The sequence below is a fragment of the Cinclus cinclus genome, chromosome 1, assembly GCF_963662255.1.
Source record: "Cinclus cinclus chromosome 1, bCinCin1.1, whole genome shotgun sequence".
NCBI lineage: Eukaryota > Metazoa > Chordata > Aves > Passeriformes > Cinclidae > Cinclus > Cinclus cinclus.
In genome coordinates, this window is record NC_085046.1 from 102,628,564 (window position 1) to 102,772,742 (window position 144,179).

At 39.4% G+C, this 144,179-nt stretch overlaps 2 protein-coding genes across 2 annotated transcripts; both read left to right on the forward strand.

Annotated features, from left to right (window-relative positions):
- The first annotated feature begins 20,003 nt into the window (after positions 1-20,003).
- On the forward strand, positions 20,004-81,112 carry EPB41L3 (erythrocyte membrane protein band 4.1 like 3). The gene is made up of 22 exons (XM_062501013.1): positions 20,004-20,084; positions 20,118-20,228; positions 24,975-25,172; positions 43,050-43,154; positions 45,423-45,465; positions 48,186-48,261; positions 49,737-49,955; positions 50,269-50,356; positions 53,867-54,019; positions 56,045-56,142; positions 57,478-57,653; positions 59,800-59,966; positions 63,477-64,043; positions 68,061-68,114; positions 70,003-70,038; positions 70,745-70,936; positions 76,786-76,908; positions 77,433-77,825; positions 78,903-79,034; positions 79,475-79,573; positions 80,655-80,735; positions 81,002-81,112. The coding sequence occupies exons 1-22, from the start codon at positions 20,004-20,006 to the stop codon at positions 81,110-81,112; spliced, it is 3,303 nt and encodes a 1,100-aa protein (XP_062356997.1).
- A 29,622-nt stretch (positions 81,113-110,734) lies between these two features.
- ZBTB14 (zinc finger and BTB domain containing 14) lies at positions 110,735-114,477 on the forward strand. The gene is made up of 2 exons (XM_062512312.1): positions 110,735-110,971; positions 113,134-114,477. The coding sequence occupies exons 1-2, from the start codon at positions 110,735-110,737 to the stop codon at positions 114,475-114,477; spliced, it is 1,581 nt and encodes a 526-aa protein (XP_062368296.1).
- Positions 114,478-144,179: the final 29,702 nt, after the last annotated feature.

The following is a 144,179-nucleotide window of genomic DNA, read 5'->3' on the forward strand; positions in this document are numbered from 1 at the left end:
TCAAGGTGCAGATAAGTGCCTCGGCTTTGTTTCTGTCACCTTCCTTGCAAACCACAGCATTTCTTATCAGTGGGCCTGCCCAGGGTTCTCCCTTGCTTTGGAAAACAAAAACTAGGAGGTAGCAATGGGGACAAGGACAAGGTTCTGGGCTCTCCCAGATGTTGTGCTTGCAAGGAGTGGGACATCACCCTGTGGTACTGCAAGACATATTTTCCCCTTCTCAAGGATGTTCTGTAGTAGCTCCTGGGGCTGGTGACTGACTGACTGCTCTGCTTGGTCTTTTGTCATAGGCACTGCCAAGATGAATAATTCAGTTTGTCAGGTGAAAATTTCAATTTCATCAGTCACACCTCTTCTAAAGTAATCCTATGATTAAAAATGACAAACGGGTTTCAATGAAACACTGTTTTCATGTTCTCCTAACCTCTCAACACATACGTATTTGAAGTTTGTCTCACACTCACTCTTCAAAATTCATCTTAAAAATTATATGTTTGATGTAAGGAGGGAGAAAAGTTTCACCTATAGTTTTGAGAGAGCTGAAAGTGTATCCATTTTCACTTAAAATATTGACCTTTCTTGCCTTGCTGCTTGGAACAAGCCATAGCTGTTCAGGCTTTGAATTTCTGCACCCGTCTGGCATGATCTCTTTGCTGAGAAGTGATGGTTTTAGTCTTGACAAAACCTGAATGATTAATCTGGGAGCCTACCAAAGTAGCCTTAGAGTAGCTGATAAATCCTGCACAGTTATTGAAATCCATTAAAACCTTTATATTAAATTGTTAAACTCAAGCAGTAGTGTAACATGGAAAACCAATGCGTTCCTTTCCCGAAGGTGTCCCACTTTGTTTAAGCGGCTGGTAACTCCCAGCAAGGTTGCAGCCCCATCCCCTATGAAACCAGTCTGCAGTTTCATGAACATGAAGGCTGCTTCTTCACACTGAACTTTACTCTGCCACAAGAGGCAAAAGGCAAAACCAAAGCATGCTGTGACTCCTGCCCATGTTGAAGGAGACACCGAGGTGGGCAATCCCAAATATCCCTGAGTCTTCATCAGCAGGCTACAGGCTGTGGCTGTCAGGATTGCCAGCTGGCACTTGCCAATCACACTGTGAATGGAGCCTGCTTGCTGTTTTCAGTGATGGTGCTACAGCAGTCAAGCAGATGTTTCCCTCCTCTACAACAGATAGTGTTTGGAGATACAGGCTCCTGGGTTTTGGTGTGCAGAGTTGCAGAGCCCTGGGATTGAGGATGATATTCGTGTCTCTCCAGCCTTCAGGTTTGGGTTGGGGGAACTCTGTGGGCTCAGAGGCCCAGCAGGTGTCCCAGACATTTGGGGCTCACAAAAATAACAGCATTTTGTGGCTGTTTTGGGGGCTTTTCTTGTACTGGGTCTGGAGGGCTTGCGGATGATGGGTCTTCTGAACCCCATGCTGTGTGTTTGCTAGGAGTTACGCTGCCTTCACCTGCTTTGTACAGCTTCCTCGGGGCCTTGTTATGTCATGTTATCAAACATACAGCATTTGCTTCAGACATCTTCTCCCTTTTTCAACTGTGAAGCTAGTAATTTTCTTATAAAATATCAAGTCCTCTTGAACACTGCAAGTACCAGACAGAAATGTTGTCAACCAGCTCTGCTGTTCAAGTAATCTCTAATGTGAATGTGAGAAACATATTTTCAAGATTGAAGTGTTAACCCAAATTTACTGTTGCAATCTAAAGTAAGATATTCAGCCTTTTGTTATTTCAATTCAGGCTCCTGTTTAAACTTTGAGCTTGAGTCAAACAGCTTTGTAAATGCTGTTGGTTATACAGCTCTTTCTAGTATATTTTCCATAGAAAATGTGTAAACACATGCAGTGTTTATGCATCAGTTTTCAAGTTCTTTGCATTCCAGCTACTGGCACTATAAAAATGCATTAATTTAATTGTTAAGATACTAGTATTTGGCCATTTAATTTCCCTGGTAAAAGATGAGACAGTTTGTAAATGAATGGAAGGTTTTTAACTAAAAACCTGTAAGGGTAAGAGGCTTTGGTTCTAGTCCATGGTCTTGGAAATTGGAAAAAGAGCTTTTTAAGGACTACTTAGAAATAAATTATGGTTATTGGTGCCATCTCTTAGTGTGGCAGCTGGAAAGTTTAATTATAGGCTGGGAAGTCAGTTAGGGATTAAGGAAAGTGTTAGCAGAAGGGGTGAATGTTAATGACAGCTGTTTGCTGTAGGCTTCAGTGAGGCAAAGAACGTATAGAACATAAGCGTAGGGACAAACATATGCTGGCTTTCTACATTCAAAATCTCCAGGCCTTTGTGCCTTGGCACATGACACCAGTTTGTGTGAATTCATTTTACTATCTCACATGTGGAGGGGGCAAAAATTCTTTCTTTCAGAGTCCTCAGCACAGGGGAGCTTGTGTTCACAGTTGGAAAACAGCACCTGGGCCAGGGATAAATATAAACTGGAAGAGAAGCATGTACTCATACCCTCATTAGGAGAGTGTAACTGGTCTGAGAGAAGGGGATCCATACAATGAAATGTTTGGGCTGAGGCCCTGACATCCACGTGCCTTGCATTGGCTTTGCTCCTGTCCCAAACAGCACACTGCCTGTGCCTGCAAAGACCTGTGAGCTAAAACAAGTCAGGAAACCCATGGCACAGCGTGTAGGGGTTGTAAGCACATTGTACCTGTTGCAGAACCACACCTGTAGTTTGAAGGAAACTCCAAATCATTTTGCTTCTGAAAGCGATACATTGGGAAATAGTTCTGCATCTGCTCAGGGTACCCATAAATCCTATTGTACAGGTCAGGCACCACTGCTGAGGTTAGGAACAGTGCAAAGGGCAAGGATGATTACAGCCAACACAGTGCTAAGGCTGAATCAGTGTTTTTGTTCTGTCATTTTCCTAGGTGCTCAGTTAAGATTTTTCTATTGAAGTACATTCAGTCTGTTTTGAAAATAGCTAAATTGCATTTTTTTTTAAATTCTGTGGCACAGGTTTTTCACTATATAAGTTTTGTTTGAATGAAGAGGAGTTGGAAGGGATGTGTGCCAGACTTTAGCTTGCTAGGTGCATACATGACTTAACAAGTCTGCTTTCTAACAAAAAACTGCTTCCTACAGTAACCAGATGTCATCCTCTGAGAGGACAGAGAATGATAACATAAGCCATCTTTTGAAAAAAACAAAAAAACCCCAAAAATTATAAAAAACCCCAAACACCAAACCCAAGAAACAATCTCCCAAAGGCAACGCAAAACACCCAATCAGCCCACAAAATCCAAACCAAAAATCCAGCCTCTTTATTATGAAGAGTGTTTGAAACAGAAGTGCAATCATGGCTTGTTGGTGTTTCTACTCTTAGAGAAGTTTGGACTTATCCTTCTTGTATGGGAGTTTTAAAATTGCCCTCTATTCAGCTGTAGTAGTAGACCTGCTGTACCTTAGTGTCTGCTATGGCCACAGTATTGGAGGAATAAACTCAGAAAATCATCTTCTCCATTAAAATTGAACTAATTTGAACATGTGCCTTATTTATAATACATTTCATAGATTTATAGCTGTACATGATCTTCCTTCACAGTTAAAGCTTGCAGTGCACAAAAATGTATTTAGTTTAATAAGATGCAAAACTGTCTCCCATGAGAGTTCTGGGTGTTACAACTCTGAGGTTGTTGCAAAAATAATTCAGTCTTTCTATACTCACCTGCATGTGACCAACCATAACGAATGTATGCCTGTGTACGGTGTATAGGGTGGTACAGCTGAGTGCATGAAAAATAACAAAAGGATATTCACAAAAATATTGGAAGTTTTTGGGTGCTTGTCAGTTTTGGTTACAGCTGGAGCTGGGTGGTCGAGTGAAGGGGCTGATGGTATCTTCTGGCCTTGCTGGCTTAAGTAGGTGGTGGATGGGTGCTCCCTCTCTGGCCCAGCTGCTTCCCACTCACTGAGGAGGGACAAAGGTATTTACACCTCTTGTTCTTGGAGAGCTTACAGTCCATGGGAAGCTGTCTGGAGTTGGACAGAAAGAGCTTCATGTACTATTTAAGATGCTGGACAAGAATTCACAGCAGGCATTTCCTGTCATCTAAAGTGTGAGCAGAGGAAGAGGAAAAAGGAAAAAACCCTAATAAAATGCATCTCACTTTAGGGATGGTGAAGCTGCATACTTGAACCTGTGTCACTTAAGGTTATGTCAGTGCAGGTCAAGTGGTGGGCTGAACTGGAGATGGAATAATAAGAAATGAAAAGAATCCTTGTCTTTTTGAAGGCAGCACACTTTTACAAGACTGTAAAAGATTATAAATGGGGTGAAACAGGGAAGAATGTCGACTGTGTGTGTTTTGGAAGTTGTGCCCTTGATTGTGTGCTTGCATGTGAGCAAGAGAAAATAATCTCTTAACTTGCTCAGTCTGCAGGCTGCTGTGGTTTTCTGGGTAGTTTCAGTTTTGTTTTGGTTTTTTCTTCTCCATTTGATCCTCCTCCCCTCCTCCCCCCACCCCTCCCATCTCCCCTCGGAAAACCCATTAATTGCAGCTGTAATTCTGAGGCTTAGATGCAGTTTGGGGCACATATGACCCTGCTATGTTCCTGGTCTCATTTACTACTAATGGATTGGACAAAAAAGAAAGTCTCAGAACCCCACCCTGAAATATTGCAAGCTGCTTTTCTTCTTAAGAACTCCTAAATATCCAAGCCCACACTTGCATCCACTTAAGCCAGCTTGAACTAGCTTCTCTGCAAGTTTTCAGTTGTCTGAATGCCAGCCATTGTCTACCACTCAGTTGGAACAAAGCAGTATCCTATGTTGGCCTGTCAGCTCTTTCTCGGCTCCACGTCCCCGAGACAGATTTGCTGTCAGTACCAAAGGTAGGAAGAGAGGGTCTCCTTGGTAGCACAATGTAGGCTGGGGTTTTGCTCCCTCTTGAGAAACCAGTACCGAAATTGTCCTTAAAATGCATGTTAAAGGACACAGTCTCAATCTCTCTCTTGATTTTTCCATTTTTTCACTGGTGAGGCAGAGCATGTAGTTCATTGCACGAATGTATTATGATGCCCAGAATTAACCTGAAATTGCAGTCTTTCCTCACCATTGAACTTTTGGTTCAGTGAGGGTTGAGGCAAACAATTGCCAGCATACTGAGAGGAACCTGGCATTTCTGTCACAAATAACTTTTCCCCAAAGCACTTCTTGTGTTGAACAGTTTGGGCTCTGGCTTGCAGCCATGGGTTCACCTAAGCATGCTACATGAAGTGACAGGTAGACAGAGGTAATACATATTTTAATGCGCTTGACTCAGCTAGAGACCATAAAATGAGGTAGACTAGACTTTCCTTTCCTAGCAGATGTGAGCTTGGTCTCAATTTATTAATAAGTTACGACACTGCCAGCAGTGCCATTCAGGTCTCCTTAACGGCCCTGTGGCTCTTGAAAGCGGGCAAGAATGTTGAGTTCCTGCCTTGTTTGGAAGGTGTTCTCAGCTCCTGTGAAACCATTACAGCAAACATGCTGGGGATCAGCCTGGCCAAATTTCTAATGCCCCCAAGACCTGTCAAGGAACTGGAGTGCCTATGTCAGCAACGAATGGAAACTATAGGTGAAATTGGAAATGTTTCCAATTTGTACTCCTAATATTTTAATTAATATGAGAGTACTGTTGCATTAATTTACTTTGGAAACAGGGAGTTGCAGTTGTCTAACATAAATCATGCGCACTCTTGTCACTGAAACTAGATTTTGTATGGTAATAAATGCTTTAATTTCTAGAATGATACCCAAAAAGAGAGAAGGGACTGTGTAAATATAAAGTCTTTAAAAAAATCAAATAATATCTAGCTAGTAAGTGGGTTTTTTCCTCACTTTTTGTTGAATAAAATGTAGCTAAGGTTTTTTTTATCTATTAGGGAGATCCATAGGCAAGAGCATGGAGAAAACAGTGTGGGATTATGAATCGATCATAGGTTAAAATTATGTTGATAATTGTCATAATGTGGTAAAATATTGAACTCTTTGCTAGCTGGAGGTACGAAGTACTGTTTTCAGACATAAAGCCATCCTTGCAAGCTATTCCACATCAGTAAGGACAGTTGGTCTTCAGCAGAAAGGAGGGTTTGGATGCTATAGCTCTGGAAAGAGGTGAACTGATGGCAGAGAGAACACAGGAGAGAAGAAAGAGCTTGAGAGAGGGCTAAAAATAGGACTTGGCAGAAGAGGCAGAGGAGAGTGGTCTGAGGGGCAAACAGCAGCTGTCTACAAGCTGCAGAGCCATGCCATGCATTCACTGTTGTCAGGGTGAGGAGAACTCAGTCCGTTTCAAGTGGGAAGAGTTGGATCAGATGTTTGGGAAAATTTTCCTGAAGAGTAAGGCCAGGGAACCATTGCAATTAATGGCCTATGGGGAGCATGTATACTTCAGCATTGTGGGATTTTAGTAACAGGTGACATATATATGTATGTGTCAGATAGAGTATAGACTGGGGGCTGGAAAGGGGACCATGGAGCATTGAAGTCAGTGTGCAGGATGAGCTCCCTAATTAAGATCCAATACGTGTCTGATGGGTTTGTTTTGAGGTGGTGCTTTTGGCATGTTTGCATGCCTGTATCTCTCAAAGAAAATGTGGTGGCTGCTGCTGTTGGGGTAATTAATGCTGTTCTGGAGCTGGGGGAAGAGTTTGTTGGTTTCTTGCTTCTTTGCAGACCTTTAAAGCAACGATTGCTTGAGGGTGAAGTGTCTGTGGCCCCAGCTGTAATGAAACATGTACGTGTAGTGAAGGTGACAGCAGAATGGGTTGGAGCCCAGCTGCAAGGTACCACTTCCCTGGAGCATTCATGACATCCAGGGAGGGGGTGGATTACCTCATTCATTTTTTAGTCCAGATGTAATGGCCCTGTGAATATTGGCATGTAGTTTTGTGTCCCCACAGAAAACAGACTGCAGAGTGAGCAGAAGAGGGGAAGGAGAGGTGAAATGTGACTCTCTTGTTTATCTAGCATCAGACATAGCTCTTGGAGAAGCTTGTGGTTGTTGAGTCACCATTTATGATGCTCTAGGGAGTAACTGTATTTTCTACACTATATGCTTATTAGCTCCTGAGAAGGTTGAATTGTGCACTAAGGTATCAAAGTTGTTTGATACATAAACTTTGAAATTATAAATGCCTTCTTGGGCAAATCTTTCCAGTAAGGAGTGAGACAGTCACCTGGTTACTTCTTTTTTTTCCCCCACCCAGACTAGCATATAGCGTGGAATGCAAATGAATTTTATGTGCTGTGACCTGAAGGGTACTTAAGAAAATGGATTGGCATAAAATGATCATCAGTTACAATGTACAGCAGTCCTTTGTCTCTTGGTCAGAGAGTCTTGCATAGGATGCTGCGTAACATTAGGAGGAAAGAGGGCAAAAGCCACTGTTCATGGACTTCTTTCACTAATTTGGACACTTGCCTCGTTAGTACACGTGACAAATTGGAATCTCAGCACGCTAAATAGGGTCTGGTATCCATCTCTCCCTTTGTTTCTGAATTGTAACATTGTCCCTTAAATTACGGTAGAACATAGTGATGGAATTAGTGGTTTGTATCCTTAAAAACATACCATAACATTTAGCAAAGGTATGTTTAAAGAAAAGTATGTGGTGAAGGAAATAATTTGGGTTTTAAAGTAATTTGTTCCAGAGTTTGGGAATTACAGCACCTAGCTTAATTACCTTCATTTCTCCTCTCAAATTATCAACTTGATACAGAATATTTCTTAAATTATCTTTTTAAATGCTCACTTTCTGTTGAGTAACCTATATTCATGTGACTTACTTTTTTTAAACCCTGATTTCAAAGCTGCAAAGAGCTTTTCTTTCCTTTGCAAGAGTTTTTGTCCATTTCCTTTTTTTTTTTGTGATTAAGCTACATTACTGCAACTTTCTGCTTCCTTATTTTCCCCTCCTCCATTTTTTTTTTCCTGACCACTGTCTTGTGGGGACACTTTAGGCCACCTGTCTGTCTCAATTGTTTCAACCCATTCTGTCCTCTCTGAGCTGCTGTCGTTTCTATGTGTCTGAACTCCAAGAAGGTCATACACATTGCAGAGGAATTGCCAGATCTGGTGACATCCATCTTCAGAGACAGTATAATCCAGTACAACACAGGGTCAGGAGTATATAATGTAATTACTATGGAGCTGTATGTGGAGCATTTCAGGGTTTAATAGGTAAAAAGGGTTAGAGCCTCTTTAAAGGTAGCTATTATCTTTGTCAGGCTATATAGGATGCTGGTCTGCAAATGCTTGTAGTTTGGTGGAGCTGCACAGATGGTGAAAGATTTTGGCTTTAGTGGGGTGTTACGTGAAGACGCCAAAAGCTTGCTCTTAATTCCTTAGAGAGCTGATCATACAGAGGACCCTCAGAGTTCAACTAGTGTGTGCACTGGGAGGTGTGAATGACCTTCCCGTGCTTTGGAAACATGTAACTAAAATAGTTCTAAAGGATGTAATTAAAGTGTGACTGGCTCTGGAAAAGAATCCTGCTTTCTGGCTGGTTTTAAGTGAGATCACACTACAGATGCCTGGATCCACCATATATATATATATATATTTATATATATATATATACTTGTTTGTGCATTTCTACTCTGACCAATTTGTTTCTAGAAATCCCTGCTCCCACACCATCCTCAGATCCTGGTTTGCATACAACACATGATTTTACAGCTGGTGTCTATGGGGCACTAGGGCTGACTGCTGCTATGTGCATTTTAGTTTTGGATGGGGGGGGAATGTTGAACTGCATTTTCAGAGGATGCTGGGAGAATGTTTTTGCAGAGATAGTGTAACCTGGACCACAAGTGTCATGGGCTAGCTGCTGGTGCCAATTGAACAGTATTTTTATAATCTGTAGCAAGTAATTAAAACTCTGGGGAGCATGGAGGTCCCAGAAGAGTTTAGGTATAAGAACCCAGCTGTCTGATGCCATGGGTTTAGTTGTTTAGGCTCACAAGATTTTAATTTGTTTGGGGAGCCAGTGGTTGCCTTGATGCAGTGTTTCATAGTGGAAAGTCTTTTACTTGATATTGCAGGATGTGTTTTATACTCAAAACTGACGTGAATGCCCAGGGGATTGAAATCTAAATATTAATTGAATAATCCATTTCAGAAAAAGGAAAGCTATTACAACTAAAAACACTGTCATGCCTCACCATCAAGTCATCTTACTGCATCAGACCCATTTAGTGCCTTCAAAGTTGAAACACGGGATGTAAAATCAGTGTTAGTATAGGAAGGAACAAAAGGAAAAGAGGAAGATGAAGTAGGAGCACTTTTGTCCTCAGGCCTCAGCATGATGGTTCTCATCACAGAGAGCCCTCTTTATTCAACTAGGATCCAGCATGAATTCAGGGTGGTTCCTCTGCATGTTTTTCACCGCCTGTGACTTCTTCCTTCGTTTTGTATCTGCCTGAATTTTTGAAGTTTTCTCCATTATTTTAATCCGCATTGAGGAACACCTGGAAGTCCTCATGATGGAGAGCAAGCACTGCTCTAGGATGTTGTGGGGGAAGCCATTGCTCAAGCATCCTGCCTTGCATGACCCAAGTCAGGCATCTGCCTCCGAGAAGAAATGATTCATGACCCCCTTAAAAATTGCTTTTAAAATGCTCAGTTCCGGGGAGGTTTATGGGAAACCTGCAGGGCAGCAGTGCCTGTGAGCCTGTGCCAGGGCTGGGAGCTGGGAGCAGAGCTTGCAGCCACAGTGCTGATTTGTGTCTTGCTGCAAAGGAGCAGTGGTGGACACTGGAAATGGCTGTGGCCAGCTGAAAGAAGCATTGGGCAACTGGCTGCAAAATGTCTGTCATCCTTTCTTCTATCTCTGAACTGCACTGGATTGGAAGAAAGGCTACAAAAATGTGACAGTGAATTCCCTCCAAACCATAAAAGTGGGGGGTGAAATATCCAGTCATTGAAAAAAAAATCCAAACACACCCAAACAAAAAAATTATACTGCTATATTGCTTTTGCAAGTAATAAGCTAGAGAGGGTTTAATTTATCAGCAAGCAGTCCTCTGTGACTTTTCCAAGCACTATTCAGTAAAGTAAAGCAAAAAACAAGTGGTTTCATTGCTGGATTCTAATTAATAAGATAAATCAGAAAATTTGAGGTGATATTTTTAAATTACAGTTCAAATTTTCTTTTACTTCATAGGCTCTTCCATTACCTGAACTGGAATGATAAATGTCTGGTCAGAGAGAGTCAGAAGCCCCTGGAGGAGATAGACTTGATGCTCTGATTTGTACCTTGTCTGTCTGATTCTCTTGTTTCTGTGAGGTTAGGCAGGTCACCACCTTGCGAGCACTGGAGCCCAGTCTATTTAGGTACTGTATGAGACAAAAAATATTGTTCACAGGTGTTACAGTATTTTGGCCTGAGGGTAGTGTGATAATGTAGCACACCTGCCATGTGTCAGCAACCCCCCCGTGCAACTCTTTTTTATTTTTTTTTTTAAAGTTTGAATTGGTTCTATTTTCTGCTCAATATAGCAGAATATGAACTTTAATTATGTGATACCTGAAGCACACTCAGCTTCTGTGACATTAAATGCAACTTTCAAATAGTGAATGGTGCACAGAGAGCTCCATGTGAACATTTGGCTCAAGAACAATTTTGAAAGGTCAAAACCTCATGTAAATGTAACCCAAGTATTCAAAGTCACTTGTTTGCAGAAAATCAGCCTATGCCATTTAGGGCTGTTTCTTGCATTTTTAGTTTTTGAATGAAGTATTTATCAATTGGTTGTAATCAATCTACACGAAGTTTTGCCGTGGGCTTTGTCTTTTGCTGAGATTTTTCAGTGAAATGTGGAAATAGGGGGTGAAGTTTCTATGCAATTCTCTCACGACCAACATCATGATGGGATGTTGATGTATCCTCCATTATGGCTTTCGACATTTCCTTCTCCTCCTCCTCCACCTCACATCTGCCTCCTTCCTGTAATTCCCTGTTGTTTCTCACTATACAGATTGATTAAGTTATTTGTGTATTATTTCTGGTTCCCTTTACCTTCCTGCAATGCAGTATTTGTGTGGGTTAAACCTTTTTCACAAGCGGATGGTTTGCTGAAGTCTATTATAAGCAGCAGTTTATTGTGTTTCTCAGGAGTTCTGCTTTCACCTTTTGGGTTTTCTTTGTGGTGACACTTGGGGTTTTTTTAATTAATAAAACAACTGTCAGGTTTGGGTTAAATTGTGTATTTCTATAGTTACACCCAGCACTCTTGGAGAGGTGTGCTTGTCAGCTTGTGTATTTGAGCTCTTCTAGACTGGAGCAGTCTGCAGGAACTGGCGTGAGTGGTAGGCAGTGGCTGTAATCATTCCTGCTTTTTTGGTGCTGGTAGATGAATCTTGGCAGTGGGGGATGAGGGGGACAGAGCCAGCCCTCTCTCTAAATGCAGGAAAGGGTGCAGCAGCAACTGCACCCCATGCCTGGAGACCTGAACAGTGAAATTAGTGGGAAAATGCAGTTCCTTTCTTCCTCTGGTAAATCCATATTTGCCCTTGGGGAAAACTGCTTGGATCAGCAGGACAGGAAAAAATTATCCAAAACATGTTGTGATGGCCTGATTTTTCTCCTCCTGTTCAGAAATTAGGGTAGCCTTGGGGTGCTCTAGGTGTTATGACCTCCAAAGGGTGATCTGGTGTTTTCAGGGATGGTCAGTCAGACTCTTCATAAACCTTGTGTGCAAGTGAGGCAGCAGAAATGTCAGTGATTCTGGGCTTTATTGCTGTGTGAAGCCCCCCATTCAGAGAGAAAAATGGACCCAGGTAATTTCACTGACTCATAGAAATTAAAGGTAAACAGGAGATAAAGATGTCACCCTGTGCATCCAGGTGCTCTGCAACAGAAGCAAATATATGTGTTTTGTGAACGTAGGGTTGTCAACCCAAATGGAAGGGGTAGTAAAATAGAAAAAAAATCTTAGTATCTTATGCTTTATGAAGTTGCCACTATAGAATTTTGTTGCTGCTTTATCAGTATGTAAGTGTCCCCATGATGACTCCACACAGCTATAGATAACCTCTTCTTGACTGTCATTATAGTTGATATGCTGTCTACTCTAAATCCCACTTGATGCCAATCAAGTTCTTGCTCCACTAGCAAATGCTTGATTACTTTCTGTCTGCAAGAAGCTTGAAGGTATTGCAAGGCTCTTATCAGCCCCTCTTTCCATTCCCTTTCCCAGACTAAACAAATCCAGCTCCTTAAATGTTTATCCACTGGTCATATTTTCTAAAGCAGCTATTGTTCTTCCTACTCCCTTCTTGACACTCTTTAATCCATATTTCTCAAGAAAATATGAGTCCCAAACTTAAATATGATATGCTGTATACCTCTCCCTGGTGCTTCAGAACACAGAACACGTCCAGCATTATATCCCACAGAAATTCATCAGACCGTCATGCTGCTTCATTCCTGCTGCCTAACCCACATCTTCCTCATCACTTTTCACTTCTGAGGTCCCCACTGCTGCTGCCATTACTCTTACAAGGAATGTAGTCGTAGTCAGATTCAGTACACATATAGTTTTCCTTCAGACAGCTTTGCTCTTCTTTAAGTCAGGTGAGGATGCCAGTGGTGTATCTCAGCCTCATCATTGTGATACTGAGCATGGATCAGACACTCTCCTGACTTCCACTGATATTCAAATAGCTGTGATTCCTGAAATCAGTAAGTTTTCGCAGGTTGTCATCATGGTGCTGATAACTTTGTGGGCTAGGGTTTGGGTTTTTTTTAATCACTTGTACACCTTTCTACTCATTTTCTTTTTTTTTTTTTAATTTTTTTGTGATAGTGTAAGCTATTTTTGTAGTTCACTCATGAAAAAGTCATGTGGGGCTGTTTTAAAAGCCTTTCTAAAGATAGGCTCTGTCATCTGTACTACTCTACTTCCTTTTTATCAGCTGGGACAGATGCCCTGTCAGAGAGAGCAAGAGAAGCATTACTCTAGTTTGACATGACTTTTTGAAATGTCCATGATCGCCATTTGTTGTGTTTTGCTCCTAATCTCATTATTTTTACAGGATTAAAAATCCTTTAGCAGTGTGCTCCAGTAACTTTGGTATTAGAAGTGCTCTGGCTTTTCTGCTCCCACTTTCCTTTGTAAGACTGGGTGCTGTGTTTGGTCTTTTCATTTCTTTTAGACCTTACCTGGCCTCTCTGGTATCTGCATAGCAGTGGTTAATGGTTTAAAGATGACTGATGGTGGCTCCCCAAGCACTGTAGGGACATTTTCAGTACTCCTGCTGACTCAAAACCACTTGGCTGACTGATGTTTTTGCTCTGTTCTTCCCTTACTCCATCCAACCTGAACTTGCACATCCTGTGTGTCAATTGAAATATGTCCCTACTATCTGGTCCCAGCTAGCTGCTGTGAAATGAGGCACTGGAGAATTCAGCCTTTCTCATGTTTTGTAACAGGCCTGGTTTTCCTTCTAATGTATTTATAGAGGCTCTCTTCTTATTGTTTGCCAGATCTCTTGGTTAATTCTAAGTCACTTGGCATCGTAGTCTTTATTTCTCCTTTTATGCTCATCCCTGAGTCATGTATCTCTGGTTCTGCTTTGGTGTACAATCCCTTTCTGATATATTCCTCCCCTTCTCAGGTCCTTTCAAAGCTTCTGACAGTTTCTGTCCCCAGGCTTGCTAGCTGAAGTTTCTCCAGAAACATTCAGCTGCAGTTTCATTTTGTGGTGGTGCTGCCAAGGGGTGCATGCCTACCTGGGATGAGGGAGTTTTGGGTCCTGGCAGGTAAGTCATGTTTGCAGTTCCCTTTTTGGCCCCTCGGAAAGGTGTGTCTGGTGGTTTAAAGGGGCCTTTTCCATCCCCTCCAGATTACATTACTCCTTCCTTAGATGTTGCCTCTGGTTTTCCTTCGTTTTCATCAAGAAACTTTAAAGAAAACTGTATCATGCACATTCCTGGAAGGCCAAACAATTATTTAAGATCACGCTATATCTTGCAACACCTCCTACCAGCTTTTTTTTTATTATTGCTGATTAACATTTCCCTGCCCCCCCTGCAGTCTCTCCCCATGAAAAATGATACAATGGGCTGCATCTGTACTTGGACCCATGTCCTCTGCCACAAGATCTGTCAAGTCATTTAGCCTGGAGGGCTCTCTGCTGGCACCATGGCAGCTCATCTGGATGCTTAGCACCTTTTCTCCATTGGTTTTATCTTGTCTCTTTTGTTATTGCTTTTTTGACTTTATTTTCATGGGTTTTTGTTGTTGGGTTTTTTTTAATGTTCTAACTCTAATGGGTTTATGCTTATATGTGTACATTTAAGATGCAGTAGTGAACTCAGCACAGGCAGTGTGTTTGTGCATGGCAGCATAAGGATTGGAGCCTCACAGCCGTGTCAGACAGATGGGCTACCCATTAAAGTCCAAAGGAGAGCTGTTGCTTTTGCTTCCCCGTCCTGGGGAGGTCCAGCCCTCCCAGCTGAGCCACCAGGCTCCCAAAATCACACTGGTGCCACCATGAGAAAGGTGGCAGGAGAATATGGTTGGGAGGGGGCAGCCAGTGGCCCGTTCTGGGGTTGTTCCCACCTGTGTGCATTCAGGACACATCTCTGCAGTCGCTTTGGCTTGCTGATGTCCACTGAAGTAACTGTAAGGCCAGGGAAGTGCCTCCTCTGCAGAGCTTCCAGTTGCTGCTGGCACTGATGATGGGTCAAGAAGGGGCTGTTTTTAACTCTTGGGGATCCTGTGCTGGGTGTTTGTGGCTTGGGTGCCTCCAGCTTGTGAGGGTGAAACACATCCACATTAAAGAGGATCAACAGAAAGTGATTGTTTTCCTGAAAAGGAACCCAACTGGAATGAACTGAGCTCAGGTTCAGGCAGTTTGGTGAAAACAGTTTGTATTTCAAGCTTAGAAGTCACTGTCCTGGCGTGTATTCTATTCTTGAAGCATATATTGGCATTTCTGTCACTGCTCATTGCAGCAATATTGTTCTCCATATGCTCTTCTCATCAGCATCTCATAGTTATTGGATAAATATGTCTCTCATTATGCAGAACATTATTTTTGAAGTATGGAATCATTATTTTGTTACATAATTTCCAAATTTGGACCTTTGCAAAGATTTATAACAATCTTCAAGTATTACTGTAATTAAAGGAGAACTTTCTACAAAGAGAATTAATTAGATAAAAGAGGCATTTAAATGTAAATCATTAATCCATGCATTGTAAGAAATAGTTAGTGGCTATGTATATAGTTCATTTAATTATACTTGGTTCAATTTTGTTTTCTCATTACATCACAATTTATTCAGAATTAATTTGCAATTTCTTGTCTAGTGCGGCTTCTGTTTGCTTAATATAGCAGATATTTTCACTAGCATGTATTTATATATAAATAAAGGTTTACTGATGACTGCAGCATTAATTGAACTGTGTGGGCTCTGCTGTCAATTAGCTGCAAATTTTGTTGCTCTGTAGATGCAGCTCAGAAGGTCTGTGCTCTGAAAACAAGAAGTAGAGTGTCAAGTTTTTGAATGCATGAATTTATATGGTAGATTGGGTCTGTCACTTGCTGCAGGTGACGCACAGGACAGCATGGTTTTGCTTCCTTTATGGAGAAAAGTAAACTATGTTCTCTTAGTCTGTAGTGTGCCATTGGTAACGGAAATGAGAATCTCCCAAGGTGCAGTAGGTTGGTAGCTGAAGGAAAGAAGGTCTAGGAGTTGTGTCAGGTTTTAGGGGTTTTGCATAAGTGGTTTGCATTTTCTGTAACCCTTATGTAATGTTGTCTTCACGTAGTGTGACGGTAGGAAAAGATATATTTTCTGTGATTTGGTCCACATTATATATAAAATTACTATAGAATACCATGTTGATTTTTTGAAGTTGTGTTTTAATACTTTGGTAGTACATTAATATCTATATTCCCTTACCTGTTGTCAGCGGCACTAAAACACTGACATTTTAATATTTTACTGACATTTTTATTTTGCACTGCCGAAAGTGCATGCATTTTTAATTTAAATTTTTGGTAGTAGATTAAAATAAGCTACTTTTGGGCTTCCCCTCTCCCTCATGCCCCTTCCTTAAAGAAAAGAATTTTCATTCTGATTTTCATTCTGCAGCCAAATGTACTTTTGCCTCAGACTATCCAGTAATAGCAGCATCTGTGTTAAGTTTGAACTCAGCTAATCTTTTGGAATCTTTGAATACTGGGTTGTAAGCCAAAGTGTAGCTATCCAAGAGCACATCTGGCTTGCATAGTATTACCTCATTTGTATAAGGTAGTGCTCCCAATTTCTCTTCACTGCTTGATTTTCTGTTTGCTGGAAAGGGGAATTTGATACAGAGGCTGTGCTGGCAACAGAAAAAGTTTAAGGAACTTGAGTGCTTTATTTCTTTCTGTGCTGAAATTCAGATTAGAAGCCATGGTTTTGGTACATAGCCAGTTATAGTAAATAAACTAATCAAATAAGAATAAGAAATTCTCAGCCAGCTGCGTGCTTGATAAATGTTTAGGCACTACCAGCTATTCTGTCAGGTTTGCTGCATACAAACAAAGGTAGAGTAATATTTATGTTGGTAAATTTCTTAAGATTACTGTTATTTCTTTCAATGAGTGAAATTGCTTCTTCCTAGGAGGATTGTTGTGCTACTTGTAACAAATGAAATGCTGTCAGAGATCATGTGGATAAGCAGCTGTTTGCTGAGGAAGGCAAAACAACTTATTGGTTTGCACCGAGAGAGAAATGTTGTTTTCTGCCTTGTAATTTAGGTATTTTCAACTCACACTAGATGGAAGGAGATAAATCTTAACAATACTCTCATCTGAGGAGCTTGCAAGAAATGGGATTTGTAATGTGTTTGCTTTGCTTCTATTGAGACCTGTAAGAGAACAGTGCTAGAAGAGTAGTATTTTGTTCTCAGTATTTGTTACTAAACGGGTTGCATGCATGGGGAAATGAAGACATTTGGAAATGGGTAGCCTTCAGTTGAATAAATCCATCTGCTCTCTGATTAATGATGGTAATATTGCATCCAGGGAATCTCTTACACTGTAAGATTAGATAAAGCACACAAAGTTTTCTAATAAAGCCCTCCTAAAGCCAGTAAGAATTCATGGAACTGGAGAGAAAACCAGTCACTCCTAGAGACTAACTCAGTATTGTAAGGCTGTTCTCCATTCAGGAATGTCCCAGGAGAATATAAGAACCACATATTTTGTTCCCTGAGATTCAAAATTATAACTGGCAGGAAAAGTAAAACTTGTTTACATCTCATGCTACATTAAGTCGTGGTTTATGGGGCTAATTTAAATGTCTGTTTGCAGGCATGGAAACAGACAGGATACAAATGTTCATTAGGAAAGAACACAGGGTGCAAAAAAAAAAGCTTTCAGAGGCATGGTGATGGCAGCTGAAGGAAGACAGATTTTGGTTAGTACCAGTTGGCAATCTGATCCCTTAGAGAATAATACCTCTTTCTGAACAGCAAGTAAGATAGTTACTTTTCATTTACATTGCTCTAAGTAATATCAAGGGGGAGGGGGGGAAGTATTACAACTTACTACATGAATTACTCTTTGTATTGGTCATAGGTGCTCTCTCATATTGTTTGAGCAATGATTTTTGTAGCTGTATGTTAGGTTTTGGTAACTTCCTAATTCATAGTTTCTGGAAAAGAAAACTGAGCACATCGATCGTGTTTATTCCAATTATTTTTTTAATTTTTATTTCATGTCCTCAAACACTTGCACAAAACAGGGTGGGGGCGGGTGGGGGCAAACTTTAGACATTTATGGAGACCTGGGTGCTTTTAAATCAAGGCAAGTATTATGAGTGCTGTGAAGAATATTATGAAGAATAGTTTATATTGCACTGAGTTGACAGATGGGTAAAGCAAAACTGGGAGATTAACATTGTTGTTCAATTTAATGTTTAAAGCATACAAAAAAAGAATGGCTTAGGAGAATTGAACATGGAGGATGGGCTTGCATGATCTACATTGGAAGAACTTGTTTAGGCTTCCTTTGTAGCGAGTTGAAGTCACTCTAGTATGTGATTTATCTCAGCTTAAAGCAGGAATTTAAAATAGGTCAGATGAATCCCTCTCTGAAACGTCTGTTTTTCTGCTCTGTATTTATAGTGACCATTTCAGATATGGACAGCTGAAGTTTGATTAAATGAATGCCTTTCTCATTGTCACATTTTAAGACTCAAGTTAATTATTGCTTTTTGTAGATGCTAAAGACAATTTGTTAAATAACACGTTTTGAAAAGTATTTTTTATACAGTTGTGCCAGTTTGAGTGTAGAAATTTACGATGTGTTTCTAAACAAGTGTGTCACATGTTAGTACCTTGAAAATGTGGCCTGAAGCATAAACCTGCCATGTATGTTTTATAGTTCTGCTTTTCTCTGATACTGTTTTGGCTGGCAGGGGGTGGGAACATGCACCCCCCTCCTCACACACAGTGCAAGAGATGAGCATAGGCTGAATGTTGTGACTCGCTTTGCTCTGCAGAGGCATGCATTCACTGGAGAACTTAGCTTTGAAATACAGAATATGCAATGCAGAAGATGAAATGCAGAATACACAAGCAAGTTTGAAAATAGTAATTGGCCTCATTGAAAGCATTTTCTGTCAAGCAATTTAGATTATCAAACATTTAAGAGAAGAAAAACAGAAAGGTTTGTACTTTTCTTATGTTCTATAGTAAACTTGACTCTACTAGTAAGCATTGTAGTGTAAGTTTGGAGTTCATAGTGACTTCCTAGAAGGTGAATTAGTAGATGTATATTTTGTGGAATCACCTATAATTACACAGCAGCCATGGTTACCAGGTGAAAAAAAAAACAAAAAACATGTCCTGATGACTAACAGAATAGATTGCAGCAGACTGGTTTGCCTTCAAGTTGCTTAGTAGCACAATATTCAAGAATAAGTTTGTGAGGTCTGAGAACATATGAGTAACAAACATAAAAGCACACTCCCTTCTCTGAACAGACACTGAGTCTGATTTTCAAGTCCTTGTTTTGATACAAATCACAGTATTTTTTTTTAATTTGGGCTTTGCTTGTGTTTAGATTGAGAATTGGGTGCCAACTACATATTTGCAACAAAACTATTTAATTGAAGTAGTTAAAATTTTGAATGAATATTGTTAATATTTTCATTTTGATTTAGTACTGGACAAACATAGACTTTTCACATTCAAGGAAGGTTGTATTCCTGTCAGTTTAAATCTAACATTTAGAATGACTTAATGGAAGTCTTTATGTTTCCTTTTGGATGCTCTAGCACTTAGAAAGAAAAGACAGAAGTGTAGATGAAGTCAATTGGGAAGGACAGAGCTGGGTTTAAGGGCAATTGTATGTTTGCACTGTCTTGGTGGACCATTTCTGATATTTCTAGTATGTATAGAATCATAGAATCATTTTGGTTGGAAAAGACCTCTAAGATCATCTAGTCCAACCATTAATATGTTGCTTGGAAGCATCAAAAGTACTTGAGTACATTTCCAAAAGGGAGCACAGACGCTGAAGAGCTGAAATCCTGTTGATTTCAGTGTGAAGGACAGAAGATTTAATGTTTCAAGTTTCCACATGGTTTAGAAACCCAAACTTTTTCTGGGTTTTGTTAGATTTAAGACCCAATGTGCTACTGTCCCTTTATGAATTATGAGCTACGTGTTCTGTAGTTAACTTGCACACAAGTCCTATAATGTCTGTGTATTACTATGTGGAATAAGATTTTTTCGCAACATGTGTTTACCCTAGAGTATGGATGAGTTTAGACCTGGTCTTTTGTACCAGGGAAGCTTTCCTGGGGATCCTGGTTGGGCTTGTGTGATAGGCACTTAAGTTTTAAAGGCTGAGGTTATTAAGACTAAAACTATCTGATCTCTCTTCATTTTGTATGCCTAGCTCACAAATCCACAGCTATGAGATTGTACTCAGTAGGTGTGCTCCCCCTGTCTTGCAGAATAACCAACCATGACTACAGAATCAGGATCAGACTCCGAGTCCAAGGATAAAGAGCAGGATCAGGAGGAGAGCCCTGCTCAGGAAGGGGCAGCGGATACCCAGCCACAGGACCAGCAGCAGCAGCAGCCACAGCAGCAGCAGCCACAGCAGCAGCAGCCAAGTGAAGAACACCAGACCGCACTCGAGCAGTTCTCGGCTGTGGCAGCGCACAGCACACCAGTGAGAAAGGAGCAGGTAAGGCAGCCCCTCCCTGTACACGCGCTCACGGCGCTGTGTACCCACCTTCTGCTCCCAGGAAATGACCATCCAGGCACGTTGGGAGTGCAAATGTATTTTCAGTTACGCGTGGAAGGGTGTTCGATGGGATGCTGTAGGTCTGGGTTGGTTGATCTTTCACGTTTAAAGAAAAATAGCTTTCATGCAGAATGTTTTTATATTCTCAGCAGGTATTTCTGCATCCAGTGCTTAAATATGAGGGCAGTCTCATTAATTAAGCAGGAAACATCTTTGACCTTGCATTTGCATTAGATAGCAAAGAGTGTCAGTTTTTATGAAGCTGAAAATGTTTTCAAAGTTCATTTCTTTTGAAACCTGCTGAACACTGATTTCATGCTTGCTTGTCTGATGTGTGAGCCATGAAGAATCTGTGGTCCCTTAAGTTTCTCGTGGGTCTGAAATGACTGCGTTATAATTACTCGAGATATTAATGTAATAGGTTTCAGTAGAGCTATTGCGTGCTTTTCCATTTAGTTCATTGTTGCACTTATTAAATTTGCGGAAGCTGCTTTCTTCTTTCCGTTAATAATTTCCAGTCAATAGGATTAACAAGCATTTTTCTTCATGGGCAAGTGACACACAATTAATGAGGTACCTGAAAATCACTTCCCTTAGCACCATAAGGTTATGACCCTCATCTGATCACATTTACCTTTGGAGAGTGGAATAAGCCAGACTAGTTCCTCCTTGCCTCCAGCCTTTTAAAAATTCTGGCTGCTTGAAGTGGGCTCCTGTTCTTTTACTTGGTTAGGGTAGACAATGCTAGTGAAGCAATTTTGATCTGTCAAAAAGATCAGAAGTTTCCTGTAATTAGTTTGGGAAAAAGAAGCAAAGCTGCTTGTCCAAAAGAGATAGGTGTTGAATAAATTGGTCATTGATTAAAAGCATTTAGGCAGTCTTATGCATAAATATTATTATTTATATAGATGTTTTTCAACACATCTTCAGTAATCTTTCCACTTCAAAATTTTTTCATGTTAAGAATGTAAAAAAAATAAACAACAGCAACAACAACAAAAAGCCCCAGAGTACAAAATAAACCCAACACCAAAATAACCAGACAGACACAAAAATCTCTAATTTAGACACCAAGCCTGTCCACATGTGTTTAGAGTTGTGAGGTGCTCTCAGGTGCTGCATGATCCCTTTCCCAAGGATCACCAGTGAGCTGGTTTCTGTAGAAGGCAAGACAGAAGAACTGGGTTAGTGAAAGGGATATGTGACACCTTCCTGCTGAGATTACCAGACTGAATCCAAACGTCCCTGCTGTAAGTAGGCTGCCAAATCCAACTGTACTGATAAGCCCAATGTTATTTTGTAGTGGCTTGTGTCTTTATCTCAGGCAGCACTAAGAGACAAGGCTGTTTGCAATGGTGTCATTAAAAAGCCAAAAACTGAAGGATCTTATTCTCTCTCTTGCTGTCTGTAATTGCAGTGAGGGAGTGGATCTTTGCTCTTGCTTTTATGAAAGAATCTTGGGAAGGAAGACTTAAGTTGCCAATCCATGACAGTAACTTTTCTTTATGGTCCTATGTACATAAAACCCCCCAACATTTTAACATAGGTGAATAACCTTTTCATATTGAGATTAACAGGCATTAGAGAAATGAATCCTTGCTATCAGGTGTAATAATGCAACCTCATTTCTGCCTGCCTTCCTGTCTCTTTGGAAAAGAGAAGGAGGTGTCACACAAGGTTGGGCACCAAAGTTTCTGGACAGCTGCAGTAAGTAGATGGGATTAATGTGTTTTGCAACTGTGGCAATGTCACTTCATACCCCAGTGAGAAGCTGCAAAGCATCCAAGATCACTGCTGCTGAATCCGATGATTCAAGAGGCATCCTTTGAGAGGGAGTCCAGCTTTAGAAGGGCTTGAACATACTGTGTCATACATGAGAGAGATTATGCTCAAAACATGCAAACCCTGAAGCAACTTCTGCTGCATTAGAATTTAGTCCACAGGACTTAAAAACTACTGCAAAAACAGAGCACAGAAACTACAAAAAAAAAAAAATAAAAGTGCAGAAATACCTTGGAGAAGAGCTTAGGAGAAAATGAAGCTATGCTTGCAGAGTAAAAAATAATTCACTGTGTACATGGGTCTTTCACTGGCATTTTTTTTTCCTAGATTCCAGGATGTCAGGTTTCTTTAGGAAGAAGAGACTTAATACAGTCTGAAAGTACCCCAATGCCTGAACATGTCAGCATAGTTTGGGGGAATCTTCTCTAATAGTTCTTGGCATGTTTTGTTCTCCAGACAAATGAGAGGAAAACCTTTTGTATGATTTTAAGCTAGACACATTCTCCTGATCTTAATGTAGATGGGAACCTTAACAAACAAAATAACCTCAGTAATATTTTTTAATATTTATAAATAAGCAAAAATCGCCAGTAGTCTTTATATACAGAGTGTCTTTATGAAGGAAAATAATGACTAATCCATGGAGATTCACATAAACTGGTTGCAGGCTGAGTATGGTTCTAAGGTTTAAATGGATCATGCGTGTCCTTGTAGTAGATTTTTTTGTCAAGCAGCTTTTCTGTTTTCTTGAAAGTGTTCCGTGCTGAGCTATTTTGTTGGTTGTTTTTTGTGTTGGAGCACAGTGCAAACTCTCACACGAGAAATGCGATGAGCCACTGGGTAAGACAGTGCATTTTTTCCCCATCACTGGAATTACTTTTTTTACCCACATATGCATACATGCACCTTTCCTGGCAGATTTCTTTTGACAAAACATAGAGAAATCATCACAGCCCCTCTGCCCACCAGCAGCAGTGCAGCTCTGTGCAGAGGCCCAAGCAGGAGGCATCTTCAGTGTTGTTTATTCTCATTGCGCAAGGCTGGACCACTTGCCAGCTGGCTGCAGATAGTGGTAGAAGGCTAGCTGGCCTCAAGCTTTGCTGTGAGCCCAGGGGGACTCTCCCTCTTCATCACAGCTGCTGTAAGTGTTAAATGCTCAGCAAACAGCTGACCCACTTACCTACACTGTGCCTTCATCTCCCACCAGTTTTCAAGGTATGCGAGGACCTTGACATCCAGGCACAGAGCTGGTGTCCAGCTGCTGGAAGGAGGAATTCCTCTTGGGCTAGAGCTAGATGGGGAAAGAGATGGCTGGTGCTAGGCTGCTCCTGAAGAAGAACATTCGTGGCCCATGGGATGCAATAGATTTTGAAAGCAGCTCTTGCCTTTTTGTCTTTTAAGCCCCACTTTCTTCCAGTTTCCCTATCCAGGAAAGCCCAGGAGACCATTGCTGTGTCCTCCTTGCAGGGAAAGGGGGACTGTGAGGTCTTGGCACTCCTCCGTAGTTTGCTGGACTTTGGTGGGAGCTGACACTATAGGGACCACAGCCAGCTCCAAATTGTCCTTCCCTCACTGTCAGAAGGCAGAGAGGAAAGTTGAAGCTTGTTTTTAAGAAATCACTCAGGGACAGTACCCCATGATTTAGAAGTACACTGTTGTTTCGGGTTATATGATGCAATATTGTTCTGGTCTCAAAGCAGCTTAAAGCCTTTGGATGGATTTGCTCCATTCTCATGAAGGTTTATTATTTACAATGAATGGAAACAGACTTGCAGGATTAATTTACAATATATTCTCACTAATGCTTTTTGCTTATTACATTGAAATAATTCAGAGACAGATCAGGTTGGAGTTTTTTTTGCCTTGTAGTGAGATAACAGAAAGATATTTTTATTTAACTTAAGCTTTAGCTGAGGTATTACTGCACTCCTGTTGAGGTTTTGTTTGGAGTCTATCAGGGATATATCTCATGAGAAAGGTAATGACTGCAGCACAGTGCTGTTGCTAGGAAAGGTGAAATGCTGTAGAGCTCTTTCTGGCTTTCATCTAGTGCTGTGGAGTGGACTGTGGGCTGTGCTGCATCACAGTAACTTCAAATGGCCTGACCCTCAGTTAACCCCGAGCAAAAGCAACCATGGTCGTTATTTGTTGCCCCAATTCCCTGCCATATATTTGTCTTTCAAATGGCACCTACTTCTCTCCACCTTGGGAGATTTACTGGGCATCAGCAGACAGCAAAATGCATCCTCTCATCCTGTCCATTTAGCCAGCTGGCTGCACATTAAAGTAGTTTGGCCCCTCATTTCTGTCATGTTTTCTTAACCCTTTGCCTAGGTGCTTGGGGAGCCTTTCACTCTCCCAAGGACATCAGCATGCCCTTACAAATTCACTTTTCAGGGGGGATCCATGCCCTCATTCAGGGACTGTTTTCCCACTGACAGTCAAATTATTGCAGACTTGATGGTGTTTTTCTATTCCATATGACACCATGGAAACATCATATAATTTAACAGGTATGGGACTTCCAACTAATATCAAGAAAGTGTAGGAGTATCTGTTCATCAACAAAATTTAATGATTACTCAGTATTTCCAAAACACCAAAAAAATAAAAAAGTACAGAAAGTCCAAGTGGGATTTTGTACCTGTGGAAAAAGTAGAAGCCTTAAAATATTTCCATGAATGCCCCTCCTTCATGGGTATTTTGTACATTTTGGAGGGAGAAGGGAGGGCTGGAAGGAATATGGGAAATCTTTTCAGTAAAGACTCTGTCCTGCATCAGGGGCTTTCTTTTTCAAGCCCCAGAAAAGGCTCACTTAAATGCTTGGGTGCAGCATGTACAGTGAACTGCAGGGCAATGATTGGTTTATCTTTCTTCAAAAAGTATATTTCTTTCTCCTTATAGGCCACAGAGAAAGAGCAGGAGTTTGCTGCTGCAAGTGCAAAACAGCTGGAATACCAGCAGCTAGAGGACGACAAGCTCTCTCAAAAATCTTCATCTAGCAAACTTTCTAAGTCTCCTCTAAAGATTGTCAAGAAACCGAAAAATATGCAATGCAAAGTGACGCTCCTGGATGGATCGGAGTATGCATGTGAAGTAGAGGTAAATGGCTTTTTGTCATAATTTTTTCATCCTGTCAGGAGTCAAATAGTGAAGATTCTACTTCTAATTTAAGAAAAAGGATGAATGGCATGAAACTTCACCAGTGCCAAGCACAGAGGTACTTTCATTGTTTTGTCTGCAGGTTGTTGAAGATGGTGCACAGATTTGAGCTAGATTAGGGGTTCTGAGCATTCCTTGAGAGAGCCAGAGACTCTGGATTAATTTTCTTTTGGCATATGCCACAGCAGAATGCAGGAAAAAAACATGGGCAACAAAGTCCATAAACAAAGAAGGATTTTGATCTCACTGGGCTTTTCCTTTTACTTTACCAAGTTGAGTCTTCCATTGAGTCGTTGTCCATACAGTAATTCTGACAACTGTGAGATTACTGCTGGTGTGAGAGACACCCTGGGCAAGCAGGGGAAATGTCGAGCACATACAGCAGTGAGATTTTTTTTTGTGTGCTTTTCCATGATGTCTGTGAATCATAACTGTATATTAATGTTACTGGCAAAAAGATGCTGCAATTTTTCTGTAAGGAAGCTTGCCTTCCCTGCTGGGACTCTGACAGGAGCCTACTTTTGGAAGGGGTGGTCTTTGCTGTCACTTAAAAGCCAGTATGTGCCTGTGGGCAGACCCATACTAAGAGGATTCCTTCAGCTCCAGAAGGCTCCAGAAAAGCAAAAAGCAAGCACATTTAGCATCTCATATTAAGTGTGAGAATATGCAGCATCTCAGGGTGGACCCTTTCTCCACTCAGTCATTGTCATCGAGGTGATTTTTGGTCAGTGGACCAGCCTGTCCTGTTTTAGGTCAGAAGGTCATGCACACAAGACAAGGCTGAACCTGACCAAGCAGAGGAAGGATGTGTCTTAGAGGGCTGGGGTAAGCCAACCATCCGTTGGGTAACTATGGGGTTCCACAGAGAAGAAAAGCACCCAGGAAGAACAGGAGAGTATAAAGGCAGAGATGAAATAGTCTGCAGGCTTGAAAGGGAAATCCACAGGAGCATGGAGAGGGAGAAAGGGTAGAGAAAAGGAGTACCTGACTAGGAGCCAAATCATAACATCTTTACAATCACATTGCTCCCAGCCCATTTGTCCTTCAGCTGCTCTCATTTTAAGTGCTTTGGAAAGTAGCAGGTGAGGAAAAACCTTATTGATTTTTAGTTAACCCTGGTATTACAGTTTGGGTCAAGTGTTGGGATGCTAAGAGTGAGCTTCAAGCAGAATCTGGTATTTTACTACTCTTATAGCAAATTAACCATCCATTAATGAGTATCTTTTAATGTCACTGACCAGATCCCATGTTGTCCAAGCCCCTTCAGTCCAGGACTAGCTATCTGAACACATATTTTGTGACTATTAAATGGACATTTCTTGACCTGCAGTCTCAGTTTTGTCACTCAGGGATAGTGTGGGAGCCATTAAGCTGGAGGAATGACTCATACTGGCTTTGATGGAAAGAGTCAACTCATTTCAGCTTTTGCCACTTGCTTGTAAAATGTGAGTCACTTTTTGGAATACAATCAAGAAAATCTTACCAAATAACATTTCTGTGGAAATCTTGTCTAGCAGGCTGAGCTTTATCGGAATCTGGGATGGACCAGAAAGGGAGATCTGTTATGTTAGATTTCCACTTATGCAAAAAAATGCTGTGAATAATACATTTAGAAGAAGTTTCACTCTTTCACTGAACTTGAGTTCTCTTAGTGTCAAAATGCTGGCATATGGAAGCCATCATGTTTTATTGCTTGTCAGATTTCTCTGCTTTGCAAGTTCTGAGTAGCTCTTGAATAATGTCCAATGTAAGCTTTGTATGAATTTTTTCTACTTACATTGCTGAAATATTTTCAAGTTATATTGACTGTCATCAGTAATCATTTTATCTGCTTCTAAGATGATCGGGCTTCCCAGGCAGAATGTAATATTGATGAGAATAGAGCTCCTAAAAGGAAGAATTTTCAGATGACAAAGCTGTAAGGCTATGATGATGAGCAGACCATGGGGTGCATTGAAAGAAAGTTAGGAGGAACAAATATTTCAGGGAACAAGTGCACCTGGAGTGGTGCATAAATTTACATACCTTAAACAGTGTGATTCAGACTTTGCATCCCTCCTAGTTAGTTTTATCAGTATGTTGTATGTATTAATGATACAACTGCAGGTGTCTCTCTGGCACAGCCCATTCTAGCCCATGGGAATTCTTGGTAGATCCAAAGGAAGTCCACTTCCTATGTTCATAAAGTTTAGCTACAGCAAAAGGATGCTGAGTCCAGCCAAGACAAATTATGTGACTTTCACTGTGCTTTTTCTCCACAGGAATAAAAAAGTATTCACAAAGGGAGTTAGTAGGGCAGGAAAACTTTGGGTCTGTCTCAGGAGACATCTCAGGAAATCATATAGGAGGCTGAAGGTGAAGTTCGACAGAAGTTTTGGGTAATAAAGTTCTGCATCAGTTGCACATAAACTTAATACTGCAGCATGGGAAACTATCTTATTTCAGAAAAAATGCTATCATATTTTAAGGATCAACTTCAAGTGAACTCACTGTATCAATTTAAATGGGGTGAAAATGTATATATGCACAAGCATGCATACATACATACATACAGATACATATGTGTATATATTATTTTCTGTCAGCAGCGCACAAAGCCATGCAGTTTTCACAGAATCACAGAATATTATGTGTTGGAAGGGACCAACAAGGATCATTAAGTCCAGCTCTTAAGTGAATGGCCAATACAGGGTTTGAACCCACCCCCTTGGTGTTATTATCGTTTGCTGTAAGCAAGTGAGCTAATCTCAGTTCTTTTATATATGTAAAATGTAAAGTATACTAAGGCACCCAATAAATTATGGAGGTCAATACATTCCCCAACACTAATTCTTTAAAAGAAAAGGGAGAGGAACAGACAACATGGCAATCATATATTTAATATTTTCATTTCTTTTGTTCAACCCACATAACTGCATTTGTCAGAGTGGACAGTGACCCAAAGTAGGGATGTGGCACTTTTTAGATGTGAGTCAGAAATGTTGTCCTGTGTTGTCAGCTCCTTTCTTTCTGTTCCATGTATCATGCTCCTTCTACCTATTGAGGGCTGCAAAGCAATGTAATCTAGAAGGACCAGAAACTTAGAAACCTAATTTTGAGCTAGAATAATAGCTCTGCCAGTGAATCTTGATTTGGATGCCAGCCAGGTATTTATCTCTCCAGAATTGCATTCCCTAGTCTGGGAGTTGGGGATCATTATAGAATCCATCAGTTACTCTATAAAGTGCTTTGCAAATGACAAATGCTTTTTATGTATGTTAAATATTAATGTAATTTAAAGGAGTTTATTGCTCTCCAGTAGAGCGCAACCTGCAGCTTATCAATTATGTGTTCATCCCGTTAATGACCTGGCAGCTGACGTGGCACGTACTCACAGATTGAGACACTTCTGAGGCAAGTTTGGTTAATCCATTATGCCCTTGCTGTCCTTTGTTTCAGAAGTCCCTCTTTCTTATTCCATATTTAATGCTGAGTGTCTTCACTGTCTGCTGCTATATCTTTCAATCTCTCTTGCATTCAGTGCTTTGCATTTGAGATAGTGGGGGTTTTTCATGTTGTATGAGATGTATGAGGGAAAGTATAGTGGAGCTGACTTCAAAGCTGAGGTTAACAGGGGGCCAACTAATGTAGTCTCCATTCAGTGGAAGGATCTTAAGCAAATACCAGGTAAAAGCTTTCCCTTGAGCCCTGCAGTGTTACCGTCTGTGTGCTCCATCCGTCCTGACCCAGAAAGTCTTTCATGCAGTAACACATTACAAGCCAAAACTGAGTTAAGGAGGTAACCCAACCTATTCATTCATCCTCCTCCAAAACCATAAACCACCAGCGTTACCATCTGTACCCTCACTGCTGCTCGTCTGGAAGCCTGCAGATGGTGGTGGCAGCCTTATTTTACAGGAGGGGTTTCCTTTGCAGTGTGGAATGGCCACCTAATGGTGCTTCCTCTCCCCAGGGAGGGCTGTTGGATTTTGGAGAAGAGGTATTTGTACTCTGACATTCTCCCTGGTACTCTGCCAAGAAACACAGCCTCAGGGTGCCTGTGTGTTTCTCCCATGTCATGAAGAACCCAGAGATTTCTGAGGGGTGCTAGATCACAGGAGTCGATGCAGTCCATTCAGAGGGACACAGGGTGGTGGTTTCCACCTAGATGTTCACCCCTGCTGGCAGTGGTTCTCCTTCGGTTGCTCATTGTGCTCTCCCAGCCAGCAGCATCAGGCTCAGAAATGTTGATTGTCTAAGTGTCCAAGGCCAGAGCTGTGGCCAAAACTGCACTTCAAAGTGGTAGTGGAAGATTTCTTTTTTAAGCAAGCTAGACCTATGCTTTGCATTCGTTGGTTTGAAGAGCTAAGGAGAAAGCAAGATCCAAGATATCAAATTAATTTCAGATAACCTTAAAAATGGCAATGAACACATTAGTCCAAGCTTTTCCTAAGATTCAAGAAAACAAGCAAAAATAATTTATTTCTGGGTTTCTTAAGTTTTAAGTAGGAGTTTTAGAATGCTGTAGTACAATTATGTATTTTCTGGGATTTATTTCCCTTCTTGTCCATATCTGCCCCATCTCAATTTTCTGTTGTCTAGACCACTGCACTTTAATTAAAAGATGCAAGTGGAACAAGCCGTCATGCTCTCCATTACACGTAGCCTAATTTAAAGTGTCTTCCTAAAACAAGTTGGAATTTGTCTTTGTTTCTGCTCTAAATATATACATGCTGTCACTCACAATGTGAGGACAGAAAGCTGTAACATAATCTGTCTAAATAAATGGTAAAATAATTAGATTTAATTTTGAAAGGCCCAGCTGTCTGAGGCCATTAGTAATTTATACTCTTTCGTCATTCCTGTACCACTCAGACTTTCTTATCATGCAGGCCACCAGTGAATGAAAACAAATGTTACCATGGCAGCCTGTCTGTGGCATCTCTGCAGCCCTACATCAAACAGCAAGTTGACGTAGGATCCAGATAAGCTGCACAGCACATGGAGAAACAACATCTCACAAAGTATTACTGTTAAACTCCCCCTTCTGTGTGAGTGGGGGTCAGCTGAGGTAGGAAGGGTAGGAAGGTAAAAATACACTGTACATGGGTGTTTTTAAACTCTAGCTTTCTCAGTCATGCTGCCATTGCAACCTGGACAGTGATTTGGTGTGCCATGCTGTAGCCACTATTACACCTTTGTGATGAACCCCTGGTGACTTCCTCCCTGGTGGAGACCCCACTTTCTTAATGTGTTTCCCCACATCCTTAGGTGACATCAGAGTAGCATGCTTGAGTTGAACTAGCAGGAAGTTTTCTTTTCAGACATTTTAAACCAGGATTTGTAACATGGACCAAAGTAGACTGGAGTGAACTGGACCCTTCCTTTCTGCCCTACACAAGTATGAGCTGATAATCCTTTTTGAAGACAAAATGGACATGGCATAAATGGATTCTCTAATAGTTGAAGTATCACATTTTTCATTAATTTCTCATTTTCCTGTTAAAAAGTGTGAATACAGGATGCTTCCTTTAAAAAATAAATAATTAAAGATTGCCTTAGGACAGGTTTGAAGAGAACAAGTGGAATTATTTCTGCACTCCCACCTCCACCAGAAATGCAAGAGACCAGTGGCCGCCTGTGCTGCTTTTCCTGACCCACAAGACTCCCTCTGGAGGAAAAATCCTCCTGTGTTTCTGTATGATAGAGGGGAAATGCACGGCCTCATGGTCCCCCTCCACACACAGTGTCCAAGCTAACCCTTCCCTGGGAGTTGCCATGTGTGGACCTGCAAACTGCTCTTGCAGGGGGAGTTTAGTAACATCAAATTTCTCCTCCTTTTTGAGATAGGTTTTAAGGTCAGGAAGGAAAACTTGTAATAAATGCACTCTGCATTCTGAAGGATAAAGTTTCGGTTACCCCATGCCCATTTTAATTGTATAATGAATTCCACGCAGTCTCTTGCAAATGGCTTTACATGTGAAACTGATTACTGAATGCAAGAGGGACTTTTTTTTAATAAGTCTTTTCCTTTTGACCTACTCATTCCTTACATTTCACTTAACTTAATATGAAGACCTTTGTTTTGGGCTTCGTTCCTTCCCCAGGATATGTTTCAGTAAAAGCGACTGGGTTGAGAGGCATCATTGCTGTTGCATAGCATGTTTTCTGTCCCCAGACCCTCTAATTAGGGCTGACTTGGATTAGCCAGGGGATTCACTTAAGATCTATGTTACCTGACACATGTCAGTAGGAGTCTGAGTATTGCCTGAATATGTTTCCGCTGAATAAAGTTAATATACAGTTCTTCTGACTTGCTTTTTCCAAATACTCCTCTTTATGAGTTCAGATACTTCAATTTAAGAAGCACAATGATCTGGAAATCAGCCCCAATGTTATCCAGTTAATATTTATCAACTGTGAGGCTGAGCAGAGAAAGGGTTTTTTTTTTCTTCAGTTTGGTAATTAAAGAATAAATGAAAATGTTTGTGATGCCTTTTAGTGATTATGACTATTGTTTTTATTCTTATTTCACTGAAACTAAAGAAATCTAAATCAAAACAAGTTACGTTGAGCTAAGCCTTTTGGAAATGCCACAAGGCTGAGGAAATGGGGGTGGAGCATTTCTGCCTTGCCAGGGGAGTCTCAGGTCCCCCACAGGTTCCTGTGGCTGGGAATGTCTGGGCTGTATGGTATTTAGGAAGGTCTCTCATGACCTAAATGATTGGACAGATATTTTCTCCAGTTAATATGCAAGTATTTTATAGACTGAATGAGGAACCAAGAATTAAAACTAAGTCACTCCTTTAGATGTACCACGTGAACAGCAGGTAGGGCCTTAAATTGCACGTTTTGGCACAGCAGAGGACACAGTCGTAGTCATGCCAGAAGCTTAAAAAATATATTTTTTGCACATTTTCTCCACATCTACATTTTCTGCATCTAGTCCTCGTAGCTATTGCCTTTTGCTAATAGTTTCTGAAAATTATTTGTGTAGTGAAATGTTGAGTTTATCAGGTAAAAATACTCATTTTGATGCCTTGGAGGTGCCAGCCATTTTTCATAACATTGAAAACTATTGTGAGGGGTTCACCTACATCGACAAATACTTTCATCTGCTCTGAAACTGCATATATTTTGGGAATAAATGATTAGCTGAAAACTTCCTACTGAAATTTTACCTCTGGTTCCCTCCCATTGGGGAAGGAGTTGGACGCAAGCCAGGCAACAGGAGCTTGTTCTCCGTCTGGCAAAAATTTTAAAAAACTAGGTTTGGTCATGGACACTCAAACAGAGGTACTGCATGGTTCATTGCTGGTTAATCTGTTTGCAAGATCCCAGGAGAGGATGGTCTTCCACCTGTCTTTCACCCCAGACTGATAGAGGTCTGTTGGCTCCAGGAGTCCTGTCAACTCCAGGAGTCCTGTCCTTGTCACCATCCTTGCTGATGGCCTCACCAGGGTAAGACTGCATCAGTCCCTTCATGTTTGTCTTCTTCAGCCTTATTGCCTGGGGTGGTCTTTGCCCCAGAGAGCCTCCAGCTTCTTACCAGAGTGCCTTGTACAGCCAGCACTTAACCTCTGCAAGTAATTTCAATGACTGCAGGAATACAAATCAAAAAGAGTGGTAGAAGGGCTTTGTCTTTTCCCTTTTCTAAATGGACACTCAAAGCCTTTTGCTGTTTCTGTACAATGTGTACATTCCCCCTCTACCTCATGCCCAACCAACACAGAAGTTGCTGATTTTCATGTCGCTGCCCAGTCAAGCTCCTGCCAAGTGTCCATGCATTTTGTCATGTTTCCTGCTTTGTTTCTGTGTCACTGAAGTGCCTGCTTCTTGTTCCAGTTCCAACCAAGCTGTCTAAATTCATCATCAGCTCTGTTTCTAGTTTCTCTAATTTATAGGTGCTATCCCCACATTTACACTAAGAGTTGCCATTTCCAGACCCAAACTAAGTAAATCTTCACTTTATTATCATCTTCTAAATATATTCACATGTCAAAGAAAATCTTAATGCCTCATATATGTGATTTTTTTTTTCCAGCTGAGCCTCATGCAGCACTGGGCTGCTTTTATGTTTTCTTATCCATGACTGTTGATATAGTGAACAGAATATCATAGATGGGACTGGGTGGTGAAATATCTGCTTGCAAAGAAAAGTGTTGATAGGCAGCAAGGTCTGTCTCTCATGGTTTATCTCACTCTGGCAGAAATGGTTTTGATCTGAAGTGGATAAAGCTTGGATGTAGCTTGAGACCAGGCTATGTTAGTTTTCATGAAAACCCCAGCACTGATGGTGCAATATCTTCAAAGGTACCCAATATCTAAAAGGTTGATCATCCTGCTCCCTCTTCTGCCTCAAGAGCCTCTTTCTCTGTGGTGTATTTTTTTTCCTAGGCTGGCAATGTAGGTCAGAGAGAGCTCTGTGGCTTTTAAATTCGTATGGCAAGATTACTCTGTAAATCGGACTATGTTGACAGTAGAGCTTTTTTCAGCTGAAAATAAACAAACTGTTTATGATTTTATTGTTGATATATGCCAAGGACTATTTATATTTCAGGTAGTGATTGGTTCCCCTTGCTGTGTTGGTACTAGGGCTGTGTACAGTTAGTTAACATGTGAGATGAGGAGAGATGAGTGTTTGCTGAGTTTGTCCAAGTATAGGTAGAAAAAGGAAAATATTTATATCTGCCACTGGAAAGCTTCAGCTGCTGTAGTGAATCCTAAGAGACCTGCCTGAGTTACTTCAGAGTGTCTTGAGGAGATGGTAGGGCAATCAGGAGGCATTAAGCCAATGGATCAGCTGCATGTCTAGCTAAAATCCAAGACCAAACAATCTGTGCTCTCAAGAAAGCTGAGTGAGGGGGTTACTTTCTCTGCTGAAAAGCCTTCATAAATGGAATACTGTTTATTATTTTATGTCATGATTTAAAAAATGTGTGACACTAATAAATGTGCTGAGAACAGAATTTCTAATGGAGAAATCATGTCCACTGTTTTCATATTAAAATACTGGAGAGTAGTGCTTATATGCTGGTAGCAGATCTCAGTTTATACAGTATGCTGTTGATTCACTTGGGATGCATTTGATCATCACATTTGACAGGTACTTCTGTAGCCACTGTGCATGTGCAGACATGGCTCTCACTCTTCCACATAACAAAAACATTAAAAATGAAGTGTTTATTTTTTATCAAGTGCCCCCAGCGTGGTTGCACTGTCATGAATGGAATGCTCACTATTTTCCCAAGGATGCAAACTGTGCGGAGCACCCATCAGTACACTTAGAGCTTGGGTGGTGCCAGTGCTGGTGTGATCTCTGCTGCTGATGTAGAAGGCAAAAACCCTAATTTGGTTTGATGCCAGAATTGGGACTAGGTCACCAATCTTCTTACTGGGATTTAGCAGTCCTCTGGGTTTTTTTAGATTAGTGCTGGCTGTTTAGGATTGTGAGCTCAAATGGCATTAAAGAAGGTTGCCCCTGATAAAAACTGTGTCATATTATACAATGTCATTGACATTTGCTGGAGGTGTGTAACTGTCGCATAGGCAGTGCTAAGCATTTATCTCTTTTTCTAAATGCTTGTTTAGCAGTTGACAGAAAAGGTTATTTTCAGGAATAGTAATAAATTTCAATATTGTGTACTGCAATAAATATCAATAAGATGCTGAATTATAGTACTACCATAATGGGGGAAAAAAAAGGAAGTGATCAGTCATCACTGTATGTTAAAATACCTTCTCACCTACTCTGTTTCCTTATGTGGCATTCATTTATATGTGCAGAGCAGTATAAAATAGTGTTCTAAATTAAAAGGCAGAGACAGATATGCAAAATGTTATTGCAGGTTTTATTTCAAACTATTAGTCTATATCAGTCACCTACTGGGATGTTTTATGAAGGTTCATAAATAAAGTAGCTAATAAAGAAATAGAACAGTTGGAGAGTTGGTATTGATACACAGCTTTCAGGAAAAGCATTTCTGTACATGAAGTAGCTTCATAATGGAAAAAAAAAAGTCCTTTTAATATAGCTTTTATTCAACAAAATCTCTCTGAAATTGCCTAATTCTTCTTTCTCCCCACTTTTGGCTAAATATTTTATTCACTATATATTATTTGGAATTTTGACTTGGGACATTTCCAAATACAGTTTGCCACTGAAATATGGAAAACTTTGAGAACAAAGAATCAAGTATATTTTGCTTTGAACATTTTCTTTTCTTGGAGTGTGTCTTTTTTCCCTTTGCATCCTGAAAGGCTGACACAAATGTCTTGCTCAATATCTCCTGTACTTGCTGGCCAACTGCATACAAACTGGATGAGAGCATTCTGTCCATCCTAGGGATATACTAACAAACATTTATTATTAATGATTATGTGCTATATTTTGGATATTTATGTCTCTTCCTCATCCAGCGGAGGGCGGCAAAGATTCTCAGAGGGCTGGAGCACCTCTCCTGTAAAGACAGGACTGAGAGGGTTGGGGTGGTTCAGCCTTGGACAAGGATCCAGGGAAACTTTATTGTGCCCTTCCAGTAGTTATAGGGGGCTTACAGAAAAGAGGGAAAGAGACATTTTACTCAGACAGATAGTGGTAGGACAAAGACAAGCTGTTTTAAACTAAAAGAGGGAATATTTCTGTTGGTTGTTAGAAGGAAATTCTTTACTGTGAGGGTGCCCAGAGTAGTTGTGGATGCCCCATCCCTGGAAGTGTTCAAAGCCAGGTTGGATGGGACTTCGAGCAGCCTGGTTGAGTGGAAGGTGTCTCTGCTTATGGCAGGAGAGGTGGAACTAGATGATCTTTAAGGGTACTTCCAACCCAAGCCATTGGTTTATAATACTTTGCATATGCAGATTTTTTTTCTGCAAAAAACAAAGTAGCTGGAATAAAAAGACAATATGAGTTAATTTTCTTTATGTTTAAGCTTTTTTTTTTCTCTTGTTGGTCTGTGTGGAAGAGGGGAGTAGGACATTTGTTTGCTTTGTCACTGTATAAAGTACCTTTGTCTTTGGCATACAGTGTTGCACTGGTAACTTCAGCAAAGGAGCCTTCATTTCCCTAGCAGAAATTACTTGAAAACGTTTTATGGAATGACTAGAACATGACTAACAGCACGCTGAACTTTCAGATGAATTAACTGTTGATGATGCTTCTAGAACTGCCAGTGCCATTTTCAGAAAGCACAGTAAGGGATTTAAAGACCCAAATTCCAGTGGTTAAGTCGAGTTATGCTCACAGATGTTTTTATCGTACACATTACACATGTGATATTTACTTCAGTAAACCAGAGGAAAATTTGCTGATTTTCAGCCAGTTAAGACTCCAGGAAAGATTCTCTATCCTGCTTTTTTTTCTGGATTCTCCTATCTTACTTCCTGCTGCGAACTTCAGCTGAGAAACGATAGTTTTGAAGAAATTCAGGGGTTGTTTTCTCTCCTGTCACCTTTCTGCTTCATCTTCTTTTCCCTGTGGAGAGAAACTATGGAGAAGTATAAACAGGGAAATAGTAAATCCTTTGAAAATTCACATTACATATGTGTAGAAGTGAAATAAAATTAAACTTCTTTGTAATTACTTTTCCCATTTATCTTCCTTGAGAAAAAAAATGCTATTTCTTTCTGTTGGCTTCAATCAAGACATGTTCAAAAAACATGTTCTCATGTTTCGAAATTTTCTGGCCTCAAGTGCAATAATTAGCTTCTAGAATGTCTCAGTTCAGCTCTTTGCTTCTTGAACAGCTCAATCTCTTTTCAGGAAAAACATGTGAAGTGTCATGGTATGATGATTATTATTTCATTCACAGATAAAAATATGCTCCTTAGCAGAATGACTGTGTTAGTTTAGAATCTCTGACTGACTTTCTGTAGATGGAGAAGCCACGTGATGTGGCCACAAGCATCTCTATATTTGGAATTACAATGAACATCCACTTAAAAATTCGCATCTTTTTGCATGTATGCATCAAATTATATACCTACTTCCTATGCATATTAGCTTATGACATAGGTATGATGTTCATATCCCTTCCCCCAGAAATGGGGTTCTCGATACAAAAGTGATCTTGCAGGCTTGGTCACTTTAGCTTGCAAGTAGTGAGTATTTGCAGAAGTGTGGTTTGTGTTGTTTTTTGTGGTGTTTTTTTTTTTTTTCCTGGGATTTGGCATATATTTCGTGTAAATTGGGTAAAGGAAAGAATGAGGAATTGTCTTGTCAGGAGGCTGGAATTCAGCGACTCAGAGACTCAGCTGGGGAAATTTTGTTAAGAGAGTGCTCTCTGTGGTGATTACGAAGTATTCCTGACAACCAATTAATCATTTTCACTTGTTTGTGTTGCAAGAATAATTGCAGAAGCTGCAATGTGAGGATGGAGAAGTTTCCCCTTGTGTGTTCTACTTATTTGTTGCCATATACATTTTAACTTTTGCAGGTGTTTTACTTGTGTTTTCACATAAGAAACTACCAGACTTCCCATGTGGTGTCAAAAATGAAAGTATCAACCAAATTAAATTGCAAAAGGTAATTTAAATTAGAACAGTAAAATGAAATAAAATCAGTAGTCTGTGCACAACTGGAATCTTTTTCATCAAAAAAACATTGAAGTATTGGAAATGGGAAAAAAAAAAATATTTGATTCTTCCCCACCAGAAGGAAGAGGGGAAAAGGAAGAGGTTAGTATAACCACATGCCAAAAATTCATTACAGCATGCAGGGCTACAGCCAGCCCACACATTTACACAGTGCATTGTTGAGATCCATTGGAAAGTGCAGAAGCTAATTAGGAATGTGAACCAGATAACCTCAACATCGGTTCGAGTCCAATTATTCATACCAGGATTTCATGATACTGATCTGTTTGTCCTTATTCCAGCAATCCTAAGTGGAGTTATTACAGTAATTGTATGGAGCTGGATGCCAAGTTAACGCTAGTGTGACATTGCTCGCTGGCAGCTTGGCAACTTTTCCCAGGAAAGCAGCAAGGTCGTTTGCATATGTATTTGTGCAGAAAGTTACATGGAAATTCTTCCCTTTCAAAATCCAGGTCCACAGCTGTGATACATTTTCATATTGTTGTGCTCCTCAACTGATCAGAAAGGGAAGTTTCAGTCCATTGGGCTGTCCTGACCTTGCGGTTATTGTGCAGTGAAGTTGATGGTTATTGTGGCAAAAATTAATCCTGTTATAGATATTTGGCTGTGGGAACTCTGTTCTCACTTTGTGTTTTCCCTAACACAGCAAAATTTGGTCTGAATGCAATCTCTTGTAATTGATTCCATGCTGCTAGTAGCCCTTGCTCAGCGTTCTGCACCCACATGAGGCTGCAACGTTGAATACCAAAGTAGAACTGCCCCAAACTGCGTCGCTTTGGAGGCTGCAATAGTTCTCATTTTTAGGAAGCAGAGAGGGCTGCTTGCTGCTTGTCAGCTCCTCATCCAGTTTCCCCTCTCAGTGAGAAGAGGGTAATCTGCTAGTGAGCAAAAATAGAGCCTTGAGAGTAGACCAACACTCTACCCTGTAATCAGACACTGAACCCCTTAGCACCTGGGGAGGTGCAGAGGGATCCCAGTATCACAGCCATGTTGGTTCAAAGGGACTGGAGAGGCCCCTGACATGAGCATGGCAGTGGCCAGGGCAGTGAGCAGGTACAGTCAGGACAGCTGTGGCATTCCCTGGCCAATGCCTTGAAATCCTTTGAGAACATTGGCTCCTCAGCCATGTTGAGCTACCAGTCCCAGAGTGGCATTGCCCCTCCAGAGAGAAATCTGTCAGACAGAGGGTTGGATTCTGTCTGAAAGAAGCCTGACTACTGACAGGTCCTCAGCATGGATGGCTCTAGCTGGCATAGAGCTAGGAAAGATAGCTGGTCCTGTAGGTTGGAGGTTACCCAACAAGTGAAAGTGGGTCATTCAGGGTGAGGTGTATCAGAAACTCAGGCTGCATTATCAGAGTGGGTGCCAAAATGGCCTTCAGGACGACTGTAAATGATTGTGTTTCAGGGACAGGGCAGGTTGACTTGATAATAATCTTGTTATCCAGGCAGAGCAGAGATGGAAATACTTAAATTTTTGAGCTCTTCACTCTGTGTTCACACAATCTTGGTCTGATGATCTTATAAGGCAATAGGGGTATGATAGAGGGATATGGGCTGAAGAAGATGATGTGGAAAGATTTGAGCATGGTGCAGGAGCCAGTCAGGGGACAAGAGAGCCTTTTGTGACCTTCAGCATCCCAAGGAGAGAAAGGCTCAGTTTCTAAACTGAGGAGAAGCTGGTGAGAAGAGAGGCTGCTTCTCCTTGTGTGTGAGAATTGCTGGCAGGCACTGGCTTGCCGAGTTTGCTGCTGCTGGCTCCTTTCACTGGGAGCTTCACCAGGAGGATGTTTATTCCCATTCCAGCTTCAAGAGAGAACCCTGGTCTCATTATAGACCTGCAGGGATGAGGCTGTGAAAAAACATAACATTTTTGCTCCCAGACCTTTATGTTCATTTATACTGTTTAATCTCTGTGTTGTGTTCCTTCCGTTTACTTAATTTCTCAGAGCTTAAGCAAAGCATTTTTTCACATCTGCACATTTTGTTTCACCCCATTCATTCTTGAAAAATATCTAAGAATATTTCTAGTGGATACTCTTGCCAGATTTACCTTTCAGATTTTTTTTCATTTACAAAGTCAGTATTTTATAGCACAAAGTCTTCTTTTTTCTATTTATTTTTGATCCACATTTTTTGGACTGCTGAGAATTGATTGGCATTTTTGGCATTAACTTGTGATCCACAGTAACCAGCAGACTGTCAATCTTCCATCGTCTTAGACTTGTCACTCCAAAATAGTGGAAAGCAAAGGTTTAAAATGGATTGAGGAGTTGTATGAATTTGTAAGTTGACCTTTTTCTCCTTCTCCCATTCTCTCCCTGCCAAAGCAATGACATCCTTTCCTTTCATGGCATGGTTATTTGGGTATGCAGTAAAATAAAAACGATTAACAAGGGCAAAAGAGGTCTGTTCAATTGCTTTAATTATATATTTCTAATTGAACTTCCTAATTTCACATTAATTTATGCAGTTGCTTCCCTTCAGTATGTTTCTGTGCAATGATGCTTTAGAAACAGTGTGCCTGCTCACAACACATGGGTACAAGGTGGCACTGCTGCCCTTATGCAGGGGCATGAGGATTTCTCTTGCATTAGGAGAACAGCAGGGGTGACTCCACTGCTAGGCTACTCCAACTGCCCAGATGACCAGAGTCTTCTAAACCCTTTTCCTCCAGGTCATCTCTGACCTGGGAACAGGCATTCAGAGGCAGTGGTGAGGCTACAATGTGAGGCTCATCTGTTTGGACACTAATGGCCATTTCTGTAGGGGGAGAAGTGGTCTTGTAAGACTTTCCCTCAACCACCACAACTTCTTACCTTGTGATGGTGAAGAGAAGACCCCGGCCAGGTGGGGCAGTCTGTTACATGTTGTTTGTCTCATGTCCTCTTGCACCACCAGCAGGGGTTTCCCATATCCCAGTGCAGCAGGAATTTTGTGGAAAATGACTTGAGTACAACTTGGACATCTTCATACAGGAGGAGAAAGAGGAGGTTACATTGCCTTGAAAATTGTTCCAGATTGCCATAGATACTCCCTCTTGCAGTGTGTAGCCAAACAAGAAATACTGTGCACTGGGGGTTTTCTGGGCATTTGGGTTTTATTACAGCACAGTCCTGCACAACTGTTTCCTGTAATTCCCTGTTAAAACACTATACCTTGCAGCTGCTAGCTACTATTTCTCAAAAAAGACATCTGTGTAGCTGTATGGATTTGCCACATAAAATGACTTCTGTGTTGGCCTTAAGTGACTCTTAAAATTAAGAGAGCACTGAAGTGCCACAATTTGAATGCATGTAAATGGTGCACTGGCACAGACATAGCGTTTCTCAAAGCTGGTCTCCTCTAGAGCTAACTTGCTTGTTTTTCTCTATCTGGTACAACTATTTAGTTTGTTAAGAAGAGCAATAAATTTGGCAAAATGCAACACTGCTTGCTTATAGCAGAAATGTGAACATTTTGGCTTGAAGTTTCTTAGTAGGTTCCCCTCCTCACACCAGTATTAAGATCTTTTTTATCCACCTCTTCCTCTAGAGAGAGCACCAAGTATAAAAGCCACCAACCTCTTGTTGCCTACTTTCACATTCAGGGTGTGAAGAATCAACTAAACATTTGTTTGACATTACGAAGGAGTTGGGGCATATTTATGCTTCCTACTTGCAGGGTGGAAAGCATGTGACACGCAGAACAAGGCCCTAGAGCTGTTTGCTCAAATAATGCTGGAAGGCACAGTAAATGAAGTTACAGGAATACACTTGTAATGCTCTTCTGGGCCTGTTTTTTTTTTTTTTTTCTCCTCAGCTGGAGAACATTTTTTAGGCCACGCTTCAGTTTCTCCATTGATAAAAATGTAAAGGATGTTTTCCAGTGTCCTTTAAAATACACCATTTAAATCCCAGTACAAATAACAAATTTAACACAAATTAGATTACCCTTCACAACTTCCTCCATCATCTCTTGTGATGTTTTCACTGAGTGTTAGGCAGCAACCCTCAGTTCTTTCCTTTTTTTCTCTTGGCTTGCTTACAGCTTCTAAAATAGTTTGAGGCCAGTGTTGAGCTCCATGGGTTTGTTGGCATAGCTGTGTCTGCTTGGATTTTGAACTACCCTCTTCCAGCCAAGGCTGCTGGGTTGGCAGCGCAGTCTGGGCACAGCTCTGTCAGCAGAGGAACGTAAATTTGGAGGTGGCATTCTCTCCTCTTTTTTGTCAACGCCTTGCATTGCCTTTGAAGCAAGTAGTGTATTTCCAGTCTACTTCTAGTCTTATGTATACTAACAGATAAAGAAAATGGTGCACTGACGCTAACTAAAATATTTATGTATGCATGTGATCAGTGGTCAGAATAAAATGGGGAGACTTTTTCCTTTAGCTGAGTTGCATTTAGGGAAGCAGGCAGTGATGAAACAGTGATGAATATGGCCCAAATAATTTTGAATTGTTTATCATAGTCAATACATATCAAAGTTGGCATGCATAGGTTATAAAGAGGATATTTCTGTCTGTTTGGTTTTCTGGAGATTTTCTCAATTTCACATACAACACTGAGAAACAGGATGACCTGAATTTTTACTGTCCAGTATGATAGATACTACAAAGCTTCTGCTAAGGTCTCTGGATGTTGACAGTGAGAGGTCATCTCATCTGACATGCTGGTAGTAAAGAAGGTTAGTGGGGCACTGGAAAGCTGGCTTTTTTGCCCAGCTGTGTTCCCAGCCAGATACTAGGCTCTTTCTGTGATTTCCATAGATGGGGTAATCACATTTCCCTGTGTATTAGGCAAAAATAGGTCCTGAAATCAGTCCACACTGTTACCGAAGCAAAAAGTAGATCCCTGTTTGGTTTTTCCTCCAGTGGATTGCCCTCCTAGTCACTACTCTGATAATCCATGACCAGGAATATTTTGTACTGCTATTTGTTGCTACTTGCATACAAAGAATTGGTTTGGTTTGCAGAGATACGGCCTCATCATGCTCTTCAAGTTTCTGAAAGACTGAAGAAATTTTTTCTATTGGAAGTTGACATGTATGACGAATTATTAACTCTGTAAGAAGACTTGAGGTTTTAGAAAAAGAGGTTTTGCCCCATTCAGCAGATTCTTATGAAGCTCCAGATCAATAGCTTGGAAAGATGGATACATTGATTTGATTAATTTTGAAGTTACTGGTCTGACAGAAAAGGCATTATTTTAATGCTTTATTTTGCAAATTGAAGCATCCTTTTTGTTTGTTTTCTTTTCATTTCCCACAGAAACGTTCCAGAGGTCAAGTGCTATTCGACAAAGTGTGCGAGCATCTGAACCTTTTGGAAAAAGACTACTTTGGGCTAACATACAGGGACACAGAAAACCAAAAGGTAACCCACAAAACTGCAGGTGTCCTTTGGCATGTGAACATCAGAACTCCCTGAGACACTCCCCAGACAGCTGCAAACAATCCAGAAGTTTGTTTTATCTTCTTTGCCAGGTTTCATAGACACAGTTTGAGCTATTGTTTTTTGTGACTCTACTTCTCAAGAGCATCTTTTGTGTTTCCCTGAGTTCCCTCCCTTTTGGCTATTTATGACACGAGAGATATAAATCATATAGCTGGTGCTCTTTCTGGTATGATTTATTCCTTGAGTGTCATAGATAAAAGTCATATTTACACTCATAGATACACTGCAAAACATATAATACTAAAATATGGTTTAATAATAGTGGTCGGGACACAGATAGGCAGGAGGTGACTGACTGCTCCTGCTAACTGCTAAGATAAGGGAAGGCTGTAAGCCTTGACTTTATCTTAGCATTATTTTTGATTTGACTAAAGACATTAGTCTTCAGAAGCAGCTGGTAGCGATAGTGAATCACATTCTGCTGTCCTGCATTCTGATTTCAGTATGAAGCAAGCTGTGTATTACGAGTGTTGAAGATGATCTAATGTGCAGGTGATATGTACATACATTGTTTGGGACATGGTACGATGAAAGAGAGAGTACCAAAGAATAATTTAAAATATGTTGTGTTATTTTGGCATTTTAAGATAAATATTTTGACAGAGCCAGTACAAAACCTCTCAGCAATATGCACAGTAGCTCAGCAGAGCTTGCCAGCTGAAGGTATTTTGTGCTTTGTGTGGCCTTAAAGATCTTCCCTGATGGAGCTGAAGCTGCTACTACTTTTTTAGCTGCTTATGTCTTGTGGGAACAACAGATGTGCTTTTTAGGTTTTCTTTTGTTTCATAATGTATATGTATATGATATGAAATAAATTGGTCTTTTTATTTATTTTCCCCCCTTTCTTCACAGACTTCTTTGTTTCTAATTTAAGAAATCACTTAAGCAGAGACTTGATCCATGCGAGTGCAAGATAATGCTTTATCATATGCTTAGTTTTGAGTTTTGAGAAAAGCTAAGTAGAAGTCTAAATGCATTTTCAAATAGGTATGCTTTCCTACAGGAAAGAGAAGCATGGATTCATTATTAATATGGAGTTTAGAAGAGTGAAACATTTATGGGTCACCAGTTACTTTACAGAGATAAACAGTTAACTGCCTGCCACCACTTTTATTGATCAATAACATGCATCTTTTTAATGTCAAAGTAGTTTTAATTCACCTCCATCCTCTGGCACATAACTTCCAGCCAGACAACATATGTGCTCGTATCCCACGTCATCTTTGTAAACAGAAATCCTAATGTGTCTTTAATTTCTTGGTGCATAGTGTGCTTTTCTGTGCAGCAATAGCTGAAGATCTTCAGGCTCATGTTTTGCAGAACAGAGAAGGTTTGGACAGCTGCAAACTGGTTGTTTTTGTTGGGGAGGGATTGTTGTGTTCTGCTTGCTCGCTATCTCTTTAGTGTTTTATTGTCTCTCTGATACATTTGTTTATCTTTCTTTGGAGAGAGTGGAACTTTCCCGGGGAAAGCGAACTTTTTGTTCTGGGCTTTGACGTATTTTAAATATTAATTTGATTCTCTTAGAGGTCAAGACAGCAGAGGCACTGAGACCCCAAGCTGCTGTGTGCCTCCTCCAGAGGAATTTCATCTGCTCCTTGGCATCCATGGAGTACTAACACATCACCAGGATAATTCTCCACCACCTCAGCAGGGGTTTTGTCTTGCACAGTCACTGGGCTCTGCATGGTGTGGATGGGGGCAGAGGTGCTGTGGTGCTGCCTCTGGTTTTCTCTGGGGAGCCCCTCATGCCCATGCTGTGTTGCAAACAGAGTAGTGCCCTACTCTGCATTTGCTTATCCTCTAGCAAGTCTTTTCAACCTTTCCAGGACTGGAGGATAAAAAAAAAAAAAAAATCAGTCAAAAACATCTCTTTGCAACAAGCTTGTAGAAATTTAGTTTTCCCAAAAGATACTCTGCAAAAAGATCTCTATGGCTTCATTTTACTAATTCCTATTTTTTATTTCAAATCATTCAGGCTCTCAATGTCTGTGAAGGTTAATAGAAATCCTGTTGCTACTCATGGCCACATCTTAAAAATTTGTGTTAGCCCTGCCTATTGCTACTTCAAGGACAAAGGAGTGCAGAGCTTCACATGTTCTAGTTTTGACTTATACCACTGTTTAAAAATAATGTTTATTGTATTTTCTGATTCAAATTGAAAAAAAAGAAACATTTTCTTTGCAGAATTGGTTGGACCCTGCCAAGGAAATCAAGAAGCAGATCCGAAGTAAGTTTGTTATCATGGCCCCTTCTACATGTCTCCCCATGGGGAAAAACCTATTTCACAGTCATCTTTTGTATCCTGTCCCAAGTCTTGAGCAAAGGAATTATCTGCCTTTAGATTTTTAAATCCTTTTGATTTTTTTACCCTATGATGATGGTGAGGCATTACTGATGCTTGTAACATGTGAACTTGCATTGCTGAAAACAACTTGACATTTGCAGAGATGCAAAATCCTGAAGTTTGACATTAAGCAATGTAACCTTAGGGACTAGACCACGTATATGAATTATTTCTTGCATTGCTGATATTTATATCATATCCAGAAAGACTGCTCATGACCCACACTGAAATAATTCACTGATATAAAGATACTAGTCTATCTAAAATACTTTTACTTTCTGCATTTCAGAAGATTGATCTTTGCTCCTAAAATGACCATTCAGTCAATTTTCTGATTCACATGAATCTTTTTAAAAGCTCAATTGTTATAATTAGGCATCTGCTACATTAGAAATTCAAAAACCTCTCAAAGGAAAACCTTTTTGAGACTGCTGGGCTCAAGACTTGACTTGTGTTTGTTTACTTCCCCTTACTTTTAAAAATTGACAAAATGTTTATGCGTATGACTTCTGTGGGCAGAAAAACCTCAGTAAATTTTTTTCTTTGCATATTTTGTAAATGACCTCTTCTAGCACTTGTGCTTTCACAAACAAATGTATCTGATGGTTAACATTTGTTGGGCCAGGCCTGGCAAATAAATCCCTTCCCTCTCCAAGATTCAAAGGGTTAATTTATGCTGGTGGGAAAATTTCCCAGCTTACTGTGAGCAACTTCCCCTTTCCTCCAATATTATTTTATTACAAGTAAGTGATCTGCAATACAAAGTAATGAACATCTGCCTTTTTTAAATCTGATGAAGGGATGGATCTGGAAAGGAAGGTGCTTTAGACCACAATGAGTCAGGTCACACAGATGTTCAATGCAAGTAAAGCAGCTCAGCTCCCCACCACGTATTAGAAATACATTTAATATGTACCCAAACCATGAAATAGACAATGAAGGGTTGTGAGAGCAGGAGATTAACCAGGCTCAAAAGTGTCACCTAGGACTTGAAGCAGTGGGCAGTTGTATCTGCAGAAAATGACTAATGATTTGCTTTCTCTGTACGATTCATCCCAGAAGTTTGGAATAGGCCACAGTGGAAAAGTAGTGTTGTTATCCATAACGCTTTCCAAGACATATATATATAGTCCTGCTAAATGCTGCTTGAGTTGTACAACACACAGATCACACTGCTGGCTCATCCCAGTGGTTGAGAAAGACCATTTCTTCACACCCTGTTAGTTATAACCCACTAACTTGCACAGTGTTAGGTTGTATTCCAGCCCTGTAAATATGGGGTGAAGACTGTTTACTCCTCTATCTTTACTGTCTCTGCTATTATGGTAGGCTTTATCATAGGCTTGATTAATTTTTTTGTGCCAAGGAATGGGTTTACAGGCCATGGTCCCTTCCATCTGTTGTGGAGCCAGGTGTCACCTCTGGCTGCATTCCCACCTTGGGGTTAGTCTACTCTCTGATGGGACCGTGCCCCATCCTCACTGCCAGCCAAATCTTCCTTTCACCATCTTTTATGGCCCAAGAAAATGGAAAAGTTCCTAGAATCAAGCATTCCAAAAGTCTCATCAAGAGCTGAAGTCATGATGGTGAACATCAAAATTCTTCTTGCACATTCATAGAATCATTGAATCATTTGGATTGCATGGGACCTTAAAGATCACCTAATTTCAACCTCTGCCATGGGCAGGGACACCTCCCACTAAACCAGGTTGTTCAAAGCCCCATCCAGCCTGGTCTTGAACATTTGAGATTAGATGTGTGGACGACCAAAGTGAATGGAGCCTCCCAAGGTATAAAATTTCCTTGTTGCTTGTAAGAACAGTGTGGTTTGGGATTTTTTTTTATTGCTTTTCATTTGTGTTCAAGTCATGTGCTTGTGTAACCTAACCCTTTCTTTCAGACTACCTTCTATATTTACATACCATGTTCAAGTCTATTTTTAAATCCTGATATTATTTTTTTACAAAATTTAAAGCTAACACTCCAGAAATAATTTTGCTAACTCTAGAGATACAAACCAGTATCCATCTTGTGGGTCAACTAAATTTAGTGAAATAATTAAATAAGATTTCCCCGGTACTATGTACTTTTGCAGTCATACTCTCTGTTTGTCCTTGCAGTTTTGTCTGCACAATAATTTATGTCTGCTGGAGAAAGGAGCTGTGTGCTGAGGCAGCACTCTGAGAATATGCTGTGAGCTGATTTGGGCAGCTAGACCTCAGCACATTACCCTGCTCCAGAGCCCATTCCTACTCTGGCTTGTGGTGTTTCCAGCATCTCTGTATTTTGGGTTATTGGTTTTTAAAGCTTGTACAGACTGTGCGGGGTTTATTTTCAATTAACCTTGTTTTCAGACTGAGGGGTTTTTTTAGTATTAGTAATAAATTACTGCTCATTCAGAGTCCTCACTTCGTGGAAATCCTACTAAATAAAAAAAGAGCTGCAAAATCTGATCTAATAGATTATCTTCAGTATGTGTGGGAAAAATATCCTGAAACCTGTCCTTATTAATTGCTTGTCTACAATATTTTTAAGTCTGCTGGTGATTGAATAACATATTTTCATTTGCAGTGTACTTTCAGTCAATCTATGCTCTTTTCCAGGTGGTGCTTGGCACTTTGCATTTAATGTGAAATTCTACCCTCCAGACCCTGCCCAGCTATCTGAAGACATTACCAGGTGTTTTAAACATTAAATACCTTTTTTGAAGTGGCTTAAAAGCTGTTCCAGTTATCATTTACACTCTAATTATACAAGAAATAAATGTTTTATATTCCTATTTTCTTTGTTTTTCATATTATCTTATGTCCTCTGCATTATGAAGTATTTCGTGTAGCTTAAGCCTAAACCCCAGCTTTTTCAATATGTATATTTCTTAGTGTTAATTTTAATATTCACAAAGATGCCTGATGCTCATTTTTGGCAGTGGTAACAAGTTATTACTGTAACAAAATCATGACTATGAAAGAAAATAAGTGAGATAATGTTGTGGTTTCATGACCATACTGAATCCAAAACAGAGCAAACACTGTACCAGCTACTTAGGGAAAAATGAACTCTTTCCCAGCTGAAACTAGGATAGATGAGAATAAGCATGCATGCAAGTTTTGTGTATCATTTGACAAAGTAAGCAATTTATGTGCATGGAATAGAGAATGTGGTGGTAATTAATATCTGCTCCCTGCTCTCCAATTCACTCAGCTCTGCACTCTACACCTCTGCTCTTTGGTTTTGTATTCACATTGCAACCGCAACACAAAAAATAAAAAGCATAACCTTACCTGACTTCCTCCTTGGAGGGAGGCACAAAAACTTTGATCCACGATGAGGTTTTGTGCCATCAACAAACTATTCCCCAACCTGTTGCAATATTTTGCAACCTTTGAATATTTTTAATCTTCGGGGCTTTATGGACTCCTTTGTGCTTTAAAGGTAGCATGAAGCCTTTGGCCTAGATCAGGGTCCCCTGTGGTAGGTACTGGTGCAGAAAGACAGTGTCAAGAGTTCACAGTTGAACAGAGGACTTCCGTAGGAAAGGATTGCTTTATTTTTCTTCAGACTCTTAAATTTCTCTTGGGAACTCTGCCATTGCAACCAAACCAGTGCTCTTCATTTTATTTTGTGTTTTCATCTATCTGGTGAAACCTTTTACTGCACATTACTGTGGTTTTAACAGCATTTACTGTTTAAATATATTTTTGAGAAAGCACAGCATGTTGCTAAAGAGACAGCTTATGTTCTTTGAATGGCGTGGAGGTTTCTCTGTTCTTAAATGAACAGGATATGAGGGTTTTAATTAATTTTTTCTCCTTAAAGAATGATCAGGTAGTTTTATATGTAAGTGATTTATGATAGAAATCTGGTATGTTTAATGGGTATTTCTTCATCGAGGTCACTAAACAAAGTAATAACCTACTTTATTAAAAGATCTTCATTCTGCTGTATAAAGATAAATTAGGTGTTCCTACTGACAAATTAGGCAAGAGCTTGGTATTTTGGGGATAACAAAAATTATTATTGTCCTTGTGAATGGCTGAAAATCTCTGGGCTTGGCCGTCTGCAAATTCTTATTTGAGCCGAGGCCTCTTTCCGATGCTCGGGCAGTGCTTCTTTGGGGCAGCACTTGTCTGAGCTGCCTTGGTGCTCCCTTGCAGGTACTACCTCTGCTTGCAGCTGAGAGATGACATCGTTTCGGGTCGGCTGCCCTGCTCGTTCGTCACACTGGCCCTGCTGGGCTCCTACACCGTGCAATCAGAGCTTGGTGACTACGACCCGGATGAGTATGGCAGCGACTACATCAGCGAATTCCGCTTTGCGCCAAACCACACTAAAGAGCTGGAGGACAAAGTGATCGAGCTGCACAAGAGCCACAGGTAAGCAGAAGGCATCAGTGTGAACTCTAGCCTGCTTCAGGTACCATCTTGGTACATGAGGAGATGTTGAATTCTGCAGTGGTGTACTTAATGTTTTCCTGGCAAGACTGCTCTGTGTGTCTTTAGATGGAGAAGAGATTTGCAGCATGTGAGCTAATAGGGTCTGCACTAGGGCTTTGGCTCTGGTGGGTACCCAGCTACCTTAGGGGTATGGCTATAGTTCTGACAGGCTGAAAATGCTTTCCAGTGGCTAGATTTTCTTTTGTATTCTGTTTCCTTAACATTTATGCTAGAATTGCTTACTTTTCCACAGGGGAATGACACCTGCAGAAGCTGAGATGCATTTCCTGGAGAATGCCAAAAAATTATCAATGTATGGAGTAGATCTCCATCATGCCAAGGTATGTACTTTGGTTCTTTCACTAGCCATATGTCTCCTGTGGCATAGTACTTGGATCTTCATGGTACTCCCTGATTTATTTTTCTTGTATTTTTGGGACAGAAATTTTGTGGAATGAATTGTGTCAAAATGAGGAAAGGTAATTCATTAAATAAGCATAAACATAGACTGTAACCATAACATAAGTTACCCTATATTTTTAAAGATGTTGCACATCAACTTTCATGCTGATTAAACAGTGCTATCCTTGAGGAAAATACTGAATGGATGAGGTGATGAGGGAGGATTTCAGAAGCTGCCCGGAGAGTGGTCAATTTTATTTTAATTCAGCTACATTTTCCAGTTTAATAAGGCCAACGATGCTATCTTAACTGGATAACAGATCATTTCTATGCTGCAAAGGGCTTTCAAGCAATTATTTAGCTGTGCTGGAAACCTAATCAGATTGATGATAATGGGAAGACAGCAGCTTGTCTTTTTCCTGAAGTGTGGTTGTTGCGGTTGACAGGGAGGGCAGTAATTCTCCTGGAAACATTCTCCCATGATCCAGTAGTTCCTCTAATCATCAGCAGGCTAAGTTATGAATAAAACATGGTCATTCTTACTGTGGCTTGGGAAAGTCACTTAGTAGCCTTGTGTTGGTTGTCTGATTTTTGGTTTTAGAGTGGTTTTTTTCCAAATAAATAATTACTATTCACTCTTCAGAGTAAGACTAATGGATTTTAACATTTTTGAGGTTAGCAAGCATCCTTGGCAAACAAGTATGGAACCAAAGAATTCTGCCCTGTGGAGAGAACTGCATTTTCTGTAAAGGTCAAATTATTGTGAGCCTGTTTTTTTTTTTTTTGCTGCAGCAGGTCCTTTCAAGAATTGAGATTAATTTGCAGCTTGAACCTTGAAAGAGCCTGCAACTGTGTCCCTGGGGTTTTTCATAGGAGGTGTGCATGTGTGTTACAGAATTCAAGGCAATCTTTTATGTTCTGTTAATTTCCTTCACTGAAAATGAAAAATATCTGTGTACAGCTCAGTGGGCAACATCAACCAAGAGGGATGCCACTGCTTCCCTGTATCCTGCAGATACAAACACTGTCTTGAGGCGCACTTGGAGCAGAGAGAAATGGATTGGCAAATGTCACTTGATAGCTTTTTTTTTTCCGAGGCAAAGAAATCTAAAAACCAGCAACTAAATGGATTACTGTTTTTAATAAGTTACAGGCTTTGTTACTGAAAATTTTATGTAACATAGCATTAAGACATAAGTATTTTTTCAGAATATTGTACAAAAGCTGTGAAGCTTAACATGGGATATTATAAGATGACTGTTTTATTTATTCTTGCCTGAAAAAGTTTTAGTATCCTGATTTGCACTTCTTTTTTTCATATCAAAAGACTCAGAGAAAGAGAAGTTAGTAGAAAAGAAAGTCTCTCTCCAAACTGTTGCTCTTTATTTTAAAAAGCTGTGGTGACAAGCAAGGTGTGTCTGTCTGTGGGTTAAGAAACCTGACAGTCATCTTGAAAACAGAGCTGAACGTGGGAAAAGTAGACTCTGAGTGAGAAGTTTATGTTCAGTTTTAATTAGGTCTGCCAGTGAGATTTGATGGTGTCAGGCTAGGGGACAAGTATCTCTGTGCATACCTTTTGGAAGCTGTGCCATGGCAAATGTCTCTATGTAAATGTTAATTCATTAAGGCTGTGTCAATATCTTTGGTGTTGGACAGATGTTGGACTCACCAGCTCACATTAAAACTCATTCTCAGTTACCGAATGCAAGGCTGTCATGAAAAATATGTTCAAATAGACAGATTTGTCCTCTGGGTTCTCACCATTCTGAGGAAGCTGCCCCCCTCCCATCCACATGCAGAACTAGAGGGATATGCCTTGGACATTACAGCTAACAGGTTTCTGTCCTGTGTAACCACATGGCTCCTGAAAAAAGCCAAATTCTTTTATTCAGGTTTCATTTTACACCAGTAGTATCACATTGGGAAACGGTCTCTGACACCAACAAGTAACAGAAGTCTTGAATAAACTTTGATCTGCAGCAAAGGTGGTGATAAGGGAAGAAGGCACACCTCGACATGTTTTTGAGAAAGTGTATGAAAAAAGGAAGCCGCTTGCACCTACAGAAATGTTCCATCTATGAGCACACTTGCATTTCAGGCATTCACCAGGCAGTGTGATTACTGCAATGAGACTTCATTTTTTAGAATGTGTTCACTGTATCTGGACATTGTTCTTTGCTTAGGAAAGTGAAACAGAAGTACACTGAAAAATATTAGCTTTGTCTTTTCTGTAGTGCCTGACAGTGATACCACACATGAGCTGTATTTAGAAAAAAATCTGTCTTTAAGTGGTTATACCATCATTGTCAGAACATATGTCCTCTGTTGGTGTGTTTTGTAATACTGGAGTGACTTCATGCCACTGTTTCTATGTTGTGATTTTGAAACTTTTTTTTCATTTCAAGCTGTGCTGTAGCTCTTTCATCATGACTGACCATGCATACCATTGTGTTGGTCTTTAAATGTAATCAGATTTCCACTGAATACCTAAAAGAGAACTGGCTGGGAAAACCAGAGGAAAATGATGAATTCATTTCTTGGTCATCATAGGGTGACATCTTCATAAGCTTCTGAGATCAGGCTTTTTTGACTTTAGGTTATTTTAAAAAAAAATTGTGAGGAACTCAGTTATTTTAAGGTGGATTCTTCTTTTCTCTATCAGTACTAGTACTCAAGTAAACAAAGAAAGAGTGATAGAAGATAGTGAAGATTGGTTTTAGACTGTTTGAAGACTTCTAAAAGAAAGACAAATCTATATTTCTTACTTAAAATCCACATATTTATGGGTATGTTCTGATAAGATTGTGGATAAATCTTTTGTAGTGCTAATGTGTCTGAGCTACAGCCTCCTGTCAAACGTAGGTTATAGCACAGGGACAGTTGCACACTTTTAAAAAATAATCTTCTCTCATCCAAATGCCCAACTTTATGCCCACGGGGCATTTCAAAGTGAAAATACTGAGCAAAGGTGCAAAAGCCTTAAAGCAACTAGCAAACCTACTAAAGCCAAGATGAGCAAACTACAGAAGTAAAATTTATCTAAGGATTCACAAGGCTTAGTCATGGAGATGAGTGATACCAAGAGAAGTAAACTTGTATGCTGTCATACTTTCAATCTGGTATTTATGCTAATAATGCTTTTTTATTATGCTAATAAAACTTTGCTATATGATTGATGTATTTCTTTTAATGACATCTAAAATTTCCCTTCTCCTTTCAGAGTCTGTAAAATGTAAGGAAACATTGGAAACCCTGAGTTTCCTTCACCCTGCCCAACCTTACTATTATTTGCATGAATGCATTCAGTGAGTAGGGTAGGGCTCAGAAATCAGGTCACTACAGCTGATGCATTAAAAAGACATAACTCAGATAGAAACACGGAATAGAGGAATCCGTGGTAGGATGCAAGGATAGAAATACTCAACAAAGTGCATTGCTTGCTATTCCAGGATTCCGAAGGAGTGGAAATCATGCTAGGAGTCTGTGCAAGTGGACTCTTAATATATCGAGACAGACTCAGAATAAATAGATTTGCCTGGCCAAAGGTTTTGAAAATTTCCTACAAGAGGAACAATTTCTACATCAAAATCCGACCAGGGGAGGTAAGGGCATCCTGATTCTCCTAAGTGGATGAACCTCTTGAAAAAAACATGAGTTTTTACTGATTTGTTGATTTGTTGTTTTGTCTTATAAGATTTTAACATTCCTCTCCATTTATATTTCCTATTTTACGCTAATTTTCTTAGGGAAGGTTAGGTATATCTTTAAAATACAGGTGAAAAACAACTTTTTTCTGTTTACATGCATGATCTAATGTAAGGAATAAATATGTCCATCTTCACATTAAAAGCTCATCCATATTATGAATACTTTGGGCATTTAAGTAGCATATTGCTTATTCATGGAGAGCTTGTTATCCTCCCTCATGTTGTACATGAAAGTGGTATTTATCTCACCCACTAGGCGATGTAGAGACCCACCATGACAGGCCATATCAAACTCTATAAACATATCAGACCAGAATATTTAGAGCATTTTGTGTAGCTGCACACATTAGCCCTCCCAGGCCTGTAGGAATTCCTGTTCTAGCCCTGGAGAAGGGGATGTGATGAAACCTCGTACAGTGAGTGCCCTCTCGTGGCTCTGCCAGATGCGAAGCAAATACCGACCTCATGAGCTGAGCATGAGCTCACCCAGAAATCGTGGATATCATGGAACGGTTTGGGTTGGAAGGGACCTTAATGACCACATGGTTCCAACCCATCCGCCATGGGCAGCACTAGACCAGGTTGTTCAAAGCTCCATCCAACCTGGCCTAAAGGATGATAACTCTTGAGAAATTCAGGATCATCACAGGCAAAGGAGGATTTCCATTTTCATTGCTAGTGCAATAATTGTCCTGTGATAGATGAAAACCCCATATCAATTTAGAATGAAGAGCTGTATAGCAGGACAGAAATCACTTAGATGAGAACTGGCATTTCTCCCACGAAGATAATGTCCCCAGAACCAACTTCATAACTGACCTGAGAAACATGCTGGGGCTCCCCACCCCTTGGGCTGAGCATTTTTTAGAAATCCACAAACCTACATCTCCTGTCCCTAAGCAGACACAGTTCTAGTAACCAAATTTCCAGCCTTGCGTTTAATTTTAAAAACCCAAATAGTCATTCCCAATGCCTGCACTGAAGCTCTCCACCACTGCTACCCTGTTGAGCTCTGCTGGTCTTGGTAGATAGTATCCTGTGACCAGGTCGTAGTTCTGTGTGTAAAATAATCAATGCAGCCTCTGTCCAAATTACATTTGGAGATAATGTGATTCACTATCCCACATAATCTTTATTATTTTGTTGTTTCCTGCCTTCTTTCCCTGTCAGCTTCTGTAGGGATCCAGACTTCCTTACAAATGCCCTTCTGTCTACCTTTCCCCAGCACAGCAACTGTATTTTATCTACTCAGCTATCTGTAGCCATCAACATGCTACCGTAGATATAGCTGGCACAGCTTCTGCATCTGAAATATGAAATTTGCAGCACAATCTAAAGAGCTCTCTTTGTATCTCTGGACAACTCTTTTCAATTACCTGTCTTGCCCCCCACCCTCCCACCCCCCTCAAATGAATTAGTTCTAACCACTGTGATTTACTAACAGTAGTAATTTCTCTGTAAATATCCTTAATCTAAGACTGTGTAAAACCAAATCAGTCCCTGAAGACTGCTGGTCACCTCCAGCTACTACTAGGTTTCCCATTGTAATTTAATCTGGTGAAAATAAATCAACAGGGTAAAATACTTGAATGATGTTTTCTCAGAAGTCTCCCTAGTCTTAACTGATCTCTTTGTTACTATAGGGTATAAAACATCACTGTAACCATAAGAAATATCTTGCTCATGACCAACGTTTCCCCCCAGAAATGATTCTCAAAGGCTGCCACAAATTATGATGCACAACTTCTTTCCCAGAATCCTTTCTGTAGAATATTTATATATGTGGTTATATACCTGAGCATATACATTCACCCTTGCAATGAGGTGATACAGATGGAAGAAATGAGGATGAACCTGTGTACACTGTTTAAAAGTAGATGCACAGCACCAAAAACATACTTATTCTTTTTTCCTACCTAGTTTGAGCAGTTTGAAAGCACTATTGGGTTTAAGTTGCCAAATCACCGTGCTGCAAAGCGCTTATGGAAAGTGTGTGTTGAACACCATACATTTTTCAGGTATGTGGATTTCTTTTCCTAAAGGTGTGATATAAAACACAGCAGAAAATATCAATTCTGTCAGCAGAGACAAAAACCTTCAAATCAATTTGTCTTTTTTATCATGAGGTACCTCTGAGCAGATAAGGAAGGTATTGCTTTTTCAAAATTTGAGATGTTGCATGCAAATTATTCATCCTGTTTCAGATAGATACTGCTTAAAATTACCATATGGTCCTAATTAATAATTTTGCTTTATCTGTGCCACGATATTATCAGCTGCTATAATTAAGGAGATGAAGGATCTGCTGCACTACTGCATATAAGCTTGCATAGGGAGAACAACTTATATGGAAGATTGCTGGGGGATATGGGTAAGAGTTGAAAAAAGAAGAATATTTTAAATTAATTATATATGAAAGTACAGACAGTAGTAAGTCATGGGTTTTTTTGGTCACCTAGAATACCCAACCCATAGCTGTAATTTTTGGATTACTAAGGAATTCAGAAGCTATTTTCTTGACTTCTAAGAACAGAAGAAATTTTGGGATAGTGAAATAAGTGCTGTAATTAGTTTGTGCTAAGATTGTCATTAAAAAATATATTTACCAAGGGAAACCCAAAAGGGTGAGATTTTCAACAGTTTGAAAGGGTGTCCAGTGCTTAAGAATCCTCTCTGGGGAATGCTTGGGAGTACTGAAGAATTTCCCTCCTTTCTTAAACTGTGGGTTCAAGCTGTCTGTACATTCAGATGAAATGCAGTCTTAGCAGCAAAAGATCTAAAGAGAAATGGAATGTGCATTTTTGGGGTATTTTCTTATTCTTAATAAAAAAACAATGTCTGAAGCATAGATTCCATAGCAGGAGAATGGCTTCTTCAGCCAGCTACCATGCCCAAAATAGAGGGTGGCAGAGCTCAAACCTGAAAAATGTCTACACCCTTATGAATGAAAACTGCCTGTCATTCACTGGAAATCACTTCTGGCCCTGTCCTCAGCATAACATCACCATGTTAAATTCAAAGAGATACATCTGCATCTCAACCCAGTCAGGGCCCCTGGTACAAGAAAAACCTTATTCTTAGTTTTGGTAATCAGAAAATAATAAATCTGATTTTCAAGCATAAAGGAGCTGAGTGATTCTTGCCTATTTGGAAGAACTCAGATCTCCAAATGCTTTAGCTAAGTGGTTTTGTCATGCTGTATGAGAGGCATCCTTTGATTCTCTTTTAGCCACAGACCGGTGAGGCACAGGTTACGATGGAGAGTGATACCCAAGAGTCGTCTTCTCTCCTCTGCAGAAACAGTGGATTTTGGGGGAGGGGGAATAACAGGTGCATTGCTTGGTGTGTTTTAGGCTCCTGCTGCCAGAAGCACCTCCAAAGAAGTTCCTCACGCTGGGCTCCAAGTTTCGCTACAGTGGACGGACACAGGCCCAGACGAGAAGAGCCAGTGCCCTCATAGACCGTCCTGCACCTTACTTTGAGCGGTCCTCTAGCAAACGTTACACCATGTCTCGCAGCTTAGATGGGGGTAAGGTCCTCCAAACTGGTTTTGTCAAAAAATTCTCATCACAGTGGTCACTGCTTTAGATTAGGTATAAACCTCATCATCCCCTCTCCTTGAGATTTGGATGAGTGGAGGTGGTGAGTACCTGCACGTTCAGTGCAGGGGTAGAGGAGGGTGCAGAGAATTTCCATGCTAAATGTACTGCTGTGGTGCTTACAAAGTATTTGGCTGGAGGATGTCCTTTGGAGCCCACTCTTCACAGAGCCTCTGTCCTTGGCCTCGTATCTGCTTCCCTGCTTTGGGGAAGGATGGATTGGACCTCTCTGCCCAAGAAAGTCAGGCTTCAACACTTCTTCTGGGTTTGAGTGACTGTTTGGGTTTTGGTTGAATCTGAGATTTTCTGCTGTGTAGGTTTTTGACTCAAGTCTGTTACAATCCAGAAATTATTAATTATTTCCCTTGAGCTATAACACTTGAATCCAATTACCTCACATCCTTCACTAATTAGCACTAAGAGATTTTTTTCGTCCGTTACTTTTGAAGGTATGAAATGGAGAGTAACATACATAGGTTAATAGTACATCCTTCCTCTTTTATCCTTGGTTCATCGAGGCCATGGTTCTGCTGCTGACTTTGGTTAAATCAGTGTGTAGTTCAGAGTATCAGCTGCTGTCATCAGCTATTACTGTTGTCAGCTGTTGAGTAAAAAGACTTTGGTTTTACTTTTGTAGTTTATTTTTGTAGAAAAAAACCCGACTGCCATTATACCCAGATTCATTACCAATTAAAAAAAAAAGGTGAATTCTCTTGCAGAATATCACAAATTTCGTTGAGTATAGTTGGTGGTGGGATGGGGAGAAATCTTGATTTAAAAGTATAAGTGACAAGCCTTTTCCTCTCCCTCTAAAGGTGCTGCTTGTCATTAATTATTTTGGAATCTTATAATTCTGAAGCGCTTCTTGTTACCAAGCAACTGGTGACCTGATTGCTGTGCATGTGTTTCAAGCTAGAAATTATCCTTCTGCATTATTTTTGTTTGAAACATCTAAACAAGATGTCTCCCTCTACTCCCTTTGCTTTCTCCTGCCTCCTAAACTTAATCCCAAGAGACTACTGAAATGCTTTGCCTTATTCTGCAAGGCTTTTATGATGTTAATTTGCCTAAGTGCCAATGGGGGAAAGGTTGTTTTTTGTTTTTTTAAATCAATGCTTATGATCTCTTCACTAGCGTTGTTACCATAAGGAATATGTGTCTGTAACATTCTGCATTGTGCTTACATTGTGACTAAGACTCTGTCGTTTGTTACAGATGTGAGTTTATAAATATGACTATTCCTATTGGTTTAGAAATTAGTAGTGAAGTAGTGAAGAGCAGGGTCTTGGCATATGTTAAAGTTTTAATTACATTCTATCTGCAAAGGTACTATTTCTTTCAAAATAACTTTTATATATTTAAGTCAAATTAATTATTGAGCACTTGCATCCTAAAATATTCTGTTTGGATCCACTGAACTAAATGTCATCACTTCACAGAATTTTTTAGGATAATGAGCTCAATTAACTGGCAGACTTTACTACTCAATAATGCAAGGATCACATTTCTTATTTCTCAGGTATTATGCCTGTATTATATCAATATTGTCATTTTCTGTAATGCAGCACATTACTAAATCTGCATTTGATCTGCGTTTTTATATTCTGACAGATTTTAAAAAAACACATCTCTTCCACCCCCATGGCTGATGTCATAGCTGGTTCTCCTTATGTTTCCTGCCTGATAACTGTGGCAACGCGTTGCTTTTTTTTGTCTAGTGTTTTACTACTGTAGTAGTTTTAATGGCTTGCTTGCATTTAACAACTGTGTAATGCACACATTAGCTACAGTGATGTGTGTATACATATCCATAATATATGCGTATGCATATAAAAGCCATGAGTTTAATTTCAAGTAAACAGTTTATTTAAATGTATGCACATGCTTCTGGTTTCCTGAAACATGACACAGTTCTGTTCTGAGCATTATTTCAAATGTTTTTCTGAACCAGCTTTTTTAATTTTGTGCAGCTTCTCAGCAAAAGCTATTTCAGATTTTTCCTCTTTAAATATTTGCTTTTAGCATCAGTGAATGAAAACCATGAAATGTACATGAAGGATTCTGTGTCTGCTGCAGAGGTTGGTACTGGCCAGTACGCCACAACAAAGGGCATCTCTCAGACCAACTTGATAACCACTGTGACTCCAGAGAAAAAGACAGAAGAGGACAAAGATGATGAAGAGGGCAAAAAGAAGAGAGCAGAGGAAGTCACCCCAATTTCAGCAATACGCCATGACACCAAGGTAGAATTTTCAGGGTTTTGTATTAAACAGGGCTGCCTGGAGAGTGCTTGGAAAAGCACAGAATTTTTAAAGATGGGGGGAGAAAGAAGAAATAGTTCTGTGAAAGGAACTATACTATGTATATATACATGTCTTGAATCAGTGTTTTTGTAGTCCTTTCAGTTTTCATATGATGTTGTAAAAGTTAGTTTCTGCCTTGGACTGTTTTTTGAAATATGTTTAACAGTCAGAAAGATGTTTTTCACACAGCATTCAACAGCTCTTTAGGAAATGACCAGAAGCAGCCTGGCAGTGCATGTTTGTTCTTCTGGTATCCGGTCATATTTTGACTTTAGTATGACCATCCTGGTTTTTTATTTTGACAAAGCAACAAAATAGTTCTGTATTCTTGTATGAAGCTCTGTGCTTTAAACTGTTCTTATACTTCTCATAACACTGTTTCCTTGCATGAATTTCAGTGGGCATTTTTTCTCTATTAACTTCCAGATATTAATCTGCTGTTATAAGCAATTTTCTTTTCTGGCTTACAAAAGCATTTGCTTCATTTGTTTGAAGTTCGTGTGGAAGAAAGCAGTTTTTATTGATGGTTCTCTTCTCAGTTGATAAATCTGAATCATCCCTCATCATCTTCAATCCCACCACCACCACACACACACATACACACATGGTTGTGTCTAATATCTACTGAGATATTAATACAGGGCAAACCAAAAAGGAGGATGGAGAAAATAATGAATAGAGATTGATAGTGAGGAGAAATATGGTTGAATAACCTTCAAAAACTGTACTGTGGATTGCACTTGCTAAACAAATAAGGTTTACTCTCATATTTTAGGAAGAAAAGCCTTGATATATATATATATACATCCACAGAACTCTCAAGCAGGCAAATGTTAGAACCTGAACTTTTAGCTTTATCGTATGAGGCCAGGATGAACTACATAGTGAAAGTATCAAGTCCTCAAAAAGAAATGCAGTTAAGGTACTGAAAACCAGACACAAATTGAGTTACTGAAATTGCCAGTGGGAAAAGGTTTTCTTTTGAAAGTGTGTGCTGTAATTGTAGCATTTAAAAGATAATCTCTACAGAATTTAACTGTGGTCTTCTTGTACTTCCATTACTTTACACGTGGAGAAAGAATGATGAAAATCAAATATTTAGAAAACATCCAACAGAAGCTGGTTCTGTTCCAAGTGTTCATTAATTTAAGTCAATGGCAGGATCAGTTGCATTTTGAAGATCATCTAGCTATTCCTTAGATATGGCTAGAAATATTCAAAGTTATTTTAGAAGACTAATTTGATGGAACTTAAATATGCACAAATGATTGATTTTTACCCCCACTCAAGAGATGAATTCTGTTTAAACCATCATAAACAGAGTTTCAGTTCTGTAATCCTACAGAGATCTCAGCCCTGCTTCCACATGGACCTGCTAACAGATTTGTCTGTCATCATAAAAAGAACGTCTCAAGAAGCACAAGACAAGCTTGAAATCAAATCCCTTTTTAAGGGCATATAGATGTTTTAGATATGTTTTCAGCTTTTCCATTAAGACATTCTACCTTTGTTTTATCCATCTGTATTTAAGTACCAGAAGTTATTCTAAATATTAACACTGTAAAGATGTCATTAAGTGAAGAGTCTGTATTAGAAAAGAATACATTTACTTTGGAGTTTGGTCTTTACAATATAAGGAGAAGTTGCAATTTTTTGTGTGCATTTAATGCACACACACACACAAAAAAAAAAACTGTGAGTCCATCAGCATTAAATTTTGACTTGAGCTTACTGCATTAAACCCATAAAGACTTCTGTAAGTAGTTTGAAGCTAGGCTTGGTTCTGATTGCTTAGTTTGGGAATACAGATTCGTTGAACTGATAGATTGTTAGAGAAAGGAGAAAGGAAAATATTAAAGGGGAAGAAAAGCATTGTTCCATGTAATTACTTGGCTTACGTCCCATTTCCATCATTAATATACCTAGTAAAGTTCAGGCTTAATAACAACCTGTGTCTAAAACTTGAATCTGCTTTTTTGCCTCCAGTTCAACACCAGCTGAACTGGAGAAAAATGCTGTTGTGGCTTTAAAGTAATTTTGCTTTTGGGAGCTTGAAGTGAAAGTGAAATGTCTGTTATGGCTCCTTGGGGAGGTGCACTATGGATGGAGGAGCTCAGGCACTTATGGTTTGGTCATGGATCCAGTGGGCCACCTCAGATACATGCACCTAGTGGATTTTGGCCAAAACATCTCTGATCCATCAGTATTGTGGCCGATGTGTTGAACTGGGGTATGCATTCTGGTGATGCCAGTGGCTTTTTGTCCTTCTAAAGAGTAGTGGTGTCTGCTCGCAGGGATCATGTGAAATGACATTCACCATTTCTGCTGAATCACCTCCCTCTTACTACCAATTTTTTGTCCTCAAATGACTTGAAAGGCCAGTTGAATGCCCTACAAGTGACATATCAAAGCAAATCCTGATTGCTGGTAGCCTGTATTCTTGGCATTGTGGTAAAACTTGTAGCAAAAGCATAGGGGGTGCTTTTGCCTCTTCACTGTGGGTAAAGAGTCACCTTTCGATTATGAGATGTGGCTGTGTGGGGCAAGGACCTCTCTCTAGCCACCCACCCTTTAGATGCCCAGTGAGAGATGATGGGTTTTGCTGAGCCACAAGTCTCAGCTCCCTTCTTTCAGAGTACGGCCGAAGAGGTGGCAGCGTGGAGGGGCTGGGAGAGGGTGAGCCCCCAGCAGTGCCTGCTTGGGCTCACAGTGAGCAGAGATGAGGGCAGGGCTGTGGGAATACCCACCAGAGGCCAGTGGTGGGAGCTGTACTGAGGAACTGGATGCTGGGATAACTGTCAGGCTGTTTTTTTCCATCAAGGGCAGCTGATGAATGGATTTCTGCTCCCCCCACCAAACAACAATGTGTTTTAATTTGGTTTGGGCTCTGGATTTTTTTTTTCTTAAATATTGCAGTAGAGGAATTTAAAGTCCTTGGAGTTTTAATTATTATTGCTGAGGTTGTCCAAGGCATAGCTGGGAAGCATCTGGCCCACACCAGATCTCCTCCTGACCACAAGAATGCTGTCACAAATAGTGCTGGTATTAGAAATATGTTTCCTTCTTTGTTGCTTTCTATGTACTTCACATTTGAAAACTCTTCTTGATTGGAAACCAATCGTTCAGTAAGTGGAAATTGGCAGCACCTCAGGCTTCCTATGTGGCCATGGAGGCCTTTATGTAAATCCTGTGCTGCAGAGGAATAGACAAATGTTGAATCAAGAAGTTGCCTTTTGTAAGCTGGAAGCGTGATTCACTAATACCTGTGGTGTGCGGCATGGGAACATGCACTGTTCAATTCAGTGGAAAGCTGTGGTTTTAAAATACTGTTTATAATTTTATATATAATATATATATTATTTATCATCACAGAAGAAAATTAACTAATTACAGTTTTCTTTTTGTCCTTTTGCTTTTGCGCCTTGTTTGCTGCTCTTTCTCTGTCACCAGCCATCTTTGCTTGGCACTGACTCCCACCACTCCTCGCCATCCTCTCAGCCTGGCCCCCATGTATCTTCAGCCAAGCTTCGCAGGAGATGCAAGGAGAGCACTCGGACAAAGTCCTTAGGCTGTGAGGCCCCCAAAGAGAGCACTCCCAAACACAGCGAGTTGGAGCCAGACTCTGACAGAAAGGGGAGAGTTTGCTCCGCCGAGCAAGACATGGCTTTTGGCTACAAGCAAAAAGCTGGCAAAGGCGGAACACTGTTTTCCTTCTCCTTGCAACTTCCAGAGTCATTTCCTTCCCTCCTGGATGATGATGGCTACCTGTCGCTCCCTAACCTCTCTGAAACCAACCTCCTGCCTGCCAGTGTGCAGCACTACCTCCCCATCCGCTCCCCCTCCCTCGTGCCTTGCTTCCTCTTCATTTTTTTCTTTCTGCTCTCTGCCTCTTTCTCAGTGCCATACGCCCTCACTCTCTCCTTTCCTCTGGCTATGTGCCTCTGCTACCTGGAGCCCAAGGCGGCCTCCTTGAGTGCCTCACTTGCCAATGACCTGAGTGACAGTTCAGAGGAAGAGGTGTGTACCTCGGCATCGAACACACTCTTTTTCGTGTTCAGTGCTTCAGTCCTAACCAGTGTTAGATTGCTGCAATAGTGGTCCTACTTTCAGAGCCTCCTTTCTGTCTGTCTTGATATGTTAGAAGGGTTCTTTTTTTTTTTGTTTGGGGTTTGTTGTTTTTTGGTTGGGTTTGTTTTTTTTTTCTCTTCCTCTTTTTTATTTTCTTTTTTCATGCTGGGAGTACAGCTTGGAGCCCAGGGTTAGGCACAACACTGTGTGGAAGAGGCTTGACTTGAACTGTGTCAGCTCATGCAAAGTAATTTGCAATAAATGATAAGATCTTTTTCTTCCCTCTATCAGTTTATACTAGGGTTAGAATAGTTATCTAAATCATAGGTATTAAGTGTAATTTTCTGCATAATTACTGAAGCTTGCAAATATTTGCATATGTATTTATATTTATTTATATGACTAGCTACCCAACAATGATAAGCACCCTCGCCATCTTCTGTATGTTCCAAGTCCAGATGGACTCAGCTTTTTTGCAAAGGGCTATCAGCTGTAGCTGAACCCCACAGTTCTGGTCCAGCAAAACCTGGATCTCAATTTTCAGCCTTGATCCCATCTCTGCTGCAGACTAAATTGTTTTCCCATGGTTAAATCCAATGTATCAGCAAAGGGTCAGATTGGGACAGCAGTTCTGCAGCTGTTGTGGGAGCATACCACGTGGGATGTCTTGACATTTGCAGTGTTAGATTAGCACTGCCAAAACTGATGCCTCAAGCCACCAGGGTCATCACAGGCAGTAGGAGTCTGCAGTGGTTCTGGTTCTGTGGATGTGATGGTATATCCAGAGGTAGGAAAGGAATATGCTTAAGTAAAAGAGTAACTGACATCTCAGTTTTTGCTGTAGCTGGATTATTCTTTGATTACAGAATAAAATAATGAGTTCAGGTTTTCCTTGATTTTCTATTTTCTTCTTCAACTTTAAATAGAAAAGTATGGTTTTGCTTTGTATATAAAGAAAACAAACCCAGATCAGATAGCTGCAGACCCTGTAAAAAACCACCTTGACCACTTGTTGATAGTCCATTGCAGTAGCTCTGTTCAATAAACCAGCTTGAATTTTGTCATCTGCGGCTGTTTGTTTTGTAAACTTGGTGCAGGATTTCACTTCATTTTTATGGAAAGCCAAAAGTCACATCAATTTGTCTTGTAAAAACATTGTCTTTAGATGCTTTTGGCTCTGTGGTGCCTTACAACTAAAAAATAATGTGCAGTTTCTGATAAAAGGCATCCAAAATGCTGCTGTCTCATTTCTTGTCCTCATTTTGAGACAGCATTTAAGTCTCAATTTACATTAGCTCTTCACTTGGATTAATCTAATAGGAATAACAGCCTTAATGTAGTTCCAGCTCTAGAGGCAATAATGAGACAGTGTTTATGTAATACATTAGTCTGTTCCTCTTTCAGAAATGAGCACTTCTTTTTATTAGTAAAGTTAGGAAGTATTGAGCACGAAAACATCGAAAATAGGCTTTTTAGTATATCTCTTTTATGAGGGTGATTACTCTGGCAGTGCTTCCTGGCAGATAACACAGACTTGTGCCTAATCCACGGGGTATATCTTGTTCAAAATATTGCATGAAAGTGAATATGTTTTAAACTCGGGCATGTCTGCATTACATTGGCAAAACAAATCACAGCAATTACGATCGCAAGGTAGGAGAGGTGCAGCCACAGCACGTCAGGAGAAGCTGCCTTCTGTCCTGCTCCAGCCCTCGCCTGCCCACCAGCCCTACCTCAGCTGTACCTCAGCTCATCTTGGAGCTGAGCCTGGCCTGTCTTACTCTTCACTCCAGAGGAGTGGCTTGCTCAGCCTTAACTCAGCATTCCCTGCTCTGTGATACCCCCAGATCTTTATTTCAAGTAATTCAGTAATGCTGACTTCAACTCCATGGCTGTTGATTGGCTTATTAGCAGACATGTATGTTGCAATAAAGCAAGTTTTATACTTCATTTAGGATTTCATTCCACTTATGGCAAAAGAAATAGGAACCTTTCCTGCCCCCACAGTTCACAAAAGATTGCACGCAGAGATGCAGAAGACTACAGCCAGTATCCAGAACCAATGTCGTACATTGTTGAGCTTACTCTCCCTTGACCTATGTATCTGGAGTCAGTCCATGCACTCAAAGACAGAATCTCAATTCTTGGAATTCATTGGCCTCTGTATTTTTACCTTAGCAGCTAATTTTTGATTGACTTCAAGTTCATGAATGAACCTTATGTGCAAGACTTGTGTTACAATACCTTGGCACAATTTTTAGTTCTTTTAAAATGCCTAGATTCATTAATCCCTCTTTTTTTTTCTTTTTTCTTTTTTTCTTTTTTATTTTTTTTGTAAATAGGAGTGACAATGCATTTTTTTTTCTATTGCCATACCTTTACAATCGCCTATAATGTTGTAAAGACATGAGATCCTTTGTTAATAAAGAAACAATTTTCTGGCACTTTAGTGAAAGCAATTGGACCAGCCTAATATACTGCTTCGACATTATACTTCCATTTAAAAATAAATGCAGTCTCTCTCAAGAATGGTCATGGCTTGAAAATTTTCATTTAGCTTGCACTCATGCACTTAGCAAGTAGTGCAAAATGCTTGTTTATTCTTCTGTCTGTCATACAAACAATACAAACTCTTCAAAGAATAAAAAACAAATCAATGAAAAAAAACCAAAGCATTGTCTTATGAAACTGGAGTTGTCAGAAAATATCAAAAGATTGGAGGAAATTCAAAGTCAAGACTATTACTCCATCCACCAGTAGGTTGTTCTTTTGTTCTTGTTCATATTGATGTGATTGGAGGATGAGATGTGTTGTCCTGGCTTTAAATTGCCTGCCTGAGTTACTTTAGATTATCTAAGGACCACAGAAAATCATTAACGGAAACCAGAGTTTTCACTGCTATCAAAACAACTTGGATGTGCCAGTCTGGGGCAGTAGGGTGCACTTTACTTACTAGTTTTCCATACGCTTACCTGACATCAGAGTAGTTTTTTGAATTATCTTCTCAGTCTGTAGTAACCTCCACTCTCTATTAAGCTTGATACTTCTGTTCTCCAGTAAAATGTTCTTCATTCAAAGCAGGGATAGATCAATCTGTGCAATGCTGTGCTTTGTTTCATTTTTATCACTCATACCTAGTAAGTGTTTGGGAGCCTGGGGAAGTTACTTTTGTTTTTCTCCTGCTTTCATCCATATTCTTAAATGGAATGAGAAGTATTTTTTTCTTCTTTTAATGGCAGTTTTCTTTCTTTTTACTATCATTAACAATTATCAGCTGTTCTTTATTGGAACCGAGTGGGATCTGAGCCTTACCATTACTCCACAGACAGACAGTAGATGGGCTGGGGGTATGATTATTTGAACTCCTTGGTAATGCAGACAGCCTCATGGTATATAAATGTGGAGACAAGAACAACCTCTGTACAAATAAGGGGTTGAAAGTCAGATGACTGTCAAAGTAGCTTCTTTGTTGGTTTTTTTTTAATTATCTTTTCCCCCTCCAGATAATAATTTAACCAGCACTTTATATTGGCTAGAACAGAAATTAGTTCAATAATTTTCTTTAAAAATCATGATGGGAGGAAAAGTTTCTTTAGAAAATATTAGTCACTTCCCCCCCCCCCATTTATTTTTATAGCTACCTGGCTTTGTTAAGGGGAAAAAAAAATCTGCTATTCAAATCACATTTTCCCAATAATGCTTTGTTTGGCTTATAAATTTGTTCCAGTAAAGCCATATACTGTGTACAGTACGCCTTGAGTCTTCCTCTGAGTCTGTTCTGTTTACTAATATAGCATTTTTATTTTGCTTCTTTGACATGCGCGTTGTTTGAAAAGCAATGCTAATGCAGTTCACAGGGATGTTGAGTTTAACAGTTCCCCGCGTGAGCCGCGTGTACTGATGAGCTGGGTTTATTCTTTATTCCTGCCTTCCTCTCGGGACCCGGGTACTTGTCTAACCCAATAGACTGACAGTGAGCAGACGGATACTGCGGCTGATGGTGAGACCACTGCCACCGAGGTTTGTACAGTTGCCGGCACTCAGCTATGGCAGGGGAGAGGGTTTTGCCTCCTCTCTTCACAACCTTGGGCCTCGGGGCTAAACCGCATGTCTGCTACGGCAGCTCATGATCCCTCCCTGCGTGTGTGTGCATGTGCGTGCCTGCAAGCGGGAGAGCTTTGCTTGGAGAGCTGAGTTTCCAGTGCTCCCTATGGGTTCCTCTGATTTCTGAGTTTGGTTTGGAAGCTGCAAGGCCTCTGTGTTGTGTGGTTAGTGGTGGGGCAGTGGCGGTGTCACCCGTGCCAGTACTGCCCATCTGGAGGGTTGTGCTGGCCAGATCATACCCTGGGGTTTTTTTGCTTGCTTGTTTGCTCTTATACTCCAAAGTCTGAGTGGAATAGTGGGGAAAAGAAAATAAAAAACAGTTTTCAAATTTATTGAATAGAGATATTTTCACGTTTTCAGTATCTAAGGTTTTACTTTAATGTAATTTCACATGGCATCTTCACATATTGCCACTACTAGTCCAGGTATTCTTTTCAGATGAGAAATGTAAAATGTTTATATTTTCCTTGTACTGAGAAGCCTCATATCCACAGCATGGTACATAGACTGTGCAGGCAAATTCAACCCTATGTGACTTCACTGAAGTGCATATAATGCTTTCATAATTAATATGGTTGCAGCTGCAAACATGAGCTGAATTGTGTCTGACATCTGCTAGAAGAGTCTTACCACAAACACTACTCTAGGTTTCCAGAAGGATCTCATTAATGTTTGACACTGTTAAAATTATTGTCAAGGAAATGTTTCCTGTATGACACGTCAGAAAGATTCAGCTTTAGCTGTAAATAGAATAAATTTGAACTGAGCTGTAAAGTAATCAACAGATTTTCCCATGAGTCATTTGTCTAATTAGGACTATATGAAAAATTAACAATAAAATAGCAGCATGGGCATTAAAAGAATTCAAACAGTGCAACAACATAAAGTCTGTTTAGATGAGTCAGAAGTACAAAGTGCTTTAAAGTGGTTCTTCCACTCCATAGCTTCAGGCCTTGAGCCCTGCAGAAAATAAAACATAATCATAAAATTGTGACATTTAAAATGTTCAGTTTATTTCTCAAAAATGCATGTTAATATCCCTAGTTCCCATCCTTATTTAGAGGAGAAGATATGGCATATATCAGTTTTTCAGATATCTCAGTTTTTCTTACAGATACCTGATTTTGAAAACGTGTGGTATATCTGCCACCTGAAAATTGCACCCTTGGAAACAGGGCTGCTTGGGCAGTCCTTATGGCTTTGCTTTTGAAAATGTGCACTGAAGTGGACGGGATGTGTGTGCCATTCCAGATGAAAGGTCCTGAAAGAATATATGCAGGCTAAATATGAACTAAAATTACAGAAATACAGAAAGGGACTATGGTTAGAGAAGTAGCATTTTAAACAAATAAAATGTGCTTCCTTCTGTAGAAAGTGTTGGAGGTTGTTTGCCCATGGTGAGTTTATGCAAAGCTTTGCTTGTGGCCCAGATTATGTCCTATGTGTAAATTCTGGGATTATGGAATTCCAAAGCATTTATTGTTGCTGTTCAATCCTAGACTAGCCGTAACCTTGGTGAGAAGGTGCAGCTGCTGCTCCATAGAGATCTATGAATATGGAGAGTAGCAGTATTTATAAAAGGAAGATGTTTAATATCCCTTCGATAGTAAAATACAAATTTGAGAAGAGTTTACTCTGAGTTAGGAAAACCGTGCAAAGCCAGTGTGTCTACTTCTTCTCCTTAAACACTTAGTGAAGAGAAAATGGGATTTTAACCTAGTGTGTACCTCTCACCAATGTTCACAAAGCCTTCATTCATACAAGTGGGTAAGGTGTTGTTTTCCAATCTTTCTCATGCTGGCAGTCGGATCAAGAGGAGGACGGAGATCTAAAGGCACAGGTACAGAAACAAAAGGTCTAGATGTTGCTCAGGTATCAATGTTGGAGGTGTTTGCCTCTTTCAGCATGTTACTGTCGGTTCTCTGTGAAGAAATGTGTAGAAACAGCATTTTGTATCCTTTCAATACTGTGTCCCTTACCTTTCCCTTTCTTTTTCACTTCTTTCAGAATAGTCTGATTAAGCGAATACAGGGTGAAAATGTGTATGTCAAACATAGTAATCTTATGTTAGAGGTTGGTATTGGTATATACCAGTGCATGTACGTACATGTGTGTTAGTTTTAGTGGTAAACTGTGGATCTGCACTATGATGCATGAACTGTGTACTCCCACCTGCTAATAGATTATTTTTTTCTCTCAGATTATGATGACTCCTCTAACTTGTACTATCAATATCGATATGCGTGTGCGTATATGTGTGTGCCTCCACGCGCATATGTTTGTTTGTTTGGAGCCTCTTATCAGGTGCAAATTATAGTGATATGGATAGGCTCTTTAAGAGTGTATTTAGAGTCACTTGTATGAGATATGCTATGCTGTTCTCTTTCAAAATGCCACATTTTCACAGAGTGTTGTGTTAGTGCTGTGCTCCCTGGCTCCCTGAGCTGTTACTTCCCTCTATACTAACCAAGTTGTGTGTTTTGGCTCTAAAGTTTGGTTGGCTTAGTATGTATCACAAACTGCTCTATTCTTTTAAAACTGTCTAGGATCTAGACAAAACCCAGGAAGATCTGATGAAACATCAGACCAATATAAGCGAGTTGAAACGCACCTTCTTGGAAACCTCCACAGAAACGACTGTGTCTAATGAGTGGGAGAAGAGGCTTTCCACATCTCCTGTTCGGCTTGCAGCAAGGCAGGAGGATGCTCCTATGATTGAACCACTAGTGCCTGAAGAGGTCAGCGTGAGCTGAAAGGCTTCATTATGTATTTGTCTATGCATTTTTACTTAGTAGCACCTCTCGCTAGATCAGAGGCCGTAGTTAGAGGCCAATCCCTGCTTGCAGGCACTCCCTTTTCTCAGGACACAGGCTCTAGCAGCAAAGATGGGAGGAAGAGCAGATACCGTAAATATATACATACATAAATATATGTGTATGTAGAGAATTAAATTCACTGGAAGCTGTGTGGCAGAACTGGGTCTCTTTGAGGGTGCAAAACACAGGCGATGCTACAGGTTCGGTGAGCTTGAGGAAGTCCAGCCATGTGTGAAAGAAACCATAAAAGTGATGGAGAGAAAATTTAAGCAATGGTGACTGGCTGGGAGCAGCAGTGTAGCAGGGTGGAGGCTATGGTGCCAAGTTTGAAAAGAAAATACAAAACAAAGGGCAGAACTCTCAGTCTCTAAAAACAGGAAAGAAATCATGATGATAATTAGACTTTCTTGGCCAGTTCCATAAGGGACCTGATGGTTGCTGCAGTCTGCTGGATACTGTCAATTGAAGACCTAATCCAGATTGCTAAGTATCTGCATTTTCATGCAGTGTGCATGTATGAAAAAATCCTGCTCACTGTGCAGTCTTGAAGTGCTTGTCAGAAACTTGACAGTTTAAAAGCTGGTGTTTGCTTGCTTTGTAGGTAGATAAGGACATGTAGGAGCAGCAAGGCAATATTTGTGTTGCAATACATAGTGCAGTCTTGGCTTAAGTCCAGTGGAACAAAAACAAATAAGATTGTGTGGTCTGCCTGAAAGTTAATTTTTTTATTCTGTTATGAATGGGTATCTGGTTTCTGTCTCACAGGAATTATCTTTATGGGTACCTCTTTGTTTTACCATCAAAGACCAATAAATTGTCACGAGATTTGTTTCTCTGCCCACAACACTGATGTAATGTTATAAGGAACTCAGTAAAAATTGTCTGGAAAGTGTAAATTGAAAGACTGTTCTGCTTCCTCACCTCAGAGGTTGGTGTTGCAGACCCACAACTCTGGGGGAGGGCATCCCTGGAGGCATGCAGGTAGCAAGTGTCAGCTTCTCCTGATAGGGAAAGAGATATTGCCAAAGAAAGGGCTCTCACCTCCTCCTCTCTCACGTTATACCCAGTGGCTCATGAGGGCATCAGATGTGTATTAGTGTGGTCTTAAGTTGGATTAAAGTACCTAAGAAAGCAGGCTCAGTGCTCAAACTTCCCTTCTGAGCAGAGCACAGAGGAGTTTTAGTGTTGCTCCTACTGCCTTGTTCAGGAATCATAATAGACCTTACAAACAGGTTGGTTTAATTGTAATTGAAAATAAAGTTTTATCCTTCTAAAAGTAAAATTTTAACTACAATGAACAGGATGCATTTATCTTAATAAAGATGTAAGGAACTGTTAGAAAGGGTGGCTAGCTGAACCTGAATCAGAGGACTGCAAACTTAGCACCACCCTGTTTGTTTAATATCTTTATTACTTTAGCAACTTAATAGTTTTTGTTTTTAAATTAAAACACATGAGCAGTAGCAAAGTATTACACAGCTATGTAGGCTTCACCCTGAGGAAGCAGATCTGAATTTAACCATTCGTTTGGAAAGGAAAAGGGCAAGAATTATCTGGTATCTCTTATCTTGTTAGTAGAAGACAACTTGCCCAAAAGCAATGTCCAGTTACTTAGATGCATGTATACCTTGTACACATCTAAGAAACCTACGTCTGATTCACATAACTTCATCCAAATGAAAGTACTTCTGTGGAAAATTAAGAGCAGACTGGAGCTGTCACTACCTAACTCTGAGGTGACTTCTGCTGTAGGTAATAGATATATAGATAATGTAGATAATGCTGCCATTCCTTTGGCTCCAGTAAGTGAGATGGTTTCAGTTCACATGTCCTGATGAGAGGGGATTTTTTCAGGAAAAAGCTGAAGCCATCCATAGGTCAAAATCTGCTCCTTGATGTCTACTAAGAAATGCAGAGGTAGTCAAGATAGTGTGATGCCTTCTGCTAGTTAAATAAGTAACATAGTTAGTTTAGCTTATCTACTTTAAAAACGTGTTCAGTGCTGTTACCTTTAGCACCTTCTTATAATAAAACATGGTCTTCGAGCATGAGGCACCTGAGTTTTTCGTCAGTGTGACTTTAAGCCTGTCTAGTCACCACTTGTTTTAGAACAGATGGGGAAATACTTTGGTTTTCCTTAGTGATGAAAAATATTGTTTTAAATATCTTCCATAATGGTGGCCAAATATCTGTAGAACATAAAAGCTGTCTTATTGACAAAGTCCTTGACAATGTTTAATCTGACCTGGACTGGATGAAACTAACATTTTAGGAATAAAGGAGTTGTGAATCTCATCACAGTCAGTGAGTTGAGCCATTTATCCCTTTCTAGTTTCATATTTCTCTTTAAATTTCTATCTTTCTACTTGAGTATATGTACCCTTTTATCATGCAATTCATAGGACTTCCATTAGCATAGCTATTTAGTATAGTAGTAACTGAAGTTACTAGAAAAGGTTTGGCAAGAAATCCATTTTGCTCTTCAGGGGCTTACTTTCTCTGGTCAAATGACCACAGTGGACAGCCCAGAAGGTGAGCTCAAAAGCCTTGGGAAATTGAGTCTTACCAGAATTAAAAAGTTTTCCAGTTGTCCAAGACAGATAGTCTTATTATTCTCATAGCACTGGGAAAATGCTGGTGGGATAAAAGATAGGAGATTTCTGTGTCACACTACAGGATAACAGAACAACAGACAGCTCCCTCTGTAGGAAAAGTGCTCCTAAGACTTCTAATATCAGCAGGGAAAAAGGGAGAGCTGAAATCTTTGCTGGGCACACCTGCCTGCTTCAGCAGAGAGAGCCTTGACCAGAGTGGAGGTGGAGGGTCCTGTTCTGGGCTACTGGTGGAAGATGTGTAAGGTGGCATCAGTTCCAGTTAAATGAATAATATGAAATGAAAGAAAAGCAGTGCATCCACACCTGGGTGTTATTCAGTTTAGTGGGTTTTGTGCTACACTTGTGAATACCATTTGTACACTCATGTCTCCTTTGCATCTACCCCAGAGAGACACTGATTTCACTTCTTATTGGAAACCTTTATGCTGTAAAATTATTCTCTCTAATTCTGTTTCCTGTTTTTCCATGTGATTAATAATTTGTAGAGTAGAGAAATATGAGCTACTGTAAAGTATAGAGGACTTTATACCCTCCATTTACTAAAATAATTTATTCCCCTGACATTAGACCAAAGAAGAAACAGAAAAATCAGAAAAACTCATATTTTTGCAGAAGGGAGGTACTACATTCCTTGAAATGCAGGTAAAAATAAATGATACTTCATTGAAATATAGTCAGAAAGGATGGCAATGTTTTATTATTTTATCTTTTTTTGCTTTCCAAGCCCTCCCTTTTCATATTATTATTATTATTATTATTATTATTATTATTATTATTATTTCATAAGTTTCAGACAGAGATATAAACTGGAGACCAAATTCTGAGGAATAGGTCCTCTCCAGATCTTATGACTTCCTAATGGAGACTGATTTCTCTGCTGTTTAGAAATCTACGTGCACAGTGCTGTTTGGTTGTTGTTTGCAGTTTGCATGCATTTCCAGCATAAACCTCACTGAGAACGTTATGGTGAATGGGCACTTTTGTCACGAGAATGAGTTTCCTTTATATTGTCAAGTGAATTTAGATTATACTGAGTGATGGTGAACTTTATATTTTTATTGGTTTTTCTATTAGCCAAGTGTGATAGAGAAGAAGCTGCAGGAAGGAGAATCTGCTGGCACTTTGGTTACTTCTCATCAAATCATTATCCAGAAAAGTATCCCATCATCCCTAGAGGTTATTTTTAATTCATTCAATTTTAAACTGCATCATTTGCTTAGTTAAATACAGACATTATGGTCTTAAAGTCAAATAACTGGATGCTGGTTTCATAGTCAAAGCAAATCACATAGCACATTTGCATGAGGAGGATAAAAGATGCTGCAATTAAGTTTCCTTCAGAATTTTTAGTTTAATGATTAGTTGATACAGTTTGCTGTGTTGTGCTTCTCCATTTAAGCAATCCTGAAGGGCACTGATGTTCTAACGAAAACAAGGAAATTGAGTGAAGGCTATATACAAAAGCGTACTATTCTAAAACGTCATTAACAGCATGTTTGCAGCAACTGGGGTATAGTTGAATGGGCTTATTTGCCCTATTTTTGTAATTTTTTTTTTTTGACTGTAGCTTTGTGAACCACTGCAATATGTGATTTTTAACCCAGGTTGATTCCAATCACCATTAATTATGTGTTGACCTGCTATTTTGCTTCAAACAAATACAGAAATAGCGTGGCAAAAATAATGGTTTTGGGTCCATATTATATGGACCTCTGAAGAGAGAGAATATGCAAAGAAATCAATCATATTTTGTGTAAGGCAGTTCTGCTTATTTGCTTGATAACTGCTCTAAGAGGTACAATGCTAAAATGCTTTCAGAAGAAGCAACATGATTTCTTAAAAGTCTTCATAATTTAGTGGTCCTGAAGTACAAATAAACCTGAAGATATTCTAATTTAGCTTTTATATCTCAAATATAGGGCACTGAGGATTGGGTTATTATAGACAAAATACCCTCTGAGGTAGTTGATGCTGAATCGGAAAAAAATCTGGCATACAAAGTAGTGACTGTGAGCAGCAAAACTGCCTTTCCACCTGAGATATTAAAATCCAGTACCATTCTAATGCAGAGCTTTGAGGACTTGGAAAGTGAAATACAATCCAATGAGGAGAATAAGCAGAAAATGTTCACCCTAGGAAAGTCCTATGATACTGTATCTGGGAAAATTGTAACCATGACAAGTAAAGCTAAAGAGGGCGAGAAAGCAGTACAGCCTTCAGTAGAAACTTTGCGTAAACTGGAAGGGGAAGTGCAAGAATCTGTAAAAATCGCTCCAATAGTGGCCAAGTATGAGATCCTCAAGCCTGCCACTGATGAGAAAGCCAGGCGGGGCTCCGATGTGCAGAGCACGAGAAGAAAGCTGTCTGACTCTCTGACACCCATAAAGGAAGCAGAATCTCAATTGGTAAGCCCTGAAGAGGAGAGTTTGAAAAAGACACTAAGGATGGACCAGGATTTTCAGTTACTTGGTACACTGGAAAGCTTACAGCTTGGAAAAGCAGAAAAGCATCTTGGCGGAGAAGCTGTAAAAGCAGGGGCGTTTGCCTGGACAGATAAGAGCCTGTCTGAGTGGAGATATTCCAGAGAACAGCCATTTACCATTGCTACTGCTCACTATGTTACTGAGTCGTCTGCATCAAAAGTAGTGGTAACAAGTGGCTTTGACTTCATGCCACGATTTAAAGATAAAAGCATGACTTCTCTTAGGCAATCCCTTCACACCACCCTAGCTTTTGGTTCTCTTGCTGCCTGGCTTTATGTTGACAGCAGCCAACCCAGCTTATTTATTTTCTCTCATATTTTGAATCTGTCTCACAGTCTGAAGCAGACATTGTATAAGGCTTTCAACCTTTCTGGTTTATGTACTGAAATTCAGTATTGCTGCTGTGGCTTGTTAATAAAAGGAAAAAAAAAAAAAAAGGTTTGCTTGAACCAGCAAAATGCCAATGCTAACAACTACGCTTTGTAACTATTGCTTACTACAGCCATTATGAATTTGCTCTGATTTTTTTTCCCATTCTTTTCCTCTTTCCAACCTCTCCGTGCCCCTGCAACCTTCTCTCCTTTTCCTCTGTCTCCACTTGGCAATTAATATGTCTGTGCATATGGGTCTGCCTTTTCTCTGTGTATGACTCTACATTTCTTTGTCTATTTAGACTAAACAGTCCACCAGTGAAAAAACCTTGGATGGTTCAGATATCTTCACTTTTATAGAGTCCGCCAGAAAACCGACTGAGTTCATAGGAGGGGTTACTTCTACTTCCCATAGCTGGGCTCAGGTGGCTGCTTGATTCCCTCCATCGATGTCATAACCACACACCAATTACTTTTGTTTTTCTCTTGTTTTGTGGTTTTTGCACAATATGGAACTGTGTAACTAATCCATGTATTCATGTGTGTTTTCCTTTGTTACAATGAACCACAACAGAAACTTCACCAAAAAGGAAAAAAAAAAAAAAAAAGCAACAACCAGGTTTTCTTTAATTTCATTTTATTTTGGTCATTTTGTGGGATGCTGTATTTTGCCTTTGTAAAACTCACACAAAAATACCAATGAGAAGGCCACCAACACTGAAATTTCTCTTCACTTTAAAAAATTTTAATTCTTGCTTTGTTTTCCATTCCTTCTATTCTGATTACATCCTGAGATCGAAAATCCACATGCACTGTGGGAGAAATAACTTGGCAAAATATAATGCCCATTTTTTCAAATTTATGTTCACAGTACATTCAGCTTGGGCGCTACTACAAATAAGTGTTGTCTGCTTCTGATGCTGAGGGTTTTCTTCTTCCTTCCCTGCAGAGAATAGACACAACAACGTCTCAGGAGATAACTTCCAGTGACATGAAGCAAGCAGTTCAGCCGGATCAGGATACAGTGCAGAAGGTTGTACAGGAGACTGTAGTTGTCAAGGAGAGACATGGGATGGAGGTGCATGCAGGCGGGGATCCTGCTAAAGTGGTCGGACTTACGCTGGATGCCCAGGCTGAGGCAGCGTCAGCGGTGGCTGCTGGCGTGAAAGGGAAGGAGGGCTCTGCTGGGACTGAGGGGGCGAAGGAGGAAAAAAGGGAGGAGGCTGGGAAAGCCCTAACCAAACAGGAAGGAGTCGCTGCTGCTGCTTCGTGTGAGCAGGCAGAGGAGCACAGAACAACTGTTCAACTTTCAGAGTCTTTGGAAAGAAAACCTCATTTTGAGGTAACTTGTTATTAAATTGGTCATGTCTGTGCTGAACTGTGAATGTAGGCATTAGTGGGCTAAGTTAATTCCTGTCATTTAAAGTAAAGTGTGTCCAGTTTTTGTGATTGCACTTTTACAGTAAGCATTTTTTTTCTTTTCTTATTTCCTCCTTGCATGTCACCTGCAAGGTTGCTGCTGATTTCCATCATTAGCAAAATGCCATGCATGTTTTACTTGAAACTGCTTTTCATGCTGCAGAGAAATACCAAATTTCCTTCAATTTTATGCAACAGATAACAAGATCAGCTGGCATTCTGTTTGGCAAAGTCCATTGAGGTTGGCAAAGTTCACATGTCCTCAAAGACAGAAATAGATTGGTTTTTTTCCATGCTTGGTGCAATTATAAATAAGTGTACTGTGTCTCAAACAGACCAGGTTCCTTATCTTAGCCCCATTAGTCAAATTTCAAGAGCTGTTTTGTGCAGGCTTTTTTCCCAGGAGATGAAATGACTAAGCCTGGACAAAATTAATTTTAAGAAAATTCATTTCAAGAAAATGTCATTTTAAGAAAATGTAGAATCACAGATTCTCAGAGCAGTTGAGGCTGGAAGGGCCTTCTGGAGGTCATCTGCTCCAATCCCCTGATCAGGCAGGGACATCCAGAGTGAGTTGCTGCCCAGGACCAAGTCCTGAGAGCTTCTTTTGAGTATCTTCAAGAAAGGACACCCCACAATATCCTTGGGCAAGCTGTGCCAATGTTCAGTCACTCTCACAGTGAAAAAGATTTTCCCCATGTTCACAGGGAACCTCCTGTTTTTCAAGTTGTGACCATTGCCTCTTGTAGTATTTAGAATGTTTTGGACTTTGTTTTCATAAAATCCAGGGAAGTGCTAAATATCACCAGCATTACATGAGTGTACCACTGTATTGAAATGAGTTTGTTTTTTTAAAAAAGCAGAGCACTAGTTATTCTTAGTTATTTGCATTAGTTATTTGCATTAGTTATTCTTTCTTTGCCCCAAGCAAAAGAAAATTTTTCTGAAAAATCCATCAGCTTTGCTAAATGTTCCATTTCCTTCTTTTTTGTTCATGCAGTCGCCAGTTGTGAAGACTGAGACTATAAGTTTCAGCAGTGTTCCAGCTGGTGGGGAAACCCTTGAAATTTCAACAAAGGAAGTGCCAGTAGTCCATACAGAAACAAAAACCATTACATATGAGTCTTCTCAGGTAAGAAGTTCTGCAAAAGACATGGCCTAATTTAATGTGCCTTTAAGGAACCCATTTCTTCACCCATCTTTAAATGTATGTTTTAGTACAAACTTTTCTAAGTTGTTCAAGCATTGAATATTAACATAAGGATATACATAAGAATAACTTACCTAAGGGTCACGCTCACATCCTAGTACAGGGTCTTTCGAGAACATTGATGAAACTACAGATTTAAAAGTGCCATCTTTAAGCTCATATGGGCTTCCAAAGCAGAAGGACAGCCTCCAGAGGCACAGAGAAATACTGACACATGGTCAGTAGCACACTAGCAGTTGTCCCCACAAGATACTCACTTTATGAAGAACTGTAGAAATAGAGGGAAGTTTAACCATTCAGTTCTTGCCTCCCTGTGCTCAGGAGCATTTATTCAGTGGTGGTTTTTCTCTTCTTGCTTCTAGGTGGATTGTGGTGCTGACTCTGAACCAGGTGTATTGATGAGTGCACAAACTATCACATCTGAAACCACCAGCACTACAACTACTACACATATCACCAAAGTGAGTGCTCAGAAAACAGGGAGCTCCTTTTTCACCAGGTGTATGCTGTTTAGCTTTGGTTCTATGATTTATTTCAAAAAGGGAACATATTCTGATACTCTCTTGATAAAATGTTGTAAATTTGCCATAAATACTTGTTTTTATCCACCTGTCTTTGGCTATGCTGATTTGATTATCATCAACGACTTTACACAAATCCTAAACTCTTAGAGTTTGTCTATGCAAGCACAAAACCTTGCTGTACAGAGACACTTGATTTAGCTGCAAATACTACCTGGAACTGGAAAGAGTATAACCACATTGGCATCAAATGGTAGCCTGGAACGAATAACTTGTCTGAACATGAGGCTTCATTGACATGACTATGCCTTTCAGCCCTGAGATATTAGTGCTGCATGGTGTTGAAAGCACACAGTGAATCTGTATCCTGTAGCCATAACAGGACATTCAGTCAGCTCCAACACCTTGGCTGTGTTTCTGAGTGGTACACCGAGGAGCTTGCCCTCAGCCAGACTGAGAGCTCATCTGCACGAACAAGCCACACTGTGTCTTCCGGGTTCTAAGGCAACATTTAAAAAACACTTCCTCCCCAGGTAGAAACCCTTAGTGCTGTGTCAGCTCTCCTGCCAGTTTTCGCTGAGAACAGGATTTCATCTTTCTGCAGTGAAGTTCCCCCATTAGTGGATGAGCCATACAAAGGCTGTACCATCCCGTACACCATTCTGAAGCAAGCAGCTGGACTTAAATTAGGTCTGAACGTGGGCTGTTTGTGTTCCCATTCTATTTTTCATGGGCCAAGTTTGCCATTTTTTACATACAAACGTCTTTCAATGCATGTGCAGATTAACTAGAATTGCAAAATTAACTGTGTTGAAAGGACATCTGGAGGTCATTAGTCCATTCAGAACATTCAGGCCAACTTCAGAACTGCTCACTTTCAGTCCAGGGTTGTCACCTCTGCACAAGCTGTTTGAGCTATTTCGGTTCAGTCATGAGAGGGTTCTTGCACTGATCATTCTGGGGATGTGTAGCAGCACTGTAAAGTAAGTTACTGACATGCATTTCTGTCCCTCCCATCTAGACTGTGAAAGGAGGCATATCAGAGACAAGAATTGAAAAGCGAATAGTCATCACAGGAGATGCAGATATTGACCATGATCAGGTAAAATCTACAAACTGCTAAAAAGGCTACCCTGAAGACTGCCAAAGAGAACATTTCTAAACATTGCTTTGACAGATATTATTCATACTGGCATGCCTTAAATTAAGCTGGAATAGTAGTTAAATCAGTGATGGTATAATTCATATTTTAATCATTTTCCTCATTTGTAAATTGTGTAATATGTCATGAATCTCTCCACCCTGCTATTGATCATGCATGTTCCACCTCCTTTTTGTTTTTGCCCTTCTGTGGTTTCCTTGGGATAGGCGCTGGCTCAGGCAATTAAAGAAGCCAAAGAGCAGCACCCTGACATGTCAGTGACCAAAGTAGTGGTACATAAAGAGACAGAAATCACACCAGAAGATGGGGAGGATTGACCACAGGTAAGAGGCCAGATGATTTTCCTAGGCATTTAATGGGCTGGCATGTTGCAGATGTTATTTTCCTACCATATTTCACCTTTAACTCTTCACTTTCTCTCACTGGCATTTTCAAGTTGCTGCTTATCAGTTCTGCTATTTGCAAGTAAACCACATTCAGCTCTAGATGTCTGCCTTCATTAAACAGTGCCAGCTGGAGAAAGAGAATCTACTCATTTGCTTTTATTAGCTCTCTGAAAAGTCCTCATTGTCCATGCTTTGTTATAGTCTGATTTTCTACTTTCGAAGTCATCAAAAATCTGTTGTCTGCTTTTGTGTCATTTAAGAACAAAACCAATTTGTTCTTAAAGGTGTGCATTTTGGTTTAAAAATGCCAAGGGAAAAACCTACAGCTGCTTTCTAACTGTCTTGTGCAGATATGTTAAAAATTACGCTTCAATTCCCAACTTGCAAAGATGTGGTCCAACTTGCTTTTAAATGCAGTGAATTAGTTTGTCGGTATTTGGGTGTCTTGGCTTTCTTGTACTTGAAAGAACATTTAATGTTTTAAAGCAGCATTTTCTATCAGGATGAGATGATAATGCAGCTTTCCTTGTGTCTAGCTTTTTCTCAGTAAAGGCATGCTCTCCAACAGTGGCTGGCTAAACAGACGTCTCAATATTCCTATATTTATTCTGTGTGCAGAAACATGTCATGCATACTAACCTGCTATGCAAAAGCTCTTAATGCCAGCACCATTGCACAAATTGCTTTGAATGCTGTATGAAGAAGGGGAAGAAAAAGCTGCTTGTCGGATTTGTTGAATCGATAGCAGCATTTTATTCTTAAAAAATATGTATTCCCTAGCACTTGCTGTAAGTAACAGAGCATAATACACAGCACCTTTTGAAGCTCTTTGGCTCTCCTGCTTTTGGATATACAGACCCTAAAGAAAACTGAATTTCAGTGTCAGTTATTTATTTGGAAGATGGAACCAGTCACTAAGGAGTGAGTAGCTGTGATTCTTGTGATATTCTGCTAATTGTTTCAGAGACAGCTCAGTGTGGCTTGCTTAAAAGTCTATTGATGTCATTAATTCTTTCCAATGTCATCAGTGGACTTTGGATTTGGTCCAAGTTGCTTATACTGGGACGATGCCATTTTCAAACAGCTTTTCTAATATGAGCAAATTGACAAAATCTCTTTTGCAAGAGAGTAGTTGCTTTGAATAATTAACTGAGTTCTCTTTTCTGCAGGAATAATCTAGAATGCATATGAATCCAGACATGCAGACCAGTAGGAATACGAGAGCCTATATGGAGTCTCAGTTCCAACCTGACTGACTTGTATCTGTCTATGGAAAATTTCAGTACAGAAGAATTGATCTTGACCGTTAATAAAGAAACTGGCAGAGATACCTTCCCATAGAAAGCAATCTGAATCAGCAGCAGTTAAACAATATTGCATGAAGCAACAATAAAATTACAGAAAAGCAGCATTTTTAATTTTCTTAAAATGTCTAAGTTTTCAGCTTTACCTGCACGTTCATAAACAATATAAACAGTGATCTCATGTAACACATAAACAGTTCATGCCTTTCACAGTTTCTGAAAGTCTAAACAAATTAAAATTTGTTAGGTGGCAAGCCTTTTGTTTACAGATATTGTAAATGAAGATTACCCCCAAAATACTAGAAGCTGTATAGGTACTGTGTATAATGTTTTACCACACATTAGATGTGCCAATAACACAGTTTATTCAGTAAACAACTTGAATCTTATATTTGTTTCATCTGGTTTTATTACTGCCCGATAAACAATGATGAATCTTTACTCTTATCAAAACATATAAATGCTTACAAAGTGTGCTTTGTATACCTGACTGAATACCTTATGAGGTAGTAATGATTTTAGTATATTAACTTTAATGATTTTTGTCAGCATTGTTCAGAGTCAGCTTCCAGTCACCCTTCACAGATCCTAACCTTGTAAATTATATGTAGTTATTTTGGAGAAAAAAAAATCTGTATTTTACTTAGTTTGCAGCTTTAGAAAATTATTAATCTGAAATAACCAAGATGGTTTTCTATTGATTTCCCTTTTGTTCTCAGAGGAAAAAAAAATCTGTTTGAGAATCTGGTCAGCATTTACTATCTAGTTCTGAGTCAAGCCTTAACCTGTACAGAACGTCCACTGAAAAGTCACTAGTGTCCCGCTCTAAAATCCACAGAAGGGATAGCGTCCATTACACTGTCAGCTGCATCACAACACATGGTGAATGTATGTTTCTGCATAGTGAAATAAAAGTGGTAAATGCATCTGAAATCGTATTGTTCTGTGTCTAAAAGCACCTAGTGGTCTTTAGTATTCAAAACACCAAAATGTTATGTTTGTAAGCCAACCACAGGTTTTACTCATGTGCACAGTAGATGTGTTTTGTCTTCAGTGGCTGATGCTGCACTGTGCAGACAGTGGGAGTTAGTGGAGAATCCAAAGGGATGACAGTGTTCACCTTTGGGCATATGATGTTTGTGAAGGAAAAGGACTGTTTGGTTCCTTCTGTTTTCTCTGGTTTTGTAACATTTCACCAAAGCTAAATGAAGGATTTTGTTGTTGCTTAGAAAGTAAAGGCCAGTTGCACTTGATCCAGATCCACTCTGACTCTGAAACATGGATAAAATTCCCTTCAAAGCAGTATTACTTACTGGTTCCACTTTTTTCTGTTTTTTTTTTTTTTTTCTCCTTTGCCATATCTCACTGACACTCCCCTGGTAGTTTAAGAGAAATGTAGTTCAGAAATTTGTAACTAATTTCAGTTAAAAATTAGTTCACCCTTCAATCTTTATTTCCTTGCAGGATTGAAAGACAATGGGTACAAGCGGACTTTTCAGGACATAAAGGGCCAAATTTGCCCTTCGTTGTTTACACGGGACTCCCTCCCATTGAAGTCAATGGATTTGCCTTCAGTGGAGAGCAGGATTTGACCCAGTGACTTGTTAATAAATGTTTATTTTCATAATTTAGAAAGAAAATAGTATATATAGAGAGAATAACATGTAGATAATAATTAAAAGTAATATCCCAAGGCTTTTAAAGCTTTGCCCTTAGTCTCCAAAACATCTTCCATCCACCAGCCATTCTTCATGCCTTTAAACCCGGAGTGCTAACGATGTAACCCCTCCCCACACCGCTGCCATTGTTACCTCTCGCCTAATGACCGATGGAAAGCTGGCGGTCTGTTGTGATCTTTGATGGCCCTCTCCTCCTCCTAGTCCAAGACCATCTCTGTTCTCATCCCCCTGAGTGACAGTAGACTCAGCTCTCTGGTGCTGCTGATGCCCAGCGGCGGTCAGGGATGGAGGAGGTCCTCACCCTGTCTTGGCCAATGGCACATCAGGTCCTCACTACTGCATCAGGAGTTTAAAAATAGACTCTGAAGCCATATTTATCCTCCCTCAGGTGCCCCTCATGTTGTCAGCTAAGAAACAGCATTGTATTACCTCAGAGAGACATGAGGCCATCGCACAGCCTTCTCTCCAGAGTTAGCATTATATTTTAGCATGGCTTGAGGAGATTGTATTCTGGAGATCCTGCACAGTATGTACACTGTCTAAAGATATTGCATTATAAGAAGTTAGTCTCCTTGGAAAGGACACTCACCACTAAGATACTGCCTAAGTGCATATAAACTATGAGGAGATGAGAGTGGACAGGCAAGGACATCGCAGTGCCACTGCTGGTAGTAGAGCCTTGTCTGGGGCATGGTTCCTAGAAATGATAGCTTTGGCTTTTGTTAGAAACTGTTTCTTGGGTTGTCTGCCTAATGCTGTGCCACATGAAATAAAGAGCACCTGCCTGTTTCTACCAACCATCCTTTGTCTCTGTCTCTTCTCATTTCTTGTTGGTCTTTGGCTTCTTGACATAAACCAGCCTGGATAACAAACCATCAGAGAGTGTATTACTTGCAGGCAGCATTGCCAATACAGACACCACCACGGGAGACATCTGACTTGCTACAGCTGGAATCCCAGCTTCAGTCCTGAGAGAACTGAATGCTCTGCACCACTGTGGTAAGGGCTTTGCACACCAGGCAAGAATGGGCATAGCAAGTGATCACAGCAACACTGACCATTACACATACAGAAAGAGTGAATACATCACACTGACATTTTAAGGCTGCTTGGAATCCCTTAACATTTATGTCCCCTAAGTTTTTTAAGGCTGCCTCATCACAAATGGCAAGTAATGGTGTTTCTGTCCTCAAGCAAATATTAAAAAAACCCCCACATTTAATTAGTTTCTAAATCCATATACTAGATCAAAGCAAGGGTTTAACAGCTTAGCCTTATTTCTTCCAAGAGCAGATGTAGACAGCTGGTGAGATGGTGTGCTTCATCTGTACAACAGTTTGTATCTGCTAAAATGATATTTCCTCATAAATCGTTCTTCATGGCATATAAATTGAACATTGAGTTAGGCTTCAGTTTGTCAATCACACTGGCAAGTCTTGCTGCAGGTTTCTTGTTTTACTCCAAAATAGTTCCGTCAGTTCAGATCAGAAAACCCATTTACATACAAGATTCACCTTTACATCTTCCCTCCTCACAGGTAATAAGGATGAGATAAAGAAATGCATTTTCCTTTTTACACAGGAACAATAATCATCGAGATTCTTCAGAACTAGGAATTAAATCATTATTTTTAATAATGTCTCCTAGTCGTTAAAGTTTTGTGACATGCCTGAGGCAATGCTGAGATCTGCAGTCCTATATAGATCGCAAGGATACAGTGGTGGTTTGAGGTACTATGGATGGACTATGGGACAAGTGGACAGCTGTGAGAAACACTAATTTCCATTGCTTATGTTATTTTTAAAGAAAGAAAATTAAGCACTTTTCTCAAATCTATAGATTCCAAAGTCTATATCAATCTTACACTGCAAATAGTGGTCTGCTAGGTCTTTTGTCACTAATGTTATGTCGCATCAGCAAAGAGTCTGCCCATAGCTGCTCCAGTGCCTCAGAACAACACAAAATACCAGCCTTCCTAATTAAAACTTGATCATACTTAAAATTATTATTACTACTTATTCATCTTTTAGTTCCATCTCAAAGATTTACATATAGATAAACAATGGGGCACACTGTTGTTAGTTTTTCCATAAAAATATTCTCCATAAGTTTCTGTATTCACTAACTGTAACCATATTATTGGAATACTGTTAGCCCCTTTTCAGACTGTACATTAGTCTGGTTTATGCAATTTGTTTCCCCCTCCACCCTTTTTTCTGACTCCTATTCAACATCAGTCCTTCTCCTCAGCTGGTACCAATGGTTCCTGTAAAGGCTTCTGGAGCAGAATTTCAAAAATCCTTGTTAAAAGGGAAACCAATATGCTCACATTACACAAAAACAGTCAGTCAACTTTATTCCATCATCTCATGTTCCTAAATTCAGCTATAACCTCCATAAATCAGTGACCTCACCCTTGCAGCTGAAATGACCATTGCTCACTGTAAGTAATATTAATGGCTTGTCTTTTAGCATGACTACAGTGACACAAAAGGGAAATGAAAAATGAGAAAGAGTTCTGACACTGGAATTTTTTTCATTTTTAAATACATTAGATTTTTATCTCTACAGTCTACCAGCTGTACTTTCTCCAGACAAAAATTACAAACCTTTTATTCTTGGGTGGGGTGGGGTTTTTTGTCCAGAGGTAACTAGGAATTTCTTTTCCATTTTCTAGAAGTATCTTTGCTGGCTGCTGTGGTGAGGTGCACCATGTCTCTTAACTTCTGTGCATAATGAAACTTGGGCAATGTCAACTAATAGGAACTGGAAAAAAGTAGATCCCAGAATATATGCAGTTTTGGAGCTGCCTGAATTACAACCCAGAGGGTGTGTTTCCACACAAACCTTGCCTTACAGTGCACATGTAAAGTACTGGGCATGTGTTATTTGGCAGATAATCCTGGGTGGCTATAGTATAAAAGATACAAGATTAGACAAAGCACATTACAGGGCTCAGGGAAGGGTGTACCATATGCAAAAATGCAAAGAAGCAAATTAAAGCAATATATCTGAGTATACAAAGCAAATAATAAAAATCTTTCAAAGCTTTTTCTGGTAAGAATAGTCCATCTAATATAATATTTCCTTAAATCACTACTGTTTCTAACTCGGACATCCTTTCTCAGTGGATTTAGGGGGCTACTTCTCAGATATATTGGCTTTCTGGCCAAACAGTTCATGCATTTGGCATATGAAGGCTTCTAAAGGCATTTATATTCCTGCTGTCCAATCTCCAATCAATATGCAACTTAGACAGATGTGAATCATTTTATATACCCAGAGGTGGTGACAGTGTAACTAGTCATCTTTAGAGCTCCTAAATCCTAAGATACCGGACTAACACACACACATATTTCCACAGAACATTATTTGTTCTAATAGTATTTTGATGGAATCATTCTTGAATATCCATTAAACAATAGATTTTTTTTTGTTTTTTTCTTTCCATTCAAAATGCAACCTGGTGATTGACATGTAACTGGTGTCAGTACAGGTACTTTTTGTCACATCATTCTATAAAAGGTAACAACACAAAAATACTGCAACATGTGGCCTGATACCATAGAAATAAATGACTGACCTGAATACCTGTATGATATGTTTTATTTTTGATGAGGACACTTCTGCATACTCTGGGAAGACAGACTGTAATAGTTATTCCACCACTTCCCAGTTATTTTAAATCATTTTTGTCCCTTCTTGCTTATTTTCATATTCTCCAACTTAACCCACCTGTGTTTGATCTGTCAGGCTTCTCTCTGCATCTTTTCTTCTTCCAACTTTTCTCCCAATTTTTGAGTAACCTACATCTGATGCTTCTCTTTCTATTTGTTTTGCTCCTACATCTTATTGCCACCTATCAACCTTCTTTAAAGTCTTGCTAATTCTCTGTCCTGCAGTCCTCCCCACTCATCCATAACCACTTCAACTCCTAAAATGATGATAAATCCAACCCTTTAGTGAGTATTTATTTGCTTCCCTATCTCTCTACAAATTTCAGTTTTGGTTCATTCTTTTCATCACTGGTGTCTTTCCTGTGAGTGATTTTATCAAGCAGCACTCTCTGATATTTTTTATAGCCATTTTCTCTCTCTTCAACCTTCATCTGATCTCTTTCAACATTTGTTCATTTTCCCTCTCATTGACACCCGAACTTTTCATGTTTTCTGGTCCATTAGCTTTGATGAGTTGTCATCTGCTTTCAGACCTTTCAAACCCCATCTCTACTTTCTCTGCTCCCCTTTCTGACCTGTCACTGAAAAGCACACATGATGGAAAAGCTGCAGATAGCTTGCCTTTAGTACAATAAACTCTAACAATATTAAACTTCACTCTTCTTTTAAGTAAATCACACTCCCCCAAGAAGACAATCTATGTTCTGCTTGTTGCTTCTACTTCTTTCTGCATGGGCTCCTGCCCATATTTTCCAAGAAGAACATAATTAACATGCAGAATTAACAAGCAGAATTACTATTACCAGCCTCTGTACTTCCTCTTTGTTCTCAACTTGCCCTTTTCACAGCCATGGAAGTATTTTGTCTACTTCAGCTCCTGAGAGCCTCAACACATCCTCATGATTGCATCCCAAGGGATCTTTCTCCTCACATTATCATTTTTATTTCCTAAACTTTTAGCTGCTCTCATGGTAAAAATGTCTGCTATGGTCCCCACCAAGTCTCGATTTCACATCTAAGACCATGTTGTCAACATTATCTAGAACTGCTCTCCCCACTCCAGAGGCCAGACTGTTTTCTCTCACAAGAGATAACACAGCAGCTCTTCTCCAGGCTCAGCCTCAGGACCAGTACTTTTCTGTTGTCCTCCATGACTTGTCCTCTTTTCAGACACATTCCCCATTTTTTTGTCTCAATCCTGTCCTCCTCTCTGTGTTCTCTTAAGTCCTTCTGACTCCACTCTTTTAACAAAGACCCTACTTCTTTCACTCCACTTTTCTGTGTAAATCATTGCAGCTCATGGTGTGCATCCAATCTTCTTTTACACTGCCTTGCTGTGATCTTCCCCAGGAATGTGGATTCTGCCAGCCCATATTTCTGTCCAACTGATTGAAAGTAACATTAGTATTGCTTCTCTTCAAGGAACTTGTGTATCTTTACAGCTGCAGTACTGTTTAGTAGAAACAGTTCTGTCATGTGCATTACCACACCAGGACTTCTATATGAAGGCAAAATTGAGACATCCCCAGGAAATGTGAAATTTGTTAGTGTATGAGAATAAAGAGGTAACAAGATTGCTAAACTGTTCTGGAATAAACTGCCAGTTTTATTTCTGCTGATAAAAATGCCCATGACCATTTTTAATGGGCATCTTCACTGGGGCCCAGCCTTGTAGTGTCTGAACTGGAGCTGGATTCTACCCGATCTGCTCAGAGTAAGTGCTGAGGAACAGGAGTGTTTCCTCCCATTCTAGTACTCATGTCCCTTACATAAACTGTAGGAATACAGTGAAATGTTCTGATCCACATGAGCCAGGCTGCTGTCACACAGGCTGAGCAAGTCAGGTGTCAGCTCACTGGTTACATGCGTTGGTGCATTTGCACTGAAATGGTGCATCAACACCACTTATTCAGTCATGCTACTAAACTCTCCTTCAGTGCATTTAATGCTGCAGGAGAAGGATGGCATAGCAGAAGAGAGGCAGGCAAAGCACAGGCTCTGCCATAGCCTTGTGGGCGACAGAAATCTTTGGCTGGCACCCTGTATGTTCCGTGTTGTCAAGTACATCAATCACCCCAGCAATTAAAGCTAATGGATGTTGCGACAACAGTAGGACCAGTTGTCCTCCCTACCCAAATTTTATCATTATATGTCCTTGTTTTTCCAGAAATATATGTACAGTGTGGGAAGCTGTTTCCAGTTTCTCCAGTGAAGTACATTAATCTCCTATCGAAAATTAACCCTGCAGTGTCAAGGAAGCCACATCTTGCAGGCTAATCCCCATTCCTCTAGTGATTCGGAACAAGTTGCTGATTTGTTGGGTTTTTTTGTTTGTTTGTTTGTTTGTTTGTTTTGGTTTTGGTTTTGGTTGTTTGATTGTTGGTTTGTTTATTTGTTTTTTAAACATGCTTTTCATGGTGATGTGAAAAGATCCCACCAATAGCCATATCAAAATTCCATCAAAAGCATCAGTATTATTGACATGCTATGGTAGCAAAATTAATTCCTTCACTATGTATGATGGAACCTATTTTTGAGCCTGGGGAAGATGATGTGACTGAAAGACAAGGTAATTGGTAATAGTTCAGGATCAAGAAAGCTAAATCTTATGCAAGAATCTCAGTAAAACCTTTGCTATCATGTCAAACTCAATTCTGTGTTGACAGCCTTAATGTTGTACTTCTTTAAGGCAAAAACAATGGCTGCAAAGGGGAAGAAAAGCCTTGTGGCTACTTATAAGAGAATGAACACGTGGAAAAAAGAAAACCTCCAGTTATATGCAAGTAAAATAAGGGACCTGTGATGAAGCAGATGGTGAAACAGAACAACCAATAACTATGTGGGTTTTGTAGAAATCTTGGGATTTCTATTTAGGAAAATGGGGTGGGGCAGATAGTGCTAATGTGGAACTTCTGGTAACACAACCTATTTCTCTAAGTGATGCTTGATAAAAAAATAAATCAGACAAAATGTACCACAGGTGTAACAAAAAGTTCAAATATGCAAGACAACATATCTCTTCTGTTAGCATGTATCCTGTAAAATGTACTCTTAGGGTTCATTGCTGTCATAAATTACTAGCACTGTTGTCTCCAAAAGGAGTAAAAATAGTGATGGACTAATATCCATCCACCATCTGAAACAAGCATATTTCACCTTTATATGCTATTACTTTAAGACCTTGATGAACAGAGATAAGAACAGAAAAGGCCATCCCTATAATGTTGCTAAATTCCACAGCATGTCCTCAGGTTATATAATACTAAACCTTATCTCTAATCATGTCTTTAGATACCAACAATTCTGTTGTTATTTGATGATATTTTTAATGTGTGCCAGGGAGAAACTAGGGAAAAGAGTCTATATCCAATGCCTGCAAAGTTGCTGTGAAGATAATGCTGATGGCTCAGTCATGAATGAAGATTTCAAGGGATTTCATTATGCAGTAATATTTGCATTTGCACTTTCCCCCTCTTAAACAGGCATGAAACTACAAATTGTGTGAACAAGATTGAAGTATTTCAACACTAAACCAGTAATATCTCTGTACCTACATGAAATTATGCAAAGCAGCTATTTCTGAGACTCCCAAGTGATCTGATTTCAACTGTACATAATTAGATAATGATGTTCATCTTAAATTATCTGCTTGGTCAAAGAAGTCTTGCGTGCTCAGCTACTCTGGCAAATAGATTTGTTGTAAGTCAATTGGTAAAGCTTTTGTCAAAATTGATGCACATTGTGTTGGCACCAACAATTAAAACTCACCCACCTCTGGCACAGTTTGCTGCTGGAGAGAGAAATAATGATCTTTTGAGACAACAGTATTACCTAAGACCTGCTAATATAGATGTCTCTGCATCCATTTCTCTCTCATAGAGGAAGAAAAAAATAAACAAAGACAGCAGAATTTTCCTCTTGCTTCTTTTGGGAATACACTGATGGATAGAAGTCGTAATTCCATTCAGGCTTTGCTTCTGATAGGGCAAGCCATTGTCCTGAGAAGATGTGGTATTTGAGAGCACTGGGTCTGATGGCACCTTTTGGATCTGATGGTGCCTTTTTGAGCTGGTTTTCAGCAGTCTCCTTGCCAGCCTTTCCCGCCCAGTCACACTGTAAAAGTTCCACAACTGCACAGGGGAGAAACCTGCCTCTCCTGGTTCTGCTTCTGCTTCCTATATCCCTCCCAGGTGTTCTGCAGTCTTTCTCACTGTTATGTATTATGGGCGCCTTAGCTCTCATCCTTTTTCTAACAAAGCTTTCAGCTTCATCTCAATCATTTTCTCTGGGATGAAGCCGCAGCCACAATTCCTGTTGAGCTTTACTGTCATCTCCCTGGTACTAAAAAACAGTGACACAGGTCACAAGACCTGAAGATCTCACCTTACCAAGTCTTTTGGATTCAACCTACAACTACAATATTCCTACTGCCTTGAAGACAAAAATTTTCATGGGCATCCATATCTATGCAAGGTGGCAGAGAAACTTCCTTCATGCCAACTTACTTGTTAGACAGTGCCTGCAGCTGCTCAGACCCTGCTGTGATGGTAGTCAGGGCTAGGATCTTTCCACATTATAAACACCCATCTACTGAGTCCCAGTCCCTTTTGTGGATATGACTAAGCATTAATCTTTCTGTTAGCAGAACAGAAATGTATAAAATGACTACCCAAAAAGAAGTTGAAACCTATAAAATATAATGCCATCTTCTACTATTTTCTGGTTTTATTTTTATTAAATGATAGCTGCAATGTGTCTATATCCATTTTCCAACAACTATCCCTTACAAATTCCTTACAAATTCCTAGCTCTCCAGACCCTGCTGCTGGGGCTGATGAGCAGTTCAAAAATGCAGCGTGTGTTAGTATTATTGCCATCAGAAAACAATTGTCAGTTTCTATTCATTGTATCCCATTGTAAATATTAAGGTATAATTAATCTTATGACTGATGCAGAATAATTTGAATATTTCCTTCAATATCCTTAACAGGAACTTCTTTTAGGCTGAGGTCAGTTATTTGATGTGCAGAAACAGACACCCTCTCAAATTCACATAAGAGTGACTTCAACAGTAAGAAACATGTGCCTAGCTCCAATACAGCAAAGGTGAAAAGGTCAGTACCTTTCCTCAATTTGTATTTTTGCTTCACTGGGAGAGACATGCCCATCCACTTCACAACAGCAATCTGCCCTCATTTGGAGATAGATTCTTCCACATGACCATTTTATATGTTATGCTGGTCATCAGCATGGCTTGTCAAGAATTTGTTTTTGCAGATGATAAGACTAACAAAACATTAACAGCAATTCCTTTACTTCTCCTTTCTCTTTACATTTGAAATAAAATTATAAGATAGTTCTCAGATCAGCTTTAGTGAATGATGGGGAAACCTGTCATTTTGATTTGATATTATTTTCCGTATCTTTCTTCCTATGGCAGTACGAGTGAATTAGGCAAGGCAGTGGCAATGGGAAGGCACAGATTCTAACACATGAGAGGAAATCTCATTGGGAGATGTTGCCTCAAGACATGAAAATATGTAATGTGAGAATTAAAGAATGCATATTCCTTTCTACAGTGCCAGACAGGGAAAGAGTTGTGACAGACCTAGAAAGAAATAAAGCATCTGCCCATATCACTCAGGTAAACATAAATATTTGTCTCTAAAAAGAGATTGAATGTGGAAAAGAAGGTCTGTATACCCCGAGGTCTAGTAGTCAAAGTAACCCCACCAGATGGGTCAGAAGGATGGTAACCCTAAAAGAAGGCTATAGCAAATAACAGATGTATAGCAGATTTACCAGGTTGTACTGAAAGTAGAAGTAATTTGGAACAGAAAAATTACTGTCTTTTCACACTCAAAAAACCAAATCTGTGAACAGTACTTGCTAGATATCTTACTTTTGTTTGGATACAAGATTTGGAGTCTGACTTGAAGCCAGATGAGAAAAGAGAAAGGAATTCTGTTGTGGCAAGTTTTGTTGGGGCAGCAAACAGAACTCTGCAAAGTCTTCTCAATTCTAGATACAACCTTTTGGGATTTTAGAAAACTTTATGCAGAACATATACATTACACTGTTAGGAGGAACTTGAACTATCTCTTAAAACCCTCTTGCCCTCTAAAACCATATATGTAGTATTTCCCTGAAGTGTGATCTTGCCTCAGAATTTTATTTCAGAAGACCGATATTCCTTTAAACAGGATTTTTCCACCAAATATCTGGCAGTAAAATCCCTAGAAACCAAAACAAATCATTAGAACCACAATATCAGAGCAGCCTCATAATTACAGCAACAAAAAGTGAGGCCTATGAGCACCACAGATCTTCCAGTGCCCAGACTGGTGAGGTTTATTTTACCACATGAAGGTAAGTCACAGTGAGGCAATTATGTCTTAACTTTGTTGCTTTTTTTTTTTTCCTTCCATGGGAAACTGTAAATACACAATCTAGATGCTCCTGACCACACCTCTAGGTTTAAGCCAGTGTATTAAACACAGGTTTTATTGAACACAGGTTGTATATCTGCCATGACGCTTGCTGACTTATTTCAGTCTGACACACTGCAAAAAAGAGAGGAACTAATAAAAATTAAGTTCATCATCAGTACAGTATATAGTTTGTTTTACTCTACTATCTTGAACCCCTACTCACGGTCCATGGCTTCATTTTGCAAGATACTGAGCACATACAGAACAAGAATGTGGATTCTTCCACTAAACAGCTTACAAGTAATGCAAGAGAGAACTGGGTAAAGACACCTAGGTGAATATAAAGGGATGTGAGGGATAAAGGATCCCAGTGCACACAGCTTTTCTATTATAAAGTGTTTTAAAAGGGGAACTTTTAAGCAGGACATGAGAAACACTTTATTCATGTTTATAGAGAATTTCCAGAACAAACTCAAAATAGTCCCACAATGACTAAGAGAAAGCCTAAGGTAAACTAAGAAATGAAGATGCGAGTTTTAATGGCTGGACTAGTGACAGGACATGATGGTGGGGGCTAATGAGGCAAGAAACTAAACTGTACCAAGGTGGAATGGAGCCAAAGATCATAGAGAGCTTTATTCAGGGAAGACACAAACTCAGTAATCATCCTTGTGGGGAGCTTTTAGATAAGCTTATAAGGATGAGGTAGTGGGCAGTTATAATTATCCATCAACAAGGAGGTCACTGACATCTTAGCAGGAGGGGCCATGAGAATAGGAGAAAGACATTCAACAGACAACAGTAAGTCAAAATTAAAGACAGTGCTCTGTAGGGTCCACATACCAGGTACCCAGGAGATAAGAGAAGGGTCAGGTGAGATCAAGTGGTCTCAGAGAGGCTGAGAGTATTTGAAAATAAGAAGACTGGAAAGTAAAAGCTGTCACATCCTCTCACTGGTCTTTCTGCACTAGTGATCTATTGAGAGGGAAAAATCACCCAAATCTTTCTTGAGTTACTGCTTATGTGAAACTCCTGTGAGCTACATACTGTATGTTCAGGAAGAGCAAATTAGCTGAACAGAATTCATGGTTAAATTGCTCCTGCAAAATGAGCAAGCAGAAAGTTTTAACAGTGTGTTAGAGGACGGCAACAGAATATTGCTGAATCAAAGCATCCTGCAGTGCCTAAGGCTGTTATGACATATTTAGCCTCTGTATTGATAATACATAATCATGTAGCTCTTTAAATGTCACAGCAAAACATGTGAACATACACAGTACTGTTAACACTTAGTGTAGTAGGCTAATAGACAACATACCAATCCAAAGCTCTAACAGATACTCTGACTTGTGTGGTGCATGAAATACTTAAATATTGTGATCATTGGCAGCCCCTTCTTGAGTATCACATGCACACACAGTCTCGGGCACCACAATATGAAAAAGACATAAAGTTAGCAGGGAGCATCCAAAGGAGGGCCATGAAGCTGGTGAAGGATCTCCAGGGGAAGCCTTATGAGGCTGAAGTCACTTGGTTTGTTCAGTCTGGACAAGAGAAAACTGAGGGGAGACCTCATTGCAGTCTACATCTCACAAGGGGAAGCAGAGGGACAGGATCTTCACCCAGAGGGTGGTTGAGCACTGGAACAGCTTCCCAGGGAAGTGGTCATAGCACCAAGCCTGAGAGAGTTCAAAAACCATTTGGGTTTTGGGGTGGTCCTGTGCAGGGCCAGGAGTTGGACTTCAGTGATGTCTCTGGGTCCCTTTCAGTGCAAGATATTCTGTGATTCTAATATTCTGTGATTAGCCTACCAAGCTGTATGCTCTTAAGCTAATCAATTTACTTTTTCTTTTCTTTTTAATACACAGCTACACCCGAACTTTTCAAGATAGAGTGCCAACAAAAGCTATCTCAGGTTCTTCTGAAACATGATGACAATTATGTTAGCAAGAGAATCCCTGAGAATTGTATAACACTGATATTTGGCGATCCTAAAACAAACAAAAAATTCCCTCCTATTTTTCCTTAAATTTGGATTTGGACAGAGTTGCAACACAGCTAAGTGTGGATTATATGTGTTACAATATCTCCTGAGAAGCATTTGCCATCCCAAGTGTGAAAGGCACCACATGGGTTAAAAGTGAAATGATGATTTCAGGTATCTTTTGTGGATACATGTATACATGTGGAAGTCATGTCTAAATAGAGGTGAAGTTTCTGCTACTGAAATGAATGACAACTACAGAATCTATCTCAATATAAGAGGTGAAGTTAATAGCTGCTGTCATTTCACTCTCACTCCTGCTGTGTTTCAGTCTGTTTGAAAGACAACTTTGAAATCAGGGCTTGTACTGTTAAGGCACCAATCTTATGGCCTAAGAAACTTCTAGTGCATGCTAGGACTGGTTTCATAGGCACTGATGGAAGAAGTTCACAGAATGGTGTAATGGTTTAAGTCAGAATAAACAGTCACTTTATCTCATATGGGTGTATTTGAAACAAGAGTCATCCTAGAACTTTGATTTGCTTAAATGGATATGGAAACTTGCTTGTCATTTTAACAGCTGTGAAAGCTTGTAAGTGCGTGCACCTAAGGCTGACAAAAAGAACTCAGGTTTACTTCTATTAATAACAATATACCTTTTATTAACACAAGAGAAAGTCTGGAAAATGCTGCTGTTACAAAATACATCTAAAATGTTAAAATGTGCACAAAGAACCCCAATTATCTTTTCAGTGAGGTACAATGATGGACAGCACTGGCCAGCATGTGGAAAATGATGTTTTGTCTATGAGAATGAGAGTCAGTATTCAGTAGCAGTGTACCACACACATGGTTTATTTGCACGTATCTCCCCCCAACAGGTAGGAACATCCACAATGGATTGTTGCATTTGATATAAGGAGTGATGACAACTGAGATGGAAAACTCAATGAAAGGACAGAATCTATTTTAAAGCACTCTAGGCTTTCTGTTGACTTCACCTACCCACCATTAAAGGATGATCCAGACTGGCAACATTATTTTCTGTAAATTGGCAGACATTAGGCAGAGCCACTATGTTAATGTTACAAAAATTGTTCTCTATCCTCTCCATGCCTTCCCCATTTTTCTTATGTTACATACAGATATTGGAACCAAGAAGGGATTGTAAGAATTGTTCCTGAACAGTGCATGTCTGTTATGGTATTTATGCGAGGTTTTTGAGAAGTTGCTGTATCTTCATTGGTATCATAGTTGGATGGTTGGTTGACTTAGCTGCGAAACTCCTCTAGGGTTTTCCAAGAAGAGGTTCTTATTTTAGCATTTGTTTCTCTTCCACATTTATGAGACCACCTGACTGCTTTCATATCAAAATAAAACATGAAGGAAGACTGCAGAAGATAGAAAACAGAAATGAATGCTTAGCCATCCACCTTGAATTCTGTGAATAAATACAGGAATGGTAAATGCAGGTTGGTTAAGTTGCCAATGCATAATGTAATCAGAGTGTAAGTTTGCAAATTCTGCTGCAAATATACTATAAGTGATTAATGTAACTCTACATTATTTTAAAGTCATAGCATATTTCAAGCAAAAAGACTTCTTGTATTACCACCACAGGCTGTAGTTGTATCATTCACAGTTTTGGCTGAGATGTCAGTGGGCATTAAAGTCCCAAGTACGTATGAGGTAAAGCAGAATGAGTAATGTTTGGGATGAGCATAAGGCATGATTGTTATTAATCTCTTCCTACTGAGACTGAGCAATGTTCACTTTCTCCAAGTAATCTGGCAGTCACAGCTGCTGGAAATATTTATATGTGCTCTGTGAAAGACTCTAACAGAGTCTAGTTATAGAACATAAATTGTTCAAACCAGGCAAATGAAACTTCTACTTATTTCCATGGGACTAATATTTCACACAAGCCTGTAATTTATTGCAAGCTATGCTTCCTGTACTTCCTGAAACTTGTACAGTATTGAAGCACAGACCCGAATGTGGCTGCAAAGTCGTGCAGTTGAATTCACTTTGAAAAACACACACACACACACACAGTACTGGCACTCAAACAGATGAAAGAATCTTGATCATACAAACTGGTAAGAATAACCTGTTTTGGCAGAAATTTTGACAACCCTGTGGCTGAACAATGAATGCTGTTCTCAGACCAAGTCCAACATTGCACTAGGAGCAGCAGCACACCACATCAAGTAACCATTCTAGCATGCACTAGCTACATGCCATGGATTTTTTCCAATTTTCCAACCACTTTTATACAATCTCTTCAGCTTGGAAAATCCATAGGTTTCCTGCCTCAGCCAGAAGCACTTATCAGTGCTATAACTTCTTGCTGCAGCAGGCAAACTACAAATGAAAGTGTTTGTTATACCTGTTGCACTATACTTTTTTATGTTCTAGTCCTTACATTTCTTATTTTGTTTACCCATGTTCCTAAGAACACACATTATCCCTGGGGATCTTGTACATTAATTGAATGGATCTAAGCCGTTATCTCAGAAGTCAAGGACAGATTATTTTGCCATAGGATAAACATTACAAGCTACAGTGTATTGGGTTCTTTTCAAGCTTCTGCAATGGTAGCAAAGCCAACCTACAGCTATTAGGATGCCCTGAAACAGCACTGAAGAGTGCTGTGTTTAAAGTCAATATAGAAACACAGGCAGATCTGAGCTTCAGACAGCCAAAATATTATGTGTTTTGACACTAGACTTCATAGGAAACTAGATGAATAAAAGGAATAAGTGAAGTATGCTCTGGTAATACCAGACTTTTGAACAAAACAAGACAGCCAATGACAACAAAAAAAAAAAAAAAAAAAAAAAAAAAAAAAAACAAAAAAAACCAAACCTGAACCATACCAAAAAACAACCAAATAAACACAATAACAACAAAAAAAAAAATTCTCCAAATCCTAGTCCCTTTGCTTGGAATACTCTATTCTGGCAACCCTTGTCTGAATTGACACAAAGGATGCAGTTCTATAAAGGCAAAATTACTAAGTCTCCACAAAGAAGGGAGAACTTAAACTATTGTATATGTCATTGCTTGTGGGCACCTGTCACATCTGTCACCATGGTCCATAGTGACAGTGGAGGGAACTGTTTTGTTGGCCACTACATATTATATTCTCATAGCTGCATATGTTTTTTTGTAGTGAAGCAAATAGTAAGGACTCTTCAAGCCTCCAGAAGATGCTGAGTAGCCAAGAAACAATAGGAGGAGAAAAGTGAGGAGCTGCTTAAGTTGTGTTAAGTTAGTGTTTCCAGCACATCATTGCTTTGATATACTTATATTTTGATCTTTTAGCAATTTATAAAATTGTGGCAAGGCAATTTGCTGAAGATTGCGCAACAGATGTATTGGTCATGGTTAAAATCTCTTATCCTTTACTGACACCTCTTTTTCTTCTGGAAATGTTTTTTGATTTCAAAGTCACAACCCTTAATTTGTATGTATTCGGGAAATTATTTAAAGGGAAATGGCTGGTATATATAAAGTAAATGACTGGCAACAATTTTCCCTTAGCTATCCTATCTACAGTTTTCAGTTAATTTGACAATCATTTCTGATCTTAGGTAAAGCTTTTTCAGGTGTTTCTGAGATGATGAAAAACATTCTTATCTACAGTTTTTATACATCTGCATACCAGTAAAATTTTCTCTCAAATCCCATAACTAACAGTTAACATCCCTTCCTACTGAGGTATCATGAGGTCCAAAAATACTAACAGAATATCTTTTCTTTTGGGCAAACAACTAGCTGCATGATATAGAGAGGAAGCTTACACTAATAAGGAACATGGAAGAAGATCCAGATTAGTTGACAGGGGATTGGTTTTGTTTTGAGCAGTAAAACAAATAGGATTCAATATAATCATTTTCTTCATTCCATGTTTTTCACACTCTGTAGCACATGAGGATACAAGTAGACTCAATACATTGAAGTAATAAATTAAATACTGCTTTTGCAAAATCCAGTCCTAAGACAAGATACAAGGCAATAATAATACTTATACTGAATCTAACACAGGATTTTCATTTTTCCAAAATCTCATTAAATTAAATAGAGAACTGGGGTTTTTTTCACCTTCTAAGAAATGAGACTGATGATTTACAGTAATAGCTTTGGATTTATCAGAATAAAATTCCCTTACATCTGAAGAGACCTAGGATGTGTTCAGTCCTATCTTTAACACTCCTTGACAGTGTCTCCCATGGAAATCAATGGGAGCCATTCTATGTATTTAGTGATTTTTGGATGTGATCTCTGAACACTGTGGTATTTGAAAAACTCCTGAAATGAAAAATAGAGGCGCACATTTAAAAACAAACAAACAAACAAAAACAAAAACAAAATGTAGGCTTATATTTTTCTTTCATACTCTAATGTAAAACTTTTTAATGTTCTTGAGACTACTATGAGACAAAGGCTGGCGACATTATAATTTAAAATCCTCTTTCCCCTCCCCCCAGAAAATGTACTTACACTTCTAGTTTAATTTGATAAATTTATTTCCTATTTTTTTGTAAAATACAGAGCCATAGAGAAGGATATTTTTCAATGGGTTTAAAAGATAATTTAATAGTTCTTTGCATTCTTCTCAACCTAAATGTTGGGGTTTTTTCTGTATATGAAGTGATGTGTTCAAAAATCAATGTTAGTCAATAAGCCGGTTTTATCTATGCATTGCATTATAAATTATGGGCCCACATCTGCTTCCCTAAGGAGGGGCAATATTCCTTCTGACTGTGTGAATAATGAGCTCAAGCGAACTGCTAGGCAGAAATTTTTCCCAGCTTCATTCCTTTTCCTAACAGGCCTATGGTAGTCTCAAGATGTTTGGATGCACCTCTGGTAATACACATAAATATGAGAAATAAAATCTCACTTGCAGAAATCCTGCAGTATTCTGTAACTGGACAGTGACCAATGTCCCATATCTGCATTCATGAACAGAAAAATTGTTCTTAATATGCAGGATCATGCCCTCTCCATAGCTGTGCTGCCTTTCAGAACAGGCATTTTGATGGCCTAGTGGGGTATCCTCTCTCCTTGAAGACCAAGTATTTTCATTAACTTGACATTGATTCAAAGTGCTTTTCCTTCTGCCAGCCCTTTATACAATTATTTGTTCATTGTATCCCTTGCTAAGGGGTGACCCACATAAAAGGGGAAGAACCTGCTTCTATAGTTCAGGCGAAAGAATAGTCTGATTTCTAGAAATTTAGGATTAGAGCTTTGGTAATCCGAGCGACTGAGCAGTTAAGACTGCATCATAATGCAAATACACAGAGGATCATAGTGAAGATTACTAAAGTAACCTTAATTCTTCCTTCTTTATCCATGGAGTGCTTAACTTCAAAGCACTACTTTTCTTTTAAGGCAGGCTTTTGGCAGTCACAGTATTTCACAGACTGGCAAGCCAAAAAGAACTACTATAACCATCTAATTTGACCTCCTGTATAAAACAGGACACAATGTGACTTGCTGCTGTTACTTTGAGCCCATTAACTAGAGTGTGACTAAGGATAACTTTGAAAGGCATCCATTTTTTTCACTTGAGGATTTCGAGAGATGAAAACTCCATTAGTTTTCCTGCTAGTTTATCCCAACAGTTAATCATTCCCTCTGTTTAAAAATCAAGTATGCATCATTGCTTATCTAAATGGTTTCATGGTCACAGCTTCCAGCTACAGACAATTCAAGACTTTGGACCAAAGATCCCTTTATTCACTTGGTATTTTCTCTCCATTAAGTGTCTTAGTCTTTGTAATCAAGTCGTCCTAATGCATATTTGTTGAGGAAGCTGAAAAACTTGTGGTTCTGAAGTCCCTCACTCTAAAACACTTCCTACAGCCCTCTAAATAAATTTGAAGCCCTTTTTAATATTTTTTATCCTCTTCAGAACATGGGAACCAGAAATGTGCTGTATTGCAACAGGAAATGAGAAACTGATACCCATCACGAGTCCAAACCAAAACCACGCACACCTGCTTCAGCTTACCCAGCTATATCTATATAACTGTATATCATCTATATATCTATACCAATTTTTTTTCTTGGGCAAAAGTTATGCAGCCTTTTAGGAAAGGTATAGACCTACTATAGATTTATGAGATTAACGCTATGGTATCTGTTACAGTCTACAAAACATTAAATACAGAAAAAAATTTTGGACAGGACAACAAGGCTTGCTGCCACCAGTAGCAGAAGTAAAGCAGATTGCAAGAGCACTTTGCCACCTGCCACTGTTCTAAAGTTGGGATTCATTGTAGAAACACTGGTCCTTCACCACAGGATGTTCAGACCATCCTAAGACAGGGGGACCCACAGCTAGTGCTCTTGCCTTTACTAGATCTGTGTCAGTCCAACCTTAGATTTCACCTTCCTACTTCTGGTTTATTTTCTGAATTTGAGGTTGCTAGACAAAATTCCACCTTCTGCAGCATTCCTACAACCACGCAGCAAAAAACATCAGCAAAAAGTGATATCTAAAACAGTCTTATTGCTACTGCAAACGAGTCACATCTCAGAGTTGCCTGAAGGCAATGTGTAAGGCTTGTTCTTTGAAAAGGAAAAGGTTATAAGCAAGAGTAAGCACCAGAAGAACTTCAATCTCTCTCTCGGTGTTTGCTATTACTGTATGTATTCCTGCCATTAGAAGGAAGCTAGTTTAAATAACTGACATTACAGACAAAATTAATTCTTTCTCTTGGATATCTACTGCCACTTTTAATATAAAAAAGTCACTTCAGGGAAGAGAAATGGATAGCAAAGTTATTCTTTCTTTTTCTGCACCTTTAATAACTGGCAGTGAAGGTCATGTGTTCATCCATGGAACTGAAAAGCCAAACCTTAGTACCTTAATGCTGTATGATATCAGGATATCTATTTTACCTTTCTAGGCTGATTTATTCCCTTAAAATTAATCAAACACTTCTTCCATTATCTAAATATTGTTTGTTCTTGAATGGGTTACACTTAATTATATTTAATTGTTTCAACAGTGCACAGAAGATTTTTTTGTTGCTTCTAGCCAGAGTACATTTCAGCTCAAATGGTTTTCTGTGGTTATGGTGGGTTTGGGGTTTTTTGGTGATGTGTTATTCCAGTGATCTTTAAGGACTTAGCTGTTAGATGAGTTCACTTCTGAATTCTACTTTCATTATCATAAAACTGTTTCTGTGCTTTCTGCAAATATTCAGATTCAATAGTGAGATTTAAAAATGCTGGTGTGAACAGTATGAAATCTTTCTGATCTCTTTGGAGGAAGGGATGAAAGCTGGAAATGTACAAACTAAAATAGTAGAAGTGCTCTCCATTCTAAAATTCACACTTTTAAAATAATCTATGGTCATTAGCAAATGTGCAGTAAACCCGATAGCCTTCACATAAAATGTCACACATAAAGCCAAACAGCTTGTTCACTGAAATGAAATTTTCTACATCTCTTTAAGGATATGAATGTCAAAATATGCTAAACTGTTTGGGGAAACAGCTGATAAGAAACTGCAATGAGCTAGTGAAGCAGGCAGCAAGCTGTCTCCTAGGGGGAGCCTGATTCCTCTCTACTGATGGCATTTTGTGTGTGGTTTATGAATGCAGGAATACTGGCCATTCACTGATGTGAAACTATCATACTAGATATTGATTTTAGCTTTTTTATGGAGTATTTACTAACAAATATAGCAATGGTGAATCAAATGGGTTGTTCTTGCTCTAAACAATAAACATCTAACTGCTTTAAAAAATCAAGAGGTTGACAAAGAATAGGGTTGGAGGGGATAAGGGCTGTAGCTGTGAGATGACTGATTTTTCAATTACCGTCTATCCATAATTATGAGGAACAGTTTCCAATTTTCAGACACAAGATAAAGGCTTGGGTTTTTTACGAAATAAATTCATCACAGTAAATAGCACTTGTTTGCATTTGGCAAGCTTGGCTCCTTTCAGAAAATGCAGACTGTGCCATGTCCTAATGATTTTATCATTAGGAAAAATGTCGTCAGTATAAGGGCCATCAAGTATTGGAAGAGGCTGCCCAAGGAACTGGCTGAATCACCATCCTGGAGGTATTTAAAAGACATGTGAGGTATTTAAAAGGCATTAGAGACATGGTTTAGTGGTGGACTTGGCCATGTTGGCTTAACAATAGGACTCAGTGATCTTAGAGGTTTCTTCCACTCTAAATAATTCTATCATTAAAACTGAAATGTGAATAAAAATCATTTTTGCATAACCATGATAAGATTCACGATACTTCGGTAACCACAACTCCAGCTCAAAAAAGAGTTAAATTGCTCTGCTCTGCTCATTCTTGTGCCAGCAGATAATTCATCCAAAAAAATCTGTATGCCCTACTTACACAAACAAACTGGACAGCGCATAAATAATTCACATAATGGCATCTTCTCCTATTAACTGCATACTGGCAGACTCTGACAGAAACATGAAACATGGCTGAAACTACCATATAGGACTGGGTTGTGCATATACTCTGTAAAACCTGACCTGTGAATGATAAATTTGTTATTTTTTGATAGATCAGGCACGAGGAAGCTGTTGTACACTTGTGGAACAGCTGTTTCTTAGCAATATGCTATAGTGCTGGCAGGTCTGCAGTACAGGCAAGAATCAAGCACAGATACAAGTTTTCACCAGTGAGCATTAATTAATTCACCAAAAGCTTTCTATTCCTCCTGTATATTACACCCTTAAAGGCCAAGAAATACCCAGGTTAAGAATGAATGTGTAATTTTAGGCTTTTGCCCATTCAATACCATCTTCACCCATGATGATAATATATATATAAATAAATATCCCCCTCATTCTTTCTTCTCTGGGACCTCTCACATCTGGTCAGTGCTCTCTTTCCATTGAGTGCTGTGAATAAGAGTAGACACTGCTACTCTCTGAAGTCTCTGCCTGTAGCTTTTGTTAGCTTCAGCACCAGAATACAGGATCGCAACCGAATCAGGTAGGAAGACCAGGACACAAAAGTAAGGAAACACAGAGAGAACATTATGGGGAAGGAAGAGAAAGTGAAATTTCGGGATACTTCTGGGACTCAGCATTGGAAAGCAGCATCCATCCCTCTTCACTTACTGTCCTAATTCCTTGTTCTAATCAAATAGGAATGTCAGAAAAGTCAAGAATTGGGCCAAGAGTAAGGTAATTGACAATGAAAGAGAAAGAAAGAAAGAAAGAAAGAAAGAAAGAAAGAAAGAAAGAAAGAAAGAAAGAAAGAAAGAAAGAAAGAAAGAAAGAAAGAAAGAAAGAAAGAAAGAAAGAAAGAAAGAAAGAAAGAAAGAAAGAAAGAAAGAAAGAAAAGGAAAAATAGGAGGATAAGTGAGGTATAGGGGAGAAATAGATAAAAATAGTAAAGAAATAGAGTCCAAATCCCAAAATGTGAAAAATTATGTGCCCCATAAATGGGGTAGGAGGAATAAGGATGGGACACAGAGACAGGATATTAACATGGATGGTAATAGGGTGTGTGTAATTATGCAAATACAGCTAGACCTGACTAGACAATGGGATGTCTTGTGCATGCACAGAGTTGTGAACTGCCATGTTCACATGGCCACATCTTTTTACCTACCACAATTCTTGATGATCGTGTGTTTCTACACATCATTATATATGACTGTAGATAAACACACCACAGCAGTAGTGGTAGAATGAATTGGTAAGAAAAGTATATCATTAAAATGGTTTTCTACTTAGAATACAACAGTATTAAGTAAGATTTTACAGATCAGGTTCTTCGGAAGGGACTTGTGTCCCTTCAAGCATAGGTGCAAAATGCAAACTCCAAGTGCTGTTAAGTCATTTGGAGGGTGGCATGGCCTCTCACCATCCCTGTTTGTACAGCTTAGCCAGGGGCTGTGCCACTAACCTCCATCATCTATGCTCTGCTCCTCCCCCGTTGTCTCTACAATTTCCTCTTCTGTGGGACATACTTGAAAATACAAGCTCGAGTAAGTGATGCGAAAGCATAGCTAACTCACTCACAAATTTCTGCTGGGAAATTTGCCAGGTTGCTATGGGAAACACACACTGCAAGGAGCATCTGCTCCCTGACTTCCCTCCTCTGTCCTAGCACATTCACTTACACTCTCAGGAGGCTTTGCGGTCCTTGCTGACACACGGGAATATACTAACAGGGTCTATGATTCCCTTTCACAAATCCTGAATGGTTTGTATCTTCACTTTCTATTGTGCACTCAGCCTGACAAGAAATCTGACCCATGGAAAATCTGTGTCCTTGTACAATGGTCAATTCTGCAAGGCTGAGGTACAATCTCAACACATGAAAACTGGCCATAATATCACGATGTTTCTGTTGTCATTTGGAACTCACACAGACATTACAAACCTAATCATGTCAAACACACAGGAATCCACTGACACTTAATACATATTTTACACTGGTTATCACTTAGAAAGTGTGAGATGCAAAGCTTCAGTCTTCCCTGCATGCCATCTTCCATGCCTCATGCATGGTTACACAAAGTGGCACTTGTCGTTCTTCACTCCTTTTACACAATTTTTTAAATAAAACAAGCACATCCTACAAAGGACTCTTCCTTTACAGATATCCCTGCAATACAAACAGTCTGGAAACAGCCTGTTGGTTCAACATCTCCACAGCAACTGCACTCTAGTTCATCAGATAGGAAAACAGCAAAACTGCTTCAAAGCCGAAATGTTAATCTGTGCTAGTTGGGTACAGGACAATTTAATAGGAAAAGTGTTTCAGCCAAATACATGATTCAAACACTTTTTCTGCAGAAGAAAAGTTTTCAGTAAATTGAAAAAATACTTGATTTTGTCAACTGACATGACTACACATACTACTCCACAGACATGCTAGTGGAGATGCTAGGGGTTTTATTCTTATGCTTCACCTTCAATAATACGTATTTTCAATCCCAGGTATTTCCATCCAGAATTTTTGTGACATTTACCTTTCGTCTCTTATTTCCAAAACCTAGTGCAACATTTATATGTAATGAAAAATATGACATACTCTACCGGGTTTGTGTAGAGCTTGTGTACTCTACAAGCTTTTGGTAGTGGGGGGAAAACAGAGGTGACTTCTATGAAAAGCACTGAAGCTTCCTCTGTGTCTGACAGAACCAATGTCAGAAGAATCCAAGACACATCCACTGCTGGCCAAGGCTGAGCCCATCATTGAGGGTGGCAGTATCTCTGGGACAACATAGTTTAGAAGTAGGGGGGAAAACTGCGCAAGAGAGAGATAGGAGGCAGAGTATATGAAGGAAGCAGCTGTGCAGACACCAAGGTAGGTGAAGAAGGGGAAGGAGCTGCTCAGCACTGGAGCAGAGATTCCCCTGTAGCCTGTGGGACAGCCCATGGCGAGGAAGCTGGTTATCCTGCAGCCCATGGAGGTTCATGGTGCAGCAAATATTCACCTGCAGCCCCTGGAGAACCCCCAGCTGGAACTGGAAGATGCCCAAATGAAGCTGTGACCCTGTGGGAAACCTGCACTTGAGCAGTCTTTGGACAGCTGTAAAACCATGGAGAGAGAAGTCCACACTGGAGCCAGTTTCCTGACAGAACTTGTGACCCTCTAAGGGACCCACACTGGACCTGTCTGTACTTAAATGACTGCATCCCATGGGAAGGGTCCCATGCTGGAGCAGTCTGTGAAGAACTGCAGCTCATCGGAAGCACTCATGTTAAAAATATTTATCAAGGGCTGTCACCTGTGGAAGGGATCCCATGCTGGAACAGGAAAGAATTCGAGGAATCCTCTCCCTGAGAAGGAAGGAGCAGGAGAGGCAATGTGTCTGACCCCAGCTCACATTCCCCCATGCAGTTGGTGGGAAGAAGAAGGAAGAGAGGAGAGAAAATGGGAGTGAAATTAAGCCTGGGAAGAAGGAAGAGGCAGGGGGAAGGTGTTTTAAGATTCAGCTTTTATTTCTCATTATTCTTTGATTTGACTGGTAATAAATTAAAATTATTTCCTCAGGTTGAGACTGTTTTGCCCATAGCAGTAAGTGGTGAATGATCTCCCCCTGCCCTTGTATCTCAACACATATGTCTTTCAATGCCCTTTCTCTCCCCTGCTCACCTGACCCTGACTTTGGTGGGAACCAGGCATCCAGCCAGAGTTAACCCACCACGCACAGTTAGATAGTAACAATATTTTATTTATTTATTTATTTATTTATTTTAATTCTCCACAATCCATAGTTACTGAGTCTGGATATTGAACTTATGCTTCCCCTGTTTTAGTATCTCAGTGGGCACTACTAATGATAGAATTTGAAACACATAGAAACACATATTCAGCAGCAGCCTAAGACATAGAAAAGTGGAGAGAAAAAGTGGATAGCCATACCTTTTGTAGGGTACTGGGTTCTTTTTTCCATTACTGCATTTATTCTGATTTCTCACAGCAGAACCTGTCCCTAAAAGTTAGGCATATCCACACTGTTGGATACAGACAGAGCAGGAAAAGAGAATGTTAACAAAATGAAGAGGTGTCATTTGCTGGGTAGTGCGGTGAACCAGCAGCTATGTGTTTCTCAGGTGCAATAATGTTATTGCAGGAGTGTTTGGGACACTGTTGAAGAAAGAAAAAGCATGTTGTGAAATTGTAAAAGGGAAGCTCCTTCCACAGTGGAAAGAGTTCTTGTACAGGATTCAGAAATACTTCACAGACTTAATGCAATTATCAAATGGTTTCGGTCAGGGTTGGAAGGGAACTTAAATATCTTCTGGTTCCAACCCCTGCCTTGGGCAGGGACACTTTCCACTAGACCAGGCTGCTCAGAGCCCCATCCAACTTGGCCTTGAACACTTCTGGGAATGGGGGACCCACAGCTTCTCTGGGCAACCTGTTCCAGTGCTTCACCACTCCCACAAGGAAGAATGTCTTCCCTATATTCAACCCAAATATCCCCTCTCAGTTTGAACCCATTACTTCTTGTCCTATTTAAGAAAGTCATTTCTGCTTTCTGAATGTAAATCACCAATGTTACTACAAAAATAAGCCCAGGTAAAATAGGGAATTAATTTCATTATATCTAACAAGAGAGTGGGGGAAAAAATTCTTTTGAAAACCCAGCAAAACAAAGCGATCTAGCCGGACCAAAATTCACTGCATATGTTGGTGCATTACACAGAAATCTCTCAGAAAACAGCCCAGGAAGGGGAAGGAGCTGTCAACCCAATGAAAAAAGGTCAATTTGTTGCTCCCAGAAGATGACTCCACTATTCCAGTGACTTCTTTAATTCGCTGTACTTTCCAACACAAGTACTTACGCGATTTTTTTTTCCCTAAGCAGACCTGCTGCATTTCGCGCTAGCAGAACACTGTAAAGTTCTATTTATGTACTAATTATTCCAGGGAAAGTTGTGCCAATAGGGCAGCATCTCATGAGATGCCTTCTGGAGAGAAAACCGGACGCGGGAGACGGGCAGGGCAGTAAAAGCCTTTATTCGTTCCTAGCGATCGCGTTACTCCTGCTAAAATCCAACGCCCCGGAGTATTTGCACAAGGGAGAGCAGGCGCGTTTGGGTGGGCAGAGCTATCCCGCTCTCTGGCGGGCAAGGGACACACCAGGGGCAGGATCGCTCCCGCACCTCCCGCCGCCTCTCCGCGAGCGCGCGCGGGCGCGCCCCCCAGCACCGCCCAACGGCCGCGCCGTTCCCGCCGCGCCCGGCTCGGGGCCGAGCCCGCGCCGCGCTCGCCGCCTGGCGGGGGGAGGCGGTGCCCGCGCCCCGGGCTCGCACACGCGGCGGGCGCAGGCGCGGCGGGAACGGCCGCGGCCCGCGCGCCTCCGCGGCCTGAGCCGCCCGGGTGGAGGATCGGGGGTGGCGCGCCGCGCGTCCCCCGGAGAGGGGGAAGGGCGATGGGAATTGGCGCGCCGCAGGCCCCGCTCTCCCCTCCTCCTCCTCCGCGCTCCCCGGGCACGGGCGCGCCCTCTGCTCGCACCGCGCATGCACGCACCCCCCCCCCCCGCGCCCCCCCTCCCGAGCGCGCGCGCGCGCGCGCACTGGAGTGCTCGTGCAGGAGGCGGCGGTGACGGCCGGAGAGACGCGCGCAGGGCCCCCCTCCCCCCCCCCAGGACCCCTTCCCCAAATTCCCCCCCATTCCCTCCCTCCCTCCTTCCCCTCCCTTCCCCGGTCCCCCTCCCTCGCGGCGGCAGTGGCAGTGGCAGCGGAGGCCCCCCCGCGCTCCCCCGGGAAGCGCGGCTCCGCGCGCGCGGGCGGGCGGGCGGGCGGCAGGTAAGCGCGGGCCCTTTCCCCTTCCCGCCCCGCACCCCCCTCCCGCGCCGCGGCCCGGCCGCCGTTGCGCTGCGCGCGCGCGCGCGCTCTCCCTCGCACGCCCCCTCCTTCCTGCTCCTCCCGCTCCCCCTCCCTCTGCCATCCCTCCCCCGCTCGCCGCCGCCGTTACAGCCCCGGCAGCGCGCGCTGGGTGAGATGGCGCTGCCGCGGGCGCGCCCGCCGCCAGCAGCCCCGGCGCCGCCGCGCGCCTGCCTCCCGCGGGCGAGGGGAGGGCCAGCGGGAGGGGGAGGAGGAGGAGGAGGAGGAGGAAGACGACGCGGCCAGCGGCGGATGCGCACGCCGGGGCGCGCGGGTCCCGCGCGGCGGCGGCCGTGGCCGCCGCAACAAAGGGGCGTGCGGCCGCGTCCAGGCTGCGGGAGCCGCGCGGGATCCGTTGGGGCGGGGGAGGGAGAGAGGGAGGCACGGACGGACGGACGGACGGACGGACAGAGGGAACGGGACGCCGTCCCCGCGCAACCCCGTGAGGCGGCGCGGCGGGAGCGCCGGGCTCGCTCCGGAGAGCGGCCGCCTGGCGCTCGCGGGCGCCCCCGACGCCGGGCCGGGAGCGCGGGCGGCGCGGCAGGGGCCGGGCTGGTCCCCGCCGGGAACCCGCCTGCGCCGCGCCCGCGGGTGCGTGGAGCGGGCGTGCGCCTCCGCGGTCACGGGCACGGCGGCCGCGAGAACCGGCGCGGGGAGGCACCGAGCGCGTCCCGAGCAATCGCAGCCCCGATCGCATCTCCCCGCGGCCCTTGCGGAGGTAGCGGCCGTGTAAAAAGTGTGTGGAGGAATAAATCTGAATTGCCCAGTGGAATAAGTAACCAGAGCTTTCTTAAATCAGAGCTGGAAACGCTCTGGGCAAGTGCCTGCCCTGCTCCATTCGCCAAGGACTAACTTTGTTCTTCGCCAGTTACACACCCCTATGTACTCCGCAGCCCTGTTTTCAGCAAATTATAACTAGTTCTTAGTGTCGGCAGAATAGCAGCTAAATTGCGTACTGTTTAACGGCACGGTGCAATTTCTGCTAGATTATTAGAAGCGACATTAAGCTGCTTGCTTAAAAAAAAAGCATTTTCCCGTCTTGCAAAGAACACTGAAAGGATCTCGTTGAAATAGTTGTGCTGGACTGATACATGTTCCTGGGCCAGCAGACCCAGACAGCCCATAAATTATGCAATATTGCTTTCCAGCTTTGCTTCCTTTTGTATATTTCAAATATTTACAGAATCTGTCTATCTTAAAATTTGATTATTTAGGACTAAAAAGAATTTTGGCTGTCTTTTTTTTTACCTTTTTTTTTTTTTAAATTTTTCTGTGTAGCCAGGGACACTTTAGTGGACGTGCCAGACCTGCAGAGATACTTGTAGGGAGCCAGGTGTTCTCACACCATGTGAAACACACAGCACCAAGAGTTGCAAACCTGTCTTCATACCTGCACCTGCTTCTATTTCCTATATATGGTTAAGGATAAATTGAGGAAGAAATTGCCAGGAGATCTGTGCCAGGTGGCACAGAATTTGTTCCAAACCTGTATTAAATTTCCCTCCTCTCCGCTGTGTTTCCTGCTTCAGCACAATTAGATGTCTTTTGGGATTGAGTAATTTGAAACTACGTGTCTTGCATTATCCTTCTGTTTTCTGGTGTCTCCATAGTTTGGAAATCTGGTACACTTTTCTCTTTCCGTGGTCCTGGATGCGCATCCATCCCTGTCCCTGGTCTGCTGCCCTTTGGGATGCTTGGTCTGCTTGCTAGACCCTTTGCTAGGCTTGCTTAGCTCTCTGGTTCAGCAGAAGACTGATCACCTTCTTGATGGGTTGGTTACTGTCTTAACTGTGGTGATTCTTGGGGAGGTTTCTCAGTACTTCAGATTTAGTGCAAGGTAGCAGGAAAGTGGAACCAGGGAAGTGCAGTAGTCATAGGAAAGTAATCATATGGAGTTATCTGTTGTATCACTGAAAAAATAACTGGGTATTTTAACAGTGTATTTTATCTAACTTTAAACAATTTAAAATGCTTTGTTTTAGAACTCAAAATTTTTGGAATCAGTCTAATAATTTCTTGAAATGTTACTGTCTTCCCATCTTTCAGGCTGAAGGTGGCCCATTCTGAGAATAATTTAATAATCATTTGCTTAGAAAACTTCCTGCATTGTTCATGGTAAGGCTTATATTTGATATTTTGTATTTAGTTTTTCATGCTGACTCATTTAAAGTATTTCTTCCACATTTTTTTAGTGTTAACATTTCCTTTAGCTATAGTAATGCTTATGAGTTGGGTCATACATTTACCCAGCAGTTTTAAAGAGAAAGTTTTCTATTTTGTGTAACTGAATAAAGATTTGAATAATTGTAAATTCTATAACCTAAGGAAAGACCTTTATGCATTCACAATTTTAAAATCAGTTTCAGAGTAATGCTTTAGAAGTTTAATAGGCTTTTTTGTGGTCATTTTATGCAAAAATTTTGGGGTTTTTTTCATTATAGGAATGAGTTAATCTCTTGGGGTTTGTGATTTAGACTGCTTTATAGAAGTTACACAGTTTTCCTGTTAATTTTCAGGAGTTTTTCATCAGTATGTCTGAAACCATTAAATATAATGATGATGATCACAAAACTGTGTTCCTGAAAACATTGAATGAACAACGGCTGGAAGGAGAATTTTGTGACATCGCTATCGTGGTTGAAGATGTTAAGTTCAGAGCCCATAGGTGTGTGCTTGCTGCCTGCAGTACCTACTTCAAAAAGCTTTTTAAAAAACTTGAAGTTGATAGTTCATCAGTAATAGAAATAGATTTTCTTCGTTCTGATATTTTTGAGGAGGTTCTCAATTACATGTATACTGCAAAGATTTCTGTTAAGAAAGAGGATGTAAACTTGATGATGTCTTCAGGCCAGATCCTTGGTATTCGGTTTCTTGATAAACTCTGCTCTCAAAAACGTGATGTATCTAGTCCTGAAGAAAACACCCAGTCCAAGAGCAAGTACTGTCTAAAAATGAACCGTCCTATGGGGGAACCCAATGATACCCAAGATGATGATGTGGAAGAGATTGGAGATCATGATGATAGTCCATCGGATGTGACAGTGGAAGGCACTCCCCCAAGTCAGGAAGATGGTAAATCGCCAACCACTACCCTGAGAGTACAAGAGGCAATTCTGAAAGAGTTAGGAAGTGAAGAAGTTCGAAAAGTAAACTGCTATGGCCAAGAAGTAGAGCCTATGGAAACAACGGAATCTAAAGACTTAGGATCTCAGACCCCTCAGGCACTCACATTTAATGATGGCATAAGTGAAGTGAAAGATGAACAGACACCAGGATGGACCACAGCAGCCGGTGATATGAAGTTTGAGTACTTGCTTTATGGTCACAGGGAACACATTGTATGTCAGGCTTGTGGCAAGACCTTTTCTGATGAAGCACGTTTGAGAAAGCATGAAAAACTACACACTGCAGACAGACCATTTGTTTGTGAAATGTGTACAAAGGGCTTCACCACACAAGCTCACTTGAAAGAACACTTGAAAATACACACGGGTTACAAGCCTTATAGTTGTGAGGTGTGTGGGAAGTCTTTTATTCGGGCACCAGATCTAAAAAAGCATGAAAGAGTTCACAGTAATGAGAGGCCATTTGCATGCCATATGTGTGATAAAGCTTTCAAGCACAAGTCCCACCTCAAAGACCATGAAAGAAGGCACCGAGGAGAGAAACCTTTTGTCTGCAGTTCCTGCACTAAAGCATTTGCTAAGGCATCTGACCTAAAAAGGCATGAGAACAATATGCACAGTGAAAGAAAGCAAGTTACAGCAGCCAACTCCATCCAGAGTGAAACAGAACAGTTGCAGGCAGCAGCCATGGCTGCTGAAGCAGAGCAGCAATTAGAAACTATAGCCTGTAGTTGAAAAATAAAGCAGGAACTGTATCAGAAATAATATAAGAAATTAAATGGAACAAAATCTGTTATTGATATACATTTAGACTGAGAATCTTTTCAAGAAAACATATTTTTAGAGGATTTGAATGTTACATAGGAATACATAGCATCGCTTGGTTAGGTATTTTAAAACATTTCAGAGATGGGTATTAGAATGTGAAACAGTTTTGTTGTCATTAGCAGCATAATGCACTAATAACTGCTTTAATTGAAGAATGTGATCAAGTTCTCTATAAAACAGGGATCATCATTGGCTGATGCTTTGCTTCATCCAGTATGGAATACTAAATATGATGTAAAAATTGCAATCACTGAGAATCAGTGAGTTATGTCTCAAAACGCTGATATCTCAAAAATCACAAACATGGAAAGAAAGGATTTGGTTTGCATAATTCTTAGGTGTTGTACTTAGATGTTTTTGAGAAGCATACATTGAATCTCTAAGCTTTTTAATTCCTCCTTTTTTCACCTAGTGTAGGTTGGTACAACAGAGTGTAAAGGAGGATGGTAATCAAAATTAAATTGCTTCTTATTCCATTCCCTCGGATATCCTCCTATTTTTATAAAGGTGGCAAGTTTTAATGAAATAGTTGCATTCTTGAAAATCTGAATTATTCACAGGGATTCTGGCTAGCAAAGCAGAAGTGTCATGGCATTCACCAGTCCCTTCTGTGGGCAAAAATGTCTGCCTCATTTGTTTTTATGTTCACTTCTATGCAGGGCCCCAGAGGTGGGACTGGGCCACAAAGGAAAAAAAAGTGCAGCATGGAGGAGACATGCTCCTTACTTAAACCCAGTAAAAATCAGTGCAAGCTAATACAGCCTGAGATGATTTTTTATTATGCAGCTTTCAGGTCACCTAACCTAGCACAGTGAAGGCAGAGGAGTATCTGCACCAGCAGGTGACCAGGTGTCACTGCCAGACTCCTGAAACTGCAGCCATGGGTGTCACATACCTGCCCACAGGGCTCAGCTGGGGTTTGTGTCATGGCTGGTAATACAGCTCATAGGTCCTGTTCAAGCTTAAAAGCTTCCACCTTTTGACACACCACCACTCATCGAGAGAGAGACTTCAGTGAGTAAGGTCTGTCTTAACTGATCCTGGGTGAGTGTTCACTTTTAGTCAGTTACTTAGTCTATTTTTTTTTTAAGACCAGCTGGCGTACATGCTGATAACAATAGTTAACTCACAGAGTCAACAAAATAAGTGGAATTTGGATTGCAGTCTGCTACTTGTAGTTGTCAAGAGAAGACACAGTAACAGTGGCAATGTAATCCAAAGGTATATTGAGCCTTTATTTTAAATTTGTAAATACTACAACTGTTGTGAAAACTTCATTTGAAGTTGGAATGGGCAAAAAACACACTCCTGGGCACGTGGTTTGGTAACATTGGTCACTTGCGATACCTATAGCATATAGTGTTAGACCAGTTTCTGGTGAGTTACTGTGTGGTAGATCACATCTTGCTTTTCTAAAGAGAAATTTAAAATAGTGTTTTTGGAACTGTTATATGGAACTTCAATTATGATGGGGTTTTTATTTGGTTGAGGTTTTTTTTACAGTTTCATTTTATTCATGTATTCATCAGGTTAAGCAGTTATCTTAAAGTGCCAGTAATTGTTCAAACGCTGGTCTGTAAATAAAACATGACCTTAATATTTTAGAAAATGTAAACTTTGGACCTTTACCAATATATTTTTTTAAAATGTTGCTTCATTTTACATTCAGTAATATTAGTTTGTAAACAAACTATACATTTTGTACCTGTGCAACATCAGAGGATGTGTATTCATTGCATTTTATTGGTTCTCTTGAGGAACATGATAAATGACCATTGTTAAAATGTTTTACTGTATATGATCATAGATATAAAGATAGTAGATCCAAAATAGGATCTACTTTTTTTTCTAAATATATTAGTCTTGCTATGTTTTCTTATCTGAAATTGTGTGCGCTTCTTCCTAGGTGAGTTTGGGGTTGATAAGACTGTACAAAACAAATCTGTTGTGATAAGAGTTCAAAAGTGTAAAATGTGAAGAAAGTAAATTTTCTCAAGGTCTGCTATGAAGAATGCAAGAAGCCATGAGCTTAAATCACAGCAGTAAACAATTATGTTAGAAAAAACCCCAAACTTCTGAAGGATTTTAATAATGAATCACTAAAAGAGAAATAGCTGGGGAGGTGCTGTGATCTCCAATAGTGGTGACATTCAGGAATGGGCTAGACAAACATCTATTAGGAATGGTTAATTCTTCCTTTAAGCTGAGAGATAAGGTCAATAATCTCTCAAGATGAGCCTCATTGGGGTTTTTTTTCTTTTTGAAAGTAATACAGTGGAGCTCACTGGGAGAACAGACCCTGGAGTGGAAAGACCAAATTCAAGTATTATAGTTAAAGAAAATGGCTCCTGACTCTTGAGCACAAGTAGTCAGGCTGTGCATTGGAAATTGCTATAGGAAAACAGGTTTGCATGAGAAGACTCACAGCGGAAAGTGGGAGAACATTGTGTGTTACATCAGAGTAAATTCTGCTTTTGTTGCAGCTTATAGCTGTAAAAATTACAAGTGTGGAGGCATGAAGGTATCCTTAGCTGTATATACGTTCTTGTTAATATGTTCTAAACTAATCTGTATATTTTGAAGGAATGTTAACCTATATATTGTGGGGTGTGTCTGCGAAGTTCAGGTAAATTTGTCTGCATATTACAATGCTACTGCTCCCTGATCGCTTTCCTGTCTGTGCCAAAAAGACACCATGCACAAAAGCAGGTGTTTGTCAGCTCCAAGCCAGTGAGGTTTTCCAGCATGGTAAACTGTAAGCTATGAGCTGTGTTGTTTGAGGAATGGGCACATTTTTATCTTTTCTTAGACAGGGATGGCAACTTCTTTTAGAGTATGGGACAGTGGATGAGATTCTGTCCAATTAATGGAAATTTTGCTGTTGGTTCTATTGGAGCCAGACTAGCCTTAACATTCTTTAGAAGGGTTTTTTTTAAGAGGAAAAGGAACAAATAACACATTTTGAACTGCAATATCTGCTTAATTTCTATTCATAATTGTAATAGCCATGGATATGCTGCTGATTATTGGGGACAGCTCAGTTTGGAAACTAGAAGTTCAGGAAAGAATACCTTTCAGCCCTTTTCCACTCTGCAACCTTTCTTTTATATACTATTCTTATCAAGATTTTAAAAAATATTAGAAAATTAAGCAGCTCACAATTGAGCGAGTACTTGTGGTCTTGTTTTTCTGCTTTAATCTTCTAGAAAGGTTTAGACCTGGTGATCAATTTAAGAGGGTTTGTGAAAAGAAATTCCTCATGCTCTTTTCAGTAGCAAAAGTTTGAGGTCAGATTCTATTTGTTCCAGTAAGCTACCGAATGCTAAATACTCCTCCAAATCTTGCCATTTAGGTAGCCAAGCTGGAGTTCTTTTGAAGATCTGGCCTCAGTTGTCTAATAGAGAGATTGCTTTCATGATTCCTTTAGGTAAGGGTATTTAAAATTAATAGTGTGAAATACAGAATAAAACAACAGATTATATCAGAAAGTCTACCCTAAGGTTAGACTATAATTTTAGTGGCAGATTATCTTTTATTAAGTATTCTATTAATACAGACATCTGTAGTGTTATAGAGGAGACAAAGCATTTATGAAAGAGACTACATTATCTACTGCTTGCAACAGATAACTTTTCTGAATATAAACATTTGCAGATAGGTACAGAACAGAATAATTCTGCCTGAAAGGTAAAGACAAATCTAAGGAATTTTCATCTTTTTCAGTTAGTCCTTAGATCACAGCAGTGTGACCAGTCAGCCAGAAAAGTGAACATTTCATTAAAAATTCCATTACAGCAGTTGGTCTGTCATTTGTCTTCATATAGATCTAAAACAATTATAGTAACATTCTTATTCATTTCAGAACAGATGGAGGATTTCCATGAATAGATTCGTTAAATATGTGTCATAGGAGTTGAGACACCTATTCTCAGGAAGTATTTTTAAATATAATGCAAGAAATTTGAAATAACAGAATAGTTTAAATAGTGATTTATACAGTATTTTATATGTTTTCCAGTGTTTTTCTCTCCACTGTCCTATATTATTTCTATTTTCATGCCCTGCTCATTTAGATATTTATGGAATTCTGAAACTTAGTGAACTTCAGTGGTTCCAGTATAAACAGCACTGCAACTCTTTTAAAATAGGAATAATATTTTTGAATCCAGTTAATACATATTTTTAAATTTACTAGTATTTTTACTATTTAGTAGCTAAGCATCTAATTTTTTAGAGGTAAACCTGAAAAACATGTGGACCATATGAATAAAGACCTGATCATCTGATCTGTTTGGCATAGGGGTATCAAAATCCATGGCCAAAGCAGAACTTCTGGATACCTGTATCTCACATTCCTTCTATGATTTCTTTTGTAAGTCTAAAGTTTGAGACCATGAGTTTGTAAAATGAGTGGTACTAACAAGAAATCAGAATTCTTACTGAATCGAAATTCCATATATATTTTCTTTTTTATAACGCTGAGCCATTTCAGAGTCATATAAAACACAGTAACTACATGCTTCACATTATGCAATAAATAGATTTCAAGTTAATTTATAGATAAGATGTGTTTAATATAGATCATCTTTAGGAAATCATTAAAACATGAGAGCTCTCTTCTGCCTTTTCCACCAAAACATGGAAGTTTTTATGTTTACAAAAATGTATTTTCTGATGTAAACCCATTTTGTTTAAGACAATAACCAAAACCACCCAAACCCCACAGTGCTTCCACTTGCGGTTTTCTGACCTCCTCCCAATGGCCTGTCTATACATTTAGGTAATCTGTATATGCAAGCAACATAGATTACTTTTGTATTTTAAAATATTTTAAAGACCAAGCTTCCCTGCATCTAAGTTTTCATTCTTTACTAATAAAAATCCTTTTTTTTCCAGGGTAGCGGGTACCACAAGGAGTGCTTACAGGAGCTTTAAGCTCTGTAGTGGCATTGCAAATTGTTCCGATGGGAGAATGGAGTATAGTGGAGCTCCACTAGCTCTGCTGATGGAGCTTCCACTAGGGTCAGTGGGAGAACAGCCTCAGTTTGGAGCAGCTTAAGCTATTGTGGAGCTGCCTCCTGAGACAGCAGCTTTGTGTTTTGACTGCCATAGTGAAACTGCAAATTGTTGCTAAAAAGGGTGATCTCATTTTCTCTTTTGCTTTCTTCCTGTTACCTTTTGCACCTGTTTCCTTCATCTTGTTTGTCTCAGATTTAGTGGCTTTTCTGGCTTTAGAATAAGCCAGTGGAGTGATCTTACATAAGAAAGCAATTCAGTGCTTAAGTGAGTTAATTTTAAGTTGGCCTACCTTGTCGAACCAATTCATTAGGTTTGATCCAAAGTAAGTGGCAGGAGCACACTGCTGGAGTTAGGAAAAGGAATGGAGCAGGACTTGTCCAACTTTGGCACCATATTAAATACAAGGTGATGAAGCACAGCACATATTGCATAGTGTGAGAAGCAGCCAGGCAACAGAAGGGATCAGACACCATTTCTTTGCAACATCCACTACTGGTAGACTTGTGGGATTTTGAAGAGGGTGATCTCTGTTATTTCTGCTTTTTCAGGAGAATTGAGTTTGGGGGTTGAAGTTGTGGGTGCTATTTTTCTCCTTTTTTATTTTGTTTAAATTAATCTGCTCCTGTTTGCCTCTTATCCAGCAGTTCTACACAGTCTTGAATGGTGGCAAATTGCTTGAGTTAAGGAGAAAGTGTTCTTAATAAAAGACAGACAATAGGCATTTAATTCACTGGAGGACAGAACTGGAATCCCAGAAGGATGAAAAACTACACTTTTTCAACATAAGTTAATCTTTGCAAATATTGGAAGTAAACAATATTCACTTCATAGTTATGTCTATTTTAGGTATGTTTTAGATACTGTGCTGGGTAAAGAAAAATAATCACTCCTTTTAGTTAATGCAGATAATGTATATCTAAAGTGTAGGGATAGATCCTGTATTTCATTAGGTGATGTCAGCTAGACTGCTTTTATCGTAATTTAATTTTCTACCTTTTAAGTTTAGGGTTCTTTGGCAAACCTAAATTTTCAAATTTGTGATTTTTATTTATTTCCACATATAAATATGAATCTGTTTAAAGGTCTGGATATAAAAATTATAGGTTTTCTTACATTTCCACCTGGTACTTGACATTAATGAGTTTTAAATGTAATTCTTGAATTGTGTAGCTGAGCCTCCAAAAGGCATTCCTTGTTAAGAGTTGCCTTCTTTCAGTGTAAGGCTCTTCCCTGGAAATTAGTTCTGTTTGCTGATATTTGTCATGGTTCTCTATGCTTTTAACAAGAATATTTTTCCCCATTTGAAGTCATAACATTTGAATATTTCCTTTTTACAAAGTGCCTTATTACAGCTATTACTGATTTTGATATTTTACTAATTAATCCAAATTCTGCAGTAACTCTTATAGCAAGCATGGCCCCTTTTTTCTTGCTCTTAAATTATAAAATAGAACTTATACCAGGATTTGGAGACAAACTTTGTAATGCTGGTGTAAGGTTTCGATCTTTACATTTTCAGGACACTACAGAAAATCTTATACTCCTGAAAAGCAGTAAGATCTCTTTGACTACAATGGGAAAAGTTGATTTTTAAAAATATTTGCATATGTGTATTCTATTTGTGTTTCTGGATTTTTTTTATCTGAGGTCAAGTAAGGGAAAGGAATTCAACTGTCCTTTTGAAAAGTAGGAAGGACAACTCTACTGTTTTGTATTTCAGAGGAGTTAAAGGTCTGAACATAACTGGTCTTGGTTAATAGACTAACGGCTATTTATAACTCTACATATAGTAACAATTAAAACTTACAGTTTTTGAAGAGTCTGACAGGTTTGCTTATGCTCAAGCTATGCAATTGAGTCCGCACACACAAAAAAAACTAACTGTGAAATGCATGAGAAATGCTTACTTTAAAATGTCGTTGCTGCCATCGTAAACAGAGGAATGTTAGACACAAATGTTTTAATTGAACAATTACCCATTTTAAGAGTCTTAGTAAATGTTTTCAATATGATGTATAGGTTTCATTTTCCACTTCAGTAATTAACTTGTATCCAGTTGTGTGACTTTCTCGTAGAACTCCCATTGTTTCAAGGACAAATTAAATGGAGTCAGACGGGAGCTCTGATTCGATGGATTTGATAAATTCTACCAGCATAGGATTGTCCTATTATAGATACTTTCCAGATGGACGTGGATTGTGCTCTGAGAATCATGCTAACCTCATATAAAGTTTTAGAACTCCACTGTTTTAAATCCTTTCTTTTGTATCAAAGTTGTTGTTTTCAAACTTAATTTAAAATTCACATATTTATCTTATTTCTCCACATTGCCTAATTTTTAGCCATAAAACATCCCATGGTGGGATCCCCATTCTTTTGACTTTATAGGACAAGTTAGGAAGCTGCATTGTGTATTTACCATTTGTATTTCACATTACTGTAATTCAGTATAGTTTCCCCATTACTCAGTTCTTGAACAATCTAAGATATTTAGAAGCACATTCAAATTATGACTTTGGTATTTACATTTACAGATATTTTTTCTTTTCTTTGAGCATTAAATTAGCATGTGGTTTAATATTTAGGTTTACTTTTATCAAAAGGTATAACTGATTGAGGACTGTAATAGTATTTTTTTCCACGTTTGGAAATCCTCATTCATTCTAAAGCTGACTTTTCTCCTCAGCTCGTTGGCTAGCTGTTCTGCCATGGGTCTTAAATTCTTCTCTCCATGTAAGTTCCTTCAATACTTGAGAAAAAGGCCTGATTTTTTGACTTGTGTGTGAAGTTAGACCAATAAGCTGCGGAATGATCAGAATCTTAAAACAGTTTTTATAGAAAAGACAAAGACATATAGAAAAATATTCATTTTTAGTGTAATGTATGTTGTGCTGATAGGAACAGAAAAGGTTTGAAGATGAGAATTTCACTTGAAGGAGACTTCCAACTCATCCCATACATTTTCAGTATGGTGCCGAATGGTATGGCCTGGTCCAAGTAAGAAGAGAGTGGTTGTGTGTGAGGTCCTTTAAAACATCTGCCTATGTTTCACAGTGTCTCTGCTAGATCCAAAGTCATTACCCAAGGACTTGACTGGGCTGAATTCCTTGCTGTATAAAAGAATTCCTGCATGATGGAAAGGCTCTAAATTTTGGACTGTGACTCATTCATCTGTCTTGATGAAAGGACTGACAACCAGCAGAGGTATGGTAGATGGGAACAGCGATTACTTTGGTTCCACTGCACGGTTGTGTATGTAGTAATATTTTAGATGAGTCATTGAATCTTTTATTTAAACCTCCTGAGTTTATCTAGGTCTTTGATTCTTGTTGATTGGCTTTTGTTTTGGGTTCAGCTTCTCTAATTTTGACTCCTATCTATGACAGAAAGATACCAATACTGTTGGAAGATAATCATTAATGGGTGCAATGCATTCAGGTGTTGTGAGGGTGGCAATATAATAAGCTAGAAATATTACCTAGATGGTCATGGATGTTTTGGGGTATCTTTACAGACTGTGAGAAGTCCTGGAGTGGATCTTTGTGATACTTTAAAGAAACCCAACAAATGAAACAAAACAGAAAACCCCCACAAAACTGTAAAGCTATTTATCCTAGACTCTGTCTAAAATTTATTAATATTGTTTTAATCACAGTCCTGGACTACTATGTAGTTTATCAGATTAATTAAGAAAATTGAATAGAACAATGAATTAAAATACTACTGGCCACGCTTAACTTTAATGATACTCACTTTTTGCTGTCTTGGGAAATGTTGCATGTTTTTGTTTCTGGCTTTCACGGTGTCATCACTTTGGGTGCTGGAAATCTGTGTATCACTATTCTTCTAAAGCACTCATGGAAAGGTAACTGGCTTTTAATTCCATTATTCTTTTCAGGAGAATGGTACTTGTGTCTATTTTTATTTTTCTTTTCTACCTTCTCTGTTTATTCTCTCCTTCTGTCTCTTAGCAGTATATTATTTTGAGAGGTATTAAATGTTCGATTTCTAAATCTAGAATCCTGACTATTATGATCCCTTCTGTACAGATTGCAATTTGACATTTCAAATACTCATCTAATGTTTAGATATTTCTTGATGACACCCAGTCACAATTTCCTCTAAACAGCTTCCTTGCAGTTTCAGATGTAATATATTGCATCTTGGCTAGTAAAGATTTTGATGTTAAGTTAACCATAAAATTACAGTTACTGTAATCACTTTTTAAGACTGTTATGATCATAGCCATTTTAGCAAAAGAAGTCAGATAGTTCAAGCAGTTTCCTAATCATATTACTTTTCCCTCCCAAAAAGCTGGATTTGATTATTAATGTGTAAGTGTGAGAGGAAATAAAGAAAAAAGGCTCAGAGTTAATTAGTTCTTGAAATTGAGGGGGGAAAAATGGACAAACTATAATACTGACATTTGATGTATGAAATTTTGATTATCTCTTTATACTAATTTTATTGTAAAATATGTTCATTTATGTTTAGGTGATTAGTTCTGAATTATTCTTTCAGAAAAGAGTTTTAAATATTACAAGTAAAATGTTAGCTGTGCGTTCTTGTTAACAAAACATTGAAACCTTGCAATTGACCAGGTGGAACGGGCTCCTTCCTGAATAGATATTTACAAAGCTTCTGAATCTATGTGGCCAGATAATTGTTCTCGGCTCCATTGGATTCAAGGAATTACTTCAGATCTAAATCCACAGAAATGTGAATAGCATGAATGATTTAAAGTGACATCAGTCAACGTGATTTTTGTAGCTGTCTAAAAATGTTAGCTGCCTGTTAAAAAAGTGTTAATGTTTTTAACAAAGTACTTTATAAGTAAGCCAGGACTTCTTCAAAAGGGTATTTGAAGATACATACCAAAGAATTTTTACGTCCATTGGTATTATATGGAAATCAGTAATTCCTCACTTAAACATTAAGAAATTAAATTATACACAAGGTAGGGACTGTATAATTACTGATAAAAATATATACAGACAGTTTTGTAAGTTTTTTCGTACTTTATATTTCAAACATCTTGATGGAACATCTTTAAATGTGTTTAAATGACATAATGTCCTTTTTACCAATATGCTTCATTCTCAAGGGACTTTCTGTATGAGTGGACATAACTAGTGTTGTTTTCCACTTATCTGAAGTTGCATGAAAAAAGTTAGCAGTGCACTCTTTATTTCGGTGGTGGTACTGCATTAATTGCACGCTCTTTTTAGGTGACAGTTCACTATAGAACTCTGTCTTGTGAAGTTATTTCAGTGATTTTTGGATGCATTTAAACTTGTGACCCAATCCAAAAGTCCAGAAATTAACTGTATGACAAAAAGAAGTTCAAAAGGCTTTTTAATAACATTTTTTCCTCCAGCCAAAGACATTACTTGCTTTTAGATTTTAATTTGAGCAAGAAAAGTGAGAACTCCTGAATAAAATGTGACTAGTTTGAGTTATTTATCAGATCAAATACAAATAGCAGTTAAAGAGAGATGTTCATTAATATTGTTGTTAACAAACTCTATTCTTTCACCAAAATGTTGTACGTTCTGTTACCAAGTTGCATATGCCCACCTAGAATTTTACCGGTTACTTCCAGACTTTGATATCACTGAATCATATTTATTGTTTTGAAAATCTTTTAGCAAGCTGCTCCACCACCTCAAAACACAATCCTTTAGAAACATCTGTATAATTTCTTTTGAGAATGTATGTAATAGAAATACATCCAATTGTTTGGGTTTTTTTTTTTTTTGAGAAGTGCTTTAATACCTGTTTTTATGATGGATAACTCTCCACTGAACACACAGATCAAGCATTAAGGGCCACATAGCAGATACATAATAAAAATACCAATATAAGTTTTCTTGAAGTCTTTCCAAAATATGGATCGGTTGTTTTTTTCTAAAGTTTATGGGGTATCCTTCACCTTTCTCTTAAGAATGCTGATTATTGCTAACTGCATTACTTTCTGTATTTTGTGCGGAGTACTTTTACTAGAAATTCTTCTAATTGAGTTCTTAGGTATCCTGTTAGTTCGCGTACTTAAGGTGAATGAGAATAAAGATGGGTGAGGAAATGTTAGAATAGAGATTTTTGAAGTCACATTCTTAAAGGGAGCACCATTCCTGAGCAACCCGGGGTATGTTTATGTTCGTTCATTCAGTTGCCATCTGAGAGAAATGAAGCTGAATCCCTGAAATATAAGACAGAACAGGGAAACAAATAGCAATAGAGAAGCTGAAATGCTAAGGGGTATAAAAAAAATATCAAGGACCTGGATACTGGAAATGGTAAGTGAAGATAAATCTGCAAGGCATTCCCAAGGAGAAATGATGTTACTCACTATTAAAAACAAACAAACTAACAAACAAAAAAAAAACCCACAAGCAAACAAAAACCAACAACAACCAAAAAACCCCAGCACCAGATGATTAGTTTGACTTTGACAGTGATGCCACTCTTGATTTCTTGCTGAAGTATATAAGCAATATTATTTTAGGAGGTCAGTGCTTTTCTGTACCTGTATTTTAAAACTAAGGCCTTATTTTGAGACTTCAAGTATCCCAGTTTAATTGGAGAATTCTGTGTTTGTGAAATGCTTGACTATGAAAAGAATGAAATGAGCTTGTAAGAATATCTTAGGTTATGAAAATGTGGTTGGAAAATATATTGCATTTTGCGAACATTTGCATGCAAATATTTATGCATTTTTTAAAATGTACTTTCTATAATTTGCATTGATAATGTTTTTTAAAATCCGTCTTGCAAGTTAGGCTTAAAGAGGAGAGTTAGTTTTTTTAAACCTTGTCCCATTTGACTGTTTCTCACTTCTGCTGCAGAAGTTCAGGGTCTACAGGAAATCTGACTATGGGTTGTACAAACAAAAGTAAATTAAATCTGAAATGCAGCAAATTTTGGTTAAATGGTAGCAAATTTTAAGTAGTCTTCTGCTGTTGACCCTCATTGTCTTGATTTTATTGCTATTCATTAGTTTCTTTACTGTTCTGCCTTGATGTCATCTTTCATATGCCGAAATATTCATGTTGTCTCTTAAAGTGCTGCTGTTGGGTACAGCTGGGTTAACGGGCCTATGAAATCAGAGTCTAAATTCCTCAGCATTTGATCTTCTGGAAGCGAAAATACTGTGACAAAGTGCAGTGTCACTAGAGACTATTACCAATGCTGTAAGCTTGCAGTGAAAGCAGAGCACCCCAAAATGTCAGGCAGCGGGACGGTTGTCGAGAGGTAATTAGGAGCAATTAGCCAGTGTCCCTGCCGGGCAGATCTCTGTTGCCTTTCTCTTTTTGCCCTTCCTCCTGCTGCCACTGCTGGGTAAGGAGTTATGGTAGTGATGGTTCCCTGGTAGAGAGAGAGCGAGAGATGGTGTGTGTGTGTGTGTGTGTGTGTGTATGTGTATGTGTGTGTGTGTGTGTGTGTGTATGTGTATGTGTGTGTGTGTGTCCGTGCGGGCGCCCCGGCCCCCTCCCCGCCCCGCCGCATTGTGGAGGGAGGGACCGGACCGAGGCCGCCTCCGCCGCCGTGCGGGGCCGGGCGCTGTCCGTGGTGCTGATCCGGCTGGGCTGGCGCTGTCCGTGGTGCTGATCCCCGCGGGACCGGCGCTGTCCGTGGTGCTGATCCCCGCGGGACCGGGAGCTGTCCGTGGTGCTGATCCGGCTGGGCTGGTGCTGTCCGTGGTGCTGATCCCAGCGGGGCCGAGAGCTGTCCGAGGTGCTGAGCCGTGCCGCCCGGGCGGCGCCATGGTGTTCGCTCCAGGTAAGGGCAGCTGCATCCCGATCCCAGTCGGGTAGCCTTGCAGGAAGGCCCCGGCCGGGCCGGAGAGCTGCTGTGGAGAGGGGGTAATGGGTGAGGCAGAGCTGCTAGCAGGCAGAGGCAGGTAGATGCAAAGAAGGTGGCTTAGCTTAGGATTTCTTTAGCTGTGGATCCAAAGGTTATGAGTGTCACCCCTGTGGTTCTCATCAGGGACAGGACCCTCCTATACAAGTGTGCAGGGTGCTGTGCTTGTCAGGCTGCACTAAAGGATCACAAAGGGTGATGTGGCCTTGCAGTGACTGGAGAGTGAGTCCCCCTTTGCACTCACACCAGTGGCTGCCAATATGACCATTCCGGGGATAATTTATAAATTTTATTTCCCTTTCCCTCCTCCTCCTCAAAGCAATATAAGTATTTGAATGAAAGAGAACAGAAAGTTTGTTTAGCCCAGTTTTTACTAGAGCAAAATTGACAATTTCAGCAGTTCATATCTAATGTGAGATCTCACTGTATAAGGGTGCAGAATCTCTAGTATACTTTTGTGTTAACCCTTAAAAGAAGCAAAACTACAGCAAATTTTAGTTTGGTTGGGTACATTCTGCTTGGAAATAGGCAGCTGATTGTTCAGAAGGGGATGAGAGGCCCAGTAGCTCCACTGTGTAAATATAAGTCATGCGTAATATCTTCTACAGGGACATGGCTTGGAAATAACTTCATTAAAGATGTGTAACTTTCAGTAAAATAGTGGGTCACTAGAAAAGGTGAAGTAAATGCTGCAACCTGACAATTAAAAACTATTAATACCCTTGTTTTGCAAAGCTAACAGAAGTTTCATCTTCCTTGGGATTCCATATCCTATCTCTGAATGGGTAATAATCCAAAAGTTTTACACTTGCATATAAAAAATATCTTGGGACTGACTATGCTAACCCGTTTTTTTTTTTAAGGCATCTCTTTTCTTTTTAACAATCTTGTTAATTTTGTCTATTTAACTGCCTGGTTGCTCTCTAATTTCTTACATTCATATTTATGTTATGTTCTGAAATTGGAACCAACTTATTTGTCTTAGTAGAACAATCAGCTGCTTTTTTTCAGCATTAGTGGCTCTTTCCTGAACTCCTTTTGTCTGTCAGACTGTCACCATTAACTGTACATGTATTTGAAGTGCTCTGTGGGACTGGAATATTGCAGGAAGAGATTATCCCTAAAATAATGAAAACATGCACATTTTTTTCTCCAAAGGCAGACAAAGAACAAACCCCTAAGCTCATTAATAACTGCATGAATTGTTCTTTTCACAACTCTAATCCATAGACAGAAAAAAATCCTCTATCCAAAACTCTTTTATATAGTCATTCTTCAGTTATCCATTACTCAAAGAAAAACCCGTGATCTCCTTGCAAATTTTGCCATAAAATACATAGGGCAACTAAATGGGAATTTGTAAAAGAGATGATAAAACAATCTATTGTGTTCAGACTGAGCAAGCCTGAGTAAATTCCAATTTTTTGTTGCTTTTTTTCCCCTACAAATCAGCTTCATCGTGGCATTATCTCTTCTCCAGATATTAAAAACAAAAAACAAATTATGAGGTTTATGCATCTTTAACATCTTCATAGTACTTAAGGCCATATGATGTAAGAGTAATCTAAGTTTACTAAGAAACCGAGTTTCATTTCTTCAGTCAAGTTTCTGATTTTATCTCACTGTGATGAATGACCTGATTTTCTGTTCCATTTATTTTCTTGGGGTGTGAGGGGAGAGGAATTAAAAGATTTATCTAACTGTAAATGGTTAGGGTCAGAATAATGAACCTTCAGGATGGGGTAGAAGAAAGAAAACAAAACAACAATAAAGACGAAATTCTCTTCTAGAAACAAAAATTATGAAGCTCGTTTACCTGACAACAAAGATAAGATTTTGCAGATGAATAAGATGATGGCCTTTTTCTTAAGGTCTTGGATATGTTAGTTCAGAGCTCTGAATTAATAGGCTATATTTATAAACTGTTAAGTAAAGCTGCTTATCAAGTTTAAATAACTTTTAAAAAAGGTGAAGCCTACTGACTATTTACTGAATACATACTTTCCTGTTAATCTTCGACTCCCTTAAACTTATATCTCCTCTGCTGAAAAAATAACACAACAAAGCAGCACGGAAACAAACAACCTCCAAAGAAGCCTGGGTATTACCTAGATAGATATAGATAGATAGAATTATTATAAAATGGCCAGTAAATGGCCATGCCAAAATTTGGCCATGCCAAAATTTGACCTCCTGGCTCATTTTAGATGGTGTACTGCTATTTGTAGGTATTCACAAAAGTATTCTTCATTTTCTTCATTTATCAATATTCTTCCTTCCCATTTAAAATTGGGACTGTTCCAGAAAAGGAATGAAGCATACATTTTTTCCTTACTTGGTTTAATTTGACTTGGGCTTCTTTGCACTGTCTTGTGCTGATTGATTAATGATATGCTGATGTGTAGGAAATGCAGTCCAAACTCTATGAGATGTCTGGGCATTCATTTTTCCTGCGTAATTCACACATATTGTGCTGTCCTTAGAGTGGGGGGATGATACATGCAATTCAGGTAAAAGCTGTGCGTTACAAGGTTTAGCTTGTTTACTTTTCCTGAACTAAAATGCTTTAGGCAGCTTGGGAAGTAGATAAAAATGTGTTCTTTAAAATTGCATGTAAGGATGGAGGTACATATGAGACTGCAGGAGAGAAGTATGGCATTTCAAGGTTTAGATCAAAAAGCAGAGAGAAGTCATAATTTTGAATTGGTAGACCATCTTATAAAGTTTTTTTAAAATTTTCTTTAGGAGGTAGTGTATTCTAGAATTTTAAAAAAGTATTAATACCAGATTAACCTATAAAATATTGGTAACTATAAATAGTTCCACAGATTAAATATATGGCATTTTGAGATGAGAAACAAAGAGGTGTTAAAAAATTTATTTGTTTTAACACATTAGTAAAAATCAGATTATGCAGCAAGCTTCCTGCTGATAGCAGATCATTAGTTTACAAAGATGTGATCATTTCCAATATCAGTATTTACCAGATTTAATAACTTTAAATGTTACTAATCAAACTACTTTTTTGCAGACTTTCACCTACTTTTCCAAAAATTAACTTGGGCATATTCTTTGCTTATTTTCAATCCCAAAATATTTTCCAAGTGCAAATATTAAAAAAAACCCCTCTTTATTTATGATTTGTCTACAAATACAATACAAACGTGTTTTTCATGCTTCAAGGTTTTTTTTGTTCTAGTGCTATTTTGTACAAATCACTCAAGCACTTATGTCTTAGGCCTTTTCCCTTCCATGTGTGTATTGATATAGCACAACCACGGCCTGCATTTTTAAAATTAACTTGAGAATAAAGTTAGGAACCTGTTAAGGATGTCTGAGCTACCTAAAGGGTTTTCTAAGTAAATCTCCTTAGACTATAATTTCAGCGATCATTTTAGTGTATTTTGAGAATTTTACACTACTCTTACTCTGTAAAATCATAAGTAAAATAACCAAATAATAGTGTCTCATCATTGCAGCCATAATAATTTCATCCAATAGAAAGCTGTGGTGATTTGTTGGAGGGGTTTTTTTGTTTTGGTTTTTTTTGTTGTTGTTTGTTTTTTGGCATAGTTTATTATAGAAAGGAATCCATTTTGAACTGAATACCTCAAGAAAGATTGGAATATTTACATTGACAGGTTTTTTCAGGTCAAACAGTCCATTTCTTAAGCTTGTGTCTCCTTTGAATTGTGTGATTTCATCCTTCAGGTGAATCTTGTTATTTGTCAGTGTAATTTGAAGAATTCCTTTTACCTGACAGTTTCTCTATAGCTCGAAACTCAGATGCTCTACTCAACACCCTATAGTTCTAAAAGAAGGTGGAAGATACAGAATTAATTTTTGTATCAATATTTTGTGTTAAAAAATGTGTGAACACATAGTGTAAAGATAGACATTAGGGAAGTCAGGATATTCATAGCTTAGCACCTTTTATGTGCAACAGCAACACCAGTAGGTTTTCAACAAGCTTTTCATCAGCGCAGCTGTTCCTAACATTTTTAAGCTGGGAGCAACATAGCAGACTTGTATAATGACACTGAAGATCAGAAATGCATCCTGTACCAGACATTTTAGGAATCTCATTACGCTGCAATTGAAGACATAGCAGCTGCATACTGAAACAGATGCGTGTACTGGTCTGAATAGTCCTGATCTTCTCCAGTGGAAAATCTGAGATAGCAACAACCTGTTGTATTGCAGAATGTGAAGAAGTGAAATTTCTCGACATAATTTTTCTTTTTTTGATTATAGTGGTACAGGTACTATTACAGATTCCCGACCACAATGCCCAGATCAAGACACCACAGAAGCATGTTCACAAATGCAGACATTGCTATCAATAACTTTACTTCTGTGAAGGTACCCTGTTATGGGATATCTCCAGTGTTTGTGCTGACGTGGTACTCTACCACTCAGTTATGGAGTGTCTTTGATCCATGAGAATAAGGCAGGACACAGCCCTTGTCCTTATTAACTGCTGTGCTACATTCTGCTAATGCTCTAAGTTCTGCAGGCCCCATCAAAAATCCCTAATTAAAAAAATGTAAAAGTATATACATGTAGGATTCTTATTTGATAGCTTCATGTTGATAAAGTCCATGTGTAGGACATAATTGGAAAGTGAAAAACAAAGCTATTTGCCAACTTCATGCAGTCTGATATAATGGAGGTTTTGTCCAGTATTTGTTATGGCTACTAGTAAGTATGGAGGCCAGCTGCTGCCCAAAAGTGTCTGAATGCATTTACACCTCTCAACAGTAGTTCAAAGTGTTTGCTACCTGGTAGGAACAAATCATAGAGGAGGAAATTCCTTTTCTATTTTGCTAAGGAAAAGTGTTTATTGTGCTGACCTTTTCCCAGTGACACATTGATCCTTCCCTTGCTGTGAAACTCCACTAGCAGACCTCATTTGTGAGGTGAAAGAAATTCAGTTCATAGATATTCAGAAATGTGATGAAATGAGCAAGTTAAGAAAATAATCAACAGTCCTAGGTGCAATCTTTCTTTAAGGTATGAATCAACATAATGTTTAAAAGTGGCACAGAATTCATTTTTTTAAATTATTTTTAACAGAACTGAAGGCTTGAATAAGTGAGGCTGGCACCTTTCACTTCACTGTAACTGGATTGAATCTTATTCAGGTCAGATGTGAGAATTCTGTTACCACAGTGGCTGTGTGTGGCCTATATTGAAGGAGTTGTCCAAAGCTAGGGGATAGTGGTAATAAATGATACAGTCCTTATTAACATCCTTACTGGAACTGTTTATTGAGTAGGAAAGTCAAATCATAAATGTAAAAAAGGAATGAGTTACACTGATCTCTAGAGTTTGTCCCTCCAAGTCATTATTCTTGCAGGTGAATTGTTTTCATGTGTTTGTTATAAATAGTATAATTGCAAATTTATAAGTTTTATTGTGCTAATGGAAATAAATACGCTTACTGTAAAATACAGTGAAAGGTATTTTCAAGTGAAAGGGATTTATTTCTACACCTCCAATCTTGTCTAATAAAGATTTTGTTAAGGACATAATATATTCTATTATGGTACAAATAAAAGGTTAAGCAAAAACTATTTGCAAGCAATGCATTTAAATTTATTTATAAGCTTTGTGAATTTTTTGACTACTAGTTGGCCATCTGCATCTTGTTTATTGCATAATAACTTGGAAGATCTTTACTGAATATCAGTCAATTGGAACAGAATCTTTACTGATGTTAGCAGAAATGAAAAGCTGACCTGAATATCCCTAAAATGCTTCATGTCCCTTTTGCCAGGGAAGTCAGGGCAGGTGAGCTCTGTGTTGCTGTTGTCTGCCCTTGCAAATCCTGTAGTTGTGTTTCCAGAAGCTGCTGTCTTCCTTCTTCAAGAAAGTTTGAATTTTTTTTTGCCTGAAGAAGTCAATTGAGCCATATTCTTCTCAGGTATTTCTCTAATAGTGAGGCAGACATAACTTCCTGTGGATTACCTGCATTTGCCTCACTTTGTACTATGTATATTTGATAGAATAACCCTGTATTTTCTGCATTTGGGCAGTGAATCCACTCATGATCTATCAGTACAGAGGAGTTGCATATCCATTAACACTTCTGTTAAATACTTGCAGTTTGACTTTACATTTGGTCTTGAAGTAAGTTTTCTTAATAGAGCAGAAAATATTTCTCTGGAAAGACAGAGAATCGGCTCCAAGAGTAGAAAAGAGCATGTGATTGCATCCTGTTCTAGAGGGAGTCTGTCAAGATTACAGCTATGAAATAAAAAATACCAAAAAAACGGTGAAGGGTTTTGTTCTTTCAAGGTGCCTTCTAGGTTTATATATATAATCTTTGATTTACTTTCTATCATTGCTTTGTGTGTGTATATATATATATATATATATATGGATATGTATATGCCCAAAGGAATGGATTGAACCTGTGCGTCAGGGGGGGTTTAGGTTAGATATTAGAGAAAGGTTCTTCACCCAGGTCATGGCACTGGAACAGGCTCCCCAGGGAAACGGTCATGGCACCAAGACTGTCTGAGTTCAGGAGTATTTGGATAACACTCTCAGGCACATGGTGTGACTCTTAGGGTTTGACAGGACAGGAGTTGAACCTGATAATCCTGATGGGCCCCCTCCAACTCAGCATAGTCTGTAATTCTGAGATTCTACATATATATATATATATATATATATATATATATATATATATGTATATATATATAATTCTTTAAGACCAAAACCCACAAAAAGCTGTAGAAATACAAACACAGCAGCTAGCAAAATAAACCTCCATTGAAAACTTGCCCTTTGTTTATGCTGCATGATGGTGGATACTGAAAGTCTTCTAACACATAAGATGTGTTTCAAGGGGGATCAAAATGAGCTTTTTGATACAGATTCAGAACACCTACAAACCTGTTATCTCGATTTCTATGCTTAATATTTTCTTTTTAGATAGGAGTCTCTGAGCACCTGAACTGTAGAAAATAGAAGGCAGGGGGGGTGAGATGATGAGTGGTGTCCCTCAGGGCCCCATCTTGGGAGTGGTGTTCTTGATACCTTCATCTGTGACATGGACAGGGGGATTAAGTGCACTCTCTGCAAGTTTGTAGATGACATGAATCTGAACTGTGCTGTTGGCCCGGCAGCAGAATGGGATAGTGTCAAGAGGGACCTAGACAAACTTGAGGAGCTCATAAAGTTCAACAAGTCCAAGTGCAAAGTACTGCACATGGATTTAGGCAATTCCAGAGACAAGCACAGACTGGGAGAAGAACTCACTGAAAGCAGCCATGATGAGAAGGACCTGGGGATACTGGTGGATGAAAAACTGAATGTGACCCATCAATGTGATGAGCTGAATGTGGGCTCTTACAGCCCAGAAACCCAACCATATCCTGGGCTACGTCAAGAGCAGTGTGGCCAACAGATCAAGGGAGGCAGTTCCCCCACTCCACTCTGGTGAGATTCCACCTTGTAGTGCTGCATCCAGCTCTGGCATCCTCAACACAAGAGGATGGACCTGTTAGAGTGGGTTCAGAGAAGAGGAAAAAAAATGATCAGAGGACTGGAGCACTTCTCCAATGAAGGTAGTTTTAGATAGAAGAGGTTGTTCAGCCTAGAGAAGGGAAGACACTGAGAGACCTTCAGGGAGCCTTCCAGTGCATAAAAATGGATTATGAAAAACAGGGAGAGTGACTTTTTACATGGGCAGACAGTGATAGAACAAGAGGGAATGGTTTTAAATTAAAAGAGGGAATGTTTAGACTAGATGTTAGGAAGAAATTCTTCACTGTGGGGATGGTGAGACACAGAAACAGGTTGCCCAGAGAAGTTCTGGATGCCCCATGGCAGGGGGTTTAGAATTAGATATTCTTTAAACTCCCTTCCAGCCCAAACCCCTCTATGATTCCATGATATGGGTCACCTGTATCTGTGCCACTGGACCTCTCCCGCCTTGGAAGAATCACAGGTTTTGATGCAGAGAGATTTCTAATTTTAGTATTTGAAATATGTTCTCTAAAAGAAGTAGGAAAATTGTACAGATGAAGAGAATGTAAATTTTTCATTAACTTTGAAGCAGCTGGTCCCAGATGCTCTTTAGGGAATATCTTATTTTTAATACACTGAACTGCAGCCTAAGACTCAAAAACCCTGTTAAATTAATCTTAGTTTACAGTATTGAATCCAGAAATATTCCTTTTGGGACAAAAATCTGAGTATCGCATTTATGGGTTTGGGTGTGGCAGGATGGTCAGTGACTAATATTTTGAACTACATTCAGTCTTCAAAGCTGAAAGACATAGTCCTTAAGGAGAGAAATTATTGCTATATGTGAAAATAGCTAGAAAATATATAGATTGAAGTGTATAATCTGGTTTCAGTTAATATTATTGAACTATGGCAAGAAATCTTACTAAAACGTTGAAAAAATGCTTAAGAATAGATTGGTCTCAGCAATCTCTTAATCCAAAAAAAATCATTTTTACTGGCATATTTCAAATAGTATGAAATAACTTGCTGAAGGCTTTAAAAAGACAGCTTTATATAGCAACAAAACCCAAAGAGAATTCCAGATATTCTTATCTCTTAAGAAAGGGTAAAAACTCAGTGGGAAAAAAATTACAAAACCTAAGTTCAGATATAGTTAATGTCTGGATAAATAAGTACAATGAAGTATTGCTCTGGAGATATTAGTATGCTCTTCAAGACAGCTTATCTGCATTTCTGCTCTTTTCTTTTGCCCTTATATTACTCCTCAATTTGTATTCAGAGCAGAGATATTTCAGCTTCATTCTTAAAATTTATATTGAAGAACAAAATAGTCTGTGTTGCCCCCCTTCATTATACAGTTCCTCTTCCATGCTGGTTGAACAGCAGGAATTAGGAATGAGGTTAGGTCAGAAAATAAACCTGAACTGAACCTTAACTTTTCTACTGAAAGTCAGTGTTGCAATTCCCTGCACACAGCAGGTCAGGGAATTGGATAACACGGGATCCTACATTAAAGTACTTTTGGCATTCCTGATAGGCACAGTGTACTCTCTTCTTCCTCAAGGAATCAGGTAAGTGAGTATTGCCTCCTGATGCTTGACACCTATTAGTCAGGATCTCACCAGGCTCTATTTTAGAGCATAAGAAATGGTACTGGACAGAATTAACTCTAGTGCAGTTAAGAATACTTTTTTTTTTTTAAGATTAAATTTGCAGCTTCATTGTAGCTTTTTTATAGCTTTTTAGACCTTTTTCATGAAGTCTCTGAGCAGGCATCATTACTGACATTAAGACAAATTGGATTTCTAATTCTGTAAAATAGTTTAATGACTCTCATGTGCGAAGATGATTTGTGCACGTGTGTTGGAAAGTCTTCAGCCTGGCTGATTGCCATGTTCATTCATTCTGGATGTAATTAACATGACTCATCAACATTTCCTGATTATGGATCTCTTCAAATTAGGCTTCTTGTGCTGAAATCCCAGCACCAACCTCTAAAGCAAATCAAAGAAGGAAATTTTTTAACCACTTCAATTCACAGGTTACAAAAAATTCGCCAGAGGAGGCTCACCTGGAACTTCCACGTAGTGGCCAACAAGATGCAGAGATACATCACTGCCTAATGCCAAAGGGAAGCTAAAGAACTGAATCTGATTTCTTGTAGAAGAATATCTTCTACATCTTCATTAAATTGATGCAAAGAATTATACTGTTATTTATTACAATATGCATACATGCATGATGTCATTACAAACCTGACAAGTTCTGTAAGGTTTTTCAATATCTATAAACACATATAAGCTGTAACATTTATGAACACAATTTAGGTAATAACATGCAGGGTTTTTTTCTGTATACACAGCTCCTATGCATCCATACTGGACCTTCTGATGAAGTCTAACCATCATGGTCCTGTCTACTTATACTTTAATTCCATTTAAAATTTTAATTACTACTGTCAGCTGGATTATAAGAAATATAGCAATAATTTTCAATAGAATTGAAAAAGATTTTCCAGAGATCAGTATTTTTTGTTGAATTAATAATAATAATTACATTTTTTATTTAAAAACTAATTCTAATACTGCAGTGCTGCAGGAAAGAGTGAACGATAATTATTGCAGTCCAGAGCAATATATTGCTAAAACTAATTTTTAGTTAAAGACCATACCTGCATAATCTTATGTAAATTTGAAGAAAAAGATATTTACTTCTTGGTTCTTTCAGCTTCAGAATTGTTGCATAAATTTAAATTGTAGCTAACAGGGGAATGCATTGTGGGTAATTCTGAGTTTTAAATTGATCAGAAGTTTGTTTAGGGGAGTGTGATTTTTATTCTTAATTTTAGATATGGTTAAGTTCAAAGTGGCTTATACAACCTACAAGAAGAATAAAAAGTTTTGAGGAAAGGTGAATTAAAAGATCTTTAACTCCCCCACTGTTTATTGACAGCATTAGTGGATCTGGATAGACTTGTATCTTTGCAAGATCATGCCTGTCATAGTTGACCTTCATGATACTATTCCAAATAATCCTATGAAAATGTACAGTAAAGAGCTCAGCTGTTGATTCAAACAAACTATCCATTATTGAATGTTACTTATTAGGAGTTTTTATAAGGTGTAATAAATTTAACTTCTAGCAAGCTGAAAGGAAATAGCCCCAGGGGATATCAACAGTAAGTGCAGGAGACTACTTTGATTGCAGGCTGGAAGGAAGTGACTCAGGATGCTTTGAAGAAAGTAAAGTGTATAAATGAGAAAAGGCTCATATGCAACCAGAATGAAGTTCTTAAACATTTGGTCTATTAAATGCATTTTCTCTGTATTTATTTTTTTTTTCCATATATACCTTTCAAGAATATTCCATAGTCTAGAAACATCTTGGAAGGTGGAAAGTCTTACACACAAGGAGTTCTTGGACTTAAGCTAACATTAGTTCTATAAATTGAAATGAATACTTGGAATTTGCTTCAAATATTTTTATTCTTTTTCCAAACTTCTACCATATTTCCCTTCATGGGAAATATCCTCAAGCAAGTCAATTTCAAGGTACTGATACATGCCAGTAGTTTTAGGTGGAAGTGGAATACGTGACTGATTCCTGTAGTCAGTACAAAATGTTGATGTTTTTGGATCTCTCAAGCTGTATTTTGGATTGCAGAACCAGACCAAAGTTTAAAAGTTACTTTTCATTTGCTGAGTTAGTTGGCATAACATTTCATGCAGAAAGTAGTACAAGGTAATAAAAACATCCTAAAGGGACTTTATCATGTGTTGATGATAAAATTGCTACCTTGTATTTAACATTACTTAACCCAGATATTGCAGTTCTGGATTTACAGAACTGGGGTTCTGGGTATGAGGGGTGAACATCTAAAGATAGAGAACAAGTAAAAATTTTCTAACATCAAGAGTGAAATGGAGGTTTTGGACAAATATAAATTGGCAGGATGTGTTTCTGATGTCATTCAAAATTTTCCCAGAAATTACTTCAAATTACCTATTTGTCATGGAATTTTAATTTAACTAGTTATACTTCAAATCTTAAAAAATGGTATATAAAAATTAATTGTATTTTATCATCCTAGTAACTCATTTTGATTAGCTAAACACCAAATACATAGCCATCAGGAGCTATGTCTTCCTTTTTTTCACTTAAATGAAAATGTACAGTTCTTAAAGTGTCTAATTAATTCTATAGGCACTCAAATTTCTGCCTGGTTGTCCACAGCAGTCTGTATTTCAGCAAGGTAGACATAGATATGTTCCAGCTCAACAGCCCCTTTGGGATTCCTGTATGAGTCATCTCTGCTTCCCTTAGTCAATCCCTTTCTTCTTGCTCAGAGTAGGTCCAGTGTATCAATAATTAAATTAGCTTCTCAGAAAACAACTAGCTAACTGCTTTCCTTGAAATGAATAATTGGAAGAAGAGGGTGTAGTGGGGATGCTTTTTGGGAGATTGCTTTTTACTCATTCAGAAAGTGGAAAAGCTGTGATTTATTGAACCCTAACAAGCTAAAATCACAGGAATGCAGTAGATTTGTAGTTGGAAGGGACCTCTGGAGATCATCTTGTCCAACTCTGACTCAAGCAGGGTCATCTAGAGTCATTTGCCCAGAATTGTGTCCTGTTCGGCCAGTTGTAATAGATACCATTCACCCAGGGGACCTGGATGTTCATCTTTGACTGCTTCTCTGGCAGTCCAGCTCCTACAAATGAGAGTCCCAACACAGGCTGACTTGGATCAAACACAGTGTCAGATACTACGCTCCAAAATAACTTATTATTTTCACTTGCTTTCTGATTTAGATGTTCCACACAAGCTGACAATGGTCTCATTGGTCACATCACCCCAGGCCAATGCCTTTGATTCTCTCTGTGTCTGAAGTCAATTATCTCTTGTTTTCTGAGTTGCTATCATCCTAACCATTTTACACAACTATAAGTTTATACAAGGTGCTTCATTTCCTTTCTGTGCATACCTAAGCCCTCAGAGGCTGGGCAGAGGTAGTCCAGAGGTTTGGGGTTCTCTGTTCTTGATTATCTCAGCAAATAAAAGAATCCTCTAATGAGTTGGAGTTAAGCAGACATAATCTACATCTCACTTATTTATGTGGTGCTTTCAGACAGGTTTTGCTCCTAAAAAAGCAACTGAAAAGCCCAAGGAGAAAGACATTAGAAAACTCTTTTTCTTTTTTTTCCAACTGAGTGTTGCCATGGATGACCTTCCTAATGTAAAAATATTTAAACATCAGATTTTCTAGATTATTTGGCAAGGCCCAAATAAATAATGAAGCATCCATAAGGAGAGCAAATGGAGTTATTTTCAACAGCAATGTACTTAATGACAATGTTTTCAATGACAGATTCTGGGGGTTTGTGGCTTTGAGGATTGGCAATTTTTTCACATTTCATATAACCTCATTTTCTATTCCAACATACTCATTTGTAATTAAAATTTCATGTTTATCCCTGCTTTTGTTAATACATTATCTTCTGAACATCAGATGTGTTGACTGATCTTTTTCAGCCAAGCAAGAAGACTAATTCATTGTGTTATAAAATGTGAGTTCATATTTGCGTAGTAAAGAATTATCTGTAATGTATTTGATAAGGAACATTTAATTCCATCCAAAACCACACTGTTTGAAGTGCTGAGGAAAAGAAAAAACTGACTCAGGGAAGCTGTCTGTGCCAAGAATTCAAGTGATTTTTTCAGTCAGCTTTTCCAGCTTAAAACATGCTTTCTACATTTTCATAGCTTTTAACCTCTTACTTGTCTTTACAGTGGTGAGGACTCCAGACCTAGACAGAGTACACCAGGGTCTCACAGGAGCTGAGCACAGGGATAGAATCACCTCCCTTGCCTCCTGGCCTCACTCTTTTTGTAAAAACTTACATTTCAAGTTTTCAAACTTACAAGCTTACATTTCTGGACTACAAGCCATCTCATTTCCAGCTTTTTGTCTACCAGTATCCTCAATACTTCTCCACAAATCTGCAGTAATGATTTCACCACCCAGTCTGCATTGACATCTGGCATTACTTTGACCCACATGCAGGAACTTGTCTCTTCCCTCAAGCATATAGCATATTCCCTAAGGAAATAAGTGATTCTTCATTTCTTTCTATCTTAAGTTTCCTTGAAAATAAAATCTGAAAGGACATTGGGAATTTATCACAATTTCAGATATGCACCTCTCATAAAAGCACCTGACCTTTTATTCACTCTCTTTGATTTCTCTCAGGACACAATTCTTAATATATGTCATTAGAACAGACAGTGAACTACAAATCCTAAGTAATGAAATATTTGAGCATAGCATTCAATTAAGAAAGAACTGAGATGAGTATCTTTAAAAACTTTAAAATCAAATCTAGTGATGTTATAGTACCTAGTCTAAGCATTTCAGTTAGCAACTGATTTCCTATATGCCAATGAGTGTATGTGAGAACTATTTTTTATCAGTATCAGCTTTGACCATTAAAAAGCACCCTTTATTGTCCAAATTGCCATTTACGTTAGGAGTAAAAATGCTTTTAAAGAGAAACCTCTTAACATAAACTACTCTTCTTCATTAGCAGATGTCAGTAATCGCTTGACATTACTTCGTTTTTCTCCAGATTTTAATGCTGTAGCCAAGCAAGGAAGTGTCACATAAAATACATATTTTTCAGGTTGCCATGGAAAATGTTCTGTTTTACCTACAGCAATATGAACGTTTCTTAATGTTTTGCAGATATTTTTTAAAATCTATCTAAGGGTTAACAAACTGCACTAAACAAAATTTTGTACCTTGAAGTCAGTTGGAATTTGATGGATGAGGGCTTTAAATCCAAAGTAAAAAGAAATGTTAATGAGGCAGGTTTTTTTTTCTGTATGGTGGTGAGAGAGTACATGTCAAGCTTGCAAAATAAAGTCCAATCCCCTATCCAGAAGCGCAGCTCAAGTCAAAATGGATGTGATTCACAGCTGGATGAGAAAAATCTTCCTTTCTTGTCTTACTGCAAAAAACATCTGTGCTTGTTTCAGCTGTGAAGTAACAGCTGTCCCCAGAGCTGGAGAGTGGGTAATCGAGCTGTATGACTCAAAGTCTCCCCCTTCATTCAGTCCTGTGGTGCTGAGCACGCAAAGGCACTTTCCATCCTAATTCATCTTCTTCAGTATTGGCAGGTTACCTACATAATAAACTGTCCCCAGTCACTCTGTGATTTTGTTCCCCCCTCCTCTTTTTCTTTCCTTCACGTTTTCATGGACTAGCCCCAAGTTCTTAGTTTCCTTTCTTTTTTGTTTGGCTTTGGCAGGTGAGAAGCCAGGGACAGAGCAAGATGAAATTAAGCTGCAGATTGCCAGCAAGCAGATTGTGCAGACTGCTATCCTCCGAGCAGTGCAACAAGTTTCCCAGGAGAGCCAGCAAAAGGAGAAGCGAACAAACGCCGGTACAAACCTCCAAGTAGAAAGAGGAAAATTAACCAAGAAGCATGAAAAGAAGTAAAGCAGCAGATTGGGGTTTTTCAACTCCAGTCTGCAAAAGTGTTTTCAGCCTTCACTTTAGTATCAACTGTATTGCTAGTGCAATGCTACTGCTGTAAAGCAAACCAAAGTATTATCACACCTAGACATAGGGTAAAACTGCAATAGTCCTCATCTGAGAAATATTAAGTGCATTAGATGAATGACTCCATATTTATGCAGTGCCTCTTAACAGAAACAACAACCATAGCCGTAAAAGTAGTTTCAAGCACAAGCTCTTATTATATGAGCTAATTCTCAAAAGCTTGTTGCCAGTGCACTTTCATGCTAAGTTCTGCGTGCAACATTTACGTCAGTTCAGCTGGACAGACTCTTCTCTGCATTACTGGGTTCACTGAATCTGTCTTCTCTGAAGAAATAGTTTATTGTCGGGTGTAGCAGAATGCTTTCAAGCTCCCTTGAAGCACGGGTTTGTACTTTTGCTTTGATTAGACATGAACTATGTGAAATGGGAGTATAAAGTGGATTTGGTAAATTCTGTGAACCAGTTTATTTTTTCATCTTGGGGGGGAGAAAAAAGCAATCCAGTAAGACTGCAGTGACTGTGATCTATGACTATGATCATATACCTATGATCTCTGTCTTTTTTAAAAAGAAGTTAAACACTGAAGTTTTAGTCTACTTATTGAAATACTTCTATACTTCTGCATAAAAATCACTTGTGCCTCAACTATTCCTTTTAATTTTCTTAAAATTGAAAGAAAAGGAACAGATGTGATGATAAGGAGTTTGCTCAAGTTTTGCAACTTTGCTGGGTCTTGATTTACAGAAAGTGAACACTGAAGTGTCTTTTTAAAAAGGGGGTCAATATATTAATATCTTTAAGGATGAAAATATACAGTATCTGAATTCTGTCATGGTAGGTATTTCTCACCTGCTGGGTGTAAAGTGACTTTAAATTTGCAGTTGTTACATAGATTCAGCTTAAATAGCACTGTGTGAAGCTGGTAATACAGAGCTTATTCTTTCAATTGCTCTATATAGCTGAAGAAATCTATGATGTTTCTGAAAATACAAATTAAATAAATGTACCCGTCACTTTTATGCTCCCTTTCTATAATGATTGCACTATTATATATCTGAAATTAATAACAATATATTTAATTCTAGAAATAGCTTGTAGCTCTGCTTCAAATGAATTCCTGTAGTAATATGACTGGAAATACAAAGATGAAGATGCCCTGCAAAACTTTCTTAATGGCTTTTCTACTCAGCTAGATAATCCTCAAAGACCCTGTGGGTAAAATAATTGGCTATTACTTACTGTGTCCTGTTGCTTGTGTTAAACAATTTTGGGATTCCTTCTCCTAGACAGAGGCTTAGTCATGAATAACCACTTTCTGTAATAGTAAGTCTTTGTAATCTGCTTGGTTTTGTTTTTTTTTTTGTTTTTCTTTTGTTTGTTTGTTTGTTTGTTTTGTTTGTTTTGCTTTTTATTTAACAGCACTGACACATACAAGATAATGATTTAACTCCATCTTCTTTCACTTAAAAATGCAAAGAAAAATTGAACATGATTGAAAGTGTTCCAAATCATCTAGTAATGAAAAGGTACCTGGATTTCAAGTACACAGGTGGTTCACTTCTATAGACACTGGGTGAATTTTTATAGTCAAGCAAACTTTGAAAGGTGAAAGTACTTGGGTCTTGAGGCATGTATGTGTTTTTGTAATAATATTTTTTTTACAATTAGCTTTTTCAGCAGTTCATCT

Bases quoted from the DNA above. Each gene is read 5' to 3' on its own strand.
- EPB41L3 (XM_062501013.1), top strand. From the start codon at position 20,004: ATGACTACAGAATCAGGATCAGACTCCGAGTCCAAGGATAAAGAGCAG. The intron at 43,155-45,422 runs GTAACCCACAAA...TTTTCTTTGCAG, and splicing joins GGGACACAGAAAACCAAAAG to AATTGGTTGGACCCTGCCAA. The intron at 70,039-70,744 runs GTACAGAAACAA...AAAACTGTCTAG, and splicing joins ACGGAGATCTAAAGGCACAG to GATCTAGACAAAACCCAGGA.
- ZBTB14 (XM_062512312.1), top strand. From the start codon at position 110,735: ATGGCGCTGCCGCGGGCGCGCCCGCCGCCAGCAGCCCCGGCGCCGCCG. The intron at 110,972-113,133 runs GTTGGGGCGGGG...GTTAATTTTCAG, and splicing joins GCGGGAGCCGCGCGGGATCC to GAGTTTTTCATCAGTATGTC.